The sequence below is a fragment of the Euleptes europaea genome, chromosome 12, assembly GCF_029931775.1.
Source record: "Euleptes europaea isolate rEulEur1 chromosome 12, rEulEur1.hap1, whole genome shotgun sequence".
In the NCBI taxonomy this organism is placed as follows: Eukaryota; Metazoa; Chordata; class Lepidosauria; order Squamata; family Sphaerodactylidae; genus Euleptes; species Euleptes europaea.
This window is the reverse complement of record NC_079323.1, coordinates 15,383,627-15,527,805: the sequence shown is the minus strand read 5'-3', so window position 1 is coordinate 15,527,805 and position 144,179 is coordinate 15,383,627. Positions and strand designations below refer to the sequence as shown.

Sequence of the window (144,179 nt, the reverse complement as noted above, 5' to 3'; positions counted from 1 at the left end):
AGCAGAGCTTGCCGCCCACGCACAAAGCTCCCAGCCCCGACAAACAGCTGAGAAGTTTTGAGCAAGCATCCAAATAGACCTAACCACTCTTATGAATGAGGGAAAACCTGAAGACACACAACTGAAACCACCCCCCCTCAAACCAGGGAGAGAGAGACTCGAGGGGGAACACACACCCCAGGCAGAACCGGCAAAAGCCCCCTTTGGCTTCCCCCCCCCACAGAAACTGCTCCCTCCCCACACACAAACTCTGCTTCCCCCCCCACACACACACAGGAGAAAAATTATAGATTAAAGCCCCCAAAGGGGTCTTACTGTGGCTGTCTTCTGTTCCATCAGGAGGGGCTGGGGAGGACTTGTAATCCAAGACGATTCCAATTAGGCACGGGACGTTTTGCTCTGGAGAAGCATACAGGATCAGCTGATCCATTCATCCCAATAGGGAAAAGGGAAAAGGGGAAAGCCCATATCTCGAGACCCCCTGACCCAATGTTTACAAAACTTGGGTGGTCTCTTAAGAAGGCTTGTCTGAAGCTCCGCTCAAAGTTTGGGATCTGCACCCCCAAAAATGCGCCCCCTGCAGCCACGGAAAGAGAAAAGGGGGGGAGCCAATATTTCTGCCCCCACTGAACCCATCTTTACAAAGCTTGGGTGGTATCTTAAGAATGATTGTCTGAAGCTATGCTGAAAGTTTGGGGGCTGTATCCCCCAAAAAAGCACCCCCTACAGCCACAGAAATGGAAAAGGGGGGAGGGAAAAGGGGTGGAGCCCATATCTCGAGATCCCCTGACCCAATGTTTACAAAACTTGGGGGGTATCTTAAGAAGGCTTGTCTGAATCTCTGCTGAAAGTTTTGTGTCTGTACCCCAAAAAATACGCCCCCTGCAGCCACAGAAAGGAGCGAATGTGCACAAGCACCCCCCCACACACACACACAAATCACCGAATCAGGGGAAATTTGGCTGTTTTTTAAGTTCGGGCCAAACCGAATCAACAGCCCTAGTGACCGGAGAACATTATGTTAATGTGTTTTGCTATTCTCTGTTTTTACTTTTTAAATGATTTCTTTTTTTCCTCTCTTTATTATTAATATCATATTATTATTACTTATTGAAATATATTAAATAAGGTATAACATTACAAGTATAACATTAAAATAATGACTTATAAGGATTAGAAAATATCAATACAAAGGAGACACCAGATATTTGTAGGGAGGGAGGAAGTCGGTGGGGAAGTCAATTATAATTAATTATATTTAATATTGAAGACATGCACCTAATAATTTTTTAATTTTTTATTGAGTTAAAGAGTGGTATATAGGATGTATTGTCAAATGAGATGTATAGTAATTATTTAAAATAAATAAATAAATAAATAAATAAATATATGGAGCGTGCACAGCTGAAATTGTCCCATCTGGGATCCCGTAGCCTGCTCTCTTCCATCCCTTCCCCTTTGTCTCAACGAACAAGCCTCCCTTTGACCCAATGATAGCAAAAGCAGATGGCAATAAAAAAATGGAGGACGCGAGCAAATAAAAGAGGAGTGACCACAAGATTGACCAGAGGGGGAGGTGAGGTGTGACCAGGAGGGGAGGAGTCAGAGGCAGCTGGGAAAAGTGGGCGTGGGCAGAGGGAAGGGTCCTCAAAGCGTCTGAGAGTTATCGCACCCAAGGCTAGAACGTTATGGGAACGGGGTAAGTTTTTAAATCGTCATAAAACTGTTTTGAGATATTACAGGCTTTATATGCTTCCAAAACGGTTTCATGACCAAAACGGGAAAATGTGGTGCGGGGGGGAAGGAATACTCCGTGTTGTAAAGGGTTCAGAAACATTCCCTGGACTGGGTGCGATAAGCCTCCTGGTTTCCCTTAGTTTGCCTGTGATCATTTGGACCTTGTTCTGTCTTCCCTCCCATTGTTGGTTCATATACGGTTGTTTGGTAGCTTTGCCCGGCTGTTTCGAAAACCTCTGATGAAGTTGTTGATTCTGAAAGATTTTCTTGTTCAAAGTTAGAAGAGGAACATCAAAATGCATTTTGTTTCTAGAGACAAATTCTGATACTCCACATTTCTGTAATTAGTCAGCATAAAAAATTACAAATCCAAGTAGGAGGGGAAAAAAGATTCATTTAGCATTGATCCTATGGTAATGTGGGGTTTTTTAAAGTGATTTTGTGATACTAATGTTCACAAGTGGGGTTTTTGTTGCTGTCTTGCTGGGTTTGCTGCATCTTTCTGTGAGGAGGGGCCATGGCTCAGTGGTAGAGCATCTGCTTGGCATGCAGAAGGTCCCAGGTTCAATCCCCAGCATCTCCAGTTAAAGGGACCAGGCAAGCAGGTGATGTGAAAGACCTCTGCCTGAGACCCTGGAGAGCAGCTGCCGGTCGGAGTAGACAATACTGACTTTGATGGACCAAGGGTCTGATTCAGTATAAGGCAGCTTCATGTGTCCATGTATCTGTCTGACTGACTGACTGTGTGTTGCTTAAAATGGATCCCAAAAAGAAACCATGGATCTTATATTTCAGTTGTAACATAAACACACAAATAATGCAGTGTTTTATATAAACTTGTATAGGTTTTACAATTCTTGTAGGATGTGGTGTCATCAACCAGCAATCTTTCAAAGTAAAATGAAATCAATTTTAAGCAACACAGAATAGAAATTGAACAACCACCCGGTCAGGTTTCTTAAAATATGACATACACAAGCCTTTATTGGCATATAAAAAGAAAGAACATACATTAAGATAAATCTGAGTACAGATAAATAAAATTTAAGGTTTCTTCAAATATATTATAATGTATACCATTAGGATGTGGGTTTGAAGTTTGTACATTTGTGTCCACTGAAGAAGGCCCAGGCGGCCAAAAGGCATCTGGTCTTTTGTGGTTTATTGTGAAGTGTATGTTTCATCAACTTTGTATAGTATGATTTTTTTAAATCTCAGCAAGACTTAGGTCTGCAATTTTAATGGGACTTTGTTTTTAATTAATAATTAGTGCACCCGGAGTATTTTATATTTTTCTTGTCTTTAGCTCAACCTCTTACAATGTGCACTGTCCCGCTGCATCCTGAGTTCCTTCTTTGCAACACCCCAACTTCTGACTGGGATTTAAGGATTCAGCCATCTCCATTCCAACTGGCATCTGACAAAGGAAGCTTTGACTCTCGAAAGCTCGTACTCTGAAAATCCTGTTAGTCTCTAAGGTGCTACAAGACTCAAATCTCGCTCTTCTTCTGCAGACCTACATGGCTAACCTCCAAAACTGTGCTTTTCCTGTACTCAATGGAATTACAGCTCAGGTCCATCCCTGCTTGTAATGAAAACACACACATTTTGTCTCATGCTTTCCCAATGACCAGGAAATTCCAGCATGAGATCAATTTCCTTGTGAGAAGAGAATGGAAACTCATAGCGCTATTGTAACAAACAGGGTAGGCTCTTTAAAAAGAAATGTACAGGCGGAGCAGATTTCTTTCTCTCTGTGACTTACAAATAAGGGGAAAGTTCCAAAAATTAAAAAGACAAAGAAAACACAACCAAATTTGCCAAGCTGGCCATCACAGGTCCCAGGAGGCAAGCCAAAGACCAACAGCCTTCAGCTCCAGTCCTTTGGCTTCTGCCCAAGGGTCCATCATTCCTCTGAGACCACCTGGGCTAAATACCTGCAGGAAGAGGAGAAAAGAAGTCATCCTAGTTGGATCCTCAGCTGCTGCTAGTGAGTTAGCAAGCTCTTCCTAATTTCCGCCTCTGCCCTCAGATGGGAAGCAGATAATACTAGCCCCTCAAAAATATCAGCCCAGCTTCCTAAAATCTTTGGATATGCTTCTGCTTGTCAGGAAACGTTTACAACAGCCTCCAAATTCTTTTTCCATCCACATTCAAAGAGGTAAAAATGCTTCTTCCAGCATTTTCTGCAGCCCACAGTCAAGTAGATAAGGTTGCCAGCTCCGGTTGGGAAATTCCTGGAGATTTGGGGGTGAAGCCTGAGGAGGGCAATGTTTGGGGAGGGACCTCAGCATGGTATAATGCCATAGCCCACACTCCAAAACAGTTGTTTCCTCCAGGGAAACATCGCTGTCATCTGGAGATCAGCTGTAATTCTGGGAGATTTCCAGGCCCCACCGGGAAGCTGGCAACCCTACAAGTAGATCAGGTGTGGTGCAAACTCCATAGGGTTGCCAGGTCCCTCTTCGCCACTGGTGAAAGGTTTTGGGGTGGAGCTTAAGGAGGGTGGGGTTTGAGGAGGGATTTCATTGCCATTGAAGTCCAACTGCCAAAGCAGCCGTTTTCTCCAGGAGAACTGATCTCTATCACTGGAGATCAGTTGTAATAGCAGGAGATCTCCAGCTAGTACCTGGAGGTTGTCAACCCTAAAACTCCTCCGCATGTCATTCAGCCAGAGTTTCCTGCCCACCGTCAAATGCAGGATTGTATGAAAGCCTACAGACGCAATCATCCTGGAGATATGAGGACAATAAAATGAATCCATATTTGAATGCTGTTCGGAGAGGCAATTATTGATCAGAGATGGCAGGCTCGATGCCTACAGAGGAACTTGTTTACAAAGTGCTGCTTTCCTCATCTCCGAAGCCAGATAAATGAACAGGCATTATCGAAAGCAAACGGACCCTGGGAAATTAACAACCTCGTAAAAACAGCCTTATGTTCAGACATGACACATATTCAGAGTCTTGACCCGTAGGGACGTTCTCTCTAATGATGTCCTTGGTTCTCACATCTTGTAAAACATTTCTCGTCAATATCGACTGCTCATTAATGGGGCAAATCATACACTGTCATTATCTCGACCGCTCTTGGAGTATATGGTATTATTTGTCCTGACTGTAGCAGACATGCACAGCAAGTCAAGCACTGCTTTGGAGTTGGGCCTTTTTTCTTTTCACATCCCAGTCTGAGATCATACAGGGTGGTCTGCACCTGCCCGTTGTAAGCGAAGCCACAGTCAGCCGTCCTTGCTATGGGGGTGCTGGCCGGGGCGGGGGCGTGCATAAATGCTCTCGGTGCAGCCATGCACCTGTCAGACCTGCTACCGTTGCCAATTCCAGGTTGGAAAATTCCTGGAGATTTTGGGGACGGAGCCTGGGGAGGGGGAGGTTTGGGGAGGGGAGGGGAGAAAGCTCAGCAGGGATGTGGTACTATAGAGTCTGCCCTCCAAAGCAGCCATTTCCTCCTGGGGAACTGCTCTCGGTAGTCGGGACATCCGTTGTAATTCCAGGGGATCCCCAGATCCCACCTGGAGGCTGGCATCCCTACCCAAACTTCATATGAAAGCAAACTACCTGACTTGCCCAGTTCTTTGAAAAAACAGAGCCTGTGAAATTTTGTCCTTCTTTTCTCTCTCTCTCTCTCTCTCTTACACACATATGTGGCATTCATATTCTCTCATATCTGCATCTTGTGACAACCATCTTCAACCCCAACTTTATGGCACTGTACCCTGGTGAGGTCCCTCCCCTCCTGGGCTGCCAACATCCAGGTGGGAGCTGGAGATCTTCCAGAATTACGACTGATATCCAGACTACATGAATTGTTTGCTTATTTGTTTGTTTATAGCATTTATTTCACTTCTCCTGGAGAAAATGGCTGGTTTGGAAGGTGGACTGTATGGCACCATACCCCATTATAACCCTCCCCTCCCCAAACCCCACACTCCTCAGGCTCCACCCCCAAAATCTCCAGGTATTTCCTGACCCACAGCTGGCAACCCTACCAAGGTCTCTCCCTTCCCTAAACCCTTCTCTCCAAGGCTCCACTCTCAAATTTCCAGAAATCTCTGTATCCAAAGTTGGCAGTATTAGACTTTCCCCCTCTTTCTCCCTCCCATTTTCCATGCCAGCAGAGCCGCCTTTTAGAGCAGCCATTCTTCTGGTTCCCCTTCCGCCCTGAAACTCATTTTTTGAAAAATGTTACACACAGATGCTAGAAGCAACAAAAATAGCACCTCCGTTGGACTCAGCTGCTGGAATTAGTGCTTCAGGCAATGCTTTATGGTAACTTCAAGGCTGGCCCAGTTTCCCCCTTGACTGCTAACTGCTTGCCTCTTTCTCCATTTCTCCCGTCAGTTAGCCCTATTGAAATGTCAACCGTTTTGTTACTGGCTTGTTCTTGGGGCTTTATATAAAAGTCTGACCAACACAAAAATTTAAGAAGTGAAGCCTCTTCCCTCATTTCATCTCCATACTTGGAAAACCTTCCTCTCCTGAACTGTTGCCTTCCAGGCGCTCTAGCAGTGCCAATTTTTTTTTTAAACTATACAGCCTAGTGCTGTTGGAGGAGCAAGCCCATATCTTGGGTCAGTTCCATGTGCAGTAAATCAAAATGATGCTTATCTGTTGAAATGAAACTAGGAATAAAAAGGATTAGGGTTGCCAGGTCCCTCTTTGCCACCGGCTGGAGGTTTTTGAGCCGGAGCCTGAGGAGAGCAGGGTTTGGGGAGGGGAGGGACTCAGTGCCAGAGAGTCTGATTGCCAAAGCAGCTATTTTCTTCAGGTGAAGAGATCAGTTGTAATGGCAGGAGATCTCCATCTAGTACCTGGAGGTTTAGCAAGCAAAAAACAGCACAACACAATACTATGAACGTGAAAGTCTATAATGTTAGTGCCAATAAATAGGTGTGCAATTTACAACAAAGCAAAAATACAAAAATACAATAAGACACACAATACAACACATAGAACTATATGCACAAATATGTGAGAAAGAGAAAGGAGGAAAAGAATTTTCCAGCCTAAAATAATAAGATAGAAACAATGTATCAATCTTCACAGCAAATATTGACTAAAAGTCATAAAAATATTTTGTTGGTAGAGGCTTATGTTTCTCTTTATACAGAAAGAAACGTACAGAAGGCTTGGAAATGAACCGCCAATCAATCCATAGCTGTTCAAAGGACGTGTCATCTAGATCATGTGACCACGTTTCGCTATAGGCTTCATCAGCTACATAATCACAAGAGAATAAGTTAGAAAAACCATAACAGGTGCTGCTTTACGATGGACCAACGTGGTTCCTCTTAGAGATCTCAAAAGGTAGGATCAAATCTCTCCAGCCAAGATCCTACCTTTTGAGATCTCTAAGTGTGTGTCTAATTGCATTTTTGTATTTTTGCTTTGTTGTAAATTGCACACCTATTTATTGGCACTAACATTATAGACTTTCACATTCATAGTATTGTGTTGTGCTGTTTTTTGCTTGCTATACTTACTATACAGCACAGAGCCCTTTCTTATTTTGGAGTACTTGGAGGTTGGCAACCCTAAAAAGGATGCATGATACCATCTCCTGGCTTTTCACTCTACAGCAGTGCTTTTTGTGGAGGCTGAGGTTGTAATGTATGAGTTACTGGCGGAAGCATGTTTTCTAGTGTGGTCACTGTATCCACCTCCCTTTTGGGTTGCCAACTCTGGGTAAGGAAATTCCCAGAGATTTGGGGGCGGAGCCTGGGGATGGTGAGGAGGGGAGGGACCTCAGCAGGGGCCACAGAGTCCACACTCCAAAGCAGCATTTTTTCCCAGGGAACTGATCTCTATAGTCTGGAGATCAGTTGAAATTCTGGAAAATCTCCAGCCCCCACCTGGAGGCTGGCAACCCTAGTGTCTCATCCCAAGTGGCTTCTAACTGTAGCTATTTCAGTACATGTGAGGGGATTTAGAAGAAGAGTTGGTTTTTATATGCCAACTTTCTCTACCACTTAAGGGAGACTCAAACTGGCTTACAATTACCTTCCCTTCCCCTCCCCACAACAGACAACCTGTGAGGTAGGTGTAGGCTTGCCAGGTGCCCGGTGGCGGCGAGTAAAATCCCGCCAATCCACCGGGTTGCCTGCCAGCCAGCTGAGGACCAGTGGGCACAGCGGGCCCGCCCGCGGACACACTCCACACACATCACTTTCGGGTTTACCATAGAGTTTTGGCCGGGATCGCTAGAGCGTCCGCGTCGCTTCTGGGTAGACCCGGAAGTGACGCAGGCGCATCGCGCGGGGTGCGCATGCATGCCACACCAGGCACGCGCGCACCACGCATGTCCGACGCAGCCCCGCAAAGCTCCTGCCAGTGGAGCTGCGGGGCCTGGGAAACCTAGGTAGGTGGGGCTGAGAGAGTTCTAAGAGAGCTGTGACAAGACCAAGGTCACCCAGCTGGCTTCGTGTGTAGGAGTGGGGAAACAAATCCAGTTCACCAGATTAGCCTCCGCCGCTCATGTCGAGGTATGGGGATCAGAGTCCACTGCTCCAAATCACTGCTCTTAACCACTACACCATGCTGGCTCTCCAGCATTTACTAGAGCTTAATTGGTATAGCTGGTGATGGTTAAAGTTATGATGCCATCCAAGACCTTCCCTCCTGTACCGCCTCAGTTATGTTTGAGAAAGGCCTGGTCTTCCCTAGAACTTCACAGGAGACATGATGGAAATTGGAAAAACAGTAACTTCTATCTCACTTTTAATTGCACGTGCACATTGCCACCATATTAATAACGGGATGTCTAATTTTAGATCTTATTCTTAGCAGCTATTTTATTGGGATTTTATGGCTACTTTTGTTTGACTTTATGACTGGTTCAGTCTAGTTGTATGTTTGGGGAGAGTTTTTTTTTAAACTGTATTCTGTTTAGTCCTTAATGTACCATACATTTCTTTGTCAGTTTGGCTGCTAACGTGGCCAACTCTCTGAAATTTATACTGTAGTTGTTTTTAATTAACTTTATCTTGTATTAGTTATTGCTTCATGCTTATGACTGAAACGGCCTCTCTATGGGTTCAGGGTATAAATCTCCAAAGAAAGCAATAAATTGCTATTCTGAATGCTGTAAAAGAATTTATTTTCAAAGGAACGGTTTGGTCTATCAGTCAAGCACAAAACCTCCAGGAGAGGCCAAATGATTTTCAGAGGTTTTAAAAATCATTCTGGGTGTCTTTCCGAAAGAAAATTTTGAAACTGGTTCTCTTGAAATTTAGAGTATGCTGTTGTGAATGATAAAGCACCAGTTGAATTATTTAGCTGAAAATAATGTGTTTGATGTTCAGATCAATCACTCTTGAATGACTGAGTGGAAACTTGACTACCGGTAGCTATTTCCTGCTACTTTCATAACAATACTTCCTTAATGCTGGTTCTCCCTGCTTCTTCTTCCTTTTCTTTTGTCCCAAACATTATTTCCTCTCTCTATATTTGTACACCCACTCATTTTCTTTTATACAAGGACCTTAGAGCATTTTATAGCAGCACAAAGTTTCTGGCCCAAGGCCGACCAGCAAGCTACCATGGCATAAGTAGGGTTGCCCGGTCTCCCCCCGCCACTGGTGGGAGCTTAGTTATGGTGAGGCTGGGGGAGTGATTGGTGCAATAATGTCACTTCTGGGTTTACCCTGGAAGTGACAGGGATTCTCCAGCACATTCCTCAAAAAACTCTATGGTTTCCATAGAGTTTTTGGGAGGAATGTGCTAGAGCGTCTCCATTAGGGTTGCTAGGTCCCTCTTGGCCACTGGCAGGAGGTTATTGTGGCGGACCTTGAAGAGGGCGGGGTTTGGGGAGGGGCTTCAATGCCATAGAGTCCAATGGCCAAAGCGGCCATTTTCTCCAGGGGAACTGACCTCTGTCGTCTGGAGATCACTTGAAATAGCAGGAGATCTCCAGCCGCCACTTGGAGGTTGGCAACCCTAGTCCCCGTCATTTCCGATGTAAACCTGGAAGTGATGTTAATCGCCCCCCTTCAGCTGGCCTGCTTCCGCCTGCCAGCCAGCTGAGGGGCGGTGGGCAGCACCCTTAATTGGCAGGCAATTGCCCACTATTACCTGGTACCTGGCAACCCTAGGCTTAAGTGAAGATTTGAAACTGGGTCTCTCTGATACCAGCCCAGCTCTTAATCACTACACAACACTGGCTCTCCACTGGTATCTGTGGGGATTCTGAAAAGGGGATCCGTCTCCTAGGCATTTGACCATTGCACATTCAGATAACAGAATGCAGAGATCTTGTTCCCTTGGTGGGAAAAAAGGCACCAGGCGTATTAAGGGAAAGGTTTTTGTACCAGAAAGCAAGGAAAGATGACAAGGAGCAGTTTCTGGAAATCATCTGCTTAGCAAGACAGCAGTTACGTTCTACAAAGTCTATTCATGAGACAGGTCAGGTTGACTTCCGAAATTCAGTCCTTTAAATTTGGGGGAAACTATGATAAAAGGTGTTCTTTAAAGTTGTGTGTGCTTTAATGCGACATGGACTCAGCTCGTCTTGAAATAATAACTACAGATTGTGAGAGGCAGGTATTCTTTGTCATGGTTCCAATCTACATGGTTACATATTTGGGGGAAAAAAAGAGAATACTAAAAGCATAATTGGCAGTTTCAGCTTCTTGACATCTGGGAGCACAGAATGGTGAGCCACTCAAACCTATCACCTTGGTGCTCAGAAATGAGGAAATTATAGGTCAGGGCTGGATCGAATGCGAGGCCTCCATACAAAAAGAAAACGTTCCCTTCCACAGACAAAATAAAATGTGAGGTCAAAGGGTTCTAGCCTAACCTGCTCCCGGACATGCCAGTTTTCTCTTTGGAAAGAAGTGTTTGCACAATTGCTGACTCTCCATCTACACTCTGAATTAATATAACCCCAAACTAGGGTTGCCAACTCCGGGTTGGGAAATTCCTGGGGATTTTGGGGGTGGAGCCTGGGGAGGGTGGGTTTTGGGGAGGGATCTCAGTGGGGTATAATGCCATAGAGTCCACTATCCACCGCTGCAATTTTCTCCGGAGGAACGAATCTCTGTTATCGGGAGATCCGTTGTAATCCCAGGAGACCTCCAGGCCCCGCCTGGAGGTTGGCAACTCTATCCCAACAGAGCTTTTGCGCTTCAGTGAGAACTGGTAGTGACATCTGGTTAGCTTTTGAATAAGTTAAAACAGGAGTCCAGTGGCACCTTAAAGAATAACACAGTTTATTCCAGCAGAGTCAGGGCTCACTCCATCAGATGCATGAATCCATCAGGCTGATTTATATATACAACACAAGGCAGGGGGAGAGCCGAATGTTACAAACAGGCTGGTTCAAAATGACCTCTAATCGAAAGAGTAAGAGTTACATGATTGGGTTGCCAGGCAACCTCTTCCCTCCAGTGGGAACAAAAAACGGCGGAGAAGCGACATCACTTCCACTTGGACCTGAAAGTGATGTCATGAGACTCTAGGGATCCCCTGATCTCTACTATAAAAACCATAGATATTTGGGGGGGGGGGGTTCCAACAGCATTGTGATGTCACTTCTAGGCACAACAGAAGGGGCTTTCTGCAATGCTGTTCCCCCCCCCATTTTTGTCTCCATTGAAGCAAAAAGCTGCGGTGGTAGCCAAGAGCTTGACTTGGGAGACGGCCCACCATAGTGGTCAATCTGGTAAGGCTAGTCCATGTGTTGATTTCAGGCATATAGGGGCGCAGGCGCAAGTGCGCTGGTTCTACTGGTTCTTGATTCTATGCGCACAGAAACTATCCATGCAAAGGCTCCCCCCTCTTTGATTGAGAATACTTTTTAAATGTTTCCAAGTATGGTGAAGGAGCCTATGCACATACAATTTCCTGTGTGCGTAAATTCCATGCTCACTGCCCAGTAAGGTGGGGGGCTGCACACTCATGCTTGCTCTCACACTGTGCACGTTGATTTCAATGCATGGCATGTTTTATGCATATTGCTAATGTGTAAAGAGACCCAACAAGAGATGCATTGACTCAATAAAGGAAGCCACAGCCTTCAATTTGCAAGATCTGAGCAAGGCTGTCAAAGATAGGACATTTTGGAGGACTTTCATTCATAGGGTCGCCATGAGTCGGAAGCGACTTGACGACATTTAACACACACACACACAAAGAGGCTTTTAGTGTATGTGACTGTAGGGTAAGGTTGCTAACTTTCAGGTGGGGCCTGCAGCTCTTACAGAATTACAGCTGATCTCCAGAGTGCAGAGATCAGATCCCCTGGAGGAAATGGCAGCTTTGGAGGGTGGACTTTATGAAACCACATCTCCACTGAGCTCCCTCACCTTCTCAAATTCTGCCTGCCCCAGACACCAAACCCAAATCTCCAGGAATTCCCGAAGCCAGAGTTGGCAACTGTAGGACTGTGATCATGTGAGGACCACATTCTGTGCAGGACATACTCATCTCCCCCCATTAAAACTGCGATATGTGAGAAGATACTAGATATCATAACATTAATGACTACTCAGCAAGAAGATTCAGGATTGTTGTTTACAGCTTTTAGACAGGAGCATCTTACAAGATACGCAAAGATGTGTTGGATCCCATGATTTTATTTATTTATTTATTCAAATGTATAGCCCGACCTCATTCCCAGCAAGTAGGGTTGCCAGGTCCCTCTTCACCACCGGTGGGAGGTTTTTGGGGAGGAGCCTGAGGAGGGTGGGGTTTGGAGAGGAGAGGGACTTCAATGCCATAGAGTCCAATGGCCAAAGCGGCCATTTTCTCCAGGGGAACTGATCTCTATCCGTTTTACAGGCCCTGCGGAACTCCTTAAAGTCCCGCAGGGCCCTCATGTCACCAGAAAGACTATTCCACCAGGCCGGGGCCAAGACCAAAAAAAACCCCTGGCCCTTGTTGAGGACAGCTGCACATTCTTCTTGATCCATGGATGCAAATTATACTTTTAATTTCTTTCTCTGAAGGCTGAGGCTCAGGATTTTTTTTAGGGGTGATTTGCAGCTTTTTTACTCATGTTTTGTTTCAATCTAGGGTTTTCAAATGCAAGTTTTTAAGAGAATTTCCATTAGTTTATAAAATAAAGATGTCTTGTATTATGAAGCAACTTAGACAGATGCTTTCAATTGATCAGCGTGTTGTGTTTCTCCAAAGAAAAACATGGAACAGTGTGACCTTAAATATATTTATATTCGTAGTAATCAAATTAGTCATAAAAGCAGGTGGAATTTTCTATATTGTAAATAACTGCAGTTTTAAACTCTCTAGTAATAAATATTCTTTGTTTTTTTAGAGAAGAACTAAACAAGAAGGGTGTGACTCTTCTTATGTTTTAATTAGAATCTTTTGAGAAACCATTTATGACTTCTTCCAATTCTTAAGGGAGAAAGTATCAGAATGATAGAATGATGGACAAAATTAGAATTGGCAAATATGGTGGCTACATTCAGATGTCACAAACAGTTCGTAGATGAATCTGAATTAGGGTTGCCAACCTCCAGGTGGGTAGGGTTGCCAACTTCCAGGTGGTAGCTGGAGATCTGCCACTATTAAAACGGATCTCCAGGTGACAAAGATCAGTTCACCTGGAAAAAATGGGCACTTTGGAAGGTGGATACTATGGCATTATGCCCCATTGAAATCCCTCTCTTCCCCAAAACCTGCCTTCTTCAGGCTCCCCCGCCCAAATCTCCAGGTATTTCCCAGCCTAGAGCTGGCAACCCTACAGGTGGGGCCTGTAGATCTCCTGGAACTTATCTCCAGGCAACAGAGATTAGTTCCCCTGGAGAAAATGACTGCTTTGGAGGGTGGACTCTATGGCATCACACCCTTGCTGAGCTCCCACCCCTCCCCAAATTCTGGCCTCCCCACATACTTCCCCCAAATCCCCAGAAATTTCCCAACCAAGAACTGGAAACTCTAACCTGAACTCCTTATATTGGTTCTTGTAGGTTATCCGGGCAGTGTGACCGTGGTCTTGGTATTTTCTTTCCTGACGTTTCGCCAGCAGCTGTGGCAGGCATCTTCAGAGGAGTAACACTGAAGGACAGTGTCTCTCAGTGTCAAGTGTGTAGGAAGAGTTGGGTTGGGTAGGAGGGGTTGGGTTTGAGCTGCAAAAAGTATCAAAGGTAATGTGCTAATCATTGTCCTGTAAGTATCAAGAAAGATAATGTGCTAATGAGGGTGTGGTATTTTAATATGGAACCATTGTATCCTGAAGTGATCTGTTAACATGTGAAATCCAAAGCTAATCCGCATGGCTATTGTGGACTGTGGTCTTTGTTAGTCTGGAGATTTCCAGGACAGGAAGCCAAGCCTTATTCATTCTTAAACTCTCTTCTTTTCTGTTAAAGTTGTGCTGATGTTTATGAATTTCAATGGCTTCTCTGTGCAATCTGACAAAATAGTTGGTAGAATTGTCCAGTCTTTCAGTGTCTTGGAATAAGACCCTGTGTCCTGTTTGTGTCAGTCCATGTTCAGCCACTGCTGATTTCTCAGATTGGCCAAGTCTGCAGTATCTTTCATGTTCTTTTATCCTTGTTTGTATGCTGCATTTTGTGGTCCCAATGTAAACTTGTCCACAACTGCAAGGTATATGATTACTCCTGGGGTGAGGGGGTCTCTTTTGTCTTTTGCTGATCGTAGCATCTGTTGTATTTTCTTGGTGGGTTTAAACACTGTTTATAGGTTATGTTTTTTCAAAAGTTTCTCCATCCTATCAGTGACTTCTTTAATAAACGGCAAAAATACCTTTCCTATGGGAGACTGTTTTTCCTGAGTTTTCTGATTTTTGTTTGGTTTAATGGCCCTTTTGATTTAATTTTTGGAATAGGCGTTTGCTAGCAGTGCGTGATTTAGATGATAAATTTCTTCCTTGAGAAACTGTGGTTCACAGATCCGTCTTGCACGGTCCATTAATTCCTTGTATTGCTTTCCCACCCTTTCCCTTCCCATCATACATGGAGCTGAGATTAATTGTTGAATTCATGGTTTACGAAGCCTACTCCCAAGACATCCTGGTCAGGAATCCCAACTCCTGTGCAAGAAACACTCTGCAACTAACTTTATTTTCCTTCTATGGGACCAATAGCAGCCTGGTGGAGCTGTAACTTAGATTAAAAAATAATGCAGGAAAAGAAGTTAAACACCACAAAGCTGTGCCTAACTTGATCAGTCATAGTAGGAGCCTTCCTTAGGGTTCCTCTTTGCCACCGGCAGGAGGTTTTTGGGGCGGAGCCTGAGAAGCGCGGGGTATGGGGAGGGGAAGGACTTCAATGCCTAGGGTTGCCAGGTCCCTCTTTGCTACCGGCGGGAGGTTTTAGGGGTGGAGCCTGAGGAGGGCGGGGTTTGGGGAGGGGAGGGACTTCAATGCCATAGAGTTCAATGGCCAAAGCAGCCATTTTCTCCAGGTGAACTGATCTCTATCGGCAGGAGGTCAGTTGTAATAGCAGGAGATCTTCTGCTATTACCTGGAGGTTGACAACCCTATCAATGCCATAGAGTCCAAAGGCCAAAGCAGCTATTTTCATCTAGTACCTGGAGGTTGGCAACCCTATCAATGCCATAGAGTCCAATGGCCAAAGCAGCTATTTTCAGCTAGTACCTGGAGGTTGGCAACCCTAGCCTTCCACCTGCCTAGGACTGCCAATCCTGGAAATACAATGGATCTTGAGGCTACAGACATCATTTACCCTGGAGAAAATGACTGCTTTGGAGGGTGGACTCTATGGCGTTATACTCTACCGTGGTCCCTCCCCTTCCTGAACCTTGCCCTTCCCAAGGCTTCACCCCCAAATCTCCAGAAATGTCCCAACCCAGAGTTGGCAACCCTAGGCCCTACTGACTGGGAGCTTAGCTGCAGATCTTCCAGCATAACAAATAGTTTAGGCCTTAGTCACTACATACATCACTGTCCAATTAATTCCTCTTGTTTGACTCCTTTATTATCTTTAATCTCTGAGCTGCCCTCTGAAAAGATTCCAAGCCCGGATATATAAATGTCAGCTAATCCATTGCATTGTATTTTTGCTTTGCTAACCTGCATTATATTACTCTGGTTGCAGTGAGGCCTCTGTCACTGATCAGTCAAGTTGATGGGCTAGAATGTTGATTAATATCCTTGCTAACTGCTCAGGGAACCAAAGGTGTGTGTCAGAATGTGTGAAGTCCAGTTTCTGTGAGGGAAGGAAACGTTTGTAATTTCATTGGAATTAAAATCTCGTATAGGCCATAGTGATTGAAGTAACTGCGTGGGGGGACTGGAGTAGGGTGGCCAACCTCAAGGTACTTTATGCAAAAAAGACAGCACTATGGCCAAAAACTAAACTTATCGCAATGAAATCTATTTCTACTATTATGCACTATTACATAATATTTACAAGTCAACACTTCCACAAAAACACATTTTGTATGCTATCCACATGGAATGCCTTTCAACTGTCCAGTCACTAATATCTGATCCACAAAAATCACAAAAGTCCAATCCACCGTGAGAAAAGGATGCTGGTATTTCCTTTTTTCTTGAATTCTCCCTTCATCACCTTTGGAAGAATTGGACCCACTCTTGGAAAAGCTGGACTTGAACAAGAAGCTCTTCAGTTCCTTATTCAACAATTCTTTTCACATTGTTCACATTATCATTCTTGACATTGCATTGGGGACGCTCATTAGCTGTCCTTCCACCTCTGGCTGCATTGATCTCGCAGTGAATTGGACTTTTATAATTTTTGTGGATCAGATATTAGTGACTGGACAGTTGAAAGGCATTCCATGTGGATAGCATACAAAATGTGTTTTTGTGGAAGTGTTGACTTGTAAATATTATGTAATAGTGTATAATAGCAGAAATAGATTTCATATTGATAAGTTTGCTCTTTGGCCATAGTGCTGTCATAAGAACATAAGAAAAGCCCTGCTGGATCATACCAAGGCCCATCAAGTCCAGCAGTCTGTTCACACAGTGGCCAACCAGGGGCCTCTAGGAAGCCCACAAACAAGACGACTGCAGCAGCATTGTCCTGCCTGCGTTCCACAGCACCCAATATAATAGGCATGTCTTTTTTGCATAACCTCCAGGTACTAGCAGGAGATCTCCTGCTGTTACAACTGATCTCCGGCTGTCAGAGATCTGTTCACTTGGAGAAAATGGCCACTTTGGCACTTGGACTCTATGGCATTGAAGTCCCTCCCCTCCCCAAACCCCGCCCTCCTCAGGCTCCGCCCCAAAAACCTCCTGCCGGTGGTGAAGAGGGATCTGGCAACCCTAGACTAGAAAGAGAGAAAGTAAGAATTAGTGAGTTCAGATACAAACAAGGTGGTCTAAAGAGTGGTGCAGAGTAGTTAATGGAGTGAGAGAAATCTGAGGGGAAGTGAAGGTAGAAGAAGACTGAGGGAAGAGCAGAAGAGGCATGAAAATGATACACAATGGGGACGGAGATTTGGTTTTGAAGAAATCTGGCAGTTCTTTAGATCAGGAACAGCTGTGTGCTATGGGTGAGAGGGAGCCAAGAATGCTATGGCACAGAAACAGGATGAGAGGGATAAAGAGACAATAAACTGGAAAATAGGAAGTTTATATTATAGCTCAACAACTTCATAAGATCAGCTGTTACCCCCAAATTACAAATGAAAGGAGGAGTGGCTCGTCAAACTACTAGGCTGACAACATAGTTAACTCGGGGAGTAGGGTTGCCAACTTCCAGGTAGTAGCAGGAGATCTCCTGCTAATTCAACTGATCTCCAGCCGATCAGATCACCTGGAGGAAAACGGCCGCTTTGGCAATTGGACTCTATGGCATTGAAGTCCCTCCCCTCCCCAAACCCCGCCCTCCTCAGGCTCTGCCCCCAAAATCTTCCGCCGGTGGCGAAGAGGGACCTGGCAACCCTATCGGGGAGTCATGGATTACTCCTTTAGTTTGAATCTCCAGTCCAGAGCTCAGTAGATACTATAAGAACACATTGGCCTTTTGCACACCTGACGGTGTATTCCTACGCAGAGTGGTAAAAAATGTAAAGGTCCCCTGTGCAAGCACCAGGTCATTCCTGACCCATGGGGTGACATCACATCTCAACGTTTACTAGGCAGACTTTGTTTATGGGGTAGTTTGCCGGTGCCTTCCCCAGTCACCTTCCCTTTACCCCCAGCAAGCTGGGTACTCATTTCACCGACCTCGGAAGGATGGAAGGCTGAGTCAACCTTGAGCCGGCTACCTGAAACCGACTTCCGTTGGGATCGAACTCAGGTCGTGAGCAGAGCTTGGACTGCAGTACTGCAGCTTACCACTCTGCGCCACGAGGCTCCTGAGTGTCACGCAGAGTGACACCCTTCCAAATCCATTGAAATCAATGGGCATAATAAGGTGTGACTCCGTTTAGGACTGCAGTGTTAGAATGTCTAATCTGACAATTGATCTGGTCATCCTAATTAAGGAACAGATGTGACTCAACCATAGTCAGGAGTACAGCCAGTACAACACAGGTCACTTTCGGCCCCTATCCTGAGGATAAAGGCCAGTTATAAATGAAAGAAGTGAACAAAAAATAAGTTAGGGTTAGCTGGAGATCTCCTGCTATTACAACTGATCTCCAGCCGATAGAGATCAGTTCCCCTGGAGAAAATGGCACTTTGGCAATTGGTCTCTATGGCATTGAAGTCCCTCCCCTCCCCAAACCCTGCCCTCCTCAGGCTCCACCCCCAAAACCTCCTGCTGGTGGTGAAGAGGAACCTGGTGGTGAAGAGGAACCCTAGCTGGAGATCAGTTGTACTAGCACAGTGGTTCCCAACCTTTTTTGGACCAGGGACCACTAGGACTTTTTTGTTCGGTGCAGGGACCCCAAGGTTAAATAAAAATTCCGACAATTTGAAAATAAACTTTAATCATAACTGTTAGTTAAACATTAAACTTAGAATAATATTTGAATATATATTTTTATAATAGAGAACTTTTAATTGAAAATATTAATTTATTATGGGTTTATAACTTTGTTTCGCGGACCTTCATTTAGTTCTCGCGGACCCCTGGGGGTCCACGGACCCCTGGTTGGGAACCAGTGTACTAGCAGGAGATCTCCAGCTAGTACCTGGAGGTTAGCTAAATCCAAAATACGTATGCTGACTTAGACTAAGTTAATGAAACCACAGCACCAGCTCTATTAATTAACAATAACCATGAAATGCCACAAATGATAGTGCGTTATTAAATAATATTATTGAGATTAAGTCAAAACCACAAAAGTATAACAAAATACACGGTTGCTTCACCCTTGACAAGTTCTTGGTCAAAATATAATGCAAAAGAAAAACGGTGATTCAACAGCGTCCATAAAGTCAACTGAAATATGTAACTTCCAAGTGCAAAGTCCAAAGAATCGAAACTGAGTACCTGGAGGTTGGCAACCCTAAATAATAACACAAGCAGCAGTAACATTTATACCATTAGCAGGAGCAATGCAGAGGTAGAGAGAGGAGAAGGAGGGGTGGGCCAGCCAGATGGAAACCCGTCACTGTCCTCTGTGTGGGTGCACAATCTAATCCTGAAGCAATTGGGATGCAGAGCAGGGTTTTTTGGTATTAAAAAGACCCACAAATGTCACTGGTGATCCTGCAACTCACAGAAGCAAGGCCAACTAATAATGCAGCATAGATTAAGTCTCAAGGCCTATGAGAAGCCAGGCTGGCTTATTCGTCATAAGAGTACTTACAAAAAAAATTTTTTTTTTAAGGTTACTGTTGCTTGCAACAGAAAGATAAAGGTGATTGCTGCAAGTGAAACAGAGACATAGTGGTATATTCTGTTAAATACGTAAGCAGAGTTGAGAGACGTAGAAGCAGGAGGAATTTGCAAAGAGGTGGGACATGCTGCTCTGTGTTTGTAGATCAGATCTTTGCTCGTCTTTGCTCCTTTCTCTCCGTCATTCAAGACCAATAAAAAATGACTCATGGTTCCTTTTTTAATTATTTCTTTCTTTCAAAAAAGGAGGGGGGAACACTCAAAATCCAGCAACTAAATAGTGTAGGGGGTGGGGGTGGGGAAGAAATAAAGTATACATAAAGTATAGGAAAAAATATAAGAATAGTAGTGGCAGATCTTCACATACGTTTCTATAACGTTTTCCAAATATCTAAAAATATGTCACATGAACACATGAAGCTGCCTTACACTGAATCAGACCCTTGGTCCATCAAAGTCAGTATTGTCTACTCAGACCGGCAGTGGCTCTCCAGGGTCTCAGGGAGGGGTCTTTCACATCACCTACCTGCCTAGCCCCTTTAACTGGAGATGCCAGGGATTGAACCTGGGACCTTCTGCATGCCAAGCAGATGCTCTACCACTGAGCCACAGCCCCTCCCCATATGTAATTGTCCATATGCAATTGTCATCTACAAGCCATGCATTCCAATACTGATAGAGTTCTAAGGTCCTCAATCCATTGATTTACTGGAGGTGGGCATTTATCTTTCCATTGTTGTAATACGAGTCTTTTAACTGTAGTAAGGGCACGGAGGGTCTGTTTTCGTTGACTGTTAGTCAGTCTCCAAGAGACGGGCAGATAGTTTAATAAGGCCCTCTAGCTCCTTATGCCATTCATTGCTGAGACTCTGCATATCATATTTATTAATCGACATCAAATATTTATAGACAAATATTGGAAGTTTTATTTTGTGCATTGATTCAGTTAGTTTCTTGGAGCAAAGGGGATATACTGCCTTTCTTGATGGAAGTTCCATTTTCATTATGGCCAATAAACGTCAGGTGAATTAGAGATAGCCATTACGAATAACTGCCTCCACTCACTTCAGATATGAGCATAATAAACTGCACATAATGTAATCTTGACTTCCCATTTCTTTTTCTTCCACTCCTCAGATGAGAGTTTTCTCTTAAAGTGAGAATAACACTTTCTAATCTAAAGCATTTGCAACTACAGGACACACGACCCTTCTGCACTTAAACAAACTCTTCTTTTGCATGAATTGTGCTCATCAGTTATCTTGATTTTGCAGTTTCACATGCGCAGTCTCCCAAATACTTTGCAAAATGGGGTGATTGTTTTTGTGCTAGCGCTTCTCTTTCTGACTCTACTGCTCATTCTGCTCAGTGGGTGGAGACTGTGGTGATTTATGCATAGGAGTTTTACCTAAGGTTCGTTGCTGGCTGGACCCACACTTTCCAGTTGGGAATCTCTGCGCCAGCAGTCTCCAACCTCAAATCAAGTCCTGCCCCTTTAAATGCTGCATTGTAATTGGCTTACTTCACAGTGCTCACTGTGAGAGAAGATTCCCCCCCCCAAACTCAATTGCCGCATAAAAAAGCAATTTAAGAACAAAAAATGGAGCAATCTGAAACAAACTGTGTGTGGGGGTGGGGGGTGGGGGAAGAAATCCAAGCCTCGGTTTTAAAAAGCCTTTCTTTTGCTCAGAAAGAGCCCCCAAGAAGCAGGAAGTATTTGAATCCCTGCCTCTTTACACGCTGCTCTGTGACTGGCTGTGAAAGAAAGCAATCTTTCTGTGGCCCGCACTTTGCCTTCTGCATGACAATTTCAGCCGGGCTGAGCTCAGGGGAGAGGGAAGAGTTGGGTTAACAGAGGAATGGGAAGACCCGGGCATTGCGAGGGCTGGCAGCGAAGTCATTTTGAATGGACGGGAGACTCGGTCAGAACTCCAAGGAACAACCGTGTCAGGGGGCGAACATGAGTTTAAGTACCCATACATAAATGACCTAAATAATTGATTTACTGCAGTTATATTCCCACCTTTGAACCTCCACTCTTTTTGTGAGAGTCAATTTCTTTCTGCCAACCTTGGAGTTCCCTCAGAGGTGCCAGGAAACCTGTGGGGGGTAAGCAGGAACTTACTATGGAAGGGCTAGCAATCTTTGGTACTGCACAGGGGAGAGGCTGTGGCTCAGTGGTAGAGCATCTGCTTGGCATGCAGAAGGTCCCAGGTTCAGCCCCCGGCATCTCCAGTTAAAGGAACCAGGCAAGTATTGGTGATGTGAAAGACCCATGCCTGAGACCCTGGAGAGCCGCTGCCGGTCTGAGTAGACAATACTGACTTTGATGGACCAAGGGTCTGATTCGGTATAAGGCAGCTTCATGTGTGTTCATGTGTGTTCACAATGATGCCCCTGCCAGCGTGACCCGGAAGCGCTCACATCGCACTGGGAGACAATCTAGCAGTCACCCCAAACTCAACGGAGTTTCAGGGTGAGCGCTAGAGTGTCATCCTGATGCAATGGCGGCACTTCCGGGTGACACCGGAAGTAACATCATTGTTAGGCTTACCAGGTCCTGTCGGTCCATGGGCGGGAGGTTTTCTGGAGCGTGTGGTGTGCGTTAACTCGGAAGCGATGCGGGCACGCTATCAATCTCGGCCGAAACTCTTTGGAAATTCCCTCAGATTTGCAGAACCCTGTATCACAGTTGTGGCTGGTCTATTCAGAGCCCTGTTTATCGTACAACAATTCCCAGAATCTCCATCATTTCAGGGGTTCTTCTACAGCACTGGTTCCCAACCGGGGGTCCGTGGACCCCCAGGGGTCCGCGAGAACTAAATTAAGGTCCGTGAAACAAAGTTATAAACCCATAATAAATTAATATTTTCAATTAAAAGTTCTCTATTATAAAAATATATATTCAAATATTATTCTAAGTTTAATGTTTAACTAACAGTTATGATTAAAGTTTATTTTCAAATTCTCGGAATTTTTATTTTGAATCTTGGGGTCCCTGCACCGAACAAAAAAAAGTCCTAGTGGTCCCTGGTCAAAAAAAGGTTGGGAACCACTGCTCTACAGACATGTTTGAGGGTCTCAGTAGATAAGTCAGTCTGGACAGGAACAGAATTTGAAGCTAGAAACTTTTAACATTGTGGGCTCAGAGGAAGTTCCATATTCAGCAGCAAAATTGAAGAATTAAATGACTTTTTAAGGCAATTGGGTGTAAACTCCCATTAAACAACTTGTCTACAGACTAATTACCATCTGACTGGTCGCATTAATGAACTATTCCTTGGATCTGCAGCAGTCTCCCAAATGGGTCCCAAACCTTGCTGCTGTGCTAGATTCGTTCTAATGTACATTTTATTCTGCTGGTCTATGACTGTAAATAAATGATTGATCGACTCATTCTGTTGTTCATAAAGCAGATGTTTCATGGCTGAATAGGCTTTAAATTTGGGTTTAACTCCTGTTGGGTTTCTTCCACATATCACAGGCAGCGGTTCTCCAAGGTCTCAGGCAGAGAAAGGTCTTTCACATCACCTACTACCTGGTCCTTTTAAGTGGAGATGCCAGGGATTGAACCTGGGACCTGTTGCACGCAAAGCAGATGCTCTGCCACTGAGCCATGGCCCTTGCCCTCACAATGCAGGTTGAAGAGAGAATCCCCTCCACCTGTATTATGTCTGATTGCTCAAATGGACAAGTGTCTCGATGCTTGCAGCGAAGGGACAGAGTGACATGTTAGAGCCAGAGGATGCCAGAGCAAACATTTGTAAACATGGGGAGCATATCAAGATGGGCAGGCTTGAAAAACACACAGGAGTGTGCTGACCCTCTCTCCATTAGATAATTTTCCTAGAACTTTTTTTTTAACCCTCCGAAATAAGTTCAGTGTATTTCTGGGAATGAGGATAGTGACAGCTCTGTGTGGAGGTAACCGAATTGACTGGAGAGAAGGCAAGCACAGCATCAAAATATGCCACGTGGACTGCAGTCAATAATGGACTGATATAATTAGAATGGGAAACAGCTGTAAATGGCTGCAAAGAAGAGAAAAGAGATGGCGAGAGAGATAAGAAAGGAGGATCGTTTTGCAAGAGCAGGCCAAGGTCCATCTCGTCTGGTATTCTGCTTTCAACAGAAAATGATCAGATGCCTCCGGAAGTTCACTTATGCTGAGAATGTGCTGACCTTGTTTGCCCCAGTAGCTGCACTTTAGGGTAGGGTTGCCAACCTCCAGGCACTAGCTGGAGATCTCCTGCTATTACACCTGATCTCCAACCGATAGAGATCAGTCCCCCTGGAGATAATGGCTTCTTTGGCAATTGGACTCTATGGCATTGAAGTCTCTCCCCTCCCCAAACCCCGCCCTCCTCAGGCTCCACCCCTAAACCCTACTTTAGAGGTATGCTGCCTCTGAACACTGAGGTTCCATCTGTATTGTATTCCTGCATTATATTGCTCTGGTAGTAGTGAAGACTTACCACAAACCTATGGGGCATACAGAAAGGAAGGGAGAGAGGACATGGGAGTGTTCCTGCCATGCTGCTCCCCTTGACATCCAGAGATACGGCCTGGATTTTGACACCAGGGACCACACTAAAGAAGAAAAATCCAGCAGCTGGTGTGCACGTACTGAAGCTGCGCATGCATGCAAACACACACACGTTTCCCCATATTCAACAGGGCAACCACACATATCCAGAAGATCTATGCATAGCTGGGAAGCTCCCAGGCATGGACTGGGAAGTCCAAATAGCCTATGAGCAAGTCAGGCTAGGGTAGCCAACCTTCAGTTGAGGACTGGATATCTCCCAGAATTATAACTGATCTCCAAACTACAGGAATCAGTTCCCCTGGAGAAAATGGCTGTGTAGGAGGCTAGCAGCCCACTGGGACGCTTCCTTGTAATTTAAATGGCCAGTCCATCCCTGGATGCTCCCAGAATATGTGGATGTTGTGCCAGAAAAGAGGTTAACTCTCTCTTCCAACCATAGCTTTTAGAATCATCTGAACCTATGAAGCTCCCTTATATGGAGTCAGTCCATCAGTTCATAAGAACATAAGAAAGGCCCTGCTGGATCAGACCAAGGCCCATCAAGTCCAGCCCTCTGTTCACACAATGGCCAACCAGGTGCCTCTAGGAAGCCCACAGTCAAGACAACTGCAGCAGCACCATCTTGCCTGTGTTCCACAGCACATCATATAATGGGCATGCTCCTCTGATCCTGGAGAGAATAGGTATGCAGCATGACCAGCCATTGCCTCACGCTCACATTCAGGAGTGCCACAATCTCGGGATGTCTGCGCTAGTTTATCAGTGCCATCCTATGCAGATTCATTAAAGCTGGAATCCATTGATGCCCGAGGGCTCAGAATGGAGCAACTCTGCAATGGACTGTACTATACACATATCCTTATTAGTCTGTTTTTGAGTTTCTTGTATCTTAAAAGCCAAGGGCTGACCCTCGGGAAGATCAAAACATAAGAACATAAGAAAGGCCATGCTGTATCAGACCAAGGCCCATCAAGTCCAGCAGTGTGTTCACACAGTGGCCAACCAGGTGCCTCTAGGAAGCTCTAGGAAACAAGGCAACTGCAGCAGCATTATCCTACCTGTGTTCCACAGCACCTCATATATAATAGGCATGGTCCTCTGATCCTGGAGAGAATAGGTATACATCATGACTACTGTGAATTATCATCATGACTAGCTTCCATTGTTACTAGTAGCCATGGATATCCCTCTTTTGCATGAACATGTCCCCTCCCCTCTTAAAGCCTTCCAAGTTGGCAGCCATCACCACATCCTGGGGCAGGGAGTTCCACAATTTAGTTTGTCTAATTTCACTGGGAGAAACTCTCTAGGGTCTCGGGCAGTGGGAGATAAGCAGCAGCTACTACCCGAGAGCTCTTAAATGGAGATGGTGGGGATCAAACCTATCTGTTGCATTTTCATCCTGCCCTTCATCCAATAAAATGACTGCACCATACATGGTGCAAATGTACAAGCACATGGCTTGGGACATTCTGCTTGCAAAGGATGTATTCTTAGTATCATAGAGTTTGAAGGTGCCATACAGGTCATCTAGTCCAACCCCTGCTTAGTGCAGGATCAGCCTACAGCATCCCAGACAAGTGTTGGTCCAGCCTCTGCTTGAAGGCTGCCAGTGACAGGGAGCTCACCACCTCCCTAAAGCAGCTGATTCCACTGCTGAACAACTCTTGCTGTAAAAAAATCCCTAATATCCAACCTGTACTTTTTTTGCAACCCATTATTGCAAGTCCTGACCTCTGCTGCTAACAGGAACAACTCCCTGCCCTCCTTTAAGTGACTCCAAGCCCTCCTTAAAGAGAGCAATCATGTCCCCCCTCAACCTCCTCTTCTCCAGACAAAACATTCCCAAGTCCCTCAGCCTTTCCTCATAGGGCTTGGTCTCCTGGCCCCTGATCATCCTCGTCACTCTCCTCTGCACCCGCTCCATTCCCCAGAAGCACTCTGTACTCCAGGTGCAGCCTGACCGATGCAGTGTACAGCGAGACGATGGCATCTTGCAATTTGGATGTTATGCCTCTGTCGATACACCTCAAGACCGCATTAACCATTTTTGCTGAGGCATCACACTGGCTGCTCATATTTAGCTTACAGTCCTCCCATACCCCAAGATCTTGTTCACACACACTGCTACCCAGAAGTGTATCCCCCATCCATTATAACGTGTTTCTCATTTTTGTTACCCAGGTGTAGAACTCTGCATTTATCCTTGTTGAATTGCATCGTGTTCACATCTGCCCACTTTTCCAGTGTGTTCAGGTCTCATTGAATTCTATCTCTACCTTCCAGGGTGTTTGCTACTCCTCCCAATTTGATGCCATCTTGCAAATTTAATGAGTATTCCCTTCACCCCCTCATCCAGATCATTTATAAAAACATTGAAAAGTACCGGTCCTAGAACCCCATTGGACACCTTCCTCCAATCAGATGAAATGCCATTGACAACCACTCTTCTGGGGTGGTTCTCCAACCAGTTCCCTATCCACCTAACTATCCTAGAGTCCAGTTCAAAGTCCTCCAGTTTACCCTTCAGAACATCATGAGGAACCCTATCAATCCAGGTAAACAGCACTGATGGTATTCCCATGATCCAGTAAGTTCGTCACTCGACCACTGAGAGAGCCAGAGTGGTGTAGTGGTTAAGAGCGGTGGTTTGGGGCAGTGGAGTCTGATCTGGAGAACCGGGTTTGATTCCCCACTCCTCCACATGAGCGGTGGAGGCTAATCTGATGAACTGGATTTGTTTCCCCACTCCTCCACATGAAGCCAGCTGGGTGACCTTGGGCCAGTCACTCTCTCTCAGCCCCACCTACCTCACAGGGTGTCTGTTGTGGGGAGGGGGAGGGAAGGTGATTGTAAGCCGGTTTGATTCTGCCTTAAGTGGTAGAGAAAGTCAGCATATAAAAACCAACTCTTCTTCTGAGCCATAGTTCTACAAGAAATTGTAATTCTCAGAACTGTTAGAGGTGCTATGCAGGATTGATTTTAGGAACAGCAATAAGAATAAAGATAAAGTTGAAAACTTTTAATTAAGGTTTTTTTTAAAAAAAATACAAGTGAAAGAAGGTTTACAATGTAATGTGAATTTATTCAGGGGAACAAGAATTGCGGCTGCATCCAGTTGACAAATTATCACAGTTCCAGACTAAATGGACTGGCTATTAAGGTTTTACATTGGACATAAAAAAGCCCTCTGTACTTACCAAGTTATTGGAATATTGGCTGCTTGAAATTGGATTTTATAGACAGCAGTGATGAAAGATATTGTGCATTAAAATGCGAAGTGTCATTCAGGGAGAATGACTTGCCATATCCAGCCATTTGGCTGTCACAATGCGCTGACTCATGCTGACTAATTCATGTCACAGTTAGATCCATAAACTGTAAACCGTTGATGGTGCTTCATTAATTATGAAGCTACACCACAGCAACAACAGCCACCAACACCGAACTATTACAAAACACCACATTCCTTATAAAACAGTGTCAGAAGATAACCCTTAAGGGTTGTTGAGTGCACAAAAGGAAACCTGGTGATCAAGACCAGGCACACATACTTAATATCACTGGAGAGAATCTAGCCCTGTTCATATGCTACTGTGAACCTGCCTGTATGTGTGTATACCTGTGAGGAGGAGGAGGAGGAGAAGGAGAAGGAGGAAGAAGAAGAAGAAGAGTTGGTTTTTATATGCCGACTTTCTCGACCTCAGGAATAATCAAACCAGCTTACCTTACCTTCCCCTCCCCACAACAGATACCCTGTGAGGTAGGTGGGGCTGAGAGTGTGTGACTAGCCCAAGGTCACCCAGCTGGCTTCATGTTTAGGAGCGGGGAAACAAATCCAGCTCACCAGATTAGCCTCTGCCACTGATGTGGACGAGTGGGGAATCAAACCCAGTTCTCCAGATCAGAGTCCACCGCTCCAAACCACTGCTCTTAACCACTGCACCATGCTGGCTCTCCCAGTTGTCACCAAACCCTAGCTCTTCCTGCCATCACCATTATATTAGGTACTGTGAAACACAGGCAGGATGCTGCTGCAGTCATCTTGCTTGTGGGCTTCCTAAAGGCACCTGGTTGGCCACTGTGTGAACAGACTGTGGGACTTGATGGGTAGGGTTGCCAACCTCCAGGTAATAGCTGGAGATCTCCCGCTATTACAACTAATCTCCAGCCAATAGAGATCAGTTCACCGGGAGAAAATGACGGCTTGAGCAATTAGACTCTATGGCATTGAAGCCCCTCCCCTCCACAAACCCTGCCCTCCTCTGGCTCCACCCCAAAAACTTCCCACCGGTGGAGAGGGGGGGACCTGGCAACCCTATTGATGGGCCTTGGTCTGATCCAGCATGGCTTTTTTATGTTCTTATGTTCATCAGCTGTTCCAGGATGAGTCCAGCAGTGGTCCTGTTCTCTTCTTTCTGTGCTTCTTTGTTCCCTAATATATGTGCTGTTCATGGCAAGCACAATATCATGTTGTATTAATGAGCAGAACTGACAGAATGAAGGTCTCCCATCCAACCACGATAATAATCTCCTCACTAGCACTGGATTCTCCTGGAGCTGGAACCATCTGTCACCGAAGCTGAAATTCTGCACCATCTGGATGCAGCACATTTGACATTGTTTTGTTAAGGCAGGGCTGGGGAAGCCTTCAAAGCCAAAAGAGTATTCCCAGAGATAAAGAGTTAATGTGGGGATGATCTGGAAAAATGTAAACAAGGATAGTATTATTCTGTTACTGAAAATATAAATATTTGCTCGGTATAGCCACCATGTTCCAGCAGAATGCGCCAGTCAAAGACGTGTTATTACAGATAAGCATGCTTTTTCCCCACAAACTGCAAGGAAGTTAGGCATGAAAATGTTAGGTTGTTATTGTTATGAATGGAGAGCCTAAACTTCCTGACTGTATAGTAAAAAAAAGGTATCCTGTGTGTGTAAATGTCTACAGAGGATCTCACAATAAAATCCAAGAAATGAAATAGTGTATCAGTTTATAAAACACATGAAGAAAATATAACCGTGAGCAAAAAAAAAGTAGACCCACATATCTCTGAGAAACACAGAGAGAGATTTCAGTCTGAAAGTTCATCTCTCACATTGGGTTGGATCCAGTCTGAATTCTGTTCACGGAAGCAATACTTCTCTCTCCCACCTCACCCTTCTGGATGCCACCCCAAAACGCCCCCCTGAAATGCTGATCTGGGGGGACAGGAGACCCCCAGGTATAGTGCGGGCAAGTTGAAGGGCTGCCACAGCCGGGGGGAGGGGAAATCACCAAATATCACCTACCCTCTCTTGCACATGTGGATCTTTTCCACAGAATCCAGTCTATTCCTAGAAAATGAAGCCCCACTGATTGTTTTATAGAGCCAACAAGCGATGGACAATCAATAAGAACAAAACCTCCCAAATCAACCAGAATTTTTTTTTAAACATCCCTGGAGTGATTTATTTATTTACAAAATTTATACCCCACCTTTCTGCCTCATTGGAGCCACCAAGATGGCTGATTACCAAGATACATAATAAAAAATCCCCTAAAACCAAACGAAAACACATGTGTGCCAGCTAAGTACACCTTCAAGACATCATGGAAATGCATGGTTGGGTTCTGGAGAGTCATAAGTGGTGACACAGAATATGGACACTCCAGGAATAGTGCCAAGCGGAAGATATTCAGAAGTGAACACTGGACATAGTGAAAGCGCCTCAAAATAGAACAAGTACTTGAATCCAGCGCAGAGCCAGTGTATTGCAGTGATCAGAATGTAAGATCAGGATCTGGAAGGCCTAGATTCGATTCCCTGCTCTGTCATGGACGCTTGCTGGGTGACATAAGAACATAAGAAAGGCCCTGCTGGATCAGACCAAGGTCCCTCTAGTCCAGCAGTCTGTTCACACAGTGGCCAACCAGGGGCCTCTAGGAAGCCCACAAACAAGACGACTGCAGCAGCACCATCCTGCCTGTGTTTCACAACGCCTAATATATCAGGCATGCTCCTCTGATCCTGGAGAGAATCATGACTTGTATCCATTTTGACTAGTAGCCATGGATAGCCCTCTCCTCCATGAACATGTCCGCTCCCCTCTTAAAGCCTTCCATGTTGGCAGCCATCCTTGGGGCAGGCACTCTTTCTCAACCTAACCTACCTCATAGGGTTGTTGTGAGGATAAAACAGAGGAGGGAGCAACCATGTTGTACTTTGGGTCCCCACTGATTAGAAAAATGGGGTTTACGTATAGAACTTCCCATATGTAGAGCCTTTTATTGTTGCTGTGGTAGGAGGAAATTATTGTGCCATACAGAACCACATTTCCCCCATCTCTATAACTAGGTTTGCCAGCTCCGGATTGGGAAATACCTGGAGATTTTGGGGGTGGAGCCTGAGGAGGGTGGGGTTTGAAGAGGGGAGGGAGTTAAATGCTATAGAGTTAGGGTTGCCAGCTCTGGGTTGGGAAATACCTTGAGATTTTGGGCATAGAGCCTGAGGAGGGTGGGGTATGGAGAGGGGAGTCCAATTACCAAAGTGGCCGTTTTCTCCAGGTGAACTGATCTCTATCGGCTAGAGATCCGTTGTAATAGCAGGAGATCTGCAGCCACCACCTGGAGGTTGGCAACACTATCTATAAGCCTCCTTCACATGCTCGTATGAATGTTTACAATACGAGAGGCACAGCAAAAACAATAAAAAATAAAACCTCCTTGTTCATTAAACAGCAATTCTAACTGTATCCTAATGTTGCCATGTAGATAGCTATAATCTATATTCAATTTGCCATGTAAAAAGGCCAATTTTCGACCATGCCCGACTAAAAGATTGAAGACTGTTGCATGCTGAAGAAGAGTAGTAATTTGGGGGAGGAGATCTAACTTTTTTCAAACATTTGTGCAAAAAACAAAAACAAAAAAACCCTGACTGAATTAATTTCCTGATTTATTCCTTATTTTGTTTCTGCAACCTTGGGACTTCCTTCTCAAGTTTCTAAGCCTCTCCCCCCTTAGCTCTGTTCTGCACACCTATGCCAGTTATGCATGGGAGGTTTTGCCTTGAATTTGCCGCTCTCTAGATGCACATTTTCCCTATCCAAATTCTCAAAACTCAACAATAACCCCCATGCAGAATTTTGAGAATTTGGATAGGGAAAATGTGCATCTAGAGATCGGCAAATCCAAGGCAAAACCTCCCGTGCAAAATCACAGCTAGTGATCAGATAATTTATTGCCTAGTTTTAAATTAGAAATAGAACGTCACAGAATTAAAGAGGCCCTATAAGAACGCTAACACTAGGTGAATTAACAGAGATAGAAAACTGAAGATAAACTGTTAAGCGAAAAAAACTGTATTGTAAAGGGGAATCGAATCATTCCTTAAAGAAGCTCTTCAGATTCTCAAGACAACAGAAATGATAGTTTTACTCTGCAGAGTTCAACTGAAGAAGTTCTCCAGATGCTGAATATCTTGGCTGTTATTCTAAAAAATGGAATACTACAGTTAAATGAATGGTACATACAATGTTTCCCCAGGTTTGGAGGGGGGGGGTCCAATTTGATTGAAATGCTTTTTTGCTCCATTCAAAATTCCTCAGATATCTTTGGCCTGCTGGGACTTCTAACACCTGTCCTCCCCCCAAAAAAAACCCAGCTTCAGGAGAAATTCAGTGGAAACCCCTGTGCCAGCAGCATCAGGGTAAACATGAAATGCACGTCGCTTTTTCTCCATCCAGAGAAAATTGCAAAACTTTAGTCTCTAGTTCCCAAACAACTCTTCTTTCCTCTCCCGTGGGGCATCTCACACCTCAAGGAGTCACCATAGTTACCCCCACCAGGCCAAGGTGAACGTTGCTAGGCAGCATATAATCTCAGGCAGGAGTGATTTTCTTCGCTTTTCTTGCTTTCAGAGGATAGCATGACCCATCAGATGGAATAGACTCAGTTTTCTTTCTTTTTCTTTTTTTTTAATTGGAAAAAAAACTCTCTTTTGGTGATTTCAAAGATATGAGGCTGGAAAGACTTTGAAAGGATGAAGAAAACACTCCAAGACAGCTCACCAGCAGACAATTGCAGGACAAGTCAAGAAGATGGAGGCAGAGTGACATAAATGAGCACTCCAGAAACAATGTAATAATGTTCCAGGAATTCAAATATCACCTGAAGTGCCTTTGTGTCATAGCGTTTTGTCAGTGAGCCCCTTAACCTGGAAGGGTACAGCATGCAAACTAATTATTTTCTCTGACTGACCCCAATATTTTTGAGAATGATGATGCAGTTTGGAGCCTTAGCAAATACTTTTTCTCTGGTTTTCCATCACACAGGACTGCAGAGGCATGTACAGGATCTCCATTTAAGGCTATTGCTCTCTGTACATTTATTAGGGAGCAATTCCCACTCATCCTACAAGACAGCTCCACAGCGTGGTGTAGTGGTTAAGAGCGGTGGTTTGGAGTGGTGGATTCTGATCTGGAGAACCGGGTTTGATTCCCCACTCCTCCACATGAAGCCAGCTGGGTGATCTTGGGCTAGTCACACTCTCTCAGTCCCACCTACCCCACAGGGTGTCTATTGTGGGGAGGGGAAGGGAAGGTGATTGTAAGCCAGTTTGATTCTTCCTTAAGTGGTTGAGAAAGTCGGCATATAAAAACCAATTCTTCTTTGTCAGATGTATCGCTGCAATTCTCTCATTTCATCTATACTGGGAGCAATTACATTTCCTTCAGCCTGAAAGAGGTAGCTAAGCAGAATGAGTCTGAGAATGGCACTGGAAACGGATTCTTCTTTTGAAACCCGTAAATCACCTGGATGCACCTGTTTAATTTGAAATTAACTTAATCCAGAATGCAAAATTAATATTGCTGCTGCTGCTCTCAGTAGGGTTGCCAGGTCCCTCTTCGTCGCCAGCAGGAGGTTTTTGGGGTGGAGCCTGAGGAGGGCAGGGTTTGGGGAGGGGAGGAAGTTCAATGCCATAGAGTCCAATTGCCAAAGCAGCCATTTTCTCCATGCAAAGTGATCTCTATTGGCTGGAGTTCAGTTGTAATAGCAGGAGATCGCCAGCTAGTACCTGGAGGTTGGCAACCCTAGCTCTCAGATACTGGTGCTTGGGTCCAATATAAAGGGTGTGACCAGCCCAAATATTATCCAAATCTTCTGGAAGGTTTACTGACACCTACAGCACTTCCTGATAACCTCTCTATGCTTGTTTTTCCCCAAACAATATTCAGTATGCTTTCTTGCAATATCTGGATTCTTTTGTTGTTTCATTTTAAACCCTTTCATGTTAAACCACCTCGTTTTGTGTGTGTGTGTGTGTGTGTGTAAGAGAGAGAGAGAGAGAGAGAGAGAAGAGAGAGAGAGAGCATGGTAATGGATAAGGTGTCAGACTAGGGTCTGGGAAACCCAGGTTTGAATCCCCACTCTACCATGGAAACTTGCTGGGTGACCTTTGGCCAGTCACAAATTCTCCGCCTTGACCCTAGCAAGTATTTGGATGCAAGACCCAATGGCGTGACACGGAGGCAGGCAACGGCAAACCACCTCTGAACGTCTCCCATTCAAATACTAGCCAGGGCCGACCCTGCTTAGCTTCTGAGATCTGACAAGATCAGGCTAGCCTGGGGCAGCCAGGTCAAGGGACATGTATTTAAGCATTGCAAATTACTGTGGGGTTTTTGCTTATGGAGCAGTGCATTCTCCAGTCAGCAGGTAACACAGTTTAATTTCCACTGCCTTTTTGCTTAGTGGACCCCCTGAAATTCACCCCCAGCATTGCTAATATAAAGACCACTTCATTTTTCTTCACTGCTGCACTCTACCTTATAAGGGATCTAAGTTCTCCAATTTGGGCTTGAAAGAGAAATGAATCCTTCCTAGTTTTTATATTGTATGGAGGAAGTAGCCAGTTTTTGCTTCGTGGTCCAACTAGCCCCAGGTGCATCTTGATATCAGCACCATCAGATCTAATCAAGTCTGCAACACATACTGTACTCTGCTTTAAGATCTCTATAGTCTGTAGACTGTAGGCTTCTTCCATCATGTCCTGAAACATCTTTTTTTTTTCCTTTCACCACTTTTTTGGTTAATAAACTTCCAGGGCTATGAGGAGTTCTAGAAGACTCAAAAGCATCTCAATACTTCACGGTATTTTGGTAGATCCGAATAAATGGTATTAACATTGTTCTGGGATATTTTTTAAGGATCAAAATGACTACCTAAAACTGCAATATGGAGGAAAGACAGATCTAACAATGTGGAGGAAAGACAGATCTAAACTGGTAGAGAGGAAAGGGGTGGAACAAAATTAAATAAAGGGCTGGGCGGCTGAGAGACGAGGACTTGGGGGGAACTGGTCATTCTAGGGATGTGGGGAACATGGCAAGGAAACCCTTGATTAAGTGTGCAGAAAATAGAAAGTGTGACCTTGGGCTAGGCACTATGCTACCTCACAGGGTTATTGTGAGGATAAAATGGGGCAGACAATGCCCTGAGCTCCTTGCAGGAAGGGTTGGGTGTAAATATGGTGAAGATGTGTAAAGTGCCGTCAGGTCACAGCCAACTTATGGTGACCCCATAGGTTTCCCAGGCAAGAAACATTCAAAGGTGGTTTGCTATTGTCTGCCTCTGCATAGCAACCCAGAAAGATTCGCCATAAGGTAACATGGAACCGTTCCCTTTAAAAGTTAAAGGGAACAGCTCCTGTGTCAGTTAATGGGAAAACTTTGCAGGGTTCAGGGGAGCCTATTTTTAAGGTAGCACTGGGGGCAGTTTTTAAGGTAGAGGCACCAAATTTGCATCACAGCTCCTGGTGCCTCTCCTTACAAGAACCCGCAAGTTTGGTGAAGATTCGGTCAGGGGGTCCAAATTTTCCTCTGTCGTTTCCAATGGAGGATGGATGGGGGCACCCTCTTTGAGGGCCCATAAAATTGGACCCCCTGACTGAATATCCACCAAACTTGGGGGTTCTTATAAGGAGAGTCACCTGCAGCTACACTGAAAATTTGGTGGCTCTACCCCCACCCCCAAACCACCGCATTTTGTGGTTGCTCCTACCACCCTGTGCCTGAATTCCAAAGTGCATGCTGGCTCAAAAAATTGGGGCTCCCTGGTCTACGTGGTGTTAGAAATAAAGGGCTGTTTTGTCTCAGTGTTCATAGTGGTTCTCAGCAGCCATAATGAAGAGACAGAAGAAGATGGAAGTGGGGAAGGAACGGGCAGCGGACACACTAGCGATGGAAGTTAGCAAGAAGTTGTCAAAAAATGCCATTACATTTTAAAGTTTCCTCTGTAAAATATTAATTTCAAGGATTTTTGCTGCCATGTGTGTTACTTTCTAATTTGTTCCACAGGTCCCTCTTAACATTTCCTGTTTTGTCTCATTTTCATAGCAGAGAGTGAAGACAGATGAGTTGGTAGGAGCTGAGGAGAGCTCAGTTGTACATTTCTTTGGTTGTTCATGTTGATTTTGCCCCCATTTGATTCAATGCCCAGCAGATTTCTTTTTCTATTTGGGATAGAGATGGTGTTCTTCTGTGAGCAACCTGGCAATTCAAGACTGGCTGAGACAAGGAATTTCAGCTCGCAGAATTAGTCATGAAAGGGAAATAAAACAGAGCTCCCGAAAGTATATTAATTTGACTATGCTATACCAAACAAAAAGGCATAAAAGGTAACCATCCCACAATTTCCTTAACACATTCCAGGAGGCTCTGAAGAGACACCATTATTTATAAGAGTGCAGGAAGGATGCTGCCCTGAGCTGGATGGTCCCGGCTAGGCTGATCTCATCAGATCTCAGAAGCTAAGCAGGGTCAGCCCTGGTTAGTACTTGGATGGGAGACCACCAAGGAATACCAGGCTTGCTGTGCAGAGGAAGGCACTGGCAAACCACCTCTGTTAGTCTCTCTTGCCATGAAACACCCCCCAAAAGGGGTCGGCTGCGACTTGACGGCACTTTACACATAAACAGGAAGGATGCTAGTAAACCTAGCAGCAGGAAAAATGAAGGACCAAATGTAGGAGATACATTGCTTTTAATCTAATGTGAGAGAGGAAATTATTAAAATACCTTATGTTTCACATCTGGCCCATAAAGGTGAACCCCAGAGTGTTTTTTCCTCTACAACGTGGTCATAATTTAATACACTTTGCTTCAACTTTCAGAATAATCGAAAGCTATGTTGCCCTAGAGCAGCATTGATTTCTTTTTAAAAGGTAGGCCTAATCCTGACAGGAGCCTAAAAATCAAAACGCCATTATTACTTTGGTTAAAATGAAGACATTTTATTTCCTTTGCATGTTTGATTCAAGCAGGGCTGTGGTTAGGGTTTCCAACCTCCAGGGTCAAGCTGGAGATCTCCTGGGATTACAACTGATCTCCAGCCAATAGAGATCAGTTCCCCTGGAGAAAATGGCCACCTTGGCAATTGGACTCTATGGCATTGAAGTCTCTCCTCTCCCCAAACCCCACCCTCCTCAGGCTCTATCCCCCAAATCTCCAGGTATTTCCCAACCCGGAACTGGCAACTCTACCTGTGGTATAGGCCCCCGGGGCAAAAAAGAGTTGACTTTGTTCCAGTAATTTTTTTAGGAAGTGTTTTTAGGAAGTGGGTGGGCCAGGTAGAGCTTTTGCCCAGCAAGCCTTCTGACTGACTATTGGAGATTGGATTGTCTGTGCTGAATTTTTTTAAATGTTGCTTTGGCAGCAGCTGCCACCACAGCCCAAGAATCCACGTTGTGTTACTGAAGTCAAGCTGTGGCAATTGTTTTGTGGCTGGCTCCGCCTCCTGCGGCCGCCATTTTGTGACAGCCATTTTGTTGCTGCACCCAGTATGCTGTGTCAGAATTCCAAATGTGCCCACAGGCTCAAAAACGTTGGGGACCTCTGCTGTAGGTAGGGTTGCCAGGTCCCTCTTCGCCACCGGCGGGAGGTTTTTGGGGCAGGGCCTGAGGAGGGCAGGGTTTGGGGAGGGGAGGGACTTCAATGCCATAGAGTCCAATTGCCAAAGTGGCTGTTTTCACCAGGTGAACTGATCTCTATCTGCTGGAGATCAGTTGTAATAGCGAGAGATCTCCAGCTACTACATTCACTTTGTGTATCCCTTGTGGAACTGTTACATTTGCAATGACTTCTGTTTATTCCAACTATATCCTCTATAGATTTTAAGTCATATGGACTATTACATTTGCCAATGGATATAGTTATAAGAGTTATCCCTAAGGGGAAGAAATGAATTTTTGAACCTTGTGTATACCTTTTGAACTGCATGAATTGAATGGAACTGATGAAGAATGAAACGATCGTCTTCCTTTCATAATAGTCTTTTACACATCTGCTGAGTTCTTGTGACCAACTATTGGAATCTTCTTGGATCTATGTACCCTTATGGACTATTGAAAAAAACACATTTATACATACCTTTGTGGACTATTGAAATACCATTGTATATAGTTGTATGTTTGTCCCTTTCCACTATTGTATGCATTGATTACACTTTGATGTTTCACTCATTTGTGTTGTAGTAATTATAGCCTAATATTCCTGCACTACTTTCCTTATACTACCTGGAGGTTGGCAACCCTATCTTGGAGACCAACAAGATTTTCGGGGTATAAGCTTTCAAGAGTTCAAGCTTTCAAGAGCTCCCTTTGTCAAGCAGGTGATATGTAAGACCTCTGCTTGAGGACAGCTGCTGCCTGTCATAGCAGACAATAGCAACCATGATAAATCAATGGTCTGGTCTGGCTCAGTATAAGGAAACTTCATAAATTCATCATCATCATAGAGTTCCAGAAACTGCTACCAGAGGGGTGTGGGCAGATTTTAAAGCTCAGCTGCATGTCACATGAACACATGAATCTGCCTTCTACTGAATCTGACCCTTGGTCAATCAAAGTCCGTACTGTCTACTCACACACCTGTCTACGGGTGTGGTTTTCCAGGGTCTCAAGCGGAGATCACCTGCTGCCAGATCTTTAACTGGAGATTCTGGGAATCAAACCTGGGACTTTCTGCATGCCAAGCAGATGCTCTAACTGCTGAGCCACGGCTAGGGTTGCCAGGTCCCTCTTTGCCACCGGCGGGAGGTTTTTGGGGTGAAGCCTAAGAAGGGTGGGGTTTGAGGAGGGGAGGGACTTCAATGCCATAGTCCAATGGCCAAAGCGGCCATTTTCTCCAGATGAACTGATCTCTATTGGCTGGAGATCAGTTGTAGTAGCAGGACATCTCCAGCCACTACCTGGAGGTTGGCAACCCTAGCCACGCCACCCATATGACATCCGTAGAATGACAACAGGTGATGTGTAACAGTGGTATGACATGAATTTTACCACGATTAATCAAGCGTCTAATATTTTACGAAGTGTGATGATTCAGTTGTGCTGCAGATGATCTGTGAGTTGGTAAACAAGAGAGTAATTTGGCCTGTATTTCATCTCTGTTTTAATTTCTCTGCTCCACCCACCCCAGAACTGCTGCAAATCAGTCCAGCATCATGATTCCATGTTACTCTCTCCAAGTTCTATAAATCTCCTCCACAGCACTGTTAGGTTTTACCCAGGTCAGTGAAATTGGATGATATATAAATTACCAAGTTGGACCACAGCCCGGTGCTAAGGATAATTATTTAGAAGCAAGTCCCCTTGGAATCAGTGGAGCAGGCTTTGAAGCGAATGTCTGTCGGTTCTGGGTTCAGGCCCCCGGGGTTGAAAAAGTTTGACTGGTAATTTGAGGTTTTCATTTTAAAGCTTGGTGGGTGGGGGAGGGCCCCATGACATCAACGGGGAAAGCGCGTTTCGTTTAGATCACAATGCTGCAGCCTGTAAAAGCTTTGCTATTAATGACAAGGTCAAAAGTACTTTTTGCTCCATTGACTTGACCCAAGTGAGGTCGTTGCTTATGCACAGAACACAATTAAACCAAGGTTAGACAAGCAGGCTTCTTTAGTACAACAAGATAATGTGCCAAGAAATTAGCATTTGACTCTTGCTTAACTACAGAACGCTTGTATTTCAAGACCCCGTAGGAAATATCAAACTGCTAGTTATAGTGTTTCAATGGGATGGAAGGTGCATGATGGTCCAGCAAAGGAAGTGTAACCCTATAAGAAGATGAAGAAGAAGAGTTGGTTTTTATATGCCAACTTTCTCTACCTTTTAAGGAGAATCAAACCGGCTTACAATCTCGTTCCCTTCCCCTCCCCACAACAGACACCCTGTGTGGTAGGTGAGGCTGAGAGAGCTCGCAATAGAACTGTGACTAGCCCAAGGTCACCCAGGAGGCTTCATGTAGGATAGGGTTGCCAACCTCCAGCTACTAGTTGGCGATCTCCTGCTATTACAACTGCTCTCCAGCTGATAGAGATCAGTTCACCTGGAGAAAATGGCGACTTTGGCAATTGGACTCTATGGTATTGAAGTCCCTTCCCAAACCCTGCCGTCCTCAGGCTCTGTCCCAAAAATCTCCCGCCGGTGGCGAAGAGAGACCTGGCAACCCTGGTGTAGGACTGGGGAAACCAACCAGGTTCACCAGATTAGAGTCTGCCACTCATGTGGAAGAGTGGGGAATCAAACCATGCTCTCCAGATTAGAGTCCACTGCTCTTAATTACTACACCACACTGGCCTAAATGGGAGATAGAAGCCATTTGCAGATGTTATGATTCCGTATGCAGGGATCTTCCTGATATGCATGGTTGCCATGTTGTCTGAAAGAGGCGATGTGTGGATTTAGCTCATGTGTACAGCCTCGGTTCTGGTTACATGAAACCCCCATTTTTCAGAGTACCGGTTCATGTGTACCTAAGCTGAAAATTTGCACACCGCCCCTTCCAGACAGCATGGGCATTGCACGTATCAGGAGGATTCACACATAATTGCGGGCCTCCCCGAATGTGCATTGTAACATCTGGAAGGGATCTGACTGGGAACCATGTCTAAGCTGCTTTAAACTCTTTGGAAATACATGTCCCTTGGTTCTAGAATGTGTGCTTGTGGTTTATTCTACGGATTCTCATGACAATATTCTGCTGATTTCCTTACTGTGTGGGTGTGTAAAGTGCCATCAAGTGGCTTCCTACTCATGGCGACCCTATGAATCAATATCCTCCAAAACATCCTGCCGTTAACAGCCTTGCTCAGGTCTTGCAGACTGAGGGCCGTGGCTTCCTTCAATCCATCTCATGTTGGGTCTTCTTCTTTTCCTGCTGCTTTCAACTTTTCCTAGCATTGTTGTCTTTTCCAGTGAGCACTGTCTTCTCAGACAAGATTTCTTCTCAGATTTCCTTATTAGGCATAGTAAATTCACTGGGACTTACTTCCAAGTAAACCTCCAGCTGCCAGAATATGCAATTTGTTAGGGATCCAGTATTTGTATTTAGTTCTGACACTTTTGACTCCACTATATTGTTCTTTTGCTCATTCACTAATGATTTATTCAAGCTAAAAAAAACGGAAGAAGACTTTGTGATGTCCTACACATGAAGCCAGCTGGGTGACCTTGGCCTAGTCACAGTTCGAGCTCTTTCAGCCCCACCTACCTCACAAGGTGTCTGCAAAGAGAGAATTTGCAATCTTTCAGTGTCCTGCTGCTTCCCAGAGAGCACAATTCAAATAATTAACACTTTTCCTAGAGTCATACTGACATTACCCATGTTTCGAATGTGCCACACAGGTGCATAAATGAATCATAACCACATTGAAATGTGCTTCAGGAACCTGGTGGTAAAATGCACCCCCAGCAAGGCCGTAATTGCTAAATTTCCTTAATTGGTTACTCCTAATTATGGAAAATAACATATTTTAAAATGTTGAGTCAAGCCCTTTTCAAATTAATGATACTATGGTTTCTTACAACAAGAAAAACAATTGTTTATATTTAATAGTGGCCAAGCCATTTTTCTTTCCTGGGGTGTCTTTCTTTTTCTTGGATTAAAAGCATAATTTTGACTAAAGGCGTAATTTTCCAGTTCTGAGAAAAATGTGGCTAGAAAATGAAAAAACAAATGGCTGGGACTTTATGAAAAGCAAATTTTTTTATATATATATTTGCTTTCCTATTGCAAAACAGATTGTACAATTAATATGAATAGTGGGTCTGGTAGGAAGGAGAAGAAAAGATGATTTTTCCGTGATAAAGTAGATTTCATTCTCGTAATCCATGTTCTGAAAATTGCAGCCAGCTTCTTCTTCTTCTTCGAAGAGTTGGTTTTTATATGCTAACTTTCTCTGCCACTTAAGGAAGAATCAAACCGGCTTACAATTGCCTTTCCTTCCCCTCCCCACAACAGACACCCTGTGAGGTAGGTGGGGCTGAGAGAGCTCTAAGAGCTGTGACTAGCCCCAAGTCACCCATCTGGAGAGGGGAAACAAATCCAGTTTACCAGATTAGCCTGCGCCGCTCATGTGTAGGAGTGGGGAATCAAACCCGGTTCTCCAGATCAGTGTCCTCCGCTCCAAACGACCGCTCTTAACCACTACACCACGCTGGCTGTTATCATGATAGCTAGATCTTATGCATAGATAGAGCCAGTGTTGTGCAGTGGTTACAGTGTTGGACCAGGATCTGGGAGACCCAGGTATGAATCCCCATTCTGCCATGGGAGCTCGCTGGGTGACTGTGGTCCAGTCTGGCGAAGGGAGCTTGGACTCTCAAAAGCTTATACCCTGAAAATCTTGTTGGTCTGTAAAGTGTTACTGGACTCAAATCTATCTGTTGTATGGCAGGTAGGGTTGCCAGCTCCAGGTTGGGAAATACCCGGAGATTTTGGGGGCGGAGCCTGAGGAGGGTGGGGTTTGGGGAGAGGAAGGACTTCAATATCATAGAGTCCAATTGCCGAAGTGGCCATTTTGTCCAGGCGAACTGATCGGCTGGAGATCTCTTGTAATAGCAGGAGATCTCCAGTCACCACCTGGAGGTTGACAACCCTGTCAAGGGGACTTACTTCCAAAATAAATTACACACAGGATTGTAGTTTTAATTTGTACATGCAGTTGTGCTTGCTGTCCAAACAATCCTGTGTGACACAGATCACATTTAAGATCTTAAGTCATCTTGGCTGCTTCCCCCTGCCCCGATTCTGAGAGATACTTGTGCTAGTTGAGAGCTTCCCTCTTTAAATCTGAAGTTTCAAATCACAAACTGGGAGGAGGAGGAGGAGGAGGAAGAAGAAGAGCTGGTTTTTACATGTCGACTTTCTCTACCTTTTAAGGAGAATCAAATCCCCTACAAACGCCTTCCCTTCCTCTCTCCACAACAGACACCTTGTGAGGTAGGTGAGGCTGAGAGAGCTCTAAGAGAACTGTGACTAGCCCACGCTCCCCCAGCAGGTTCCATGTAGAGGAGTGGGGAAATCAAACCCAGTTTGCCAGATTAGAGTCCGCCCCTCTTAACCTCTACACCACGCTGGAATCATGCACAATTTAAAACGCAAATCTTTTGAAAAAAAGCAGGTGCTTTGCTTTTGTTTTTAATGTGAGGACCTTATGCAAAATGACATCTTTTTTGGGGGGGGCAAATCTGATATATTGTTTACAAGTGCACGCACCATATCTGTTTTCAACATGTTTAGCGCATGGATCCTCCGCAGCAGCAAATACCTGAGGGCATTTACATCGATCTAGCTTCTTCCACCTTCCAAGGCCTTTTGCTGAAAGACAGGGAGCGAGAGAGTGCGGCTTATCCGCAGTGTGGGGGCAGCTGGGGGCAGCCTGTCAGTCGGCTGCAGCCGGCTTCCGTTTGAATCCAATAGCAAACGCAGCATGGGGCTCCCAGCCAGCCAGGCGAAGTAATCACTCCAGGCCTTATTTCAGACACCACAATGACTTTAATTTTTAAAAAGATTTATTGGGCAAGTTACCCTGCCCGGAGCTATCTTTCTCCCATCCAGAAGCCAATTGTGCATCGACACAGACTTTATTACCCTACAGCAAAGGAGTCTCATAGCGCTCATCGCTAAAGAAACTAGGAAAGCATTTTCTCACGGGCAGAATGGACGTGGTGCAAATGGTCGTGAGCAGTCCAGTGTCCGGTGCCAAAGGGCTGAAATCGGGAGGATTGCAGATGGCTGCCTGCCCACGGGGGCTGCTGACCAGAGAATGTGTCTGATGGAGTATTCACATAGAAGCCTGAAAAATGGTCTGAAGGTGGTAGTAGTAGTAGTAGAAGCAGCAGAAGCAGAAGAAGAGTTGGTTTTTTATGCTGACTTTTCTCTACCGCTTAAGGAAGAATCAAACTGGTTTACAATCTCCTTCCCTTCCTCTCCCCACAACAGACACCTTGTGAGGTAGATGGGGCTGAGAGAGTTCTGAGAGAGCTGTGACTAGCCCAAGGCCACCCAGCAGGCTTCATGTGGAGGAGCGGGGAAACCAACCCGGTGGGGTTGGAGGGGTGGGGAATCAAACCCGGTTCTCCAGATTAGAGTCTGCCTCTCTTAACCACTGCTCTTAACCACTATACCACACTGGCTCTCGTAGTGGGTCAGTTGACTGTTCACAAACAGTCAGTCACAGACTGACCTCTAGTAAGGAGAGTTACTCCAGTCTAAGCCCATTCATTTCAATGGGCTTAGACTGGAGTAACTCTCTTTAGGAATGCACTGTTTGTTCTCAGCGTGGTGTAGTGGTTAAAGCGTCATTTTTGGGGTTTTTTGCCATCAAGTCACAGCTGACTTGCGGTGACCCCGTAGGGTTTTCAAGGCAAGAGATGTTCGGAGGTGGTTTGCCATTGCCTGCCACCTCACCACAACCCTGGTATTCCTTGGAGGTCTCCCATAGAGATACTAGCCAGGTTCAGGGCTGAGAGTGTGTGACTAGCCCAAGGTCACCCAGCAGGTTGCCGTGGCAGAGTGGGGGGTTTGAACCTGGGTTTCCCAGATCCAAGTCTGACACCTTAACCACTACACCCTGCTGACTCTCTAAAGTGTTGGATTAGGATCTGGGAAACCCAGGTTCGAACCTCCACTCTGCCATGGGAGCTCGCAGGGGGAGAGGGGGCTATTCAGTGTTTTGCAGGGACTGCCACATGTATGATTATCTGCCCACTGCAATGAATGGAGCTCTTGGCTCTGAAGGAACGAATGTTCCCTTGAGGCTAGGAAAGCTGAGGGAGAGAGAGAGATTTGGGGAAGAGACCTTCAGGGACTTACCCTGTACATCCCATTTCTGTGCTGACAACTCTTCTGCAGTTGTGGTGACTGAAAATTTAGAGGTTGGGTGGTGTCAGGCTGAGGAGGAGGGACACAATCCCTTAGATGGGGAGATCCCTTTCTCAATATCTTATACCGAGGATACCCCAGTGTGGTGTAGTGGTTAAGAGCAGTTGTTTGGAGCGGGGGACTCTGATCTGGAGAACCGGGTTTGATTCCCCACTCCTCCACATGAGCGGCGGACACTAATCTGATGAACTGGATTTGTTTCCCCACTCCTGTACGTGAAACCAGCTGGGTGACCTTGGGCTAGTCACAGCTCTTAGAGCTCTCTCAACCCCACCTATAGGGTTGCCAGGTCCCTCTTCGCCACTGGCGGGAGATTTTTGGGGCGGAGCCTGAGGAGGGTGGGGTTTGGGATGGGAGGGGCTTCAATGCCACAGAGTTCAATTGCCACAGCAGCCATTTTTCTTCAGGTGATCTGATCTCTATCGGCTGGAGATCAGTTGAATTAGCAGGAGATCTCCTGCTACTACCTGGCAATTGGCAACCCTGCCCACCTACCTCACAGGGTGTCTGTTGTGGGGAGGGGAAGGGAAGGTGATTGTAAGCCGGTTTGATTCTGCCTTACGTGGTAGAGAAAGTCGGCATATAAGAACCAACTCTTCTTCTTCTTCTTCTTCGGTTGGGGGGGGAGGTGGACTTTTGGTAGTGGGTGATTGAATCATTAGGAATATAGAGATCAGGGCCAGTGACAGGCATTTTGACCACATTATGACTTGCCTGCCTGGTGCAAAGGTTGCCAATCCATTGCACTGTCTAGATAGGTTGTTAGACAGTGGTGGGAAGAAACTTGCTGTCATGGTGCATGATAGCATCAATGACACTGGGAAATGTTGTCCTGCGGTCCTGGGGGGGGGGGGATTTTAGGTTACGAGGGGGAAAAGTTAAAAGCCAGGGCCTCGAAGTTAGCATTCTCAGCTGTTATCTCTCCATTTGGGAAAAAAGTACAGATCTTGATATATTTCACCATTTACTTGCCACAGTTGGGCAAGTGGGGAGCCTAATGGACAGGGTTGCTAACCTCCAGTTGGTAATGGCAACAACAATTGGTCAGGCTGATGTAACGTGTGTTGAAATGAATAACAGCAGAAAATTGCCCAGCTTTTTGAATAACCAAAAGTGTAATAACTTACAAAATAGTGTATATTACTAATACAAATACGCAATCCTATAACATCATATATCTATCTAAATCAATCCAGCTGGTAAAGTCCACATTGGAATATTATTATCAACCAACCGACTTCCTGTTTGCAAAGTATCGCATTTTCCAAGCCACAGGTAAGTTGAGAAAGGAAAATCTTCATATGGTGCATTCGTGGAGTAGTATCTCTGACAGATGCACAGTTCTTCATGGACAGACTACAGGTCTCACGAACCAGCCAAATCAGGGCCACAGATCTACAGGGGTCCAGGTATCACCCTGTTTCGACCCGTGTCTTAATCAGGAATCAACCATGGCAACTACTATATCTGCTCCTGCATTGATAGTCCCTCCCCTCTCCAAACCCCACATTTTTCAGGCTCCAGCCCCAAAATCTCCAGGTATTTCCCAACCTGGACCTGGCAACCCTACTAATGGATAGGGTTGCCAGGTCCCTCTTTGCCACTGGTGGGAAGTTTTGGGGCGAAGCCTGAGGAGGGCAGGGTTTGGGGAGGGGAGGCGCTTCAATGCCATACAGTCCAATTGCCAAAGTGTCAATTTTTCTCCAGGTGAACTGATCTTTATTGGCTGGAGAACAGTTGTAATAGCAGGACATCTCCAGCTAGAACCTGGAGGTTGGCAACCCTACTAATGGACCTCCATGTAATGAATAGTTTGGGTCTCAATGGGTTTGCAGAATCCTTAATTTAAGGCCCTAGTACCTACTAGTACCTGTGCTGATTTTGCTGGGAATTGTCCATTCACATATATGCTGAATTTGATAGCATAGTTAATGTTTCCAAGTGGCTCAGCGATGCCTACTCCTTGTGCCATAGGAGTTATGGTGCCCCTCCTTGTTGGTGCCAATCTTTTTTTCCCCCCCGTATGGGACCATTTTCACAAATTTCAGCAATAGTAGTTCTTCTGGATAAGCAGGACAGGTGAAACTTCACACAATAAGCCATTCAGTTTCGCTAATGGAGCGTGGTATACATAATCAAATCTCTCTTCCCTCATCTTAGCACAGATTAGCCGGGTCACTTTTATTTTCACTTTGGAAAAAGGAAAAAAAAAAAGCATCAAACAAACCCCAACCGATTCCTCACGGTCGGCCTTTCAGAACTTTGCTCTAAAGTCCGCACTTCGATCTCATTCTAACATCTGCCTGGGTCGTCATAACCGTTTCACAACAAAGCAGGTGAAATGGAAAACTACGTCGGATTTCCTGAGAATTGCTTTGTTTTTCGCAGACAGTTTCTGTGACGATCGTAAAACCGACACTTAGCAGAGGTGGGGTGTGTGTGTGTGTTTTTTAACCTGGATTGCAATCTTGATATATTTCAAGAAAAGAAATGTAATTATCCCCATAGCTATAGCGTCAATAGTGCCTGGTTGTGGCCTTACACTATCAAATTGGCCTCATGCCTCCCAGTCAGGCCTACCTCCACACTCCATTTGTTGCTTCTACATGGAGGTTTTGCTCTGCTTTGGCAATCTAGACTGGGCTGGGTTCTTCTGGAGCATCCCCACAATGTCGTCTCCTAATTGTCCACTTTCCTGTTTTCCCCCTGCTTGGCTACAATCTTTCTTGACTTGATTGATGTACTCTGTTGGGAAAGATTGCAGTCAACGTGCCTCTACACACTGTGTGGGTGGGAACATTTTTCACATTTTTGAAGATCCTGCTCACATGGGTGCCATTTTCATCACCTGAATCCCCTTGGCAGCCATTTCCATGTACTACAGAAAAAATAAATCAGCAATTGACATGTCGCTATTGTGTAATAACCTTATAACAACCCACTGCCAAGATTCACTACATCCTCTGAATGCCCAGCATTCATTTGTTACAGTCTCTAGCCCTTTCAATGGGAGTTCAGAGGAACTTGTAGATCGTGACAATAGAATAGATTGTTATAACATTATTGCACAATAGTGATCTAGCAATTTGCAGTGTTTTTAAAGCTCCCCCCCCCAAGAGCCCTCTTAGCTGCCTGACTAGCCATCTCTCGTCAGTCCTTGGGAGCTAAGCAGGGTCAGTATTAGGATGGGAGACGACCACCATCCTGGTTCGTATTTGGATGGAAGACCACCAAAGAAGTCCAGGGTTGCTATGCAGAGGACAGCGATGGCAAACCACCTCTGTTCATCTGTTGCCTTGAAAACCCCACGGTCCCAGAGTCACTATGAGTAAATTGTGACTTGCAAAAACACATTAGTCTTTGCAGTGGCTGGCTGTTTTGGACTAGAGTCTTTGTTCTTTGGATTGTCTTCAGATTTAGATAATGAGCAGCAACCGTAGCTGCAGCAGCCATGTTAACTGGAAACCTGGAGAGAGGAGCAGTACTTCAGGTTTGGAATGAGGATGAAGATGAATAATCTGAACTTCATTTCCCATGTTGCAATTCATACTTTAGAGGCACCTAGGTAATTTAGTATAATGTTTATATGATTTTATAGGGCTATTTTAAAAGGTTTTAATGCTTTTATTGATTTAATAGGATTTTTATAGTTTGTAAGCCACTCTGAGCCTGGCTTTGGCTGGGGAGAGTGGGGTTATAATAGAAATAAATAAATAAAATATGTATCAGCCACTGGTTGTTTATGCATGGGTACTTTCACTCATGTTCGCTCCCGGCCTGTCTCAGTTGTTCCTTGGAGTTACACATGAGTTTCCCCTCCATTAGAGATTACCTCGCTGCCAGCCCTCACAAATCCCAGACCTTCCCGTTCTTCTAATAGCCCGATTCTTCCCTCTTCTCTGAGTTCAGCCCACTTGAAATCTCCATACATAAAGCAAAGCACAGGACACAGACACTTGGTTTCTCTTACAACCAATTATAAAGCCGTGTGTAAAGAGGCGGTGATTCAAATGCTTCCTGCTTCCTCGGAGTTCTTTCTGAGCAGAAGAAAGGCTTTTTTAAAACTGAGGCTTGGATTTCTCTCCTTCCCCACCTTTCAGATAGCTCCTTTTTTTTTGTTTTTAAAATGCTTTTTTATGCAGCAGTTGGGTTTTGCCCAGGGATTACTGCAGATTAGTTCCCCGCTTTCATTTTTAAAAGGTAACTCTAGCTCTTTTCGTTGCTGAGTTATAAGAGGGACTCCTTCTGGAAGTTGCTTCTGTGACCCCACTTTTTGCCATTATTCGAACTGCATATTGCTACAGATTTGAATTGTAAATCTGATGTGGCTGGAAGAAAAAAACTGGTGTGAGAATCTAATCCATCAATAAATAGCAACATGTCCTGTAATACACTGTTCTGTCACTAGTGGCGCTCTTTGTGGTTGCAGTTCCCTATGTCTCTTTACCCAGGAATAAGTCCTGATGAACACAGTGGAACTTAAATACACCTTTTTCTCCTCAAAGCTTTTGCTGCGTTTTATAACACTATTTAGTCACAATGACTTCCACCATCAAGAAGAAGACGCTTGCCAGATCTACTTGGGGGGGCATGTAAAAACTAGGTCTATCCCCAATTAAAGAAACCTTTGTTGACACATTGTAAATTGATCTATTCATTGAATAAACCTGCATGAACTTGCATATGAATGATGCCATACTTCTGAAGGCAAAATACTTGTTTTAGATTATTCACATGTCATAACTGGTACCTTCTTTCATCTGTAAAAGAAAGGGTGTGACAGTTCTAAAATGATGCCAAATGCACTCATTTCTGTAAGTATGTTTTGGCCAGTTAAACCATCCTAGATGGATGTATGGTTGCCACTCCTTCTTGGGAAATTCCACCTTGGGGTTGGTAGAATATGTAGGGAGCTCAGGGGGGATATGCTGCCAATCATAGAATCATAGAGTTGGAAGGGACCCCCAGGGTCATCAAGTCCAATCTCCTGCATAATGCAGGAAATTCACAACTACCTTCCCCCCACACCTAGTGACCAGAAGATGGCCAAGATGCCCTCCCTCTCATCATCTCCCTAAGGTCACAGAATCAGCATTGCTGACAGATGGCCATCTAACCTCTTCTGAAAAACCTCCAGGGAAGGAGCGCTTACCACCTCCCGCGGAAGCCTGTTCCACTGAGGAACCGCTCTAACTGTTAGAAAATTCTTCCTGATGTCTAGATGGAAACTCTTTTGATTTAATTTCAACCCGTTGGTTCTGGTCCGACCTTCTTGGGCAACAGAAAACAACTCGGCACCATCCTCAATATGACAGCCCTTCAAGTACTTGAACATGGTTATCATATCCCCTCAGTCTTCTCCTCTTCAGGCTAAACATACCCAGCTCCTTCAACCTTTCCTCATAGGATTTGGTCTCCAGATCCCTCACCATCTTTGTTGCCTTTCTCTGGACACGTTCCAGCTTGTCTACATCTTTTTTTAAATTGTGGTGCCCCAAACTGAACACAATACTCTAGGTGAGGTCTAACCAGAGCAGAGTAAAGCAATACCATCATTTTGTATGATCTGGACACTATACTTCTGTTGATGCAGCCCAAGACTGCATTTGCCCTTTTAGCTACCGCATCACACTGCTGACTCATGTTCAGTGTTTGGTCTACTAAGACCCCAGGATCCTTTTCACACACACTACTGCTCAGCCAATTATCCCCCATCCTATAATTATGCATTTCTTTTAGAGTCTATGGTATCCCATACAGTTCAATAGCCTAAGCCAGTCATGTCCAAAGTCCGGCCCGGGGGCCAATTATGGCCCCTGGGCAGGTTTAATATGGCCCCCAGCCTGTTTTACAGAGAGAGAAAAGGGGGCACGTGGGGGCTGCGCCTGTGCTTTGCATCCCCGACCAAGGGGGCGATGCTTGGGCGGAGGGTCGCCTCGATTGGCTATCTCAGCCCCACCCCCCCGGAATGAAGGCCAGCGAGTCTGAAACCCTAGAGAGGCCACTTCCTTCTTACCCAGAGCCCTCGCGTGGGGACGCGGCCTTTGTTGTTCTGACGCATGGAAAAGCAGCAGCAGCTCCTCCCGAGTGGGTCAAGGGGGATCCTGAGGATGGGTTGGGGGGGATTCGAGGGTGGGAAAGGTGGCGGGTGGGGGGAGGGAAATGCAAGGGAGGTCAGAGGCTGGCCCCAATCCGGGAGAGGAAAGACACCCCCACTACACACACACACAAACACCAAAAAGCCTGGGAGTGGGGGGGCTGCTCCGTCTGGCTCTCCTTTTTCCTCCTTCCTCTCTGCAGAAGGCTGGGGTGGGGGGAGATGCAGCCCCTTCCCTGCATTGCGGAGGCCTCGCGAGGGATCTAGATTTGCAGGGTGGGTGGGTGGGAGGGAGGAGGGGAGACTGGATGGGTCTTGAGTGGGGGATTGTGAGTCAAGGAAAGGCAGGGGGGAGAGGGGGCTGGATTTGGGGGCGGGAAGTGTTTGGAGTCAGACCCCCCAGCAGGTTCTTTCCAAGGCAAGTGGCTGCTTCGAAAGAAGGGATGGGGTGGGGAAAATAAATGACTCCTGGCATGTATCGTGTTTGGAAACGAGGCGCGTTCAGATGGGGCCGAGTCTGCAGAAGACACCCGTGTTCATTCCAGAGGTCAAAGCCCCGAGCAGAGAGCAAAGAGGTCAGAGGGAAAGAAGAAGAGAAAGGTTGGTTTTTATATGCCCACTTTCTCTACCACTTAAGGGTGGCTTACAATCGCCCTTCCCCTCCCCACAACAGATACCCTGTGAGGTAGGTAAGGCTAAGAGAGCTGTGACTAGCCCAAGGTCACCCAGCTGGCTTCGTGTGTAGGAGCGGGAGAAAAAAATCCAGCTCACAAGATTAGCCTCCACCGCTCATGTGGAGGAGTGGGGGAATCAGACCTGGTTCTCCAGATCAGACTCCACCGCTCCAAACCACCGCTCTCAACCACTACCCCACGCTGGCTCTCATGGGGAGAAAAACTCCACATTCCTCCCTGCACGGGAGATGTCAGAGTGTTTGAATCTTGGACTCCATGAGAATGAAAACCAGTTTATTTCCTGGCTCAGATGAGGGGAGGATAGAATACCCCCGGCATGGTTGAAGGGAGAGAGTCGACAGTCCCAGAGAGGCACATGAGCGAGGAGTGGGGGGGAGGAAGAGTTCCTGCTCCCTCCCTACAGAAGCAAGGTTGGAGATTTAGAAGCTGGGGGCGTCCGGTTAAATTAAAGGGGTTTTGGGGAAAGGAAGGAATGTAGCCATGGTTTTTGTGGTGCAGTCTGTGGTTATGGGCATAATAAGTATGCCGTTTGCAATAAACTTTGCATAAAATAGTTAATTTGCATTTAATTAATTTAATTCAGAATGTCAGGCAAAATGGTCGGCCCTCACGCATGTTCACTTTATCAAATCTGGCTCTCTTTGAAAAAAGTTTGGACACCCCTGACCTAAGCTGTCATTTCCTCCATACTCTTAGAAATCAGTTGTAATTCTGGGAGAACTCCAGGCGCCCCATGGATGCTGGTAACCCTAGACGGATAAGCAGATAAAGATTGTGAAAAATCACCCTTAATCTAAAGAACATATATTTGAAAATATTCCATCAATCAAAGGATGGTTTTTTTTGTTTTTTGTATTTTCTGTTTTTCTGTGTTGGGAAACCTTAGGGATGCCTTTGTTTTCTTAGTCCCAGATGACTACCAGGTTGCTTGACCGGTCAGCTTGTACCCTTAGATAGGGCAGTTCTGAAATCTGATCGCATCACTGTGTTCTCCTATACCACCCTTGTATGCTTGATGATGATTATTATTTCACTTTATTGAATTAACCCTATCCTCACTGATTTGTTTCATAAGTGACTCTTAAAGAGAAATAGTATTCTTTCCCCACTCCTTCCTGTTTTGTTTGGCTGCTTTTTGGCTGTTGCTTAACTACTCCAGGGCACTGTTTATAAATGTTCTGTTCTAGTGAGGGCAAAATGCATCATTTGGGAGATTTCCGGGTCTTGCTCATCCATTTGACATGTCATGTTCACCTCTTTGTTTTTAATGAGGATGCTGTTTAGAAGCACAGATGAATTCACAGATCACTCACAGAAGAAGTGGTTTCTAGAATAAAAAAAAAGAATCCTGGAGTCTACCACTTATGTGACGAGAGTATAATTTCAGATCATTCCTCTCTATTTCACTTGTGCACATGTTTTGCAGGAAAAAATGTTTTAAAACAAACTAGGGCTGTTGAAAAAAAATTCGGTAAAATTCGGATTTGGCAAAATTCGGCCTGTTTATATTCGGGAAATGCCGAAGTCCGAACTCCCCCTATTTGGATCCATGGAATTCGGCATGAAATTCGATGTTCCCAAATAAATTTGGCCGAATAAAGCCATTTAAAGCACATTAGCGGCTTTCTGCGGCTCCGGGGGGGGGGCATTTTTGGAGGTAGAGGTCCCAAACTTTCAAGGTAGCTTGGAGGGACCCTACTTGCAAGAACCCCCAAGTTTGGTTCAGATTGGGTCAGGGGGTCCCAAGTTATGGGGTCTGGAAGGGGTCCCCCATCCACCCATTGGAATGAATGGGAGCCGGCAATCCTTGCATCTAGAGAGCAGCAAATCCTTGCATCTAGAGAGCAGCAAATCCAACGCAAAACCTCCCATTGTTTCTGGGGCAGCCAGAGAGAGACTCACTGACCCACACTGACCTCCAGGCGCAGGTGGCAACCAGTGAAAACAGCAACAATCACACTTGCAAAGAGGAGATCAAGCCTCCCCCACCAGGACAGGTCACCCCCACTTTGCTTCCCCCCACACACGCACAGTAGAAGCCAGTCCGTGGCGTCTAAGAGCTGATGTAACTACGCTGAAAGTGCATCCAACAACGCTCAAAGCGTAAGTAAATAGCGTAACTAGCATGGGTAATGTATCTTTTCAGTTCAACACAGCCAAAGTGCATCTTGTAATGCTACTAGCATAAGTGCAACCTGCACAAATTCCATATCTTCAGTATTGATAGATTTCATGCTGCTGGATTCAAATCTTCCACAGCAACAATCACACTCGCAAACAGGAGATCAAGCCCCCCCCCAAGACAGGTAACCCCCCCAAATCACACTCCACAGAGGCAATCAGGTCCCCCCCAACAGAACAACCCCCCCTGAACCAGAAGACACAAATTCCAAATAAAGGAGAAGTATGGGCCAGACAGAGACTCAGTGACATGGGATATACTAAAACGAAGGACAGGCTAGCCCATTAGAAACAATGGGAATGGCTGCACAGCTGCACTCAACTCTAGGCGAGGGTGGCAACGGGCAAAAAAGGCAGAACGCACACTCCGCAGAGGCGAGCGCCCCCCCGCCCGCAGAACAGGCAACCCCCCCTCAAACCAGTATGGCTCAGCTCAACCCCAAACAAATTAACCAAGGTGGAGGAGTGGGTGCCGAGTGGAGGGAGACTCATGCCGCACTGCCGCACTGACTCAACTCCAGGCGAGGGTGGCAATGGGCAGAAAAAGGCAGAACGCACATTCCTGCAGAGGCGAGCGGGCACCCCCCCGTCAGAACAGGCAACAGCCCCCCTTTCGCTTCCCCCCCCAACCACAGAAACTGCTTCCCACACTCAGAGAATCTGCTTTTCCCACACACACACACAGGAGAAAAGGTATAGAGAAAAAACCCCAAAATCAAACTGTGTGGATGTCTTCCAGCAGGAGCAGGGAGAAGAAGTAAATCCAATCCTAATCCAGTAAGCAGCAGCAGCTCAGCTGAGGATCTCTCAGGAGCAGCACCACCAAAATGGAAGGAAATGAATACAGACTTGGGATGGGACGGGAGTTTTTATACTCTTCTCCTGGCCAATTCAAAAGGGAGAATCCCTGCTCTGATTGTCCAGAAGAAGACCCAGCTTGGGCCACCATTGGCCACGGGAGAATGCTGATTCAGGGCGCCGAATTTGTACGAATTTATCTGGCGTCCTCCCGAACTCGCCGAGTTCGGCTAGTCATTTTCCCGCCTTTTTTGACTTCGGCTCTATCCGAACTGGAAACCACCGAATCGTGGAAAATTCGGCTGTTTTTCATGTCGGATGGAACCAAATCGACAGCCCTAAAACAAACACTACAATCTGAGTATATGAGTGCCATAAATTATAAAAGTTCAACAGTCTTTTCTGTTACCCATCAGCAACTAGCAGACCCGGCCTCCAGGGTACTACAATATCTTCTTTCCTCCTGCAGTTCGTTCCCTAGAACTGTATTATATTTAAAAAGTCCTTTGCCATTTCCAAATAAGGATTTCCCCCACTTGGAAAGCAGGATGCTCCTGCTATTGCATCGGTCTATCATAGGGTTCCCAACATTTTGGTGGGGCCTGGAGATCTCCTGGAATTACAGCTGATATCCAGACCACAGAAATGGTTTCCCTGGGAGGAAATGGCAGCTTCAGAAAGTTGACTGAATGTCCCAGCTGAGCTCCTTCCCTCCCCAAACCCTGTCATCCCTAGCCTCTGCCCCTGAGTCTCCAGGAATTTCCCAACCCAGGGTTGGCAACCCTAGTATATCAATATGTCAACTTACAATTAAAAATGTTGTGGGGAGGGGAAGGGAAGGTGATTGTAAGCCAGTTTGATTCTGCCTTAAGTGGTAGAGAAAGTTGGCATATAAAACCCAACTCTTCTGCTGCTGCTGTTATGTAGGGTTTTTGGTGTTTCTGCCATCAAGTCACAGCGGACTTATGGCAACCCCGCAGGGGTTTCAAGGCAAGAGACATTCAGAGGTGGTTTGCCATTCCCTGCCTTCACATCATGACCCTGGTATTCTTTGGAGGTCTCCCAGCCAAATACTAGCCAGGGCCGACCCTGCTTAGCTTCTGAGATCTGGCGAGATCAGCCTAGACTGAGCTATCCAGGTCACGGTGCTGTGTAGATGGGATGGGGGAAATCCTGACTTTCCTAATCCAGCTTTGCTGCAACCTTTCCTAAAACTTCACAGCAAAGCAGATTTGGGAAAGATTGCAGAAAACCCAGGGAAAGCCCAGGAGGTACATGAATGTACCACGATGCTGTGGGGAAGTGAGAACAAAATCCCCACTTCCCAACAGTATTGAACCCAGGGCAAATACCCCACGTGGAAAAGGTCTCTCATCACCACAGTTAAGTATGTCAGATACTTCACCCAGGTTTGTAGCCCCCACTCCAAAATCACCAAAAGGGAGAATCCCTGATTGTTTCAAATAGGACATCAATGTGTGTTGGTGGGGGAGATTTTAGGTCAGCCTTCCTTTTTTGAACTAGAAAACAGAAATGATGCAATACTTTAAAATCGCATCCTGAAATAACAATGTTCACACTGAAGCCCTAATTAATGATAAACACACAGGGACTTCCTAGGGCTTCGAGCCACACACATTTCCAAAAGTGTGAAGTCCATAGGTTATATGTACACTACAGATTCAAGCATGCCTCTCAGTTCCCACCCCTCTCCCCAAACCCTGAATGCTAAAGTTCTGTGATGGGGAGTTCTCTGAAAGAGATTTCTCAGCACCTTCATCAAACAGCAGCACCCAAGATCCTTTGGGAGGAACTGACCCGTCCATCAGTTAAGTACAAGTTTGAGTTGCATCTAGGGTTGCCTACCGCCAGGTGGGACCTTGAGATCTTCTGGAATTACTACTGATCTCCAGACCACAGAGATCAGTTCCTCTGGAGAAAACGGCTGCTTTGGAAGGTGGACTCTTGGGCATTAGATGCTACTGAGGTCCCCCCCATTCCTCAAACTGTACCCTCCCCAGACTCCATCCCCAAGTCTCCAGGAATTTCCCAGTCTCAAGTTGGCAACCCTAGTTGCATCAAACCATTTCATTGGGTTGCCTACCCTGGGTTGGGAAATTCCTGGGGATTTGGGGATGGAGCTTGGGGGGGGCAGGGTTTGATGAGGAGAGTAATCACAGTGGCATATTATGCCTTAGTCTCTCTCCTCCAGAGCAATCATTTTCTCTAGGGGAACTGATCTATACAGGGTGGAGATCAGTTGTAATTCTGGGAGATCTCCTGGTCCCACCTGGTGGTTGGCAACCTTGCCATTACAGGAAGCACCTCTTTTTACAAGTGACTTTTGTTCAGGGCATTTACATCCCATGATGTTTCTTTGAGGAGAGATTCCTGGCAGAGAATTTAACTTGGGCAAGGGGGAAGGTGAGTTGATCTGGTTTTAGCATGTGGAGTTTATGCCAGAATTAAAATTGTATCACTTTATTAAATACCAAGGAGAGCCAAACTGAAAAAAGGCTTGAAATGATTGAAAAGGCTTTGAGCCCGAGGATTCAGCAATGCTAGCATTTAGTGGGGAGGGGGAAAGCTCTCAGTGTTTTTCTAAATATTTGTTTTAATATTTAGAAAAATTATACATAGGGCAATTCCTGTGTATAATTTTTCTACATGATTTTTTAAAAATGTTTTAATTATGTATCACATATGTTTATAATATTGTTTTTTGTGGTTTTCCCCATTTTATGAGATTTCCCCTGATGAAAACACACACGAAACTTGTTGGGGTTGCAAAAACGATTAAAGTATTTGTTCCCCTCTGGACCATTTGTTTCCTTGCCTTCCTTTTGTCCTGGTGCGACCCCCTTCCTTTCTTCACCCCTGGGAAGACCAGATGTACTCTCTAGCTCCGGCCACTCTAGCACTTCAGTTGGTATCTTTAATTCCTGTGTGTGAGGTAATATGCTGTCTTTTGTATGTGTTTACGTGATTATTGGCTGTTGCCAGGGTAGCATGCTATTGTGCTTTGCAAAGTGGTTAGAAGGAGAAGAAGAAGAGTTGGTTTTTATACCCCACTTTTCTCTACCTTTAAGGAGCCTCAAAGAGGCTTACAAATCACCTTCTCTTCCTCTCCCCACAACAGACACCTTGTGAGGAAGGGGGGCTTAGAGAGTTCTGAGAGGACTGTGACTAGCCCAAGGTCACCCAGGAGGCTTCATGTGGACGAGTGAGGAGACAAACCTGGTTCTCCAGATTAGAGTCCACCAGTGCACTCTTGACCACCACACCGTGCTGTAAATCTGACTAGGCATGTGCATGGCTGGTCTTCCTCTCACTTAAATTCCGAAAAGAATCTGAAACACCGTGGACCCTGCCCAGAACTGCTGAGCTTAGAGCAACACCACTCTGTGGTCTTGGTAAGGATGCCAGCCTCCAGGTGGGACCTGGGGATCCCCTGGAATTACAACTCCTCTCCAGACTACAGGGATCAGTTCCCCTGGAGAGAATGGATGCTTCGGAGGGTAGACTCTATGGCATTGTACCATGTCTGCTCCGGGCTCCACCCCCAAATCTCGAGGAGTTTCCTGACCTGGATCTGGCGGGGAATTTCCCACCACAGCCAGGGGGGACCCTGGCATGGCAATGTTGCAATGGACTCATGGTAGGGTTGCCAACCCCCAGGTACTAGCTGGAAATCTCATGCTATTACAACTGATCTCCAGCTGATAGAGATCAGCTCCCCCGGTGAAATTGGCTGCCTTGGCAGTTGGACACTATGGCACTGAAGCCCCTCCCCTCCCAAACCCTACCCTTCTCAGGCTCCACCCCAAAAACCCTCCACCGGTTGCAAAAAGGGACCAGGCAACCCTAACTGACTGGCAATTGCTATACTCGCCATGCCTAGACGAGGGGTTTTTCTTTCACGTATATCCCCTTAGCTGGCCAACCGGTAATGCTAGTGCCTGGGTCTTAGGGCGGTGCCCTCTGGATCTCCTAGTTTTAAGGCCTTAACATCTAGAAAGTTTTTTTGGGGTAAATAAATAGTTCCCAGTTAAAGCACAGAGGTTTCTACGGATGATCCTTAGTGAAAGTAGAATGGTTTGGTTTCTTTTCAGGGTTTTATTTTTAAAAGAAGGGATTTTGAATCAACAAAGACTACACACTGTTCTTCAGGGAATCTGTTACAGTTAAATACTTTAATATTAACACCTCTTTCCATCTCTTTAAAGTCCAAACCAATTTAGTGTTAGTGGATACATTTTGCCTCTGGCTTTTTGGGGTGGGGGGAGAGGACTTATGCACATTGAAATAGAGATCATCTCATATTTATTATATGTGCGGGAATGACCTTTCGCTGCTGACGTCTTGCAGGGAGACATTTAGCTCAATGTAATTTGCTTTCCAAAAGGGTCTCCAGATCAATAAAGATACAGCATCATACCTTAAGGGTTTCTAAATCCATCCACCGGATTATATGGTCTCACATAGCCTGTTTCAGCGCTTTATAGAGAAACTGTACTATTTATTTCTGATTATCTTGGTGCAGACTGTCGAACTGATGGTTTTTTTTTTAATGGAGAACAAGAATGGCCTTGAATTTTGATCACCAAAGATCAGTCTCTGCAACATGATGAAAAGAACGGTAATGTATCCTAACCCACCTCCAATCCTCTTGAGAATGGTGGAGTTAAAGTAAAATAAAATAATGAATGACTGTTGATGCTTCCTCAGTGGGTCTTAAGTGTCATGGAATGGCTCTGGACATGGGCCCCTGTGGGGACTTTGAACAGCTGAGCCCTTTTCATAGCTGAAATGAGGAGGCTGTGTCTGGGCAAACAGAAAGCACAGACAGATACAGCTGTGAATGGGCTGGAGCACGGGCTTGCCAACCTCCAGGTGGGGTCTAGAGATCTCCTGGTACTAGGGTTGCCAGCTCTGGGTTGGGAAATACCTGGAGATTTTTGGGGTGGAGCCTGAGGTGGACGGTGTTTGGGGAGAAGAGGGACTTCAATGCCATAGAGACCAGTTGCCAAAGCGGCCATTTTCTCCAGGTGAACTAGGGTTTCCAGGTCCCTCTTTGACACTGGCAGGAGGTTTTTGGGGCGGAGCCTAAAAGGTTTATTCCAGGAACTGCAAGATTGCGGTTGGATAATATGGGATATACATTCTGAGGAAGCCTACGACAAAACAAGATAAAACCGCAATCTAGTCATTGGGGCGTGTGCCCAGATTGTTGTTTTCCATCAGGACAATTGCCCGAGTTAATTTTGTAAAGAAATTCTTCTTTTATTTTGAGAATACGGAGCTGCAAAGCAAAGATTTCAAGAACTGTTGTCTGATTGGATAAGACTAATCAGCTGACTCGGAAGCAAGCGCATCTTCTTCGTGGCGTGTAGGATCCACGTAGCCTCAGCGTATCTATAATTTGGGACACTTTGACAAGTTTTCTTATAATATATTGAAATTATCATGATATTGTTCTACCAAACATTACGGAATCATAAGAGTGTTACCATCACTGAGCAATTTTTCCGTGTGTTAACATTATCCTGTAATTAGTATAACAGCTTTTCATCATATTGTTTGGCATATATTACATGAATATATGCACGGTGGTTTACCTTGTATTTTGTTATAAACATTAAGGTGTTTCCTCTTAAGTAGATAGAAAAATATATATGCATCAAATATAAATAAGTGGTTGCGTACTGAATGATTCCTTAACCAATACATGGAGGCTGACAACCCTACTTGGTAATGGAGCACCTTGGTATGTAGGATCTGCTTTCTTTCTCTCCCTGGGGTTTGATGTGCCCTATAGAAGCACCTCTTGCCTTCCAGTTATACAATTGTAAATAAAGCAAATACTATAAAAAAAAGCCATAAGCCTCTACTCTACTGGGGCAGTGGGGGGAAATGAGGAAGATCCTGCTGGCTTGCTGCAGCAGGCTAGCAGCAGCTGAGGTCCATCTTGGTTGACTTTTCCCTTCCTCTTTCTGCAGGTATTTAACCAGAGGCATGAGGCCCTTTGCTAGGGTTGCCAACCTCCAGGTGGTGGCAGGAGATCTCCCGCTATTACAACTGATCTCCAGGTGACAGAGATCAGTTCACCTGGAGAAAATGGCCACTTCAGCCATTGCGTTCAATGGCATTGAAGTCCCTCCCTTCTCCAAACCCCACCCTCCTCAGGCTCCACCCCCAAAATCTCCAGGTAATTCCCAACCCAAAGATGGCAACCCTACCCTTTGCTCTTAGCTTGGGACCTGCAATAATTACCTTAGTGAAGCCAGCCCTGAACTATATGGTTTTGTTAGTACATCAGTTTTTGTAATTTGTATTGTTTCCCTTTTATAAAGTCACTTTGGGTCCCTCCAGAGCCCCGTGGCACAGAGTCATAAGCTGCAATACTGCAGTCAAAGCTCTGGTCACCACCTGAGTTCGATCCCGGCAGAAGTCAGTTTCAGGTAGCGGGCTCAAGGTTGACTCAGCCTTCTATCCTTCTGAGGTTGGCCAAATAAGTACCCAGCTTGCTGGGGGTAAAGGGAAGATGACTGGGGAAGGCAATGGCAAACCATACCATAAACATAGTCTACCTAGTAAATGTTGTGATGTCACCCCATGGGTCAGTAATGACCCAGTGCTTGCACAGGGGACTACCTTTATCTTTGGGTCTCTCTAGGCAGAAAAAAGCCTAAAAATGTTTAAATAAAAACAAATAGTGCCCTTTCTTTCAAAGGAAAACAACCCTAGTAAACACAACTTTTGTCGAACTTATCTCATGGGGAAGTGAAGCACACGTAGTATTATATTCATTTTTGTCAAAACTGCCTCAGTACATTCTTGCTTATACCAGTCTAGTAAAGATGACGATCCCTTGGATTTCCATGGAAAAGTGTAAGATGAATCAATATTAAGAGACATCTTTTAGCTAGGTTTATGTGTTTGTTCAGGAATGTCCTATTGACTTTGAGTTCTGTTGAAATAGATGTATGATAGAAATTGATATCTGACTTTATATGGTATAATAAACTCCCAAGTATAGCAATATTGTCTGCAAACAGACATAAGCTTAATGGAGGTAGATGAACTCCTCTGTTATCTGATTATGTTTTAGACTTAACCAATGTTTAGGTAAGCAGACTATAATGGGAGTCAAGGCCTTCTAAGTGCTTACCCATAATCCTTTGCATCTTGGCCAAAGTTCAGCCCTGGGGTCATGTGAGGCAAGGACTAAAAGAATCTTTTGAAGCAAATGTTCATGTCCTTTAAGTGCTTTTAATAGCTTTTATGACCTCTGATCGTTGGAGTGATTCTGATTTATTTGACTGAAATGTTATGTTCTCTCGCCTGAAGCTTTTATCTTATTTTTTCTTGTTGGACTTTTATTCTGATGGCCTTATAGACTAGGTTATTCCTGTCATTGTTTGATGTGGTCTTGAACTTGTATTATAAACCACTTTAAATATATATATATTGAAGTGGTATATAAATCTACTAAATATGCTGGTTGTGCATCAAAGTGGCAGCTGGTGTCGGCACATCTGGCGTCCATATCATAGAGCATATCCTCCTTGAACCCTAGAACTTCTGGCTACAGGCATAAATTATTTATTTTTATATTATTTATTTTATTAGATTTTGTATTAGCCCACCATTTCCTGACCAAGGTCAGGCTCAGGGCGGCTCACATCTGCAATAACAACAATACATTTAATTTAGAACAATCCACAGTATATAATATAATAGATTTCAGTTAACATTGTAAGTAATCAAGACTGAAAAATACCAGCAATGAGTGGAATTAGATTAATCTGTCTGTCTCGCCTTCAGTGACAAGGCCAACTGGTAACAGCAATTGCTGGTAAACTGGAGAAATGGCAAACTCTGCTGGGTTTGATTCCCCGCTCCTCCACATGAGCAGCAGACTCTAATCTGGAGAACCGGGTTTGTTTCCCTACTCCTCCACACTCCTCCTTGGGCCAATCACATTTTTCTCAGAACTCTCTCGGCCCCACCTACCTCACAAGTAGGGTTGCCAACCTCCAGGTATTAGCTGGAGATCTCCTGCTATTACAACTGATCTCCAGCTGATAGAGATCAGTTCACCTGGAGAAAATGGCTGCTTTGGCAATTGGACTCCATGGCATTGAAGTCCCTCCCCTCCCCAAACCCCATCCTCCTCAGGCTCCACCCCAAAAATCTCCAGGTATTTCCCAACCTGGAGCTGGCAACCCTACTCACAAGGTGTCTGTTGTGGGGGGTGTGGGGGGAAGGAAGGTGATTGTAAGCCATTTTGAGACTCCTTTCGGTAGAGAAAGGTGGGGTATAAAAACCAGCTCTTCTTCAAAGTTGGTATAATGAGAATGGATAACACTTAACACTTATATAGCACTTCCCATATTCAAAGCATCTCGCCTACATTACCTTGCTACAATCCTTACAATACTCCTTGAATTAGACCTACATTATTATCCCATATTGCAGAATTAAGACACAGCAGCCTCTGAGTCATGGCAGAGGTGAGGTTTGTTCCAGGGACTTCTGGGATCATAACAGAGCAATCCTATGCAGAGGTACTCCACTTTATGCGCGTTGAAATCTTATGCACATTGAAATTCTGTACCAGATTGCACCAATCCTTTTGAAGCCATGATGCTAAAGCAGATAGTTGTGATTTAAGGCACTAAAATATTGATTCAGTGGTTTGGATACTGGCAGGAACCCTTCCAAGTTTATTGTCAGAAGGTGTAGTAGAGTGCGTGCTCTGCATGTCGGGTGCTACAGCTTTAACCTCTGACATCTCTGCTCTGTCAGGACAGTTTTGCTCTGTGGAGCAGTGTCTTCTACGGGTGCAAACCTGCAAATGGGCAAAATCAACAACTGCCAGTTCAATCATATATTGAAACGGGAGGTTAGGTTTCCAATTCTATTCTTTACTAAGTTTCATTAATTCTCCAAAAGGAAAGCAGAGGGGGTTCTTGGCACTCACTCAGATTTTGGAGGGTGAGGCTCTGGGATCTTAAGTAGCAGGACTGTGAGGAATCTAACAGAGCTGCCCAAAGGTTGTGGCCTGTATATCACCTGCTGGATTAGGTATTGCAGCTGCAGATCTGATCCACATCAAAATATGCATCTAAGTGTTGATGTCATCTATCCATGCTGTGTTGCATGGTGTGGGATGTTGCATCCAAATGTGCATGCCCATCTGTAACAACTAGTCTCACACTGGGGGGAGGATCTTAGTTAGAGTTAGATTGGGGTATGCCAGTTACAGGATTCGATTAATAGTGATGCACTTGTAGAAAGTGATTTCAACAGAGTTGCATGTTGGGGAACCATGGAGCTGCCACCAAAAATGGTAGACCTATGTCCTTCTACACCACAATGGGCAATAAAATGTACATTTCATGTCTCTCCCAACACATAATTAGATAGCATTAGTGGAGTCAGGGAAATATATAACATGACCGGAGACAGGGTAAGGTTTACTGCATCTTTCAGAAATGGAAGGGAAGAACCTGACCAAGGGCTGCCATTTTCTGCAGCAGCCCTGTGTTTGTCTTAACAGAGCCAAACAACATATGACAGGAAAAAAGATGGGATCAATGATGTGTTTCCTACTTGGGGTAAAAACAACCTTCAAAAGGCCACTTTGGGTTCTGGAAACAGCATGGTAGAAAGAGTTAACCCCCTCATTAACCAATGCTGGGGTCCTGACCCAAGTCTGCTTTTCAGGACTAAATTGAACAGCAGGATTGACGACCATGGAGCTCTAGCATCAAGTGAAGTTTGGCCCAAGGTCCCCATCCCTCCACAGTGCAGTTTAACAGCGGATCATTAGATCAACTTGGCTTCTAGTGTAGAAGGGTAAGGCCGACCAGAGACAGTACATTTCATTCTGTTGTCAGCCCACGTAAGGCTAATGGTTTTAACAGTCACTTGCATGCTCTCCAAATATTATTTTTGCATACTTTTGTTATATATTTGCTCTCCAAATATTATTTTTGCATACTTTTGTTATATGAAGCTATATATGAGAGACACCTGAGGATTTATCCAAGGCAGACTTAAATGGGAGAAGCTGGGGGGGGGGGGAATCTGATATCTGGTTTGGCATCTGGGCAATTGGCTTTAAAAGGCACTGGTCTGGTTTTTGTTGACTATATTAAATGTAATGCATAAATCCCCGAAGCATGTATTTTACAAGAGAAAGGGTGTTAACCATCATATCGTGTGTTCCAGCCCAATTCCCTTTTGATTCATTGCATCCTGGCAAACTAAACTTCCTGGTGTGCTTAACAACTTTACAGGAGGAAGCATGTGTGTGTGTGTGTGTGCGTGTGCGTGTGTGTGTTTGTACATTTGGGTGAGTCACATATTTCTCACCCACATTATGGAATTTAATTTAAAACATTTATACCTTGCAGGACTTGCAGGTATAAAACATTTATACCTTGCCTTTCTACCTTGCAGGACTTAAAGTGGCTTCCAATGTAACTAAAACAACAGTTATTAAAAAATACATTACAGACCACAATTTAAAATCACAATTTGGGACTGCCAATAAATAAAAAACACCTAAATTAGTCAAACACAGTCCTAAAATAAAACTGACTTCAACTGCCTCTGAAAGATCAAAAGTGAGAAGATCAGGTGCACCTCTCTGGGGAATTTGCTCCTTAATCGTGGGGGCTACCACCGAAAAGGTCCTCTCTCATTGAAGTACAGCAAATTGTCCTTAACAAGGCCATCCTAAGCAACACATAGAAAACTGGATTTCTAGAAAAGGTTTTATTGCTGTCCTCCTAGAAAGGCTTGTAAGATGGGTGCTGGGAGTGTAGGCCCTGTTCTTCCTCAGGTTCTGGCAGTAGAAAGAACACTGATAAAGAGTACTTTTTGAGATGTGGGAAGCTGGGGAAACACCTTGGCTTGGATTTGAGGATCTGCTAATGGGATCACCTTGTCCTTCAAGAACTGAAGGTAAAGGGAGGGGGAATCCATATGAAACACTCTTAGTTTACTAGCATGGAGTGGCCATCTAAGTACCACTGGAAGTGGTACTTTTTAATACTTTATGTGACATCGACAGAAGAGGTGACAGGTAGTTAAAGGTTCTACAGATCTCCTAGGGATGTTTTTACTGGATCTCGTCCATAAAAAACTTCCAGTTCCCCAAATCCATTGAAATAAAAATGAAAGTTCAGAAGCTACAGAGCGTTCAGAAACTGTTTCTGATTACAGAAAGAAATGTGAGGCGCTAGTCTTTTGAAGGATCCATTATTTAGTTATTTCTTCACGCATCCAGTCCGCTACGGACAAGAATAATTGGTATGAAGTGATGAGTTGCCTGCCTCATTCTACTACATTTAGATCTAGGCATTTCTAGATCTATAAGCAAAAACTAGACATGAAATTTAGCAGTGTGGGGGAAACGCGTTACGATCTGTAATAGGTAAAACAAAGACGTCTGGGGAAACCTAGGATCAAATCACCATTCAGACATGAAGCTCACTGCGTTATCTTGTTCACCCACTATCTTTGAGCCTAACACACCTCACAGGGTTATTGTGAGGATGAGTAAATATGCATATGAGGATGAATAAACATGCATAGAATTGCATAGCACGTCTCCCCACCACACACACACTTGACCCATTACTGAGATTAGGATTAGGGGGTTTTGCTTTGGAAAAGGTGCTGCATCTTTTGTAAATTTTTTAAAAGATAAAGCTAAGCCTTCATCCTTTCACATGCAATAATGAAATGACAGGGTGGAAAACCTAGAAAATAACATCAGTTTTGTAGCACCCATGCAGTCTAGCTCATGGGGAAGAGATTAAGAGAAATATCCCAGAGAAATAAATTGTACTAAGTGAAGCCCAAAAATGTCTTTATAAAAAGTTTATTATAAAAGAGAGAGAGGAAAAAAGGAACGGTGGTTGGATTCAAAAGGTGGTGGGGAAAGGGGGGAAAACACAGCACAGGGAAAACACAGCAGCAGCATAGAGATGTTCAAATGAAAAATAATACTGTTGAACTAGTTAAGCTAAACACATATTTCCTGGGATGTACATAGCAGGTTCCTCAGAGCATGTACAGAGTTTCGTGAGGTTGAAGGGGTTGCTAACTCTTACCTCACCTTCTGTGGACCCAGTTTCCACTGAAGACTGAAAACTTTTTTAAAAAATTAGGTATTAAAAAATAAAAAGAGCTAGTGTGGTGTAGTGGTTAAGAGTGGTGGACTACTATCTGGAAGGCCCAGGTTCAGATCCCCACTGGTGCCATGGAAACTTACTGGGAGACCTTGGGCCAGTTGTTGTGAGGGTAAAACGGAGGAGAGGAGAATGACGTAAGCCACTTCGAGTCCCCATATGGAAAAAGGCCGGGTATCAGTGAATTAAATAAATAAAAATTGTTTCATGCTTTCAGGAGTGTGTATTTTCCCCATGACCGCTGCTATCCAAGAACAGTCCAGATGTGTCACACAAAAACGTACTCACACACCTATTGCAGTAATGGAAGGCGTGCATTACTGGAAGGAATTTTGGAACAGCTTGAACTGCTATAGAAACCTATAAAACCAGGTTGACCCTAGGGTTGCCAGGTTCCTCTTCACCACCGGTGGGAGGTTTTTGGGGCGGAGCCTGAGGAGGGCGGGGTTTGGGGAGGGACTTCAATGCCATAGAGTCCAACTGCCAAAGTGGCCATTTTCTCCAGGTGAACTGATCTCTGTCGGCTGTAATAGCAGGTGATCTCCAGCTAGTACCTGGAGGCTGGCAACCCTAGTTGACCCTGACCTCAATGAACCAAGAGAGATGAATTGCAGACCGCAGGCAAAGACACCCTACAATCCAATTGTATGAATGGCTATTTGTTTAACCCTAAAAAATAAAACTTGTCCCCTACCAGCCTTCAGACCTCCTCCGACTCTTAGAATGGACCTAAATCTATGGTATAGCTCCTCTCAAAGAATGCGGGGAAATGTAGTTTATACAGATGCTGACAATTCCGCTAGAAGTTCCCTCGCCTGGCAGCCGATCCCCAGGGCTTCCTGAGATGAAGGGATTGCTGAATTGGTTTGTAAACCCTTTAGCCCGCGCGCACCACAACAGGCGGGCATCCAACCGGGTAAGCTCTCCCTACCGAACCGCCGCCTGCTAAGCAGCCAGCACAAACGGTGCCAGTCCTACACGCTTCCCCCGTCGATTAATCTGGAGGCAACGGGAAGGGTGTGTGCAGACTAATCTGCATGGGAGGTAATTCACAGTGGGTAGCCCGTGTTAGTCTGTCTGCAGTAGTAGAGAGAAATTGCTGAATTACAGTTGATATTCAAACGAAAGACAGTGCATTTACCTGGGCTGAATGAAAGACTTTGCATTCATGGCTCATGACCAGTGCCGATTTCTCCACACCCATCTCTCCCCTGGACATCACAGACTCTTCTGCAGACCACCCCTAATCCCATCACGCCTGCGATTCACATTTACATACCCTACCAGAAAATATTTTTGTTAGTCTTTAAGGTGCTACTGGACTCTTGCCCTTTTTGACTACTGCAAACAGACTAACACGGCTACCCACTGTGAATTATACGAATGCTTGTCTGAATTCACTCTCCTCTCTCCTTAAGGACAGATGGATTCACATTCTAGCTGTATCTGAAGAAGGGAGCTGTGGCTCCCGAAAGCTCACACCCTGCCAGAAAATATTCTTGTGAGTCTTTAAGGTGCTGCCGGACTCTGGCCCTTTTCTACTACTGGTATCTGAAGAAGGGAGCTGTGGCTCCCGAAAGCTCACACCCTGCCAGAAAATATTCTTGTGAGTCTTTAAGGTGCTGCTGGACTCTGGCCCTTTTCTACTACTGGTATCTGAAGAAGGGAGCTGTGGCTCCCGAAAGCTCACACCCTGCCAGAAAATATTCTTGTGAGTCTTTAAGGTGCTGCTGGACTCTGGCCCTTTTCTACTACTGGTATCTGAAGAAGGGAGCTGTGGCTCCCGAAAGCTCACACCCTGCCAGAAAATATTCTTGTGAGTCTTTAAGGCGCTACTGGACTCTGGCCCTTTCCTACGACTGCACGGGAGGGTTTGCCTTGGAGGCGCCGCTCCCTCGATGCGCATCCCCCCCCCTCCAAATTCTCGAAACTCAACCATCAGCCCCCCCACCCGCGGATGGGGAAAGCGCGCATCTGGAGAGCGGCAAAGCCCAGGCAAGCCCTCCCGTGCATAAGGGGGAGGAGCTGGACGGGGGGCAGTCCGGTTTGGTGCGCTCTCCTCTCGTCCCGCTGGGCACAGGTCTAGAGCCCAGAGGCCGAGGAAGGGATCGGCCACGGGGAGGCAGCGCGGAGCCAGCCGGCCGGCCCGACGCGCGCGCTCTCCTCGCCCCTCCTTGCAGCCCGCCAGGCCCCTTCCTCGCCCCCACGCGGGTCGCCGGGTTCGGGATGACCCCTCCGCCTCCCGACGCTCCGCGCACCGACGGCGGGCAGGCGGGCGGGGCAGCTGGCCCGAGAGCCGGGCCGGGGAAAGGGACCCTGCGGGCCGTCGGGGGGAGCCGCAGCGCCCGGGCGGCTTCGGCTTCGGGGATCTAGGGACCCGCGGCGCTCCCTTCGACTCTCTCCCGGGCGGGTGGCTGCCTGCCTGCCTGCCTGCCCGCCGCCCTCGGGATCTGCCCCTCCGGCTGCTTTGGGGGGGACTCTGCTCGGGAGAGCCGGCAAGGCGCGAGGGCTGGAGGGAAGCCCCGTCCGAGAGCTTTTCGGGGGACGCCCGAGAGCTTTTGGGGGGACGCCTTCTCGTCGTCTCCAGCCGGATCCTTTCGGGTCTGCTTTCCTCCCCCCCCCCTCCCCGGACTTTCAACTCTCCGGCCGTCGACGCACGGGAGGGGTCGCTCCGGATTCGCCGCTCTCTAGCCGCGCATCTGCCCCATCCGGATTCTCAAGACCCCGCACGAGGGCTCCTTTTTGAATTTCGGATCCGGTTGCCGCCGCTTCCCCAATTCCTGGACGGGAGGCGCGCCTCGCCCAGTGCCGGGACGGATCCCGAGCGTCGCGGGGAGGCTCGAGGATGTCGACGGGGCGGCTCTGGAGGGCCGGCCCAGCCTAGCCCCCTCCCCGCGACGCGCGCTGGCCCTGCCGGCTCGGCGGCCCTCCCCGTCGGACCCAAGGACCGCTATGACCGAGATGAAGACCAAGGGGGACCCCCGGGCTCACGCCTCCTCCTCCGACCCCCGGGACGGCTCGCTCCTGCTGCGCGCCCCCCGCCGCTCCGACCTGGGCTCCTTCCGCCAGGAGGCCGTCGAGGCGCTCGACTTGTCCCTGGACGGGCTGCTGTACCCCAAAAGCAGCGACGATGAGGAGGACAGAGAGGAGGAAGAGGAGGAGGAGGAGGAGGAAGACGAGCCCAAGGCGTACCTCCCGGAGGCGGAGGACGCGAAGGGCGACTCCCCCTCGACCCGGGCCGCCTGCGGCTCGCCGGCGGACAAGGATGCCTTGGACCGGGTCCTAGACACCTTCCTGGCCCCCTCGTCCCCCCCGGCCAGCCCCCCGGCCGCCTGGTCCTTCTTCGGGACGGAGCTGGGCGACTTCCCCGGCGCCTTGATGAGCCGCCGCCCCCCCGACGGCAAAGCGGGCGAGGCGTCCGCCGCCCCCCTCTCCCCCCCGGCCGCCGCCGCCTCCTCCTCCTCTTCCTCGCCCTGGAAGGCCGCCAAGGATGCGGACGGCGCCGGCTTCAGGAGCCGTCGGGGCAAGGAAGCCGCCGCCGCCGCCGCCTCTGCGCAGCGGGACGCGTCGGGGCCGGACTTGGAGGGGGTCCCCGCCGCCGCCTCCGGCAGCCTGCTGCCCGCCGCGCCGACGGGGCGCCCCCCGGGGCCCGTCCCCTCGCCGCCCCACCCCGCCGACTTCCTCGGCATGGCCCCCCTGCCCCTCAACTCGGCCTACCTCGCCGCCAGGACCCGCCAGCTGCTGGACATGGCCGAGTACGAGCGGGGCGGCCCCTTCGGCGGCCCCCCGCCCCGCCTGGCCTCCCCCCCGCCCTGCGGCCTGCCGGACTTCGCCCACTACGCCTACTCGCCCAAGGAGGGCCAGCCCCAGCCCCACTACCTGTTCGCGGGCGGCGGCGGCGGCGGCGGGGGGGACTTCCAGCCCGCCCTCAAGATCAAAGAGGAGAGCCTGGCCGCCGGAGCCCCCGCCGCCCAGCACGCCCCCGACGGCGCCTACCTGGCCGGGCCGGCCTCCCCGCTGGCCAGAGCCCTGCCCGCCGCGGACTATGCCGCCCCGCCGTCCAAGCCCGGCGGCCACCCCGAGGCCGCCGCCGCCTCCTCCTCGTTGGAGTCCGTCCTCTACAAAGCGGAGGTCGCCGCCGCCTCTTACGGACCAGCGCCTTGCAAAGCCTCCACCAGCTGCATCGTGCCCAGGGACAACCTCAGCCTGCCCTCTACCTCCAGCACGGCGCCCCCTTCCGCCTTGTACCAGCCGCTGGCCCTGCACGGGACCCCCCAGCTGTACCCGCCTTATCTGAGCTACATCAGGTAGGAGGAGGGATCCCCCCCCAAAAAAAATGTTTGCATTATCACTGACCCCCCCTCTCCCCCCTCTTTTCATGTCAAGATACTTTTAAAACCGGGCGCGTTGTTAGGGGGCTGCTTAAAGGACTTTTGGAAGGAGAAGGGTTGGTTTTTGGACGGCTTTAAAAGGGGGTGGACGTCAGGTTTGCCAACCTCCAGGTACTGGCGGCACGAGGGCTCAAAAATACAACACCACACTGGAGAATCACAAATTAATAGTATAATGATATCAGGCATTAAATCATGCCATACCATGCAATTCAAACAACATACAACAATGGTATTCTGAAGAATACCATTGTTGTATGTTGTTTGAATTGCATGGTATGGCATGATTTAATGCCTGATATCATTATACTATTTGTGATTCTCCAGTGTGGTGTTGTATTTTTGAGCCCTCGTGCCGCCATTTTCTTCAACTTTGTTAATACTGGCACAGGTGTTTCCATTTATTGTAACCTCCAGGTACTAGCTGGAGATCTCCTGCTGTCACAGCTGATCTCCAGCCGATACGGATCAGTTCACCTGGAGAAAATGGCCGCTTGGCCAATTGGACTCTATGGCATTGAAGTCCCTCCTCTCCCCCAACCCTGCCCTCCTCAGGTTCCGCCCCCAAAACCGCCTTCCGGTGGCAAAGAGGAACCTGGCAACCCTAGGTGGACATGTTCATGGGGGAGAGGGCTATTCATGGCTACTAGTAAAAATGGGTACAAGTCATGATTCTCTCCAGGATCAGAGGAGCATGCCTGATATATTGGGCATGATAAATGCAGGATAAATGCAGCTGCAGTCGTCTTGTTTGTGGGCTTCCTAGAGGCACCTGGTTGGCCACTGTGTGAAAAGACTGCTGGAATTGATGGACCTTGGTCTGATCCAGCATGGCTTGTCTTATGTTCTTATGTGCCGGCTTTCTCTACCACTTAAGGAAGAATCAAACCGGCTGACAATCGCCTTCCCTTCCCCACAGTAGCCACCCTGTGAGGTAGGTAAGGCTGAGAGAGCTCGAAGAGAGCTGTGACTAGCCCAAGGTCATCCAGCTGGCTGGGGAAACAAATCCAGTTCACCAGATTAGCGTCCGCCGCTCATGTGGAGGAGTGGGGAATCAAACCTGGTTCTCCAGATTAGAGTCTACCACTCCAGTCCGCCACTCTTAACCGCTACACCACTCTGGCTCTTAGCTGATTCGTTGGTTACCTTTACAGCCATTAATCGGCATGTTGGTATCCGCACTTGGTTAGTTTGTGCAGTGTGGTAATAATTCACCTGGTGGATTTTCCGAGAGGACTATGCGGGAGGTGAATGATTACAGTCGTGTAATGCCCCACCGTGTGTGGATCCAGTCCAGATTAATGTAGCCTGAATGTGGGTGACTTGGGGAGGTGCTAGTGGAAAGTTGAGAAGATTCATCGTCGATTAAGGGCTCACAATGGCTTTTTTGAGATCCTGAAGGATGTGTCGTATAACTATAATGAAAAACCCACCGTGCTGCCTTTTATTCATAGCAGAAAAGACACCTTTACAAGTTCCTTTTTGTAAGTAACTAATTGACTTAAAACAGTTAACCATTTCTGATCAAGGTTGGTCTGTTCAGCCGAGTGTGGTCTGCGAGGGGGAGGTAACCGGGGTGCCGAATAAAACCGCAGCATCTGCTTGTGGTGATGTGCCGGCAAAGGAAAGGAAAGCAGGGTTGCACTTGGCCAAACACGTGGGCTGTACTTGGCCAAACACATGGGGAGCAACCCCAGGTCAAACAAATTGCCAGCGGGTGTGAGGGTCCGGAGACAGTGATGGGTGTGTCAGGTTGCTAAGCTCTGTCTGTCACCTTTTCCCAGGCTGACGTCACCGGCAGGTCAGGGGGTTTGCTGTGGTTGCTTCCGGGCTCAGCAAAATGGTTTGGCGTGCTGCTGTTCGGCGCACGTGCTGATTGTGTAACCCTTGGCCTAAGCCTGAGGCAGAATATTTTCCCAGCTCTCTTACCTGAAGCCCTTTAAAAGAGAGGTGCGTCTAGTTTTGCTGACTAATCAGCCTTTGATAGCTCAGAGCTCTACCTGTTTGCACCAGAAAGTCTGAATTAGGGTTGCAAACCAGTCTTCCTACTTTGCCATTGATTGGTCAAAGATCTTTAATGGGCCTTTTTGCTTCTCTCTCTCTCTCACACACACACATGCGCACATGCGCACAGAGAGAGACAGACAGACATAGTGCGGAAGAAGGCCTGAAAGGTATTTTACCAGCGCAAGCCTAATCAGGTCTACTCAGAATCCTGCTGAAGGCTAGGGTTGCCAGCTCTGGGTTGGGAAATACCTGGAGATTTTTGGGGCGGAGCCTGAGGAGGACGGGGTATGGGGAGGGAGTTCAATGCCATAGAGTCCAACTGCCAAAGCGGCCGTTTTCTCCAGGTGAATTGATCTCTATCGGCTGGAGATCAGTTGTAATAGCAAGATATCTCCAGCTGGTACCTGGAGGTTGGCAACCCTAACTCAGTGGGCCTTACAGCAAGGGAAGCGTTTTTAGGATTGTACAGTCATTGGCTGATGTGGATTTGTCTTCATAGACTATCCACCATTCACTTTTACATCGGGGAATAATGTATGACATCAAATGGCTTTTTATGATCACAGTTTATAAAAAAAACAATTGGCTTATTTTAATGATCACATATGGATTTAGAGCACAGAGCACAAATAAGTGTGATCATTTCCTAATCACTAATAACGAATACTTAATAACTGATGTGCTTTTACACAATAATTCAAGAGTGGGTTGTGCAATGAATGCCTTAAAAAATGAATTCCTTAAAATGAATGAATTCCAAAAACAAAAAAAAAACATTTTGAAAGTAAAGCTTGTTTAGATATTTCTTCACACCAAAAGGGCAAAGTTCATTCATGCCAATTATGGATAGAGCTCCTGAATTATGAAGAGGTGACATACAACTTTGTATGTTATAAATAAATCCAGATTGTTTTGTTAGCTGTAAATGTAGTACTAGTAAATCGTGCCCCATGAATGATGATTTTTAGACTGTCGGTAAAAAGCTCACACTTTTTGGAGTTCAGAGTGACCATTCATTCCCCCACAATCCTCTCTGTTTAAGATGCTTATCTGATACATGGAGAATTCCAGCTGATTGTTGTGCATTATTAAAATGGGGTAGCAATTTAGCACATACAATAAAATGTATGGAATGGTGGGTGGGGAGGGCCAAGATTGGAACTATCAAATAGTTGTGAGCAACCATTCCAAGGGTCTGGTGACAGGCACCCTACAAAATTTAGAAAATAAACTTCAAAATGAACACCTCTGCCACTAGAGAAACCAGAAATCAGTGTGTGCATTGAAATTAACTTCCAGAAACTGTGCTGTCAAGAGAATTTTAACAATATCATCTAGCAGAGTGTGAAAATGGAAATGTATGTATTCTGCCAATAAAATGGGTGTTTTTAAATCATGCGTGCACCAGTATAAGGTTATAACAGGGACTGGTCCTTCAGGAAGCAGGTACAATGAGTTGGGTCCTACCAGCCTTCTGTTGGCAGATGTAGATAATTCCCTGCCTCCTTCTGCTCCCAGAAACCCCCTTTTCTCCCCTGAAAGACTGTATTGAAGATTGGGGGCCCATGTGAACCACACGTTTCATGAGATGGGTGGTGGTGGGGCTGTGGGGAGAAGGAGAATCAGGGAAGAACCTCCCCCCTTTGTGCTAGTGGAGTGGTATTAGGACCCCTCTATGTGTTTCTTGTTGGAGGATAGTTTGATTGAAATATCTCACCAACTGTAAACTGATCAGAAGATATCAAAGAGAGCTAGCTCTGTCTGCAAAACAAAGTCTTTCTCATACTTGAGCCTCGTTCTGATTGAGCGATAGTCCTTGGATGTGCGTCAGATGAATTCCATTGATGTCAGCGGAGATGACCTGTCAGCATTTAATTGGCTTGGACCTTCTTCAGACAGTGATATTTAGAAGAGAGGAAAGAGGTGGAAGAGTCGTGCTTCCATCCAGCCGGCCATGTTCGGAGGGGAACAGTACGTGTGTGGGTATAAGTGGACTTTTGGGAGGTGAGGTTACCCCTGCCATGCCTCCTACCTGGTACGCCAGCTAGCAGAACCGAATCAGAATGGATCATGGTTTGGACTACAGATGGTGTGCTACACCCTGAGAACAACCGAAGTGCGAAGTCTGTTTTAGAAATAAGTTTGTGGGGTTGTAGGTGAGGGCAAATATTTTAGAAATTGTTTTACTTATTAAGGCTGTAAGTTTCAGATGGTTCAGTCAGTAGATTCACAGGTTTAAGATTTAGCTAATATAACAGCTAGGGACAATGGTTGTGAATCTTGGGGGAACTTGAGGTTGGTTTGGTTTTTTCATGCTGTTGTTGTAACAGCGAAAGAAAAAGAAAGTACAAGAAACAGCCTTTCTTTTTAACTGGCGTCAGATTTTGTTTACTAAAGTGTAGGTTACCTCGAACTTGCTTCACTACCTGAAATAAATAACTCAGCTGCAGTTTTAGTAGCATGCAGATATATTGATTGATGAATCAAAATGCTGATGAATCATCATCAAAAATTAATCCAATTGGTCAACGGTCCTGACTGTTGTTGTTTGCTGATTATCCTCCAACCGATTGGTAGGCGGTGTCTTCTAAATGATAAATACATTGAGATAACCTCTATTTTTAATTATTTATAATTTTATATCTATGTTTCTTTTTAATTCGCCATCCTATGCTTTTGTGAATATTCGGAATTTAAAAATGGATACAACGAGGGCAGTATTCCCAAAACACCCCACCTGAAAAACAAACCGAAATCTGCAGTGCCAACCTAAGTAGAGTGCTACACCATTCTAAGCACTTTGACTTCAACTGCCTAAGAAGTGTGGCACTCTCTGCTTAGGATGGCACTGCAAGAAAAGAGCAGATGGTTGGTGCGAACGAGAAAATGGCGTCTATCACTGAGCCTCCTTTTTATACATGCATTCACAAAAACGGCGAGCCTTTGCAAGTGTTGTGGTAGATCTCAGGGAGGTGGGAGCGATACAGCACCGTTCTTCTCTCATGAGATAATGGAAGGTTCCTTGGATCAAGGTGATATACCGTATTTACTCGAAAGTAAGCTGATCCTGAATGTATGACACCCCCCATTATATAACCAAACATTTTTTATTATTGAACTTAACTGTAATTTGTATGTGAATTTATGTCATACCTGGGGAAAAACTAGTCTTACATTTGAATAAATACTGTATGTTTGTCATAATCTAGAATTTTAGATTTGAGTCCAGTAGCACCTTAGAGGCAAGATTTTCAGGTGAGCTTTGGATACGAAGGGAGCTTTGACTCTCGAATGCTCATACCCTGAAAATCTTGTTGATCTCTAGGGTGCTATGGGGAATCTACCTGTTCTACTGCAGTGTGCCGGATTTACGTATAAGCCAAACAAGCTATAGCTTAGGGCCCCACTCTCTTGGCCTCCCAAAAAATTTTTAAAGGAAAAAAAAACCTGGATGTACATTGTGTTTCTAAAGGAACTTTTGTTTTTGCCAAATGCCAATGTGTTTGCATTATTAAGTTTGTTATGAATAAAAAATCATTTTAAGTTAGAGCTTAATAATTATTTCACTATTAATATACTTCTTCTTAATTGTATTTCAGTTCAACAATTACTTTGATAAAATACTTATTTTGTTATGTGCAAATGGCTTTAGATACCTATTAGATCCATAAATTACCATATAGCATATATTCAACACAAAAAACAACGGCAATTTGTTGTTGACAAAGGACAGCTGGACATATACAGGACCCCATTACCTTCATTAGCTTAGGGCCTCATCAAACCTAAATCCGGCCCTGCTGCACACCAACATGGCTACTGTCTGGAACAATAAAACGCACAAGATTGTCATATCCTAGAGGTGCTGTACTCATTTCAGTTGAGAGTTGGTCTTTGTGTCCACATGTGGATATGCAGACTTCATTGAAATTCATGCAACCACCCTTTCCAGACAGGGTGATCCTGTGGTTCTCTTGGATGTTCTGCTCTTGTGAGGAACTGCTGATCTATGAAACCTCTTCATTACTGTCTTCCACATTGAAGTGGTCTTTGTGTCCACATGTGGATATGCAGACTTCATTGAAATTCATGCAACCACCCTTTCCAGACAGGGTGATCCTGTGGTTCTCTTGGATGTTCTGCTCTTGTGAGGAACTGCTGATCTATGAAACCTCTTCATTACTGTCTTCCACATTGAAACTGATTGTTGGGTAGGGCAGGGTTTTGGCAAATTGACTACTAGCCGTGGTGGGTTAAAGGAATCTCCACGTCCAGGGGTAGTCAACCTCTGAATAGCAGTGCTAGGAGGCAATATCTGTGTAATGCCTCCGTGGCCTCTAAACCCTTTATTGGCCCTCCAGGTCAACTGGAGGGCATTTGTGTAAAACAGTGCGCTGCACTAGGTGGACCACTGGTCTGATCTAGCAGGGCTCTTCTTATGCAAATCATTGTGTATTAATTTTCTGAGCATAGAAAAAGCAAGAGTCCAGTAGCACCTTAAAGACTAACAAAATTTCTGGCAGGGTGTGAGTTTTCGTGAGCTACCGCTCACTTCCTCAGATTCTTTCTGAGCATTGTGAGGAATAGTTACCCAAGGGAAAGCCTTCCCCTGTTCAACATTGCTGGTGAAGTCTCTTTGCAATTCTGTTTAATACCACTTGGGGCCAACTTAGTAATTGCAACATTTCTTTATATGTGGGTCCACCCTACAAACTCTGGGTTGGGGGGGATTCAAAGAGTCTGCTTCCCATTGTATTTTTCCCCAGCAGTCTCCAAATACTGTGAGCGCCTGTGGGAAAAGTAAGGTGGAGCAAAAGACTATGAGGGAAACTACAAGCAGGAGTCGTAAAATCGGATACTCCTTCCCGCACACAAATTATTGTATGCTTGTAGATTGTGTGAACCGCTCTGAGCCCCGTTCGCTGGGGTAGAGTGGGTTATAAGATTGATAAAACAAACAAATAAACAAATATCATGTGACTGAGGAAGAAGTGCATTTAAAGGGACACCTCTGCTTTTGTTATCTCTAGTCTGGGCCTGAGGTGTGGCAAAGATATGTGATTTTAGTAAGCGTGTCGAAAGATTCCTTCCGATTCATTCAAGCTTTGCCAGCTTTTATTTTTGTCATCCTTAATGTTCCTATACAGAGTAATCTTTCATGAACTGTTGACAGAGGGTCATGCTTCTAGAGCGTGTATATTTTATTGTTAAACCTGTGAGTCACATCATATAGCTTGAAGGGGAATTTTATATGCTTCCATTTCAAAGGCATCTCATTCCTATTAGACTGAATCCCCTTTATTGAATATTGCTGTGTGTTGGACAGAAGTGGGAGGGAAGGCAGCATGGTATAGCCCGATCTTGTCAGATCTTGGAAGCTAAGCAGGGTCGGCCCTGGTTAGTACTTGGATGGGAGACCACCAAGGAATCCCAGGGTTGCTGTGAAGAGGAAGGCACTGGCAAACCACTTCTGTTAGTCTTTTGTCCTGAAACCCCATAAGGGGTCGCCATACGTCAGCTGCGACTTGACGGCGCGTTACACACGCACACATTGAACAGTAGTAGAACTGCCTTCCTCATCATATTGGTTGTGGATGACATGGTCTACTTTTTCACTTTGCATATTAACATAGGAAGAATCTGATTGCCCCCTGATAGGCGGTGCTTAGTTGGTTTTGTGTTGCTTCATTCTCTACTTTTGCACTGTTGTCGTTTCTGTATCCCCCCAATGTTGCTATTTCTTCGGTACAGGATACCTTCTGTTTTGATAGCTTTATTGAATATTGTAACATCTTCCATTTCCTTCCTTCCTTTGTCTAGGTCCGATGCAGAAGCTGGCCAGAGCCCGCAGTACACTTTTGAATCATTGCCTCAGAAGATATGCCTCATTTGTGGCGACGAGGCCTCAGGATGTCACTATGGAGTCCTTACCTGTGGAAGCTGTAAAGTCTTCTTTAAGAGAGCAATGGAAGGTATTGTGAGGGATCTTTTTTTGTAATCCATTCTAATGATTGGGGGAGGGGGGGCTGTGGCTCAGTTTGTAGAGCATCTGCTTGGCATACAGAAGGTCCCAGGTTCAATCCCTGGCATCTCCAGTTAAAGGGACTAGGCAAGGAGGTGATGTGAAAGACCTCTGCCTGAGACCCTGGAGGTCTGAGTAGACAATACTGACTTTGATGGACCTTGGTGGTCTGATTCAGTAGAAGGCAGCTTCGTGTGTAATGATTAATATGTGATACAGATGATTAAATCCGTGGTATCTGTTAGCACCTTAGTTGGTATTAGGCATTCGAGAGAACACGTGTAAATATTTGCAGAATGTTATAAATTTCAGTGATCTATCCTCAGAACGGTTTGTTTTGCTGTGTCCCAGAGTGCTCTAGAATGAGACGTTTTAAAAATGTGCATTTCTTAGTTTATCCAGTTCAAATTTCTGTGCACGCTTGAGTGAACAAAATGGACTTTCCATGGCAAGGCTCACAACCAAATGGAAAGTCAGTTGTCTGTGTGTCATCCCGTTATATGGTGTGGGAGATTTCATTCAGGGTGATGTGTATTTGCTTTAAGAAAGTAGAACTCGGTGTCTAGATTTTATGCCAAGAAAAGCTGGATTTTGTGACCGCCATTTGTTACGTGCACTGAACCACGTTGGACCTTTTATTATTTTGTATTATTTATTCTGCAAACATTTAACTGTTTTGCATATCATGTTCCATTTTTGCTTACCATGGGGAGGGGCAACATTTTTCTCACTGCTTGGCAGACAAGTGGTCCCAACCCTTTGGTAGGTGTGTCGCTTTCATGCTCTTCTAAAGATGCGATGAGAAGAACCACGTGGCTGGAAGCTTGCATAAGACCTGAGTCAGCAAGAGAATAGCCATGGAGAAGGCAGAATAGCTCCGGGGTGTGTGGCCAGAACTGAATAGCAGAGCCACGTGTCTTGCATGCATAAGGTCTCAAGTTCAATTCCTGGCATCTCTAGTTAAAAGGACCATGAGGAATTAGACTTGGATCAATTTTGGAGGGTTGCTGCCCGGCAATACTTGTCTAGATGAATTTTGGGTCTGGCTCAGAATAAGGCATCTTCATATATACAGTGATCTGGGTAAGTACAAACCCAATTTGTATTACTCATCTGCAAAACAAAATTTGTAAACTGTTGCTTTCATGGAGACAGCATATTCAGTGCTGTGTACAGGATGAGAACCTCTGTCTTCTGTATTGGCTTAAACAATGCTGTGGAGGGAAATAACTTGGTTGATTTTTATTGTGCTTTCTTTTTTTTCACTGGGATGCTTTGTTTTTCTTTAAGGTACAATCCTAAGAACACTTTCCTGGGAGTAAGTCCCACTGAATAAACCTGAGTAGGATTTTGAATAGACCTGCTTGGGGATTGCTCTCTTAGGCTCCTAACATTGCTTTATACATACGGATTTGCTTTGCATGTACAGAACAAGTATTAATTAAATGTGTGTGTATAGTGCTATCAAGTTGCAGCCGACTTATGGCGACCCCGTAGGGTTTTCAAGGCAAGTGAGAAGCAGAGGTGGTTTGCCGTTGCCTTCCTCTGCAGAGTTTTCCCTGGTGGTCTCCTGTCCAAGTACCAACCCTGCTTAGCTTCCAATATCTGGTGAGATTGGGCTATACCATACCATTCCACATTCAATTAATTAAATAAATAGCAAACTGGTTTGGAGTCATTATGCTGCTTTGTTTGTTCAAGTTGCCTTGCTAGAAAATGCCCAGATTTTACTTGTACAGAGACTTATTTTAAAGTCATAATTTGCTTTTTGAAGGGGTTTGCTGTCAAGTCACAGCTGAGTTATGGCGACCCTGAGGGGTTTTCAAGGCAAGAGACGTTCAGAGGTGGTCTGCCATTGCCTGCCTCTGCGTCACAACCCTGGTATTCCTTGGTGGTCTCCCTTCCAAATACTGACCAGGGCCGACCCTGCTTAGCTTCTGAGCTCTTATGAGATCGGGCTAGCCTGGGCTATCCAGGTCAGGGCTTTATGGTGCCACAAAGCAAGTGGTTTGTTTTGCAGGGAGGCTGATGTGCTAACAGTGATACTTCCCCCTTGATTCTCAAGTCAAAACATTGCTGATCAACAAGAAGGCTATGGGTGAAGATGCATTCAGTGTGTTGGGAGTTCTGAGCTAGACATTAATGAGCCTACAGTGGTGAAATACACACAAATACAATATTACTAATCTTGTTCAACTACAAATGGGCTTATATTAACTGAATAGGGGAGGGGAGCTGAAGTCTGATGCAACATACAGATTCTGGTGACTTTCTGTCTTGGGTACACTTAACTGTCCTCTTAACAAGTACATCATATGTATTGTAGGTCCGAACTATGCATGATGCTGTGAATTTATGATTGGCTCCCCTGGTGTGTCATTTATCTGTGAGAGGGTAAGGGTAGATATGGATCGGGAACCATGGCTCTGGGGAAGGGACTGATGCGCTCCCCCATTTTATTCACCATTTAAAAAGTCTTTCCTTTTTCACAGTACACGAAACTTGTATTTTCCCTCTATCAGAACCAAAAACAAGTCTGAGGGTGCCATTTTCGATCAGGGGAATGGCTTGGGAGGAACAAGTTTAACAGCCTATTCCTGACCCGAAAGGACAAAAGTCCTTCGGAGGCCAGGAAGGGGCTGCGTCAGTGTTCGTGCCCCCTGCGCTGGCGCTTGTGCCACTTATGCCATTCAGGGTGGCACGGGCGCCATTCTCCTGGCGCTGCCATAGCAGCGCCACCCAGGGATGCCGGCTGGGCCTTCCGCCAGCATCCCACTGGTGCAAAGCCCTGCTCCAGTGTCCTGGGGGTGGGGCACAAATGTCGGGGAGGCAGAGCTGCCAGTAGGCAGCTTCCTGAACCCTTTCACCATGGGTATGCCAACGGAGAGAACAGTGTTGGTGGCACAGCCTCGCTGTTTTCAGTGGGGCAAAATGCCCCATTTAAAAATAAATTAAACCTTCAGAAGGGTCCAGGATTTCTTCAGGATGACAGAGATTTTGAGAGTACATAACAATTTCTTTTAGTACCCTAAGAAGCAATTCATCTAGACTCATTTAAGGGAGTGAGATATTCTATAAGCAGCTCTTTATTAGTCTTGAGCTGCAAATATGTATACTAGCAAAATGAAAAGAGAGGACAAATGTAAGAAGATACTTATCAATTGTACACCAGTTTAAACAATAGCTATTACAAAACAGCTACATTAATCACCACCACCATCATCCATTACTTTCAAAATAAACTTCAGATATGGCAAGTTTGGGAGAAAGAAACCACTGAGAATGTCTTATTCTAGTGCATGGAACTGATATAATTAATTACATATTCACAGTAATTGAGAGACAGAGCAGAGCTTATGTCTCCTAGCGATAATTGCAGCCCAACCCGTTTAGGGCTTTCGCACAGAAAACAAGCAAGGCGAATTGTGCTCAGAAGATTATAGGGGGTCTAGCATGGAAACTGGAGCGCTGATAAAATATGTGCATGTTGAACTGTATAAATAGGACCACCTCCTGGACTAGCCGCAACTCCCAAAAAGCCACACGTCTAATAAGTCCCTCCAAGTTTGGGTTGCAGAAGTGTGAATAAAGGTCCTTGTGGAAACAGAAACTTGTGAATTCACAAGTCTTATCCATTCATTCATGTTACTGAAATACGTTTATTTAAAAATGTGTACTCCGCTCTATTCCTTTGTTGCTTCAGTGCTAGTCATTGCTCAGTTTTTGATTTTCAATCCATTCTTCAGGGAGACCAGACATTTCTGGCCTCTTCTCCTCTTATTTGCTGTCTTAGGAGGCTGCAGCTGTGACTGGTTACAGCCTCTTTTGCCCCTAATAAAATCCTGAATGACCTGCCTCGTGTGTCTGAGAAGCATTTTAACTATTTTGTTTTTATCCTGCTTTTCCTCCAGGGAGCTCAGGGTAGTATACAACATTGTCCCCTTCTCCGTTTGCTCTTCACAGCAACTCTATGAGGTAGGTTAGATTGAGGGAGTGTGACGGGCCCAACCCAGTGAGCATATCTGAGTAGAGATTTGAATGTGGCTGTCCCCTAAACTGACAGTGTAACTGCTACTCTACATTATCTCTGAGTTCCTTCTGATGACGGCTGAGTAAACAGTGGAACAGTGGCTTGAATCAAGCAACACTATGCACAAGTGGGAAGCATGGATGGACTTAGTGCAGTTCCACTTCCTCAAGATCATGTGTAATCTCAGTCCTTTCCTGCCTATATATTATAGCGCCCAGAAACTGGAAGCACACAATCTTTTGTGGGCGGAAACATAAGTGGGGATACAGTTAGTCTGATGTACCGCAAACTGCCACCATGATCTTTTTCTTGCTTTTCTGCTTGTATTACGGCTCTAGTGCAAGTGAAAATTTTGCTCTGGATCCAGCCCAAGATATTCTTGTGTTCCTACTTCAACATTGTCATTATCTTTTAGAATGTCCGAGATAAGGAGTTGTATCCAGTCAATGATCAGTAGGAGGAGATTTTCCCCATGCCCCCCTTCCCCTAACAGCTTCTTTTGACCCCTGGAAAGATTATGCATGAATAGAGTTGGAAGGTCAGAAAGGGGTGGAAAAGGGAGGAAAGGTGTTTCGGACCAATATCCGCTACTCCTCTCCCTTCCCTTTTTCTCTTTTAATCACCACAGTTTGCTAAAAAAAAAAAAAATGCCATTGACATTATGCTGTTTTTTGTCATAGTTTGTGGAGGTTTAGGACCATGGAAACATACAGTTGGAAGGGACCTCAAGAGTCATCTAGTCCAACCCCCCTGACCAATCAGGAGATTCACAACTATCTCTCCTCACCCACCCCCCGCCAGTGTCCCCTGCTCTATGCCCATAGGAACGCAAAAAACCTCCAGTAACCCTGGCCAATCTGTCCTGGAGAAAAAAATCCTTCTTGACCCCAAAACGGCGATCGACATTTAAACATTTTATGTCTCCTTTTAACAACAACAAAAACATTATTTTAATAAACCCGCATACACCGGTGCGCTGCTCCACAGAGTAGCAGATTTGAATATAGGTTTCCCAGGTCCTAGGCAGAGGTTCAAATGTCATTGGATATGGTGCTGTCTTCCCTTCCTGGATTGTCTTGTCCACACAGGAAACCAGGAATAATTATAATAGCACGCTGTCTGAGAACGTGGGATACTTAATGTAGTCTGACTCCGTAAGTACGCTTGTCGGTAGTTGGTTGAACTAGTTTGGACTCTTTGTTGAGTTCAGCCAAAACACACATTGCGGATTGTTGATGCAGTGTTCTATCCTCAGGAAGGATGAGAGAGGAAGATGACTTCACCTTTCCTTGCTAAACATAGACTAGAATCCCAGAGCTGGAAAAAAAAACATTTCAGATTCCTAAGCAACAGTGTCAAATTTGTCATAGGACTGCAATAACATTTCGCATTCCTGAATGGCACAATGAATCTTCTAGCCGGGCAATCCTGAAGGTAAGTAAGACCCTTTTAAGCCCATTGTAGTGAGCGGCCTTAGAAGGGTGTGCAAGTGTCCCGGTGTGAACTTATGCATGTACTTTAACAGCCAAAACACAGCCATACCCATTTCTGTGACCCCTGAGGTATGTTCGTGTAACTCAGTACTACTCACTGGGCTTCTTTGTGAGTGTGTGCATGTATGCATGTGTGTGTAAAGTGCGGTCAAGCCGTAGCCGACTCATGGTGGCCCCATAGGGTTTTCAAGGCAAGAGACGAACAGAGGTGGTTTGCCATTGCCTGCCTCTGTGTAGTGACTCTGGACTTCCTCAGTGGTCTCCCATCCCGGTACTAGAATCATAGAATCATAGAGTTGGAAGGGACCACCAGGGTCATCTAGTCCAACCCTCCACAATGCAGGAAATTCACAACTACCTCCCCCACACACCCCCAGTGCCCAGAAGATGGCCAAGATGCCCTCCCTCTCATGAACTGCCTAAGTTCATAGAATCAGCATTGCTGACAGATGGCCATCTAGCCTCTGCTTAAAAACCTCCATGGAAGGAGAGCTTACCACCTCCCCAGGACGCTTGTTCCACTGAGGAACTGCTCTAACTGTTAGAAAATTCTTCCTAATGTCTAGATGGAAACTCTTCTGATTTAATTTTAGCCCGTTGGTTCTGGTCCGACCTGGAGCAACAGAAAACTACTCAGCACCATCCTCTATATGACAGCCCTTTAAGTACTTGAAGATGGTTATCATATCCCCTCTCAGTCTTCTCCTTTTCAGGCTAAACATACCCAGCTCCTTTAACCTTTCCTCATTGGACTTGGTCTCCAGACCCCTCACCACGTTCCAGCTTATCTACATCTTTCTTAAATTGTGGTGCTCAAAACTGAACACAGTACTCTAGGTGAGCTCTAACCAGAGCTGAGTAAAGCAATACCATCACTTCATGTGATCTGGACACTATAATTCTGTTAATGCAGCCCAAGATCGCATTTGCCTTTTTAGCTACCGCATCACACTGCTGACTCAGGTTCAGTGTTTGGTCTACTAAGACCCCAAGATCCTTTTCGCACACACTACTGCTGAGACAAGTCTCCCCCATCCTATAATTATGCATTTTATTTTTCCTACCTAAATGCAGAACTAACCAGGGCTGACCCTGCTTAGCTTCTAAGATCTGACGAGATTGGGCTACCTTGGGCTATCCAGGTCAGGGCAGGTCAGCATACCAGCTTTGATTAAAAATACAATCAAAGTGCTTCTGGTTGCCAGCTACTTTGAAAACACGATGATTTTTAAAAAGGCAAAATGAAAAGGCAAGAGAAAAGAGAAATAGTAAAGTTTTTCTATGTCACACTGACATTTGTTGCACTGCGTATTCAGAGTAGGTATATCGTGGCCTTATCATTTAATGACATCAAGTATATTTAAATTAGCTTTGTTGTGATACAGGTCTGATGTGATTTTTCAGTGTTCCATGGTATTATCCTTGTTATATCCAAGCATAATTATTTCAAGGAGGGATGACAGAGTTTGTTTGTCTCGGGAGTGCAATTTGTAATGGAAATTATGTGCCAGAATTGGGGTGGGGGGAGAGAACATACAAGTACAAAAACATAATAAGATTTGTTCCAGCCAGTCTTAAAGGGAAGAAGACACCCAAATTAATAAGGAAATTTACAGAACGGGAGCCTTTTTGTGAGTCTGAAAGCTTCAGTGGGATGTGCTAGTGAAAGAGGAGAAGGAAAAAAAGGGATGGAGGAAGAGGTTTAATGCTGGAAATAGATGTATTGATATAGATCCAAACTCAAGATTAGGCTAAGATTAGGCTACCTGACAATAGTGAAATGCCCAAAATGAAGGCAGCAATAAATATGCTAAAAATGTTCATGTGGAAAAGTGGTATATAAATATCATAAATAAATAAATTGTTCTTGTGGTATCTCCCAAGGTCGTAAGAAAAGCCCAGTTGGATCCGACCACAGCCCCATCTATTGTACTAGTACTCAAGGGTAGACTGCTTCCAAACGTGGCATTTCTATTCAGCCATGATGGCTATTTGTGTCCCGTTTCCTTCCTTAGCTCCACTGCTTTTGCCGCCTCTCGCCTGCCCTGTCAAAATTTAGATTGCAGTTTCCTTAGGGCAGAGACATTCATTTATTTAGAAAATGTCTTTGCCACCTCTCCAGAGATGTGCTCAAGGCAGCTTGCAGATTTTTTAAAAAATGTAATAAAATAATAAAACATAAGAGATCAATAAGCAGGCCATCAAAAACAGCATTCAGCAGCCTAAGCAACCGTATTCATCGAATAGACTGGAAAACAAATAATAGAAACAGCTAAAAAAAATGGAACTCCTCAGGTAAAGCTCAGTTAAAGCTGGTGAACCAGTGCTCATTTTTTCAAGGCATCTTGTGCTCGCGTACAAGTGGAAAGGTCATATCAAAATTGGTTGTAAAGGGAGGTTTTCCACTGAGCAAGATTCCAAGTCAGTCTTGGAACCGGTTTCCAAAAAAGTGTAAAGTTGGCTCTTTGGAGCATGTGGAGATGTCAGTAAAGAACCGCTGTGTGGCTTTGACCATCTGCAGAACGTCTTTCCTTCTCAATGGACTATTACAGGTGGATCTCTCTCACCCACTATGAGATCATGGATTGGGGTCACTAGGCCTTCTCAGAGCACAAGACTTCCATGCTAGCATGACGACTCTTCTGATATTAAAGGTTTATTGCCAGCTCTCCATTTTCTCTCCTTCTGATGTTGCCTTTCTGTGTCTACCGTGCCTAATGATATTTTAATCTGCTTTGTTTCTTTCGTTAATTCAGTTATCTGCCCACATCTGCGTACCGTTTCTTGAAGTTTGATTAGCTCTTATTTCATTTTGGTCTCCTGTTCTTATCTTTGTATCGCCACAATAGAGTCCACGGTTCGCTTTTGACAGGGGAGAGTTTTATGTTCAGCGCAGTATTGTTTTTTCGGGTGACAGAACAATACTCTATTTGGGCGCTTTGCATATTATTGCTATTGGAAACAAACCTCGCCTTCTTGACGCAGGAACTTCCTAGTTCAGTATTTACTCTGTAATCCAAAACGGGTGTGTGTGGGGGGGAATGGGGAGGACTAAACAAAATCCACATCAAAACACCCACACCAGCATTTAGAAAGCTATCATTGCTCATTTTATATTCATATTTCGTGATTCTTTTATTGCTGAGTTTTTTATTTTGCCTCTCTTTTTCTAGTCTCCGTTTATAAAACAGCAGTTTATAAACCATTGTTTCTTTTGACTAATTTGCTCCAAAAATAGCTTGGGGAACTTGTTCCAGGGAGTCCAACACAAGCCCTTCCACACACTCCTCCTTTCCCCTAACTGCCTAACATATTGACCTGAGAGGTAGGAGGAGGGTTGACCTTGTGTATGAAGAACAAAAACCACACACACACACACACACACACACACACACACAAGAGAGAGGTCTCTGTTTTACAGCAAAAATCCTTATGTCGTGGTGGCAGCTGCTGCCAGAGCAGGATTTTTTTTTTAAATTTGCACAGCTACCCTTGCACTGGGGATTCCCCCTCCTGAGTTCGTGCCCTCTTATGTGAGCTTGCTGACAATCCCAAGCCATAGACGTGCCTTTATGCTTGCCAGATTAAATGCTTACCCAACTGCAGAGATGTCAGGTCGTTTTGCGAAAACTCCATACTCAGATCGAGTTTGTGAATGTAAATCTGGAGATATTGGGACTTTACACCATCTCTTATTGTTTTGTCAGCACTGGTCAGCTCCTCGGTTGCGTTGGATCACCCCAATATTGTCTAAATACAAACTTCCCTTGGAGTCCTGGGTGATATCCCACATAATGGGAGGTATTCATCCTGATATCACTAGTTCTGTTGCAAGATTTTTGGCGGAGGTGATGTCGCTCAAACGTCAAAACAAAACAAGCACGTAAACTGCGAGTTGAATGTTGAAACAGATTTTGTGATTTCAATGAGACTGGTTCAGGGGGAATATATTATTATGGTATTGGTGATGCTATGTTTAGTAATTGTTTTCTACTGTGTTTTAACCTTAAGTATACGTTGGGTGTTGTAAATTGATTATGTGTTGTTGTGTTATGTATTATTGTTATGGTTAAGCTCAAGACCTTTGGTCAAAGGAACTAGTAAATAAATGGAATGGAAATTTGCACAGCTAATCAAATCTACAATTACTAATCAGAAGCCTTGCTGGGCAAAAACCCCACCTGGTTCTACCCACTTTCTAAAAGCACTTGGCTGGCACCAGGAAAGGTGTCAGTGGGTGCCCTGGCACCAGCAAGCACCACGTTGGGGACCCTTGTCTTACATGAGTGGAATATCATGTATGCTCGCTGCATTGTGGAATATCAGGTATACTCCTGCATTGTTCAGGGGGTTGGACTAGATGACCCTGGTGGTCCCTTCCAACTCTGTGATTCTATGATCCGTGTTTTCTCAAACTTCTTCTGTTGTGCCCATGCATAATGTATGGTGCTGTCTTGTATTGAGTTGTTCCCTCAGCCTAGCATTGTGTACTTTGATTGGCAGCAACTCTCAAAGGGCCGAAGAACACATGAACACATGAAGCTGCCTTATACTGAATCAGACCCTTGGTCCATCAAGGTCGGTATTGTCTACTCACACCGGCAGCGGCTCTTCAGGGTCTCAGGCAGAGGTCTTTCACATCACCTACTTGCCTAGTCCCTTTAACTGGAGATGCCAGGGATTGAACCTGGGACCTTCTGCATGCCAAGCAGATGCTCTACAACTGAGCCATAGCCCCTCCCCTATGGGGAGCTGAAGAATGAGAATCAGGTTGGGGGAAAGGATGGTGCCTCTGCTTCTTTTTCCTAACTACCCAAGATACTTTTAATGGGAGATACCAGGCATAGAGCCTGGGACCTTCAGGGCCCTTTGTGCGGGTCTAGAGCTATGGCGTTGTTGCTTAGCTGTATTCAACTATTCGTAAGCACTATTAACCCCTCACTGGTGTGCAACTCCAATATATGACATAAATGTATGAATAAATGTATGTCTGTTGAATTCCCATGCAGATCTGAAAATTAAAAGGAAATTGGAACCTTGGCTTACCTGTGAAGGTTCCTTCTACACTGAGGGAGGAGTACATCTTCATCAGCGGGTTTTGTCGTTCCTATGCTCAGGGAGGCGGATCCAAAAAACCTTTTTTCTTTCTGTCACATGTGCTAGGACCGCCCTCTGATATCCAGTTCGTGGACTTCCATAGAAGAATTTTTAAAAACAGAAAGACAGATGTGCACCCAAAAGAACAAGGAGCAGCCACTGCAAAAAACACAGCTTAAAACCAAGAATTAGTAACAAGTAGAACATGAAAATACTTTATTCTAATTCCCCTTATTTATTATTCCTATATATAACGTATTGTTTTCCCATTTTTAATTTTTTTTTAATTCAGCTTTATCTGGACACTTGACATTCTTCATCTTGATCCATTCTTCACCCTGGGCGGGCAAGATGTACTCCTTCCTCAGTGTAGAAGGAACCTTCACAGGTAAGCCAAGGTTCCGTTCTCCCACTGAGTTCGGAGTACATCATCAGCGGGACCTTCAAAAGCTGACGTTCACTGGGAGGGAGTCTTCATTGATCATTTGATACAACATTCTGGAGTACTCTCCTGCCGAATGCCGCATCGGATGAAGAATAGGCATTTATCTTGTAATGTCGTATGAACGTAGAAGGGCTCGACCAGGTCGCAGCCTTACAGATTTCTTCCATGGATGCATGGCCATCAAATGCTGCTGAAGTAGCGGCGCTGCGGACTGAGTGAGTGGTAATTCCTAACGGCACTGGTATGTTGCTAAGTTGATAGCACAGCTGGATACACTGTTTGATGCACTTGCTGATAGCTGCCTTTGACATTTTGCACCCTTTATTGGGTGATGAAATAGAAACGAATAAAGACTCCGAGTGCCAGAAAGATTCCGTCCTTCTCAAAAGGATGCGTAAAGCTCTTTTCACGTCCAAAGTGTGCCAGTTCTTCTCCTTTGGATGAGAAGGGTGAGGGCAAATGGATGGAAGATGGAGTTCCTGTTGTCTATGGAACTTAGAATTTACCTTTGGGATAAAGGCTCGATCTGGACGTAGTACTACTTTATCCGCGTGGAAGACACAGAGGCTTTTTCTAGATGACAAAGCCGCCAGTTCTGACACCCTTCTAGCTGATGTAACAGCCGTGAGGAAGAGAACTTTCATCCTAAGGTGACCCAGGGAAGCCTCCCGTAAGGGTTCAAATGGGTGTCGAGTCAGAGCCTGGAGTACCATGTGAAGTCTCCAAGTCGGAAATCTATGAATTGTCGGAGGAGAGATGGCCGAGGCTCCTTTCAAGAAAGTGACTATGTGGGGATGCCTTGACGTTGGGCAGCCATCCAGTTGGGGAACAACCGTCGCGATCGCCGTCACCTGTCATTTGAGAGTAGATGCCTTCAGCCCTTGAGCTAATCCCTCCTGAAGAAAGTCAAGCAAGTTGCCAGTGGAAATGGTCACTGGATCAGTATGTTTTCTCCCGCACCATCTAGCAAAGGCCTTCCAAGAAAAATCGTATATGCGCCTGGTAAATTGTTTCCTGGCTTCCAACATGGTGTCGACGACCTTTGAGTATAGCCCATCTCTAGCAACCTTGACCTTTCAAGAGCCAGGCGGTCAGCTTTAACCAGGCTGGATCTGGGTGTACTAAGGGGCCCTGTTGGAGAAGGTCCTGGACTGGAGGTAGGAACCATGGTTCCTGGATTGATAGCTCTCTCAGTGTCACGAACCAAGGTCGCCGGGGCCATCGAGGGGCTATAAAGATGACCAGGGCCCTCTCTTGTCTGATTTTTCGTAGAGCTTTAGAGATCACTGGTAGAGATGGAAATGCATAAAGGAGACCCCGTGGCCACGGGGACAACAGTGCGTCTATTCCCTCTGCCCTTGGATGCATAAATCTTGACAGGAACCTTGGGAGCTGGTGATTTTTGCCTGTTGCGAAGAGGTCCATGATGGGTCTTCCGAATTTCTCCGTTATTTGAAGGAAGGTCTCTCTCTTCAAGGACCACTCCCCCTCGTCCACCTGCTATCGGCTGAGCCAATCTGCCTGCTCGTTTAGTACTCCTATGTGCTCTGCCCTGATGGACGCCAAGTGAGCCTCTGCCCAATTCAGAATTGTTATGGCTTCTGCGTGAAGGGAGGAGGAATGAGACCCGCCTTGCTTGTTTATGTAAGCTTTTGCTGAGACATTGTCCATTCTCAGCAGGACGTGACTGTTCTCGATTCTTGGCTGAAACTCTATCAAGGCTTTCCGGATTGCCCGTAACTCCAGCTGATTTATGTGGAGGTGACTCTCTTTTGGTGTCCAACGACCCTGTGCTACTTGTTGCTGCAGAACCCCCCCCCCGTCTTCCAAGCTGGCATCATGGAGATTGGGAGACAGTTCTGGCCCTTGGCTTGGTTGTGGGATCTGGTCCACCACCTTAAGCTGTCCTTCACTTGTCTTGGGATGGTGAGGCGTGGGTTCCTCTTTTGAGTTATCTGCAGTTGAAATGGCTTGAGAAACCATTGCAGGTCCCTCATGTGGAGGCGAGCCCATGGCACAATCCCTATGCATCCCACCATTTCCCCCTGCAATCTGACTAAGAACGACAGTCCGGAGGATTTGGAAAGAATCACTGTCCTTGTCAACTTGACAATGGAGGAAATCTTGTCTGGTGGAAGGAAGACTGCATTCTGGTTCATGTCTATGAACACCGCCAGGTGATGGATGAACTGGGACGGAGAGAGGGTGCTCTTGATCCAGTTTACCAGGAAACCGTGGTGTTCTAGAGCCCGGAGGACAGTCTCCATGTGCTGTAAGGACAGTTATTCTGAAGGAGCACTCACCAGGATATCTACTAAATATGGGAAGACGTGGATCCCTACCTCTCAGGTGAGCCACCAACGTCACCAGGACCTTGGTAAAGACCCTCGGGGCCGATGAGAGACCAAATGGGAGGGCCAGAAACTGATAGTGATCGAGGTTGTATGCAAAGCGGAGAAACTTTTGGTGCTCGGGGTAGATGGGGATGTGTAAATACGCTTCCGTCAGGTCTATCGATGTCAGAAATGCTTGGGGACGGAGTGCCACTATGATGGACCTGAGTGTCTCCACCCTGAAACATTTGAGCCGGATAAATTTGTTGACGTGCTTTAGATTTAGGATTTTGCGCCAATCGCCATTTCTCTTCGGAACAGTAAAGAAAACGGAGTATACCCCGACACACTGTTCTGTCTGGGGGACTGGTTCAATTGCCCTGATTTGAAGCAGGTGGTCTATGGCTGCTTGATTGCGGGCTATCTTCTCCGGTTTGGAAGAGGAGGGGGAGAGAAAGAAGCAGTTTGGGGGGGATTTGCGTAGTTCTAGGCTGTATCCCTCGTGAATAATCTTTTGCACCCAAGTGTCTGGGTGAAGGGAGTAGCAGATATTGGCAAAAAGCTGGAGTCTTCCCCCCCACCAGACTGTCCCAGCAGTCATTGTTTCCCCAGTTTCTCAGTAAATCTGTTGGACTTGTCCAAGTGTTGTTGTGGTTGGAATCCCTTGTTAAACCTGGGCCCCTTGCGAAAGGATCCCCTTCCAGAATTCCAGTTGTTCCTTCTGTTGTCTGCTCTGCCCCTTGACAGGATGTGAGAGGTTCAGAAGGGACGAAAGGAAGAAGAGTAAGAGGTCTTACCTTCTTTCCTTATGTATTTTGGCAAGGCCTTTTTCTTGTCTTTCGTCTCGACTAGTATGTTCTCTAGTTTAGAACCAAAGAGCCGATCACCCTTGAATGGGTATCCCAACAGGATGGATTTGGAACCGAAGTCAGCTGACCAGGACTGGAGCCAAAGGGCCCTCCTAGAAATAGAGGAAACTGCCAGTGCCCTGGCCGACATAGTCATGGAATCAAGAGTGGCTTCCGCCATAAAATTTACTGCTTTCAGAACTCTGTTAAGACCACTCAGAACCCTTTTATTGTCTTGTGGAGTCAGGTCAATTATTTTTCTGATCCACATGATGGATGCCCGAGCCACCAATGCTGCCGTAGCCGCTAGAAGAGGGAGAAGGGGACCTACTCCTGCTGGAAGAGGACAATGGTGCCTGCCTTGCTGCCTTAGTTGGCCAGGCATGGCGTGTGTCGCTGGAGCATTCCCCACGTTCTGACTCAGAGTGGATGGAAACACTGGAACCCGGGGATGAGGCTCTGGATCTTGTGTATATATAAATTTTATTGGGTTTTATGATAGAAATTTTCCATTGCATTAAACAACATCTATAACAATATCGAATTTCAATTCTAACCTAAAGTTGTTATAATTCCATATCATATAATAAAAAAGAGAAAAGAAAAAAGAAAAAAAGAAATGGAAAATTTTTTGACTTCCCCATCACCTCTATCTGCCTCTTAATAAAAAGTTCCTCCCGTCATAGGTAATCTAATCTTGATAAAATATCAATACCATATATAAAAAACCATAATCTGTTAGTAAATATAATTATGCTTATTCAATATAAAAAAAAATCAAAAATAATCCTCTGGATCAGATTAGAAAATATTCTTCCATTCTTCCCAATTTTAACTCATATTCACAATAATGCATCCACGCCCCCCATTCCCCCAAAAACCGAACGTCATTTTCTTCATTTAGAATAGCTGTGAGTTTTGCCATTTCTGCCACTTCAAACATTTTAACAATCCAGTCTTTTTTCTCTGGAGTTTCTAGCCCTTTCCATTTCGCTGCATAAAGCAGTCTCGCAGCTGTTGTGGCATATATCAAAAAGGTTCTTTGTGTTGCTAAGTCGTCTGGAATCATACTCAATAACATCATTTCTGGTGTTTTGGATATATTCTTTTGTAGTATTAATCTCAGTTCGTTATAAATCATGTCCCAGAAGTCTTTGGCTTTGTCACAGGTCCACCACATGTGATAAAAGGAACCAATTTCTTTGTTACATTTCCAACAAGTAGGGGACATCGTTTTATAAATCTTTGCAATTTTCTTGGGTGTTAGATACCATCTATACATCATTTTATAGATGTTTTCTCGCACTGACTGTGCTTTTATTCCTTTTAAATCTTTAGACCATAATCTTTCCCATTTATTTAAAACAATATCATGTCCCACATTTTGAGCCCAGTCGATCATAGTTGGTTTAATCGTGTCCTGCTCACAGTATATTGTTAAAAGGAGATTATACATTTTAGAAATCAGCTTTGTATTATTGTCTAGTAGAATCCTTTGAAAAGGAGATTTTTCTTTAGAGAAACCTTTTTTTGCATCTTGTACAAAAACTGATTTGATTTGGTAATATTGAAGCCATTGTAAATCATCCTTAAGCAGTTGAAAGTCTTTTAGTGAGCATTTCTTTCCTTCCCAATTAGTTAGATCTTGATAAGTAATAAATTTGTCTGGTCTAAGTGGGCGCAAAGTTAGCATTTCTTGGGGCGATATCCACATCGGTGTTTCTGGTTCCAAAATGTGTTTATATCTCATCCAAATACGAAGTAGAGAGGACCTGATTATATGATTACGGAATGTTGCTTGTAATTTAATTTTATCATACCACAAATAACCATGCCATCCACTTAAGTTATTATAACCTTCCAAGTCTAGCAAACGTACATTTGACAAATTCATCCAGTCTTTTAGCCATACTAAAGCTACCGCTTCAGCATAGAGTTGAAAGTTAGGCAGTGCTAAACCTCCTCTAGTTTTTAGATCCACCAAGTATTTATAAGCAGTCCTTGGTTTTTTTCCTTGCCAGATGAAGTTTGAAATGTCTTTCCTCCAAGTTTCAAAATATTTTGTTTGTGATATTATTGGTAAATTTTGGAATAAGAAGAGCATCCTCGGTAAGACATTCATTTGGATCGTTGAGATACGTCCCATTAATGACAATTTTTTGTTTGACCATATAATCATATCAGTTTTAATCTTACCCCATAACTTGAGGTAATTGTTGGTTAACAGATCTTTATTCTTTGCAGTGATCCAAATTCCCAGGTATTTAACTTTGTTAGCTTTCTCCCAGCCAGTATATGATATAAATTCCTGTTGTTGTATTTCCGATAAATTTTTAAATATTATCTTTGTTTTTTCTTGATTCACTTTAAAGCCTGATACTTTTCCAAAATCATCCAAAGTCTCCTGAAGTATATTCATTGACTGTGTTGGGTTTTCCAAAATTAGCAGTAGGTCATCCGCGAATGCTCTCAACTTAAATTCATGTTTTTTAATTCTTAGCCCGCGGATGTCCTCCATACTTCTTAGTTTCACACATAGCGGTTCCAACACCAACAAAAATAAAAGTGGAGACAAGGGACATCCCTGTCTAGTCCCTTTCGTGATTTGGCAGTTATCTGACATTGATTCATTAACCAAAATTTTAGCTTGTTGGGAGGTATAAATAGCCGATATACCTTTCTGAAAACGATCTCCAAAATTCAATTTATCCAAAATCCGTTTCAAAAAGTTCCAAGAGACCATATCAAAGGCTTTTTCTGCATCCAAAAATACAAAAGCCGCAGTTTGTTGAATATTATGGTCATAATATTCCAGTGAATCTAGTAAAATTCTTACATTGTCTTTTATTTGCCTTCCTGGTATAAAACCTGCTTGGTCCTCATGTATAAGATCCTTAATAAATTGCTTTATCCTACATGCCAAAACCGAAGCAAAAATTTTGTAATCCACATTTAAGAGCGATATAGGTCTGTAATTAGATGTTTTTTCTGGATCTCTTCCTTCTTTGGGTATCAGTGATATAAATGCGTGTGACCAAGTCTCCGGGGATGTTCCCTCGTCCAAAATTGCATTGTAAAGTGAACCAAAAAATCCAACTAAATTGTCACTAAAAGTTCTATAAAATAGTGCAGTAATTCCATCTGGTCCAGGTGTTTTATCCGTTTTTTGTCTCAGTATTGCTTCTTGTATTTCTTCCCTTGTTACTGGAGCTTCAATACATTCTCTCTGGGTCATTGACAAAGCTTTCATCTGTATTGAGTTTAGAAATTTATCTATTTTCTGTTTTGGAGTATTTTCTTTCTGATATAACTTAGAGTAAAATGAAACAAATTCTTTCTGAATTTCTGAAGTTGAATAAACTGGTCCTTTAGCAGTTTGGATTTTTGTTATAATCTTCTTTTGAAATGAGTCCTTCAGTTGTGTTGCTAAAAATTTTCCTGGTTTATTTGCATATTCAAAATACTTTTGTTTAGCAAGTTTCAGATTTTTATTCATTTCCTCCATTATTACCAAATTTAATTGGTGTTTAGATGCAGAAATCTGTATTTGAATTTCTCTTCTCTCCTCTTCCTGTGTTACCATTACCAATTTCTGCTCCAAATTTTGTAAATTCCAAAGTATGTTGTTTGTAAATTGCAATTGAGTCTTCTTCCAGGCCGAGTGTTTCTGTATCATAAAACCTCTCAGAACAGCTTTGAATGTGTCCCAAACTGTATTTAAAGAAGTTTCCCCATTAAGGTTAATTTCAAAAAAATCTTTCATTAAAACCTGTAATTCCTTTTGTATCTTGTTGTCTTTTAAAAGTTTATCGTTCATTCGCCATCTAAATGCTTGTTTATTGTTCCAATCAAAGGTAACAGGATTGTGATCAGAAAAAGTTCTAGGTAAAATATGAATTTTACGTAGTTGCGTGAAAATGATTTACTGGCCCATATCATATCGATTCTGGAGTGTGAATCGTGTCTTGCTGAATAAAAGGTGTATTCTTTAGCTGTTGTATTCATTGTTCTCCAAATGTCTTGTAATTCTAATTCTGAAGCCATGGCAAAGAAAGTTTTAGGCAAGCATCCATCATTGATATCTTTTGCTTTTGATTTTTTGTCCAGAGATGGGAGAATAATTCCATTGAAGTCGCCCATCAATAAAATTTGGTCTTGTGCGTACTGGGTTATCAGGTCATGTAATTTTTCATAGAAGGATTTTTTCCCTTCATTGGGTGCATAGATTCCAACCACTATTGTCCTTTGTCCCAATATTTTAGTTCTGATAATTACAATTCTTCCTTCATTGTCTTTATATACTAGTTCTGGACAGAGACTGGGGTGGGCATAGATTACCACTCCCTTTGTTTTAGTTTTAGCAGAAGCAATAAATGCTTGTCCAAGCATCTGTTTCTCCAAGTATTTTTTATGCTTTAAAGCTATATGGGTTTCTTGTAAGCAAATTAGGGAGTATTTATATTTCTGTAGATATTTGAAGATTCTGGCCCTTTTAGTTTTCTCATTCAGTCCATTTACATTCCAAGAAATTGCTTTTGCCATAATGTTGTATTTTTTAGCAAAATAAAAAGTCTATAGTTTAGTACCACCTTCTGCACCCTGTACCTCTTCTTCTTCCTCTTCTTCTTCCTCCTTCTCTCCAGGTAATTCTTTAAGGTCCATTTTATATTTTCTCAAAAATTTCCCCACATCTGCTTGGGATAGAATTGTCGTTTTCACTTCCTTATAGGTGAAAGCCAAACCTTGTGGCATAATCCAACGATATTTGATGCCATTAGCTTTCAGTATAGACACAAAGTCTTTGTAGTTATTCCTCTGTGAAAGTAGATGCCTTGGAATATCCTTCAGTAGTATAAGAGAGGAGTCTCCTGCTGACACTGGATTTTCATAATGAATCTTCATAATCTTGTCTTTAACTCTGGTGTCATAGAACACTATCATCAAATCTCTTGGCTTAGATCTTCTCATTCTAGCAGGTAGTGGTATCCTGTATATTCTATTAATGGCTTGTTTTAATTCTTGTTCATCTATCTGAAATAAGTAGGCCAAATTTGGTATTGCAGATTCTTTATTATCTCCCATCATATCTGGAAAATTGCGTATACGAAGGTTGGTCTCTTTCACTCGATTAATAGCTTGGGATGCTTGACCAAGATTTGTCATCATAGAAGTCAACTGTGCCATCTGTGCAGACATCTGTTCAAACTGTTTATTTGTTGCCTCAGTTTGTTTAGTTAGCATATCCTGTAACTTTTTTTCCATGGTCGAGGTTTGTAAAGAGTCCCTTAGTTTAGTATAGGCAGGGCTATGTAGTGAGCCAGAGCGGGGTCGAGACATTTACATTCAAAAAAAGCTGGTAAAATACATGTCCACCGACAGGGCCTTTAAGGTGCTGGTTAAAAGATGATAGTTCAAAGATCAGCCTAGTAATTTTTTCGGGTTGAAAAGAGTCGAAATTGGCTTTAAAATTGCATTTTAAAGTTTTAAAATACCAGTGAGTTTTTTTGGTCGCTCTAGATCGGATTAATCAGGAAGTAAACAGGAAGTTACTAGTGCTGCAGACCTTCTATCGCCTCTTCTCGATGGTTATTCCTTCAGGAATGATTTGAAAGTAACTCGAGTGCGACGGATATTCAGTCCCGCGGCTACTTCCTGTTGTTTTAGTTCCAATGATAGAGAGGGTGTTATAGAGAGTCTTCCGTTCCAGGCACTCCCTTACTGCAAACGTGGCAGGAATTCGCCGGAAAATCAGGAAGAGAAATCACCCTCCCCTTCCTTCGGACCTCTCATTGGTGATAATTCTTGTCAGTCTAAAAGGTATCCTTCCGACTCTTTGTTATGGTTTAGGCTGATCGATCCGATAAGGCTCCTGTCGCTAATCCCGATGACTAACTCAGATCAAACTTTTTCAGTTCGGATTATGGAGGGGTGGGGGTCCCAGAAATATTCTTATCAGCCTCCCGTCTGTTCAAATTTCTAGTAAGTAGACGAAGAGTTCTTTTGTACTCACTTGGGTGTCAAGAGGTGAGGTTCTTTTCTTTATGTAGTCCTTATGTTGGTATTAAGGCAGTGGAGGGTAGAGCTTGCTGCCAAAGTTGCGTTTTGGCGATGTCCTTCCCTAGTGCCCTCGCAGGACCGGCGTCTAGGACTCCGAGGGGCTTAAAAAAGCCCCCTCAGAGTACCTAGGAGGTCAAACCGCGTTTGCGGGCTGCAGGGAGTTCCTGCTTTCCAACCCACTTGCAAGGGTCGGATTGGGGTATCTATGTACCCCCAAAATAACGCAGACTTGGATTTCTCCCAGGACAACCTGGGGAAATGGAGTGCTCTCTCCAACGGCACCACCGGAAGTCCGAGGCTCTGGATCTTGTGACGTCCCCACAAGAATGGTCGCTAATTTGGGCAAACTCCTCTCTCAATGCCTGCTGCTATCACACTTAACTTTTATCACACTTAAGTTGCCCTCCCCCCTTTCGCAATTAAAAAATGAACATTTTCAACATTACCTGGTGTAGTCCCAGTTGCATGAACTCCAGAGGAACTGGCATCACTGGGATCAAGTTTGCCTTCGTAACCTCTAGAGGCCGAACAGGGAGTTGCGGCGGCCATCTTGTCCGTGCGCGTCTTTTTCGCGCCGTTTTGAACGACTCCCGGCTGGAGGCTCCGTTTTGGTGCCGCCGCCTGCAAATCGGGCCGATTCGCCCGTTTTCCCCCTTTTGCGGCTCTTGGACGCCGCTAGGGAAAGCTGTTGGGGTGGGGGGAAGGAGTCCAACTTGCTCCTCATCTCCTGACATTAATTCCTCTGAAGCCCTATCTCCACTCTCAGACATATTGTAAACGGAGGGGAGGGGAGGGGGAGACAGAGGCAAAGACGAGGGAAAACAGTAGATACAAGAGGAAAAGGCTGCTGGGTGCACACAGACCAAGATTAAGACTAAGAAAAAACACAGAAATAAAGTTAGACAGGAATAATTATTGAAGTGCAAAGGCTAGGAAAGAAGGTTTGCTACAGAGCTAACCACAAATGCTGCTTCTCCCTCTAAGGCAGGAAGAGAACTGGATATCAGAGGGCGGTCCTAGCACATGTGACAGGAAGTAAAGTTTTTTTGGATCCTGCCTCCCTGAGCATAGGAACGGCAAAACCCGCTGATGAAGATGTACTCTAAACTTCTAGTATCAGTGGAGTATATAGTGCCTAGGTGAAACTGGGCAGTCCAAGGTTGCAGCCACAAATCATTGGCTACTGCACTTTTGTTGGTGTATACTAGCAGTCATTTGAAAGTTAATTTTCTTGAATGGACAAGCCAGTCCACTTACCAACGTGGTGTAGTGGTTAAGAGCGGTGGTTTGGAGCGGTGAACTCTGATCTGGAGAACCGGATTTGATTCCCTGCTCCTCCACATGAGCGGCGGAGGCTCATCTGGTGAACTGGGTTGGTTTCCCCACTCCTACACATGAAGCCAGCTGGGTGGCCTTGGGCTAGTCACATTCTCTCAGCTGCACCTCCCCACCTGTGGGGAGTGGATGGGAAGGTGATTGTAAGCTGGTTTGATTCTTCCTTAAGTGGTAGAGAAAGTTCCCATATAAAGACCAACTCTTCCTCTTCCTCTTTTCTTCTTCTTCCTCCTCCTCCTCCTCCTCCTCCTCCTCCTGTAGTGCAACAATCACACAACATGCAGTGATATGTGGGTGCAGGGTTTAAATCCATACCACAAGAGTGTTGGAGGGACCCTGTTAAACCAGCCATGTATTCTCCAGGAGATCCCCAAACCAATCCATGCCACGCTGAGCCATGAAACTCACTAGGTGACCTTAAGCGAGTCCCGTTCTTAGCTTAACTTGCCTTACAGGGCTGCTGTGAGGCCAAAATCGGGGGGGGGGGGGCGAGAACAGCGTGCAGCGTCATGAGCTCCTGTTGGAAGGGTCACATCAAAAGGTGATAGGTATTTCTGCAGGTGGGAAGGGATCTGAAGCAATACTAATATACAATAAAATAACTATACCATGTGCACACGTTACAAATGAATTGCCGCTAGAAAAATCTCTAGTATTGTCCAAGTCTCATTTTGAAGCTATAAGAGCCATCCAGGTGGCTTTGGGCCAGATCAGTACTATTCCCTATTTCTGAAATTAGCCAAATATCTTGCATATCTTTCCCCTATTAGTCATACAGTCTACCCTTCTGAGAGATGCTGGAATTTGAATACAAAGGTCAGAGAACTGACAACTTTCCCTTAGCTCCTACATTCTTAAACCACAAATATTAGCCTGAGAGCATACATGCTTATGTGTAGGAGAGAGGCTAAATCCATTCAGTTAGACTTCTGTTGGTATCAGTACGACCATGGCTTTTTACATTTTTAGAGTTACCGTGTTGGGTGATTACCAACAATTTGGAGGCATAATAACCTAATTTAGAGATTTTTACCTACGAAGTTCTTCATGGTCTTGAACCAATATGTTGGCAGGACCATCTCTCTTGATATACTCTGCTGAGACAGCTTCACTGACCCTAGCAAGTAAAATGAAGGGCTGCCTGTACCCCCACATTCTCTCTTGTGGCTCCCACTGGCGGGAACAGCCTGCCTGACAAGGTCAAGAAGGCCCTCACGTTGCGGCCATTTTGCCGAATGTATAAACAGAACTGTTCAGGAGGGGTGTTTTTTTTAAAGGAAGGGAATAGGGCAGTGGTAAAACGGAATTGTGCCCGAAAGTCACTTTTTATAAAGGGAATTGTCCACACTGGTTCCTTATCATTGGATCATGCCATTTTTAGTGCTTTGCAGTTGGGCCAAGCCAACTGATGCAGGCCTCCACAGTTTGAATGCAACTCATGAGCCATCGAGCTGAATGTAGCCATGTATGGTGGCCTGTTGATGATTTAATAAATTAACCTTCTGTGTTTGCTGCCAGGTAGGCAGATTATGGCCAAAAACGCATGGTCCCTTAACCCACTTTATTCCCCATTTCAGTCAGGATCAAGTTGACCCGGGCTGGGGGGAAACTGTACGCATTACCTTGAAAAGCAGGGACGAAACTGTGTGCAAATCCATCCATGTAAACAGAAAGTGTGGGAGACGTGCACAGTTCCTGTTTAGCTTGCAACACCCCGGCCCCCGGTGATTGGTTGTTTCCCGGGGCAGGGAAGGCCCTCATTGGTCAATTTGAAACGACCAGTCACCGGGGGTGTGTGCCAAACTAAACAGGAACTTCACGTCTCCCGCACTTTCTGTTTACATGGTTCGATTGGCACAGTTTCGTCCCTGCTTTTCAAGGTAATGCGTACAGTTACCCCCCCCCCAGCCCGGGTAAAATTGATCCTGGTTGAAATGGGGGGAAAAGTGGGTTAAGGGACCATACGTTTTTGGCCATTCTCTCCACAGGCCACAATAGCTAGCTAGTCAGTTACATTTAGCTTGGTTATGTACAAGACCTACACTATACTTAAGTTATATTTCATTGACTTAAAAGTAAGCGCAAACCTTCTTCAAATACAAGCTCAACCAAATAGTATTTTCGTGTCTCTTTAGAGTACATTTCCCCATGAAACAGGTGGGCAATCTGGACAGAGAAAACTTGTGGGACTTGCTTTCATGGGATATAGAGGTGGCTGCTAGATCAGATGGTTTCTAAAGGGCTGAGACTGGGATGACAGGTCTATCGGTGGCTATTATTCATGATGGCTGAATGGTACCTCCATGTTACTCACACACACACATGAACACACATGAAGTTGCCTTATACTGAATCAGATCCTTGGTCCGTCAAGATCAGTATTGTCTACTCATACTGGCAGTGACTCTCCAGGGTCTCAGGCAGAGGTCTTTCACATCACCTACTGCCTGGTCCTTTTAACTGGAGATGCCAGGGATTGAACGTGGGACCTTCTGCATGCTAAGCAATGTTCTGCCACTGAGCCACAGTCCCTCCCCAAATTCAAGGGCAATATATCTTTGAATAACAGTGTTGGAGGCAAGGCTGTAAAAGTTTGTCCTGCGTGCCCCTGTTTTGAATCTTCTTTTTAAAAAAGGTAAAGAAGGAAGTGGCTTTGCATGAAAGAGGAACCTGATCTTTTGAAAGGAAGGTTGCAGTTTTGCATCCAGTCGTGTGAGATAAAGCCCATGTAATAATTTGCAATCTGGGGGCAGATTATTGCATGGGACAAATTGCTATGTGTGCAGTTGCTGCACACAATGAATCAGGCATATCCTGTGTAATTTTCTCTACAGAAGTCTGTCACATTAAAATGCAACATGGAATTGAGACAAAAGCAAAGTAAATGGGGGCAGGATTTCATCCAGTATCTACATGTGATGAGGTATGGTGGACTCATGGAAACAACTGAAGAACAAAGGGGAACAAAGAAAGTCAATCTAAAGGTCAGGGGAAACCAAAGGGGTTGAGCTAAACAGTATCTAATATAACAACCAAACAATCTATTTTTATTATATATTGTGCACAGTGGACTCTAATCTGGAAAACTGGGATTGAATTCCCTATTCTTCCACATGAGTGGCGGACTCTAATCTGGTGAACCAGGTTGGTTTCCCCACTCCTACACAGGAAGCCAGCTGGGTGACCTTGGGCTAGTCACAGCTCTCTTAGAGCTCTCTCAGCTCCACCTACCTCACAAGGTGTCTGTTGTGGGGAGAGGAAGGGAAGGAGATTGTAAGCAGGTTTGAGTCTCCTTAAAAGGTAGAGAAAGTCAGCATATCTTCCTCCTCCTCCTCCTTTTCCTCTTCTTCTTCCTCTTCCTCCTCTTCTTTCTTCTTCTTTCTATCTTCTTATTTCTTCTTCTTCTTTCTTCTTCCCAAGCAGATGCTCTGCGACTGAGCTGTGGCCACTCCAGACCCTTGGGTAAAGACACGTCTTTCTTAGCACCTGTTACCTGAGGTTCTTTAACTGAATATTGTAGCCCTCTTCAGATGTTATGTTTAACCATGCTGGTAGTCTGACCATGGTGCTTGGTCCCCCAATGTAGTGAACATGCACGGTCACCATTTTGTGTGAACTGGGCACGTAGAGCTTCCATATGTGCAACCCATACATTGCCTAGTTCAGACAAAACAGCAAGCATGATATCAGGTGCATTGCAGGGACCATGCGTTCCTAATATGTGCTGAAGGGCCAAGCATGTGGCCACTGAGGCACAGCCTCTTTCCTACATCAGATGAAGTATTTAAATGACTCCCTGCACATTTAAAACGATCATAGTGGAGAGAAAACTAGGCCTAAACTTCTTCCTGCATGGTATTTCTGTATGTGTAGAGGTTTTCTAACCTGGGGTGCATTTGATGCCCCACCTGTAGTCTGAAAGAAGAAGAAACCTGCAAAAGAAGTAAGGGAGGGGCTGTGGCTCAGTGGTAGAGCATCTGCTTGGCATGCAGAAGGTCCCAGGTTCAATCCCTGGCATCTCCAGTTAAAGGGACTAGGCAGTAGTTGATGTGAAAGACCTCAGCCTGAGACCCTGGAGAGCCGCTGCCGGTCTGAGTAGACAATACTGACTTTGATGGACCAAGGGTCTGATTCAGTAGAAGGCAGCTTCATGTGTTCATGTGTGATTCCTTCTCTGAAGGCTATGGATTGGATTATCTCTTATTTTCAGACTGGGTGGGAGTGACCTGCATTCTCAGTTGCAAATGGAAGCTTAACCCCCTGGAACGAGGTTGTTAAAAAACAATTGAATGGCACTGCGGCCAGTTCATTCTCTTGTGCGCTGTAGCAACCGAAACAGGATGATTGATTCACTTGGCTTAGGAAAATCGAAGATGAATGAGGTATTAGATGTTAACACTCCCTTGAAAAACAAATGCCAGAGATTCTTTAATATTTTATTTACGAGAGCACCAAAGCGATTGGAGGCAGTGATCACAATCCAACTGAACTCCGAAGGGGTTTGTTCCGTAGATGTGCCTAGGATTGAGCTACATAGGTCAGAGAGTACTCCCGGTTGTCCTAAACAAGAGTCTTGTGGGGCTTTAAAGGCTAACAACAGGTTTTTATTCAATCATACGCCTTTATGGACTAAAGCCCATTTTGTGAGATGCACATCACGGGTCTTCACTAGCTAGATACATGTTTTGTTTATGAAATTTGAAAAGGTGAAATAACAGGTTGAACGGGCATGAAATGCTGGAAGTACAAGGTGAAACATAATTAAGTAAAATAAGCAGGGGACCTGCAACGGGAAATCCCTGGGCCAAACTAGACGTGATTACGTCCTCCTGACCACCACAAGGACGCTGCCACCATTTTAGTCATTTAAAAATGTTGCAAGCAGTGCGCTTGTCCTTTCCCCCCCCACTTCTTACCAAGTGCCAGAACAGCAGTGTGGAGTGTGTGCAGCTGTTTTGACAGATGGTAAGACATGGGGTGGTGGTGCGCAAGAGGACCTCAGCCTTTGTGGCATTTTAAATGACTTTAAAATGGCAGTGGCATCCTCGTGGATTGGGCCCCCTGTATCTGTTTTTCCTATCTTGCTGGCTTGCACTTTCCTACCCTGCTTCTCCCATTTGCTCTAGCCCCCAGTCTTCTGCTGATTGCAGGCCCCTCTTTTGCTCTTCCTGCTGCCGATGGCCTGTTCCTCACGCTTGAGTTACTGCTGAGTTTTTTGGGAGTCGATCCACAAGCTGGGGAATCGGTTTGGGCAGGGATCTTCACGTCTGCTTCTGTGTAATTTTACAGTTGCGGAGTCCGTTTATTTTCCTCTGCACTGGGCTTAAATTATGAGGATTTTCAAGAGAGAGTGCAGTTGTCATTGGTGTCATTATCGGTGGTGTCAGAGCCCACCCTTATTTTTTTTAAAGGCCCTAAAATATCGATATTACACTTTAATATTGCAACAATAGGCTTATGAGAGTCTCTGAATTCCCAGCTTTCATTTAAAAAGAAGTCTCTAGCCTGTTTCCGTGCGGAGATATAACAGAAAAGGTGTATCTCCACGAGGGTAGGAGCTAGAGACTTAAGCAAAAAGACATTTCTCCGTGAGGGAAGGGGATAGAGGCTTTTTAAAAAAATGAAAGCTGGGAATTCAGAGAACCTCTTAAGCTTATTGGTTCAACACTACAGTGTTGCACAATATTTTAGGGCCTTTAAAAAATGAAATCACTCATCTTTTTTGGGGGGGGGGGGAGGGAGTGGTTTAACGATGACGAGAGTCCAGTCATTGAAAACTGGGCTGGAGGTGGGTGGGGAAAAGAAAACTGTTAGAAACATTACACACAAGGAAAAAACCCGACTCAAGATCCGCTTCCAGAAAAACATCCGGGTAAAAGTGGTCTCAAAAGAGAAAGGAACAAACTGGGGGGAGGGGGCACACAAAGAAAACAGAAGTGAAAACTAAAGACACAAAATGCACATGAAAATCAGGGAATAAACCAAAGCAGTATGGGGCCAGAACTGACAGAAAATCCCAAAACCATGCAGAAAAGCCATTTTTGCTTCCTTCCCTGTTCCACTCTAACCATTTACTGCTTTCCACTCCTGTCCCTTCTTAGAAGTTCCCACCCCAGTCCTGGCAGCATACTTCTCCCTTTAACTAGACTTCTCTTGCTTCCAAAGGGATTAAATAAAAATAGTTTAAAGCACTGAGCTTTCATGAAACCACTTCACAAGATCTCGACCGCCATTTTTGGTTGCCTAGGGGATATTGTCTCGAATTGCTTATGTAACCCAGGTTGGTGACCAAATTTCATGAGGTAGTCTTGCAAGATCTCAGCACAGTTCATTTCATGTTCCATTTAATCCCAACCCTACCCCTCAAATTTGAAGAATTTGCTGCAAGTTTGGGGTTTTCCTGAGATTTGCAGAAACATCTACTCTAGTTCTGGATGCCCCCTTTATAGTATTTTTTTTAATCTCTGCAGGAGGGCATACTTGGATATCAGATATACAATTCAAATGTAATGAAGAATAGTACTTAATGGCAGCAAGGAGTGATAACACTGTTCCCTGGTTGCACTAAGCCGCTTAACACCTGTAGTGTCGAGAATCCCGCGCCCTAGTTAAGTCCTGGGGAGATGGTATCAAACTTGTTGATAGATTTTTAATTTGTCAGTTTCATGCTGAATTAGACTTTGAAGCCTTCTTGTTAGAGAATGGTTACTTTTAAGTTAGCACCAGTGTGACTGAAATGTTAATTATTGGAGAAGAAGAGGAAGAAGAAGAAGAGTTGGTTTTTATATGCCAACTTTCTCTACCACTTAAGGGAGACTCAAACCGGCTTACAATCACCTTCCCCTCCCCTCCCCACAACAGACACCCTGTGAGGTAGGTGGGGCTGAGAGAGCTCTAACAGAGCTGTAACTTGTCCAAGGTCACCCAGCTGGCTTCGTGTGTAGGAGCGGGGAAACAAATCTAGATCACCAGATTAGCCTCCGGCGCTCATGTGGAGGAGTGGGGAATCAAACCCGGTCCTCCAGATCAGAGTCCACCGCTCCAAACCACCGCTCTTAACCACTACACCACGCTGGCTTGGTAGCAGTCTGTATCAGTGTAAAAATAACATCCGTAAATTAGATGTATCTTTTGCTCAATTTATGTCATTTTGCGGTTATAGAGTAATATGCATTTTCATCTTTGCCGGTTGTGTAGTGAGAGATCTGTGCAAAAACAAAGAAACCACCTCCAGTTCCATGCTCATAACAGAACAACCCGCCATTAAAAAGTCATCATAACAAAGCTTCATTAATGTCATTGTGACCCTGGCATTGTGAGTGATGTGCTAAAGGCTAATCAGTCCATAAGATACTGATTTTTCTTTTGGTGTGTCATGTTAAACAAGTATCTGGTAACTGCAGCAAGGATGACACCAGATATCCAAATATGGATTGGAAAATCCTTGGAATATATAACGATGGCCCAACTAACAGAATATTTGAAGGATAAAACGCAAGAATATCACCAAGAGAAATGGAAACCTTTTTATAAGTTTATTAACAGAAGTTGAATTACAAGACAGGCCGAGTTACATATATATAATTAAAAATACAAAGCAAACAGAATAACTTGGAATATTATATTAATGTGTTGAATATATACGGACATAAACAAATAATTATTTTACTCAATGTATAACGCAAGTTTAACTAAGATTAGAAAGTAATATTTCATAACTGATAGAAGGGGTAGAAATGCATCAGAATGATATGATTATATACTGGGTTTTTTTATTACTTTTCTTCCCTTTTCCTTTCTGTATCCTTATATATGAAACATAATAAAAATAAATTTTTAAAAAAGAACAGGTTGGCTTGTCCTTCTGTAATTTGACACTACAGAAATGGAATCTGAGTATCTGGAGTCCACAGAAATGGCTTCTAGGTTTATTTCATTTAAAAAAAAAGATATCACTGGAGTCAATAACGCATTTTCAAGATATATTTAATTATCAGACTAACAGCCCATTCCTGAGCCCCGGGGAGAAAGTCCATAGGAAGTGCGTAAGTGGCGCCACTTGTGCAGCCAAGACTGGCATGGACGCTGGTGTTGGGGTGCTCATGCTGGCCTCTGTGGCTTGCTGTGGCAGCGTTGCCCTGGGATGGTGGCTTGGCCTCCCACCGGCATCCCAGCAGCGCAAGTGTTTGCGCAGATGTCCCAGGGGGTGTTCCTGGAGCAGGGGTCTGCAAACTGTGGCTCCCGAGCCACATGCGGCTGTTTGGCCCATTGAGTGCGGCTCTCCAAATTTGGTTCGGAGCCCCTGCTCTCATGCCCGCTCGCGCCGGCAGCCGGGCTGCGGAGCCGGCGCGCCTGAGAGAGAGAGAGAGAGAGAGCACGAGAGAGCAGGCGAGCGGGTGCGCTGTCTCTTCCCCCCCCCCCGCCGTGGAGAATGGCCAGGTCCCCCTTTCCCTTGCCCTCAATGGTTGGGAGGCTAAAGCCTCCCCTCCCCTCTAGCCACGCAATTGCTGGGCAGGCGGCTTGGGGCGAGCTTTCTTTGGTAGACCTGGCCTCCTGCCGAGTCCCATTGGGAGGCCATGTCTACCCACTGGCTTTCTTGGCGGTAGACCTGGACTCCGAGGAAGGGAAAAAGTCCCCTTCAGAGGCCAGGTCTACCAATTGGCTTCTATGGGCCTCCGGAGGCCAGGTCTACTGCCAAGAAAGCCAATGGGTAGACCTGGCCTCCCAATGGGACTCAGCCGGAGGCCAGGTCTACCAATAGGCTTTTATGGCGGTAGACCAGGCCTCCAGACGAGGACCACAGATGGGGAGGGGGAAATGGCAGGGACTTACAATTTAATTTTTATCAATAAATAAGATCACTATTAAGTATGATATCAAGTTTTATTCAGTGTACCTATAGTTTAATTAAGACTTAAAACTTTAATTAAAGTTTATTAAGTTAATAAACAGTGTACCTACCTATATAGTTTAAGTTTAAGAAATTTGGCTCTCAAAAGAAATCTCAATCGTTGTACTGTTGATATTTGGCTCTTTTGACTAATGAGTTTGCCGACCCCTGTCCTGGAGCGTTCCGAGGGCAAAGCTGCCAATAGGAAGTTTCCTAACCCACTCCAGCCTGGGAACACCCCCCTCATCCTCAGTGGTGTTGCGCCAGGTTTTTGCTGGCGCAGCATTGCTTTAGTCTATGGGGTTTTCCCCACCATTTTTTATTTTTGAGAGTTAAATGGCCCCTTTTCCTGCTCGCAGCAGCCTCCAAACCTCTTTGGAGGCGCCCCTGCAGCTCCGGCCACATCATCCCCAGGCGCCGGTGGGCTCAGAAATGGTCTGCCTGTCAGAAACAATAAATAAGGAAAGGTAAACAGTGGTATCCTAAACAGAAGTGTGCCCTTCTAAGTACATTGAAGTCAAAGTGCTTCAGGGTGTAACTCTGTTTAGGAGGACACTGTAAGTAATAGATTATGTTGGACATTGTTCCATTCACACCAAACGCCCTTGTCTCTTGAGATCTTTCCAGAATGAAAAGGCCTTTGGGTTCTTGAAGTAATTAACATCAAGGATTCAGTCCAAAGGCCATTTTTCCCCAATTGCTCTTCATTTATTTCCGCAACAGACTCAGAAAGCATACCAACAGTATCAACCATTGAGTTAACATAATGATGTAGTCAAGCTTGTTTACAGCCATTGACATCAGACAATTGACTCTGAAAATGAACACACACGCAAAAAGTAGGGGCCACTGTTGAAATGTGAAACATTTCTAGGAAACCCTAGAAAGGGCCTGAACCACTCCATGCACTCCCTTACACGTGTGTCAAGGGGTCCACTGGAAAAGAGCCACTGGCTATGTGTTTTTCGCCCGTTAGGCATCCATAAAAGGTAGAGCTGTGCTTTTCTCAACTGATTCTGCTCCCAGCCAAAATCACATGCTGGGCGAATGTTTATGTGTATGGACACTGCCAACCTGAGGTATAATATTTCTTTCATTCAGATCCTTAACATGAAGCTGCCTTATACTGAATCAGACCCTCAGTCCATCAAAGTCAGTATTGTCTACTCAGACCGGCAGCAGTCCTAGCAGCACAATATCCAAAAGCCTGTAAGATCAAAAACTGGAGAAAAAAACGAACCGCACACCAGCAGGTCTATTGACCATGATAATATTATTAATGGACCTGTTATTGATCATATAATATAAAATAATCTTTCTTTTTAAAAATAAAAATAAACCTCACAGTCAACTAATGGGTTGTTGCAATTAGTGTACATATTAACACGAGTCTATGATTAAAGCATTCTTCTAGCGTGGTTTTGTCTCCCCTTTCCTTCACGAAAGGAAGTCCAGTCATCCCAATAACCCTAGGAGGCAGATTGTGTGTGTAAAGTGCCATCAAGTCACAGATGACTTATGGCGGCCCCATCAAGGGGCTGTCAAAGCAGAGGTGGTTTGCTGCTGCCTTCCTCTGCAGAGTCTTCCTTGATGGTCTCTTTTCCAAGTACCGACCCTGGTAAGCTTCCGAGATCTGACGAGACCAGGCTATACCATGCTGCCTTCCCACCGGGAGATAGGTTAGGCTAAGGGAAAATGGGATGGATCCTCCCTCTACCTTACCATTCCACTGAGGAAAGTTTGAAACCTACTGCATCTTAAGTGGCTTTTCTGTTGGAAGAAGAGCCGATAGGATAGGATAGGATAGGATAGGATAGGATAGGATAGGATAGGATAGGATAGACCATCCCAATGAGTGGTCCAGGGTCATCTGTGTGGATAAACTACATAATTTTAGCTATCTAAATAAAGTTCATTCCTTAAAATCCTTGACCAGTATTTGACCATAATTAACATAATTATCAGTAGACCAGATCTGTCTCTCTTGCTGACCAGGTATCCTTGTGAATCTTTGTGGATTGATGGTAAATTACAAACATGTAAAACGCTTGCCAAAGGGTCAGGTTGCATTTCCAGTCGATTGGGCTGGGAATTTTCAGCAAATGCTTAGTTTTTACCCATGGAATCCTCCTGGACTTATTTTTTTCTCCTGTTTCTTTCAGGACAGCATAACTATTTATGTGCTGGGAGGAATGACTGTATAGTTGATAAAATTCGCCGGAAGAACTGTCCTGCGTGTCGCTTGAGGAAGTGTTGCCAAGCTGGCATGGTACTTGGAGGTAGGCGTCTTTTGATTCATGAGAAGAACTCAAATGTATGGTAATGAAAACAGTTGCTGTAGTGTCTACATGGAACCAATTACCTAAGGGGTGGGCGGGCTTTCCCTTGCTGGAAATCTCTATGCAGGGGCTCAGCACCCATCTTTTGGAGACGCTGTTTGGATTTCCTGTATTGAATCAGTGTTAGAAGTCTACGGGTCCTACCAATGTTATGATTCTATAATACGTAATGGGATGATGGGATTTTCTGGGGCCACCATCTTTTGTGGATCCATTTTAGATTTCCTGCATTGAGTAGGGAATTTGGGCTAGAAGGGCCTTACTCTATGATACATAAAACAGTGTGCTGCCTATAGTCTGAAGACTAAAGAAGTCATTTTGATTTTCGTTTCGCAAGCTGTGTCTTTATTATTTTTCTTATTTTGTATTATTATTTCTTATTACATAGTTCTGGCAGTAAACCCTACCCAATTTGCATAAAGTAAGGATGTTACACTGGGGTAGGGGGTGGAACCTCTATGAAACATGGCTGGCATTAGGATTTTGTGCACAGTTCTAACCTCCTGGAGTATGGCTGTCCTTCAAACAAACGTTACAAGGAATGTGTGGTTACCAGCTGGAGCAGTAACTACACATCTCTTGCCCTGTGTGTTCCTGCTAACATTTATTTAAATAATGTTTATTTGTTTGCATATTTGTTTATTTGGAAAATGTATATGCCGCCTCGCCAGAGACCTGCTGGAGGTGGTATTTATTTATTTAGAAAATGTATATGATGCGTTGTAATTGTGATGTCATTGTTTCTTGGAACCTCTAAACAGGGAGACAGTTAAATGGAGCAAGGAAACGGGTTCACCTAGATGATACATGCAACATGTGTGACATGAATTGGGTTGGGGGTCTCAACCTGACTTGTATAACACATAACATCTGGGTGAGCTCTGGAAATGCACTGGATCCATATGTCTAAACATTTACCAAGAAGATGCTTTTTGTAGCATATTCCCAGTAATGTCAAGCCAGGGACTCAGTTTGTGACTAAAGTGTTAGTTTGAAAATATACTGGTATGAAACTTGAATGCGGGTAGTTATTATATATTTGGAATCAGTGTAGTACTTCATGGTTTGGTGCTTCTCACCAAAGAGCAAAGAAAGAGCCCGCCTCCCCTCACAGTTAGGTTTTCTGTGTATTCAGAGGACTTTCATGGTATGTAAATATAAAAAGAAGACCCTCTCCCCAGATGACATAAGGACTTATCCTTGGACTGCTGAGAGTTTTAAGTGTTAATTAAATAAAACAAAAAGGCGGGGGTGGGGATTGGCCTGGTTGACCCCCTAAGAAATCATAGTATGGGTTGATCTAACAGTTAGAGTGGTTCCTTTGTGGAACAGGCTTCCTGGGGAGGTAGTAAGCTCCCCTTCCCTGGAAATATTTAAGCAGAGGCTGGATGGCCATCTGTCAGCAATGCTGATTCTATGACCTTAGGCAGATCATAAGAGGGAGGGCATCTTGGCCATCTTCTGGGCACGGAGTAGGGGTCACTGGGTGTGTGTGTGGGGGGAGGTAGTTGTGAATTTCCTGCATTGTGCAGGGGGTTGGACTAAATGACCCTGGTGGTCCCTTCCGAATCTATGATTCCAGGAGAGGGGGTAATTTCCTAATTGTTTGTTCTTTCTCCCTGGCAAATTTTGGTGGGCCCTCAGTGTGTGTAATTGCACATCATCTGTACCTCAAAGTAAACTGTTCACAGACAGCCTTGGGCAGAGTTATGTTGCTCCCGAAGTCTTGGTTGCTAAAAGTCTGTCAAATCTTTTGTGACCAATCTTTGTGCCTGTTTTATGATGAAAATTCCATGTGTGCAGAGAAATGGTCCCTGCTCACTGTAAATTCAGGAGTGATTCGTAGTGACTGGCAGTAAACTCAAGGTAGTCTGGACACACCTTCTGAAGGTTTCTCATTATGATGTTTCCGCTGCCTCCTCGGGGTCCATATTCCACAGAATGGGAGGTACAGTGAAAAAGGAACAGGTTTCTGGTGATGCCAGGCACACTAGCTTTAGAGGGGGAACAGCCAGTAAGCGGCAGCCCAAAGACTGTAATTGGTCCATGGGAGGAGACGATCCTTTAGATAGGTGGATGCTGGACCAGGAAGGGCTTCAAAGTTCATAACCAACACCTTGAATTGGACTTAAAAACAAACTGATGAAGGAGCAGCTGAGGCTCAGCGGTAGAGTCTCTGCTTTGCATGTAGAAAGTCCCAGGTTCAATCCCCAGCATCTCCAGTTAAAAGGACCAGGCGGTAGGTGTTGTGAAAGACCTCAGACCGAGAGTCTGGAGAGCCACTGCCAGTCTGAGTAGACAGTGCTCACCTTGCTGGACCAAGGGTCTGATTCAGTAAAAGGCAGGTTCATGTGTTCATGTTGCGGCCAGTATAGCTGTTTTTAAGATGGACATGATATGTTCACATCGGCAAGCCCCTGAAATAACTGGGCTGCATTCTGAACCAGCTGCAGTTTCTGAGTTGTCTTCAAGAGCAGACCAGTGTAGAGCACATTACAGTAATCCAACTGTGAAGTCCGATTGATTGAGTCTAAGAAAGGAGAGTATTGGCAAACCATGCGCAGATGATAGAAGCACTCTTGGCCTCTACGTCTACCTGCTTTTCAAACTGCTGTGCGGGCACAGGCTTAATAACTGTGAAGAAAAATATTTGACCAGGAAAAATTGTCGAACCAAATCATTTTTACAGCAGGAAATAACAGTGGAGAGAGTGTTTTAGATAGTTGATTAATAAGGCCTGTCGTTTGGTTAATACCCCATATTTCTAATAGGGAGGATAATTTGTATTCACTTTTTAATGATGTGATGTGTGAAAATGCTTCTCAGGCTTTCACTGATAATTTTTTAATTCTCTCATCACTGTCAAAGAGGTCGACATTTTCATTACAGTGCTGGCCTTCAGTAAGACCCCTAGAGAAGATATGATTACACCTGAGCCACTTAAACATAATTTGAATTAGTTTGATCTCATTTCATTCTTTAGTCTACATTCCATCTGGGTGGAATGGAAATATGATTGTTGCGGTCTACAGGAAGGGTGCTAGAAGCCATCTCCAACAATTGTAGTCCCATTTATATACTGTTGCTCACATGAGCACATAAAGCTGCTTTATACTAAGCCATACCCTGGGTCAAGGTCAGTATTGTTTACTCTGACAGGTAGCAGCTCTCCAGGATCTCAGGCTAGGGTCTTCCACATCACCTGTTACCTGATCCTTTCAACTGGGGACTCCAGGGAATGAACCTGGGGCCTTCTGCACGCAAAGCAGACACTGTTCTGCTGAGCCCTTGATGGTGAACACACAGAGCTTAATCTATCAATGTCAGTATTGTCTACTCCCGGCGTCCTTAACCTTTTTGAGCCTGTGGGCACATCTGGAATTCTGACATGGCCCCAGAGATATTGTGGTTTCGGTTCCAGACCACCACAATAATGTTAATATCCCAATAAAGTGAGTCACACAAATGTTTTTGGTTTCCCACTGCATATGACAGTTATGTTTACATTGTACTGTAGTCTATTAAGTTTGCAATAGCATTACGTCTAAACAATGTACTGTAATAACAATCAAAAATATTGTGAGAATTACGAAAAAGTGACACAGAGACACAAAGTGAGCACATGCTGTTGAAATAATTGGTGCCGATAAGACTTGCTCGAAAACACAATGTCTGTGAAGTGCAATAAAGAAGAGGTATGCCTGTAGATGATGTGCTTTCCTATATTGAGTTGGTAAAAGGAACCAATTCAGTTTATTATATACAGAAGGTACGATATAATTTTATTCCCTCATGCCCATGTGGGATTGTACTGGAAACATTTATGTGAATCTGAACATTTTTGTATTAGTTGAGAAACCCAATATATTTATTTACTTCATTTTATACCCTTGCCTTTGACCCTCCTCTCATCCATTTTATTCTCACAACAACTCTGTGAGGTAGTTTCTCAAGCTTCCTTGGCAGAGTAGAGATTCAACATTCGGCCTCCCAGATCACAGTCCAACACTCTAACTACTTGCCTGTAAACCCACAAGTTGTTGTTATATTGTTGTTATTATGAATAACAACAACTATAAATTATTATTAATAACAACAGCGTGGTATAGTGGCTAAGAGCAGTGGTTTGGAGCAGCGGAGGCTAATCTGGTGAACCAGGTTAGTTTCCCCACTCCTCCACATGAAGCCAGCTGGGTGACCTTGGGCTAGTCGCAGCTCTCTCAGCCGCACCTACCTCACAGGGTGTCTGTTGTGGGGAGGGGAGGGGAAGGTGATTGTAAGCCAGTTTGATTCTGCCTTAAGTGGTAGAGAAAGTCAGCATATAAAAGCCAACTCTTCTTCTTAATAATAACAATAGTGACTTCATTTATAGCCTGTCTTTCTCTCTGAGACTCAGGGCGGATTACCAGATATAAAATGCTGTTCATTCAATTCAATTTTGGGAGGGGCTGTAGTTTGCTAGAAGAGCATCTGCTTGGCATGCAAAAAGTCCCAGGCTCAACCCCTGGCATCTCCAGTTAAAAGAATCAGATAGTAGGTGATGTGTGACCTGGATGGCCCAGGCTAGCCGGATCTCGTAAGATTTGGAAAGTAAGCGAGGTCGGACCTGGCTGGTGTTTGGATGGGAGACCATCAAGGAATACCAGGGTTGCTATGCAGAGGCAGGCAATGGCAAACCACCTCTGAACACCTCTTGCCTTGAAAACTGTACAGGGGCACCATAAGTCGGTCGCGACTTAAAGGCACTTTCCACCACCGCCAGTAGGTGATGTGAAGGACCTCTGCGTGAGACCCTGGAGAGCCGCTGCCCATCTGAGTAGGCAGTACTGATCTTGGTGGACCAGTGGTCCGGTTCAGTATAACGCAGCTTCGTGTGTCTTTGTGTTCAGTGAGACAGCAAATAAACAATGCAGTAGGAGTAGGATTACAGAACTAGAAAACGATGCAAGCCAAAAAGGGTCTAAAGCAACAAAATCTATCTAAGGCAAGGCTAGTCAATTAAGGTAGAAGACATGGTAGTAAAAGAGGGGGATGATAGGTATAATAAACATTGTCATTTACGAGTTGTTCTGTACCTAGTTTGTGGTGTTTGGAACAATTACAGTCAGAAGTTTGGAAGTATCCCTCAGTTAATTTTCTTTATTAGATCCTGGCTCTTCCCGAGGAGGTCAGGGCTACCTTTTTCTCCTCCAGTGAAGTAGCTTATGCTGAGAGAGAATGGTTGGCCCAAAGTCAGTGAGCTGTGTGACAGAGTGCAGATTTGAACCCAGGTCTCCCTGGTTATAGTCCAACACTCTTAACCATTGAGTAACTTGGTTCAGAATGGCATATTCCAGGGAGAATCCCTATCAGGAAAGTGTTTGATAAGCATCCCCAGCTGCAGGTGGTTCATTGCAAATTTAAGTAGTATTTTTATTCACTAGATTACAATCCAAAATGCCTCTCTATGGGGCAGTCATCTTTTACTTCCCAGAAAGGAGAAATCTGGCAACAGAAATTATTAGGTTTGAAAAGAATCCCTTTGGCTTTCCCCCAGTGAGTGTTCTTCATTTAAGAACATAAAAAAGCCATGCTGGATCAGACCAAGGCCCATCAAAAGTCCAGCAGTCTGTTCACACAGTGGCCAACCAGGTGCCTCTAGGAAGCCCACAAATAAGACAACTGCAGCAGCAGCATCCTGCCTGTGTTCCAAAGCACCTAATCTAATAGGCATGCTCCTTAGATCCGGGAGAGAATAGGTATGCATCATGACTAGAATCCATTTTGACTAGTAGCCATGAATAGCCCTCTCTTCCATGAACATGTCCACTCTCCTCTTAAAGCCTTCCAAGTTGGCAGCCTTCACCACATCCTGGGGCAAGGAGACCCACAACATAACTATTCATTGTGTGAAGAAATACTTCCTTTTGTCTGTTTTGAATCTCTTACCCTTCAGCAGATGATCCAGCATTCTAGTATTATGAGAGAGGGAGAAAAGCTTCTCCCTGTCCACTCTCTCCATACCATGCATAATTTTATAGACCTCTACCATGTTTTGCCTTACCCACCATTTTTCTAAGTGAAACAGCCCTAAGAGTTATAACCACTCCTCATACGGCAGTTGCTCTAGCCCCCTGATCATTTTGGTTGCTCTTTTCTGCACCCTCTCAAGCTCTGCAATATCCGTTTTTAGATGTGGTGACCAGAACTGTACACAGTATTCCAAGTGTGGTCTTACCGCATAGATTTGTATAAGGTCAGTATGAGAGCAGCTGTTTTATTCTCAACTCCTTGTCTAATTATGGTCAGCATGGAATTTGCCTTTTTCACAGCAGCCGCACACTGGGTTGACATTTTCATCGAGCTATCCACTACCACCCCAAGATCCCTTTCTTGTATATTTGAAGCTGGGATTGAATCTAATTTGCCATTTTAATGCTTATTCCTTCAGTCTGTTTTTGTTTTAAACACCCTAAATAATTTGGTGTCATCTGCAAACTTGACAACCTCACTGTTCACCCTCAGCTCCAGGTCATTGATGAACAGGTTGAAAAGCACCAGTCCCAACACAGATCCCTGAGGGACCCCACTACTCACATCCCTCCATTGTGAGAACTGACCATTTATTCCTACTCTTTGTTTCCTATTTTTTAGCCAGCTCTCAATCCATACGAGAACTTATCCTATTATCCCATGTTTATGAAGTTTGCTTAGCAGTGTCTGGTGGGAGACTGTGTCAAAAGCTTTTTGGAAATCCAAATACACAATGTCTACAGGCTCATTCCTGTCCACATGCTTATTGGCATTTTCAAAAAAAAACAACAACTCTAAAAGGTTAGTGAGACATGACCTACCTTTACAGAAGCCATGTTGGGTTTTGCTCAGAAGGCCTTGCCCTCTTATATGCTTGATAATTTTATCTTTAATAATGCTTTCCATCAATTTACCTAGAACAGACATTAAACTAACTGGCCTGTAATTTCCTGGGTCCCCCCGTAAACCTTTCTATAAATGAGTGTTACATTGGCCCATAGTTACTAAATCGCAAATCGATAGAGAAAGGTTTTTTGGGCCAAGAATCTTTCTGTGTTCCCTAACAATAGATAAACTGTATTAACATTTCACCTTATGTTACCTCTCTTATCCTAATGGTTTTTGAAAAAGTGTGTTTTCACTCTCCGGAGACTTCAGCAGATGTCTCAGCCCTTCATAAAAATTATAAAAATCTACTATGCACTCTGTATTTGTGGAAAGGAGTATGCCTTATTATTAATTTGATTGTGCTATCGATAAAGAGGCAAGGTTGAAAGTCTTCCCTTCACACAAACACACACAAAACACATACTTCCTACCCGTTTTGACTCCTGGGCTAACTTGCCAAAAAGAAATGCATTCCTGTTGGCAAACAAAGACCAGGTCACTCATGGAAAAGATAGCCTCTTTTACCCTGGCTACAGAAAGATCAAAATGCCTTTTCTATGAATGCTCATACGATCGATTGCTCTAAGGATCATTTAAAAATAATTTGACGTATTTGTTTTGTTTACAGCTTTGTGTAATTGTGTGGTGTATATCTGTTTTGTTGTAACTGTAAATCTGGTTTGTTATGGCCCCTGCTCAAGACAATAAAACCATTACTTATATCCCAGAGGAATAGTCATGTCGCTGTGTTACAGCAGAAGCAAAAAGGAGATTTGTGGAAATCAAGAGTGGCAACAGAACATGAAAATACCAATGATGCATAGAATCATAGAGCTGGAAGGGGCCATAGAGGCCATCTAGTCCAGGTAAAGGAAAATCTGGTTTGTTACGGCCCCTGCTCAAGACAATAAAACCATTACTTATATCCCAGAGGAATAGTCATGTCGCTGTGTTACAGCAGAAGCAAAAAGGAGATTTGTGGAAATCAAGAGTGGCAACAGAACATGAAAATACCAATGATGCATAGAATCATAGAGCTGGAAGGGGCCATAGAGGCCATCTAGTCCAGGTAAAGGAAAAAGGTAAAGGTAGTCCCCTGTGCAAGCACCGGGTCATTTCTGAGCCACGGGGTGACGTCACATCCCGATGTTTCCTAGGCAGACTTTGTTTACGGGGTGGTTTGCCATTGCCTTCCCCAGACATCTTCCCTTTACCCCCTGCAAGCTGGGTACTCATTTTACCGACCTCGTAAGGGTGGAAGGCTGAGTCAACCTTGAGCCGGCTACCTGAAACCGACTTCCATTGGGATCGAGCTCAGGTCATGAGCAGAGAGTTCTAATATTAATCTACTTTCTCTGTCCCATGCATAACGTTATAAACTTCTCACGTATTGCTCTTTACTGTCTTTTAGCTAAATTAAAAATATTCAGACTCCTGAGCCTTTCCTCATAGGGAAGGTTCTCCAACCTCTTGATCATAATTCGTTACTGTTTGCTACACCAGCTCTGGCGCTATTTCTGGTTGTGGGACAACCATTAAGTTTACATAAGTGCAGCTGCATTAGAGATCTATAAATGGGCATGTGAGGTTCCATCCCGGTGCCCCCTACTGACGGCGGGTCCATCCCTCCCAACCACGCCAGCAGGCGTCTGCTGTGAGGCTTTAGAAATGGGCAGTGAGAGCCAACACATTCTCCACACTCTCCTGGCTTTGAATGCTCTAGATCAAGTCACTCGCCCCCTCTGCCTCCCTTCTTCCCCGCATCCTCGGGTAGGTTTGGGGCCTGGCCAGAGGGTCTGGGAGGTTCAGGGGGGTTGCCTCCCTCCAGTCACTCAGGGAGGTGTGTGGCTGTCTGTCCCCTGTGGGACGGGGAAGTTGCGAGCTGGCAGGTGAGTCTCTATCATATTGGCTGATTTAGTTTAAATCTTTTTCAGTTCTTGTAGAATAAATGTGTATGGACCTTGACTGTGTGAGTTGGGATCCATAGGTGGGTTACAAACCCATATACAACTGTTACCTTTTTTTTGCTACTTTGGGAATGACAGGCTGCTAGTGTGCGTGTGTACATTGCAAGGGTAAAACAATAACAAAAGAGAGGTGGGGAACCAAATGGAACTCAACCAAAATGCTGATTCCAAACCGATCATTGGACTACAGCCTCTAATGGGCTCTGTGTGTGGGTAAAGTGTCAAGTTGCTGGTGACGTATGGCAACCCAGTAGGGTTTTCATGGCAAGAGACCAACAGAGGTGGTTTGCCATTGCCTTCCTCTGTATAGTGACCGTGGATTTCCTTGGGGGTCTCCCATCCAAGTACTAACCAGATTCAGAGATCTGATGAGATCAGGTTAGCCTGGCCCATCCAGGTCAGGGCCTGTTGGGTTCTAAATTACATAACAAATTGTGTCTTATTGGTAGTGCAATATTAGGCTGCTACTTTCTGCCACTCCCACTTCCTTCTGCAGAACCCTGATTTGCCCCCACGCCATTCCTGAGAGCCCCCTGTGCCTCAGGAGCAGGGTTTCAGGAAGATCATTGGGTTGCAGTGGGAGGGGGAAATGCAGGAAAGTTTGTTCCACCAATTAGTTGTCTTGTTTGTGGGCTGTTTAGCTTAGAAAAATGGTGGGTAAGGTGAACATGGTAGAGGTCTATAAAAGTATGCATGGTGTAGAGAGTGGACAGGGAGAAGCTTTTCTCCCTTTCTCATAATACTAGAACGTGGGGTCATCTGCTGAAGCTGGAAGCTGAGAGATTCAAAACAGACAAAAGGAAGTATTTCTTCACACAATGCATAGTTAAATTGTGGAACTCCCTGCCCCAAGATGTGGCGATGGCTGCCATCTTGGAAGGCTTTAAGAGGGGAGAGGACATGTTCATGGAGGAAAGGGGTATTCATGGCTACTAGTTAAAATGGATTCTAGTCATGATGCATACTTATTATCTCCAGTATCAGAGCAGCATGCCTAATATATTAGGTGCTTTGGAACACAGGCAGGATGCTGCTGCTGCAGTCGTCTTGTTTGTGGGCTTCCTAGAGGCCACTGGTTGGCCACTATGTGATCAGACTGCTGGACTTTTGATGGGCCTTGGTCTGATCCAGCATGGCTTTTCTTATGATAGAAATGCCTTCTGTTAGCGGAAATCTTAGTCTAGATCTTATGCATTCAGTAATTTAAGCAGTTTTAAAAATCATACTATGCCCTTTTTGTTTCTTCTGCTGCCTGGAAGCAGAATTGGAACATCATAGAATTTATATTTGTTTGCTTATTCTTGAAAGGATGCTAGCTGTAGTTCAAAATTTATGTGCATACTGCTTGTTTCTGCTAGCCAGGAAATTAGCGTCTTATTGGTACTCTGGCAACCCCATCAGTGTAGCATATTGGATAAAGTAATCATTTTTTCATCGAGCACGCCAAATTAATCTTTTTTAAAATAAATTATTTTTTTTATAACATAAAACAAAACATACAAAGAAAAAGAAAATACAAAAGAGCACTTGCTTAACAATTAATACTACTTATTATAATAAAAAATTACAAAATTCATAGTGCCCTGAAAAACCACCACCCACCTTAAAATAGTGTCCCATCACCACATTAGACTTCCGGAGAAGTATTATGACAGTTTTTTAAAAAATATATAATAAAATCATTGTAAAAAAACATTAATCAATTATCTACAACTCATTAACTAAGTTAATAAAATTCATTTTCGCCAGTTTGTCCCAATATGCGACGGCCTTTGACCATGTTTTTTTTAAATCTTCCATGTCCTTTCCATGTAAGGACTCTGTTAATTTGGCCATTCGCATATACATCCATAATTTCTCTCTCCAAGCATTGATTGAAGGTTCCCAAATTAATCTTTAATTGGGAAAGTGTATTTAATTGGGTGCAAGTGTAGTTACAGAGCTCTGTGATGTAAAGCATTTATAAACCTGGTTTATAAGCCTGATTTAAAACCCCTAAGTGATTAACATTTTCATATTGTGTGTACTTAAAAATGTAATTTAGACATCACATTGCAAATCACAGCATGTGAAAAGAAAATGAAAATGAGGGTTTATAAATTGGTTTTAAAGGTTTCCTTTCCCTGTGCTTAACGTACGAGTTAATAACGTAAGCAACAGGAAATGATTTCCGAGTCTGAAATGCAACACAGCGTTGTTACTAAATACAGCCGTTAGTATGTCATATAGTAATTACTAAAGTAAATTGTAGCAATTTGAAACAAAAGGGAGGAAAAAAAATTTTTTTGAACCGTTTACCTTCCCTAAACCTTCACCTTTAAAAATTAGGCATCTTAATGTCTCTTTCAGCAAGAGGCATTTGGACTAAAAATGTCACTTTCATATATTCCAGATTTAGACGGAGGAGTACTAGGGAAATGAAGGGTTAAAACTGGCTCAGTACAAAGTGGGTTGGATTCCCTGCCCTGCATCGAGGTGCGAGTTGGATATTGGATAATCATTCACCTCTTGGATTTTCTTGAAAATCCCCGGGGGTGAATGATTACAGTAATGTCATACCAGTGACGCGTGACTCCTACCCTGCTCTGTACAGAGTGGAAGCCCTTATGTGGACCAGCTATCCTTTAAATCAGGAGTGTTGAACTCATTTGTTATGATGGCCGGATATGACGTAAATGTCACTTGGTCGGGCCAGGCCATGTGTACCATAAAATTTATTGCCAGGTACCGGAGATACAAACTTTATAGAAGACACAGTGAGAGCCAATTAATGATACTTTTTTTTTACATGATGCAGTGGTTAAGAGTGGTGGGTTGGAGTGGTGAACTCTGATATGGAGAACCGGGTTTGATTCCCCACTCTTCCACATGAGCAATGGGGGCTAATCTGGTGAACTGGATTTGTTTCCCCACTCCTACGCATGAAGCCAGCTGGGTGACCTTGGGCAAGTTACAGCTCTGTTAGAGCTCTCTCAGCCCCACCTACCTCACAAGGTGTCTGCTGTGGGGAGGGGAAGGGAAGGTGATTGTAAGCCGGTTTGATACTTCCTTAAGTGGTAGAGAAAGTCAGCATATAAAAACCAACTCTTCTTCTTCTTCTTCTTCCTCCTCCTCCTCCTCCTCCTTGCAGTCGTCTTCTTCTTCATCTTCCTCCTCCTCCTCCTCCTTGCAGTCTTCTTCTTCTTCCAGTCTTTGATCATTGACACCTCGGGACTGGGGGAGGTGGCTGCCTCGGCTGGCGAGTCCGTAGCGGACTCGCCAACCCAGATCGAGAGCAGGGGAGCTGGCTTGCGGGCCGGATAAAAGCCCTCAAGGGGCTGAATCCGGCCCCCGGGCATTATGTTTGACACCCATGCTTTGGCCCTGGTGGTCCCTTCCAACTCTATGATTCTATGAAATATTGTTCTCCAGACTGTATAGTTTAAAGCTCAACTGGAACTAGATGCTGACTACAGATAAATAGAAGTACTTACTTATCTGCATTGGTGATCCATATGGCTGCCATTGCTTTTAAGGTATCTGGAGTTCTATCCCATATGAGAGCAGTTTCTGTGATGCTGTCCCGGGATGCCGAAGATTGCATATGGGCCCCACTGAAAGAGTATAGGGGGGAGCTGTCATCCCTCCCTGTTTGTTTCAGACCATACAAGGCTCTTTTTATTTTCATGTATTTATTTATTTAAAAGGTATATAATGGCATAAGGGTAGGGTGGTTGAAATTTAGTTTAGTCAGTAGGCCTTTCCTGTCATTATGTTTGGGGGTGTCCCACCACATATACCAAGAGTGGGCACTGCCCACGATCTTCCCAATATGTGCGGATGCCATTTTGCCTCAATAAGGCACCACAGCATGGTGCCCAGTTCAGGCAAAATGATGACCACTTGTATTGGGATGATTAAGGCTAGTATATCCTCCCAGTACTCGTGGTTGGGCACCCTCAAACGTAATGACTGAAAAGAACGACAGAGAAAGGGGGGAAGTGTGTTTAAAAGGCTTTAAAGGACAGAACCGTTGCCAGAACATGGCTATAAGTGTGATGACTTTATGTTCCCCATTTTCCTGTGAGAATTACAGGTGGAGGCTTGGAGGTATTTTCAGTTCATTTTGTCAGGGTTGGTGGGTTAGCATAAGCCAGTGTTGAAACAGATCTTCAAACAAAGATTCACAGCTTCTGTTTGAAAGCAGACGTTCTGATATTCATGGAAGGCATGATGGCACTGGCAGAAGGCTGTGGGGAAAAAACCCCCACATTATTCAAAGTAGAGATTGGAGCAGCAAACAATTGAGTTTGTGAGTAAGCCAGCCAGAGCTTCTAGCTGGAGATTCATTCACAGCAGACACTTAATATGTGACAGGAGCAAGTGGTTGTTCATATTAGTCACTAATACAGAGGGGTTGTACTGTTCTGAAAGACATAAATAGCAGTTATTATGATGTGTACGTGTGTGTATGTGAGTGTCATTAGCCAGGGTAGCAGTGTGGTGTAGTGGTTAAGAGTGGCAGATTCTAATCTGGAGAACTGAGTTCGCTTCCGCACTCCTCCACATGTTGCCCACTGGGTGACCTCGGGCCGGTTGCAGTTTTCCCAGAACTCTCTCAGTCTCACCTACCTCATAGGGTGTCTTGTTGTGGGGAGAGGAAGGGAATGTGATTGCAAGCCACTTCGAGATTTCTTAAGGTAGAGAAAAGCAGGGTATAAAAAACAGCTGCTTTTCTTCCTCCTTCTCCTCCTCCTCCTCCTCCTCCTCCTCCTCCTCCTCCTCCTCCTCCTCCTCCTCCTCCTCTTCTTCTTCTTCTTCTTCTTCTTCTTCTTCTTCTTCTTCTTCTTCTTCTTCTTCTTCTTCTTCTTCTTCTTCTTCTTTTCATTCTGAAAAACAAACTCAACAATATCCAGCGTGGAAATTTCAGACAGTCTTAAGCATGGCCTTGTAATTTAAATGTTACCTGCCTGTTCCAATATAATCCCCAAATTACATTTGCTTTCAATGTCCATTGAGATTTCTTACCTTCAGCCCGAGGCCCTTAAATCAGTAGTCATGTTTTCCATAAGCAAGCGATAAAAAAGGGTTAAGATACCTTTTTGCTAAACGTGAATAATGTCATTGAACAGAAAGCAATTCGAAGGACAAAAATGATGCCCCTTGTGGAAAAATTACAAATCTGTGTTTATATCAAACTTTAACCATTTGACTATTTGGACTGCACTGGATGCAAAGAGTGTGATTTTCTTTTGTGTTTTTCCAACAGTAATTTGTGACCTCTTGATATGGAGGGAAGCAGCAATGAGTATTGCCTTTTTCATTTGAAAGGTTTCGAAAATAAGCATTTTATACCCTTATTCTTAACAATAGTTACTTGTAGCATGCAGGAAACTTCTTTTTTCATGGAGGATTTTGTTTCTCCTAACTTCAATAGGAGCTCTTTTATAATGACATTTTCTCTTTTGTTGCACTAATGGAAAATTATTGCATGTTACTTGAAAATCAATGCAGTGTTGCATAAATGTATTTAACACTTTTTTTTTTTGCTTGGGCTCATCTTAGTAGTTCTGTTCTTGTAATGCCAATGTGTAAGAAGAGGCATGAAAAGATGGCATTGCCGTCTAGGTATTATTCAGGACTTTAACCTATAAGGGCCCGCCTTGATGCGTCCTTCCATTGAACACAAGTTTTCCCTTATTTACCATCTGAAGAGTTACTATAGGCTGAGATTCACAAGCCAGGGTGGAACTCTAGTTGAGAATCCCACATTGTGATTTTCTTAGGTCATTTACGCATGGGTACTTTCACTCACGTCTGTCTCGGTTGTTCCTTGGAGTTATGCATGAGTTGTCCCTCCATTAGAGATGACCTCGCTGCCAGCCCTCACAAATCCTGGGACTTCCCGTTTCTCTGTTAACCCGATTCTTGCCTCTTCCCTGAGCTCAGCCCAGGTGAAATTCCCCTGCATTAGGCAAAGTGCTAAACACACAAGCTTGGTTTCACTCACAGCCAATTACAAAGCAGCGTGTCCAGAGGCGGGGATTCAAATACTTTCTGCATCCTCCTTTCTGAGCAGAAGAAAGGCTTTTTAAAACCGAGGCTTGGATTTCTTCCCCCCCCCCCACTTCTTTTCAGATTGTTCTATTTTTTGGGTTATGTTCTTAAAATTCTTTTTTATGCAGCAGTTGGGTTTGGGGGCGGAGGGAATTTTTATCTCACTACAGCCCATTACGAAGCAGCATTTCAAGGGGTGGGGATTCAAATACTTCCTGATTTGAGCTTGGAGACTGCTGGTGCACAGACTCCCAACAGGAAAGTGTGAGTCCAGCTAGCAACGAACCCCAGGTAAACTCCCATGCATAAATGACCATACAAACCAATGTCAATAGGGTGGCTAAAATTTGGAACTCTCAGCCTAATCTACCTCACAGGGTGGATGTGAGGATAAAACAAAGGAGAGAAGAATGATGTAAGCCATTTTGGGTCCCCCTTGAGGTGAAAGGCGGGATATAGAGAAAGTAAATAAATAAATAATGTTGTCAAAATATTGAGCCCTGTGTTCAATAACCTCAGCACCAAAACAAAAACTCTTGAGTTGCCTGTAGTGTTTTTTTTGTAACAACCCGTCAAATAGTGTGGTCAGGTATTTGGGGAATTCCTTTGAACATAAGGAAGGCCTTGCTGGATCAGCGCTGGAAGGCCCCTCAAGTCCAGCAGCCTGTTCATACAATGGCCAACCTGGTGCCTCTAGGAAACCCACAAACAAGATGACTGCAGCAGCATTATCCTGCCTGTGTTCCAAAGCACCTAATATAATAGACATGCTCCTCTGATTCTGGAGAGATTTTACTCATTACAACCTTTTTAAACATCACAAACCTGAACGACCAATTAAAATAGTGGGTGAATTAAAGGTAAAACTACATATGGCATTTACAAGTGCATATTTCTCAAGCCTGAGTTTGTCACCTACCAATAATGTGGCAATGGGGGGAAAGCATTTTCAGGAAAGAACAGGTGAGCAGAAGAAGCAACACCTTCCTTTCAAACAAGGAGGGGGAAATTAGGAAAATAAATCTGTGGTGGGGGAGTGTTAAGGACCACTCTCCCACCCTGCGCTTCTCCCCCGCAAATGCCCACCTACCCCATATTACCATGGTGATGCAAACGAGATTTGGGGGATCTCAGGTTTCCTTCACATCTTGTAGTGTTGCGTTTAAAGAGAACTATATAAAGACAATCCTGAAAAGTTAGTATGCGACTCACTCAACATCATGTAGTTCCTAGAACTAGTACACCATCCAGAAAAGACAGCGACATCAGTGCTTAATGGGGGTCTCTTGTATACTGATTCATGTGTAAAAATTAGAGCACCATAATCAAGCACTGTTTCCTTGTTTTTTGCAAAGGTAGCATTCCTTCATTTCTTCTTGAATTGGCAGTGCATCTGTTCTGTCATAATTTTTCCTGGTAAAATTTCCTGGTAGAGTGATACCTTTCCATTGAAATGAAAGGGTGGGAAAGCCTCATTTATTTAGAACAGGGGTCTACGATCTACAGCCCAAACCTGGCTCAGCGCAAAACCATATGTGAATTGGGGCAGAGATCGTTTACAAAAAGGGAACTGTTGCCCAGAAACCAAGTGCCAACCGATCACGGATTTATCCTAGTGCATTAAAGCAATTGTGTATGATGCTCCTGTGTGTACTTATGACTTATTGTGAGACCTCATGCATGCCACTTCCCATTAAAGAACTCACAACAACCTCTGCTTGGGTTGCAGAAGATGTATGGATTATTAATCAATAAGCCAGTTACAGGTTGAGTATCCCTTAACCGGACATCCAAAAACCAGAATGACCCGAAAACCGGAAGTTTTGAGAGGACATGCAGACATTATTCACAGGCCCTCAGCAGCACCATTGATGGTTCAGTGTACACAAAATTATTTAAAATATTGTTTAAAATTACATTCAGGCTGTGTGTGTATAAACATAAATGAATGTCGTGTTTAGACATGAGTCCCATCCCCCAGATATCTCATTATGTATATGCAAATATTCCCAAATATGAAAAGATATGAAATACAGAACACTTCTGGTCCCAAGCATTCCAGATAAGGAATACTCAACCTATACTAGTTCTATAGTTTCAGTTACACAAATGGGTGTCCTTATACTTGCTCTTTGTTCCTCCCTTGTTCTGAAATGTGATGTTTTCCAGCTGTTTACGTAGAAAAGGTTTTTCTGATCCTTGATATAGAAGGTCCATGCGCGTAGGGGAGCATGCATAAGGCTCTAAATCGAGGACAATAAATATAAAGGAGCAAATTGCGCTCTACTTAAACCTGACAATTTTGGATCCTACCCATGGCAAAGGATGCAGCTGAGTTGTAGACCATTCTACACAGATCTGTGGCTTATTGTATTTAAAAATATGGGGTAATGGACCCGGCTGGGATTGCTGATGTTGCTCTGGAAAGATTCCAGCTTCAAGGGAGCCGGGCAAGATTCAAGGTTTCAAGAGCTGAGTTTGAGACCCAAGGTTAAGAGCGCAGGGGCGGCTGGTCTGATTCAGTATAAGCTGGCTTCTTACTCATTCATTATTTTAGAAACCTGCTTCTGCAGGGATCCAAAATTAAATTTGAATGTCATTGTTGCCATCAAGCTTCATTGCTCAATTATAAATATTTTGGACTTCAAGCGGCATCTGCATTTCAGGGCATTGAATAATCAAAGGCAGAATTTGCAACTATCTGGGTGGCTCTCTCCCCAGTTGCTAAGGTCTCTAGCCTTGTGTGGTGTAGTGGTTAAGAGCGGTGGTTTCTCCAGATTAACTGATCTCTATCGGCTGGAGATCAATTGCAATAGCAGGAGATCTCCAGCTTGTACATGGAAGTTGGCAACTCTAACACCCACACCAGTTGCTGCTGACCTTTAGACAAAACAGTGGAACCGGAGAACTTGTAGGATAGCATAAAGAATGTAGTGAAAACTACATACCTCATGACATCGCTGGCATAGTGAAAATTTCTGCTGCATAGTCTATGTCACCAGTCCAATGTAGCGTGCAAGGAAGAGCTGAAGCTGCACCCAGGTAGGCCTTAGGCATGGTTTCAGCTTCATTAGTCAGCTGTTTGACATAGAGAGAGGAGATGGAGGGTTGAATCCAGCTGCCCCTCCTGAATAGCTGGTAGTAGAGTTGCCAGCCTCCAGGTGGGTAATAAGCGAAAACAGCACTAATGACTAAATGGGAATAAGTCGAAATGGTATGTCAGAGCATGAATTGTACGTATCAATAAACAACGAGGTATCATACAACAATTGTGTGGCACATTCATATACTGTTCAAGAATCTCAAAAACATGTCATAACACATATTGGATTTGGTGCACATATGTTAGTTACAACACCTAGACATTTTTGAGATTCTTGAATAGTATATGAATGTGCCACACAATTGTTGTATGATACCTTGTTGTTTATTGATACGTACATTTCATGCTCTGACATACCATTCCGACTTATTTCCATTTAGTCATTAGTGCTGTTTTTGCTTATTACGTACCTGTATCTCGGCACGAGTCTTTTTATTTACTAACCTCCAGGTGGAGCCTGGAGATCTCCTGGAATTACAAGTGATCTTTCTAGACAACAGATGTTTGTTCCCCTGGAGAACAGGGCTGCTTTGGAGGGCAGGCTCCATGGCATTATACCCCACTAAAGGCCCTCCCCTCCATAAACCCCACCCTCCCCAGGCTGTACTCCCAAATCTGCAGGCATTTCCGAACCTGGCGTTTGCAACCATTGTGAGTAGGCATGTGCGCTTCAATTGTAGAAAGGGCTTCAAGGGCACTGCCCTGGCTGCTGGAGGGTTGCAGAAGGTAGGGTTGCCAGGTCCCTCTTTGCCACCGGTGGGAGGTTTTGGGGCGGAGCCAGAAGAGGGCACGGTTTGGGGAGGGACTTCAATGCCATAGCGTCCAATGGCCAAAGTGGCCATTTTCTCCAGGTGAACTGATCTCTGTCGGCTGGAGATCACTTGTAATAGCAGGAGATCTCCAGCTAATACCTGGAGCTTGGCAACCCTAGCCGAAGGGAATAATGCATCACATCACTGATTTATGTGCATAATTCCAAACCAGCTAGGATTTGCATAAACATTTGAAGAGCCCTGGTTGGATTTGGGTATAGGCTAGGATTCTGGGTGAGATCGATTTTTATGGTGGCGTTTGCTTCTCCCCCTTCTCCCACCAAAGAAACCCAGTCAAACAAAATGAAGTCACTTTCAGATCCATTTCATTGGAAATGATTTATCTACAAGCTAAACTACCTAATTAAAAACAGCAGGACTTGGGGTGAATGGTTACTTTTTTTAGGCTTCTGCTAGACACCCTTCCTAGCCTCTTCTTTTCAGCAGTTCTACAAATGTTCACATCCCGGAGGGGGAGAAGAAGAAAAAAATAACCCCCAAATTAGTTTTGCCGCTAAGACTTTTTTTCACAAGATGTTACTTCAGATTGCTCAGTAAAATCCTGATGCGTCGCCCCTGCTTTGTTCTCTCGGCCTGGGTAAACTCCTTCTGAAGAGCTCAGGGATCATTTTGCTTCAGCGAACCGCAGGGGCGAGGTGACCCGGGAGGCACAATCATGGTATTCTGTCAAGAAATAACAAATCGTCATCATTTTCCACCTGATTGCAGGGTGAGGCATTCTTAGAAGGAGCTTGTCAGTTTGCAATGCCTGGTGCAGCTTGGTACCCTTCGCTTCCAGCTTCCTTCCAATCTGGGGGGGGGGGGCAGGGGCGCACACACATCAATCTCAGTTAAGAATTACGTACGAAATAATTTTGGAGTGTGTGGGTCTGTGACGGACATACCTTAGAGACAGCTTATCAACTGTCTCCTATTTCAGCCTGCGAGAAAGCATGTAATATATATTACATTGCCAGAGGCTCTTAACTTTTTTTTGAAGCATGAGACCTCCTTCCAAACGGGAGTAAAAGTACAGTAACTCCACTCTACTTTTCCCCTCCCTAACATGAAATGTAAGCAATCTCACACCAGTTAACACCGAACAATTCAAAATGCTGGTTCTTACCTTTAAGACCCTAAATAGTTTGGGGCCAGGGTACCCGAAGGACCTTCTTCTCCCATACTGTCTACCCAGCCAGCTAAGAAGTGCCTCCTAAGGCCTGCTCTCTCTCTGGGCTTTTGCCTTCAGAGGTGAGGTGGGTGGCACCTAGAGACAGGGCACTTTCTGTGGTGGCACCTTGCCTTTGGAATACCCTCCCCCTTAAGGCTCACCTGGCACCTACTTTACTTTTAGGCACCAGGCCAAAACATTTTTTTTTACCAAGGCTTTTTTTCAGCTTCTGTCCTGAAGTCGCTCTTCCATTGGAGGAAGTCTCCTTAAGTTGGAGAAAGATTCCTTAGGCTGAAAGAAGAGCTGCTTAAGTTGGAGGAAGGCTTCAAACCTTGCTGAGTGGAGTGGCTCGACCCATCCCAGTACTTGAAGGGCTCCCCAGGTCATTACTGCTGCCCTTTCTTACCCCACTCCCTGCAACTCTGCCAGTAAAATTTGCTGCAATATTGATCCAGCGCTAGAACCCTGTAGAAATGGGATCCTGGGTGCCAGGATCACATGGGTATTTTAGTTTCTCAGAGCTTCTGCATCCTTAGTACGAACCAGAAGCCCTGGGAAACTGCGTAGTGATACTTCACAGGAGTGCTTCTGTCCACTACCACTGTCACCAGGTCGGTTCCAGGGGGGAGGAGCAGCTGTGGCAGCCCTGAGGGTTCCTGCTGGACCTATTACGAGCTAAGCCTTAACTTCAGCTAGGCAGGACTCATCTCATAATGAGCCCTACAGGGGAACTTCACATTCATAGCATCATAGAGCTGGAAGCGGCCATCTAGTCCAACTTCCTGTTCAATGCAGGATCAGCCTAGGGCACCCCTGATAAGTGTTCGTCCAGCCTCTGCTTAAAGACTGCCAGGGAGGGGAGCGCACCACCTCCCTAGGAAGCTCATTCCACTGTTGAACAACATTTTTTCCAAATCGCCAGCTGGTATCTTTCCGCCTGCAGTTTAAACCCATTATTGCGAGTCCTGTCCTCTGCTGCCAACAGGCACAGATCCCTGCCTTCCTCTAAGTGACAGCCTTTCAAATACTTAAAGAGAGCAATCATGTCCCTCCTTAACCTCCTCTTTTCCAGACTAAACATTCCCAACTCCCTCAGCCTTTCCTCCTAGGGCTTGGTCTCCAGGCCCCTGTTCATCCTCGTCGCTCTCCACTGCACCTGCTCTATTCTATCCATATGCTTTTTGAAATGAGGCCTCCAGAACTGCACACAATACTCCAGGTGTGGCCCGACCAATGCAGTGTTCAGCGGAACTATGACATCTTGTGATTTGGGCCAAGGAAGACATCCCGGTTCCAAACTATCATGGCATTACCTTTGAAGTCATATTGTGATATCTGTATATAATGCAAGAGGGTTTCCGTTTTAAACCTAGTAGCATGTGACATATAATGAAGTCGTGTCTAATTTGAATATGAATTGATATTGCTGTTAGTTTCCACCAATGAGTGTATTTGGGGATTGCAGGTCGAAAGTTTAAGAAGTTTAATAAGGTCAAAGTTCTGAGGACGTTAGACGTTATCGCACTCCAGCAGCCCGCAGCCCATCCAAACGACAGTCAAACCCTCGCCCAGAGGCTCTCCTATTCTCCAAACCAAGAGATCCAGTATATTCCGCCGCTGGTCAGCATCTTGCAAGGCATCGAGCCTGAAGTGGTCTACGCAGGTTACGATAATACGCAGCCGGAAACACCGAGCGCTCTGCTGACCGGCCTCAATCAACTATGCGAGAGGCAGCTTCTTTGTGTAGTCAAGTGGTCCAAGTCATTACCAGGTAATAGGACTGGTTGTTACCGAGTCTCCAAATAGGCCTTTGGTCCTTCATCCAGCAACGGATCCTCAGTGTTCAGAAGCAGTGATCAAAAGCCTTGGTATTTCTCGTAGGTACCCAGATATCCCTCTTTGTATAACACCCTTTTGATGAGCAGCTTTCAAGGGGGAGGCTAGAACCTACAGCCAAAGGTAGTGCTACTGCAGGGAGAAGATTGCTGGCTCCACTGCTTGGTTGGCTGGGGCCATTGCTTGTACAACTGGCTGCAAAGCACTCGCCTGGTAAAGCCTGAGGGGTACTGAACAGGCTAAGGGGGCTGGCATGGAAGGGTCAGAAGCCCAGTGGGAGAGGGAGAGATGGGGCTGCAGAGCCTGCGAGGAGCTATTTAAGCACCATCCAGGCAGGTCCAAGGAAGACTCATCTGCCATCTCTCCAAGTCTTCTCAGAAAGATGGGAAGGGTGAGGGGGAAAACAGGGTGGAAGGTGAACCACATCCCTTCTTTAGCTAAAGTGAAGCCAGTGGGGAAAATTGGTGAAGGGTGCCCTCTAACAACCACCCCAAACTGGCACATAAACACGCAGTTCAGCAGCACTAAATCCGCAACTTAAAAATGCATAAGAACTGAATACCCTCTTAAGAGGACAATGTTCAGTAATCACTAGGGATGGGACCAAGGAGACTTTCTTTGGAAGGGTATTCCATAGTTGCAGCACTCTTGTTCAGAATTAGGGGTGTGCACCATTGTTTTTTTCAGGATTTTTCGGTTTCGGGTTTAATAGACTCGGAAATTTTTGAAAAACTGAAAAAGCTGGATACAATGGATTTAGCTTTCTTGAACAATTTGAAAAATTTCAGGTTAATAACCTGAACCCGAAAAATAGGGGGTGAGGAGTTGAAGACTGGGTGCAGAGAGAGCCCAGCTCGTGAGTACAGCTGGAAGCCAGCACAATGTTCGGTTTAGCATCGCCGCAGGTTCCAAAGTCCTGGACTTTGGAGCGGGTGGCGACGCTAAACTGAAGGCTATGCTTGCTCTGAGCACAACACCTGCCAGCAGCAGGTAAGTGAGGGAGGGGAGGGGGGTTTAAAAACTCGTGGCAGGGCCAAAGCTGCTCCAAATAATACTGAATAAATTCGGCATTATTTGGGATCCACTTTTCAGCACCCTTTAATTGCCACCGTTTTTCTGTGCAACAACCCCCCCCCCCCCATACCAAAAAGTGATCTTTTTGTTCGGCATATAGATATGCACCCCCCCCCCATTCAGAATACTCTTTCTCTTGTGGCCACCCACCATACTTCAAATGATGGGGGAACATGGAAAAAGACCTCCATTGATGAAACTGGATCAGTTTAACATGATGCTGTTGGGTCAGATCCAGAATAAATTGGCACTTTCCACTGATTCCTCCTTCCTGTTCCAGAACCCCCTTTGTGGCATTCCTGAGGGTCTGCTATCTCCCAGGAGCAGCATTTTGTGGAAGCAGAGAAGTTCTATTCTGCTGCTGGAAAATGTAGTCTGGATCCAACTCATCAATTCATTCCTACCAACAGAATCCTTGTGGGCCATTTGTACTAGTATTCTCAGCTCCTTATAAATTATAATCTCAGTTGATTTTCCACTATAGGGGGAAAAGAGAAATGGCAATGCATTGTTCTGTTAAATCTTGCTAAGTCACCAAATGAGAGCCAGCATGGTAGAATGTTTAAGATGTGGATTAGGAGATGGGGGACCCTGGTTCAAATCCCCACTGTGCCACAAAGTTCCCTAGTCAACTGTAAGGTAATTCTCAGCCTACCCTACCTCACACAGTCATTGTGTGGACAACTTGGTAGGGCAACCTTTCTGAGATTCTTAGAAGGAGGTATGTAGGCAATCAGATTAACACAGATCCTGTTTATCAACTGTAAAGGGCATATCATACAAGCCAGGACTACGTTTCTGACCCCTAAACCAGCTGTAAAGCACTTACTGATGGCAATCTACTGGTGAACCTGTTGAAAATAGAAGTGTTCTAAATTGTGATTTTGTATTAACTTCTTTTTTACATTGCCTGCTCTTCAGGATTCCGGAATTTACATATTGATGACCAGATAACCCTAATCCAGTATTCCTGGATGAGCCTAATGGTGTTCGCCATGGGATGGAGGTCTTATAAGCACGTCAGCGGTCAGATGTTATATTTTGCACCCGATCTAATACTAAACGAGTAAGTAGATCTTTCCAGCCTTTCCCTCTCTTTCTGCAGTGCTCTGGTTTTACTAGAGTCCTCAAGATTTTCCAGTGTATGCTTTTTAAAGAACATTTGTGGACATTACCATAGCACAATACCATTCCAACTGTCTGAAAGATAGTGACAGTTTTAAAACACAGCATGGCCTTGAAACGTGTCCCGGTCTCTGTCTGGTTGAGAAACAGGCCAACTATGTCTGCTGTCCTGTGGATGTTTACTTGGGTGTAAGCTCCATGGAAGAGAAACAAGCAAAAGGTGTGTGATAGAAATGGGGCCAAACTGGGTTGTTCCAGACTGCGCATTATAGAGTTACTCTCCATGGGTTCTTATCAGGTCGGTACGATAAACAGATTAATTAAATAAAGTTGGGGTCCCCTGGGAAGGGCAGCCATGAAGGAGTTAGAAAAAATTCTTACATGTAAGGATGTGTCACTGGCCACCAAGACTAAGTTAATTCATGCCATCGAATTCCCTATTACTATGTATGGGTGTGAAAGCTGGACATTGAACAAAGCTGATAGGAAGAAAGTAGACACATTTGAAATGTGGTGTTGGAGGAGAGTGTTACGGATACTGTGGACTGCCCAAAAAACCCAAATCAGTGGGTTATAGATCAAATCAAGCCTGAACTGACCCTAGAAGCTAAAATGACTAAACTGAGGCTATTGTATTTTGGTCACATTTTGAAAAGACAAGAGTCACTAGAAAAGACAGTCATGCTAGGAAAAGTTGAGGGCAGCAGAAAAAGAGAAAGACCCAACTAGAGATGGATTGACTCAATAAAGGAAGCCATGGCCCTCAATTTGCAAGATCTGAGCAAGGCTGTCAAAGATAGGACATTTTGGAGGACATTGATTCATAGGGTCACCATGAGTTGGAGGCAACTTGAAGGCACTTAACACACACACACACATAGGGGTCCCCACCTTTTTTGAGCTTGTGGGCACCTTTGGAATTCTGGCACAGGGCGGTGGGTGCAACCACAAAATGGCTTACACAGGAGGCTGAGAGAACCACAAAATGGCTGCTGCAGGAGGTGGAGCCACACAGAGGAAGCCCAATTGCAGGGGAGGAAAGGGGTAATTTTAAAGAGGATTGAGAGAAAATTAAAAAAAAAACAACCACTGGTAGCATCTGCCGGTGAAATGATATTTTCATATGCATTGCTAATTGGCTCTTCAGTGTCCAATCAGAAGCTCTGTTGGGTAAGAGCCCCACCTGGCCCCAGCCACTTTCTAAAAACACTTGGATGCCAAAGAAGATGTTGGCAGGCATCATGGTGACCATGGGTGCTATGTTGGGGGGCCCTTAAAAAAGCATCATTTGGCTAATCAGCAGAGGCCAATTTAAATAACTGGAGTGAGAATCAAGAAAAAGAGGAGATGGAACACCAATACAGAAAAACCTCAAAAGGTACCCAGAAACATATGTTTAATATATACACACTGTTCATCAGGGATATCTATCATAAAGGATTATGCAATTAAATAGTGGGGGGTTTTCTTCAAGGAATTTGCAGATTTATATACACAGACCTCTGCAAAAAATATAAAATACCCCTGATGAAAAGAGAGTGATCCTGAATATTATGAACCACGGCTCTGTGTCCTTTTTGCATTAGGCAGTGAACATCATAGGTAGCCTTTCCATATTGAAGTTTTGCTAGCCGGCAGATGTATTCAATCAAATATTAATGAGTTAAAGGACAGATCATCCATCCACTAAAAATTATTTAATCAGAGTACAGGCCTCTGCAGTTTTGCAAAGTTACATGGTGATCCCTTGGTGCTGGTTAATGCTGGTTTCTCAGCAGTGGCCTTGCAGGGGGTTGGGGTGTGTTTGTGTGTGGAGGGTAACGTCCAGTGCTGGACTGTTCACGCTGTGCTCAAAGATCAGGACGAGGGAACATGGGGATTTGCTACAGCCAGGCTTTGATCCTGGAACAGAAAGCACCTGGTTGATCCAGCAATGCTGACATTAAGGAGAGAGACCTCCAATATGTACAAGGGTCTGAATGACTCCTTAGCTTATCAGAAGATCTTCAGGACTGTACCCTATGCTTGTTTAGAACAGAACGGGCTGTTTGCAAACTAAAAATGACAGTATTAGTACATAGCTAGTATGTAACACCTTAGAGAGGTTGATTCGCATACACGTGGTGAAGGGCCATGGCTCAATGGTAGAGCATCTGCTTTGTATGCAGAAGGTCTCAGGTTCGACCTTTGGCATCTCCGGTTAAAAAAAACAGACATCGATGGGTGATGTGGAAGTCCTCTGCCCAAGACCCTGGAGATCCTTTGCTAGTCAGAGTAGACTTTGGTTCAAACCAGAGTTTGGTTCGGTATAAGGCAGCTTCAGGTGTTTGTGTGTACATCACATCTTTATTAAAAATTATACCTCTCTGTTCTTGGAATAAACGTTCCTGAGGCAGCTACCAATATTCAGTCCTAAACGAGAAGACAGTGGTCAGTAATAAAAACACACTGGCAGTAGATCATCAGGGCAAACCATCTGGGGAAAGCAGCAATAAAAGTTGACAATAAAATCAGCCCCATTTCACCATAAAACAAGTGGAGGAAAAAATAAAAATGGTAAGGTGACCACAAGGGCTGGAAAACCAAAAAATCAGCAGGAAGCCTTGAGAAATAAAAATGCCTTCATGTAATCTGCAGTTCACAATAAAGATATCCATGCAGACTTGCACCGTACCTGGTTTACAAAAACAGTCATGACTGTGGCAGAATAAAACTGTTGCACCATGAAAAATTCATTCATTCATTCATTTTTGTTTATTTATTCTATTTTACAAAATGTATACCCCACCTTTCTGACCTCATAAGAGACACCAAGTCGGCTCACACATTCAAACATATGAAAAATTGCACCTTTAAAAGCAACAAAACACATCATTAAAACCAGAACTAACATACATATAAAAACAACAATTAAAATATTGGGCAAGGATCACTGAGGGAATGCCAAACAAAACAAACAAGTCTTCTCCCGCTAGTGGAAGATGGAAACGGGACAGACAAGTTTACCTGGGGAGAGAGTTCTAGAGTTTTGGTGCCACACTCAAGAAGACCCTGTCCTGGGTTACCACATGCTTAACCTCAGAAGGCAGAACACCTGAAGACCTCCCGGTTTTAATGCTTTGGTCAGAAATGCAGTATTTTGTATTTTGAATATTTTACTTTATGGTGTGCATTTTAAAAATTTGTACCACCGAGGAAGGCCTTGTGGCCAAAACTCCTTTGGTTTTAATGAAAATTTTGTTCTATTTGTGATGTATTAACGTAACCCATTACTATCCATTCTGTTATTAGGCCTTTTGTCAACCCTCCTAGTTATCTGGTTCTTCTGGGTAGATGTTGTTTCTTTCCCTTTCTATTTTGGTTTTGCTTGATTGAAAGTGGCCGCCTCCCTACTTTCTGTTTACTAATTAAAAAAAAACTATTTGGGAGTCTCCATCACAGATCTCCCAGTTTCTTGGCTAGTTTGGGTCTTAGTCGCTAGCTCTTGAAGGACTAGCATTTTTTAAAAAAATACATAGCATGCTGTACTTTGAACTTGGTAAGAGCATTCTTGATTTTGTTCCCAACATATGCTTCCAACGTTACAGGTACACAAAAGAAATTGTGGGGTCAGCATTTATTTCTTTTGCCTTTTGTCTCTTTTCTTTTTGGGTGTAAGACAGAGGATGAAGGAATCATCATTCTATTCACAGTGCCTGTCCATGTGGCAAATCCCCCAGGAGTTTGTCAAGCTCCAGGTCTCCCAGGAGGAATTCCTCTGCATGAAAGCGTTGCTTCTCCTTAGCACAAGTAAGTGTACCGTTGGCTATTCCCCTCTTCTTATAGAATCATAGAGTTGGAAGGGACCACCAGAGTCATCAAGTCCAGCCCCCTGCGCAATGCAGGAATTTCACAACTACCTCCCCCACACACACCCAGTGACCCCTACTCCATGCCCAGAAGATGGCCAAGATGTCCTCCCTCTCATGAACTGCCTAAGTTCATAGAATCAGCATTGCTGACAGATGGCCATCTAGCCTGGGCTTAAAAACCTCCAGGGAAGGAGCACTTACCACCTCCCGAGGAAGCCTGTTCTACTGAGGAACTGCTCTAACTGTTAGATTCTTCCTAATGTCTAGATGGAAACTCTATTGATTTAATTTTAACCTGTTGGTTCTGGTCCGACCTTCTGGGGCAGCAGAAAACAACTCATCACCATCCTCTATATGACAGCCCTTTAAGTACTTGAAGAAGGTTATCATATCCCCTCTCAGTCTTCTTTCAACAGCTGTCTGCCTAGAAGAAAATCTGAAAGCTAGATTTTTTGATAACTCGAACCCTAAAGCTGTAACTTTGGGGCATAAAAAGAAACATTGTCAGTAGGGTTGCCAACCCCCCCTCCGTCGGGAGATTTTGGGGGTGGGGATCGCATGTTTTGCCGCGAGCAACGTGATCCCATCACTTCCAGTTTGCTTCCAGAAGCACTGCAGCACAACAGGACGATTTACCACTCAAACCCCCATTTTACCACTCAAACCCTATCATTCCATGACAGGACGATTCACCACTCAAATGGGGGTTTGAGTGGTAAATCGTCCTGTCATGGAAGTAAATCGGAATTGAAGGGTTTGCGTTGCTTGCGGCTACATGCACACACGATCCTTGCTGTCAGCCGGAAGATGGATTGGCGGGCAATTGCCCGCCATTCCAAGCCACCTGGCAACTCTAATTGTTAGCCAAAGATGGATGCCCACAAGCTCCTCTGTTCTGTGAAATGATAGAAGGTGGTGTGGTGTAATGGCCACAACAGAGATCCTCCTCGCCGTGCTTGTGGGTGCCATTGCTTTCCGGGTACCCATTTGCTTCTTTGAAAAAGCATCTGTTCCCCAAAGCCAAGAGCCAGTCCTAGCTTTCCTTTACCTCAGTGGAGCAGCAGGAGAGCCAAGGAGACATCTCCTTTATGTCTGCAGGGATGAACCATTCAGAAATAATTGCCTCCATGGTAGAAGAATGGTTGGCATACTACCTCCTCATGTTTTATCAGTGGCCTCAGTATCCCATGGCAGCTGTTTTGTGATTGACCCACAAGGCAGCCACTTTGTGATGGCTTCTTCTCCCCATCCTCAGAAGTGCCCACAGGCTGAAGAAGATTGGGGTTCAAACCCTCACTCAACCAGTAAAGAACATTGGGTGGTGTAGACAGTCAACCATCTCTCAGCCTATCCTAGAAGAAGAGGAGTTGGTTTTTATATGCCAACTTTCTTTACCACTTAAGGGAGACTCAAACCGGCTTACAATCACCTTCCCTCCCCCTCCCCACAACTGACACCCTGTGAGGTAGGTGGGGCTGAGAGACCTCTAACAGAGCTGTAACTTTCCCAAAGTCACCCAGCTGGCTTCATGTGGAGGAGTGGGGAAACATATCCAGTTCACCAGATTAGCCTCCGCAGCTCATGTGGAGGAGTGGGGAATCAAACCCGGTCCTCCAGATCAGACTCCACCGCTCCAAACCACTTCTCTTAACCACTACACCATGCTGGCTCCTACTTCACAGTGCTCTTGTGGGGCAAAATGAAGGAGAGGAGAACCATGTAAGGGCCAGCCCCCTTGAAGAGCCCTCTCTACTCCGTTTGTGATGGCAAACAGCATCTGCGTTTCACCAAGGTTTTGATACTAGTCCCAGCCTCTGGTTTCAACTGCACACAATAAATTTTTATATTAGACTCTCAATAAAAAAAATCCAAGAAATATAATATTAAAATCAGCCCCAATCAGGTAGAGCAAAAAATGGCAATGCTGATAAAATCAAAGTCATAGCCCGCAGCAATATCAAGTTAATAAAACTAGTAAATAAAACACACTATCTGGAGTAAAATAGTAAGGGTAGCAAAATTACGAGTCTGTCAGCTGTAACAGAAAAGCTGCACAGGCTAGTCGTAAAGGCAGTGAAGACGAATTGCACATAATGAAACAGAACGATTTAACTGTCCCCAAAAATGTATGGGTAAACAGAAAAATCTTAGGCTGGTAACAAAAAGACCATCAAGTTTACTGGCAGGCAGTGGGTTGGAGGGAAAATATTCCATAAATTGGGAGGTCTTGTCCTTAGCGTTAACCCATCTTGCCTCTGAAGGTGAACGGTAGCCAGTGTAGAATCATACAATTGGAAGGGACCACCAGGGTCATCTAGTCCAACCCCCTGCACAATGCAGGAAATTCACAACTACCTCCCACCCCTATCTTAAGATAGGCAGGTTCAAAATCGGAGTACTTGGCCCTTTAAGTACCCCAGTCCCAGCCCGCTTAGGCCTTTACAGGTAAGAACCCGTGTTTTGAATCGAGCCTGGAATAACTTGGTGGTTGGTGAAACTCTTGAAGCGTTGGCAACTATTGTTTTTCTTTGTAGTTCCTTTGGAAGGTCTCCGCAGTCAAAACCAGTTTGAAGAAATGAGATCGAGCTACATCAGAGAGCTGGTTAAGGCGATCGGGTTGCGGCAGAAGGGCGTGGTAGCCAGCTCGCAGCGTTTCTACCAGCTTACAAAACTGATGGACTCCATGCATGATGTAAGTTCATTCCGTGAGGCCTTAACGTGGGCTTGATCCATCCACTCCACAGGGCTGTTTGCGCGTCAGAAGCATGCCATGGGGCACAGGGTCATCTGTGGTTTGGGTGTCCTCCACCTTAGGGGATCCTGTTTCTCTTTAGGCCTCAGAGCAGGTGTGTGGTGGAGCCCTGGAGATACATTGGACACAGGATCTACAGCAGTTCACATCTGTGGCTGTGTCTGCCTCTGCCTCATGGAAGCAGCTCCTCAAAAAGGATCTGGAAATCCATTAAATAAGCTTATACCTATAACTGGTCGGCCCTGGTTAGTACTTAGATGGAAGGAAGTCCAGTGTCCCCCAAGGAAGTCCAGTGTCACTATGCAGAGGCAGGTAGTGGCAAAACCACCTCGGTCCTTCTCTTGCCTTGAAAACTCTATTGGGGTCACCATAAGTCAGCTGCTACTTAACAACACTTTAAAGTCCTCCAAAATGTCCTATCTTTGACAGCCTTGCTCTCAGATCTTGCAAACTGAAGGCTGTGGCTTCCTTTATTGAGTCAATCCATCTCTTGTTGGGTCTTCTTTTTTTCCTGCTGCCCTCAACTTTTCCTAGCATGACTTTTCCTAGCATGACTAGGATCTGGAATATCCAGGTTTGGATACCTGCGGCACATTTTAACTCGCTTTGTGATTTTCAGTCAGTAGCTTTCTCTTGGGCTAACCTACCTCACAGGGATGTTGTGTTTAGAGGAGAGAACCATGAAAACCATCCTGAACTCCTTGAAGAAAAGTCAATAAAAAAAATGTAATTGAAAGAAAGGAAAGGAAAGGAAAGGAAAGGAAAGGAAGGAAGAAAGAAAGAGAAAGAAAGAAAGAAAGAAAGAAAGAAAGAAAGAAAGAAAGAAAGAAAGAAAGAAAGAAAGAAAGAAAGAAATCCATTATGCCCTGTATTCTTCCTAGTGATGTAGAAAGGGATGATCAGACTGCTTATTACTTTTTCTTAAAAACCATCTCTGTTGTTTAGGAACACTGCAACTCATCAGTGATTTATTGAGATTTCTGTCTCTCAAACCTTAATGTAAGTAAGCCTATACTTTTAAAAAGTAGATATTTAGGCCTTGCTGAATTAATCCCCACATATGAGGCCTTGTTTGGCCAATTCTCACATTCCTGAGGTGACATGGTAGCCACCAAAACATGTTCTTCTATGGTTCTGTGACAAATTGTCTTGGAAATGGTGAAGCTGTTAATTGCATGGTGTTACACTGGACATGCCGTTTCTTGCTATGGCCAGAGAGAAGAAGCTAGGCCAGAGTTGAGCCCCAATGGGGTTGCTGTTAGGGAGCATCTTGTTGCGTGGTGGTGTTTGTGTAAGAAGAAGAAGAAGAAGAGTTGGTTTTTATATGCCAATTTTCTCTACTTTTTAAGCAGAATCAAACTGGCTTACAATTTCCTTCCTCGCCCCACAACAGACGCCTTGTGAGGTAGCTGGGGCTGAGAGAGTTCAGAAAGAACTGTGACTAGCCCAATGTCACCCAGCTGGTAACTTCTACTATTTTCTTTTTTTTAAACACAGCTTGTGAAACAGCTCCACCTCTACTGTCTGAACACGTTTCTCCAGTCTCGGGCCCTGAGTGTTGAATTTCCAGAAATGATGTCAGAAGTGATCGCAGCACAGTTGCCCAAGATTCTTGCGGGAATGGTGAAACCTCTGCTCTTTCACAAAAAGTGAAACAACTTTTCTCCCCCCCCCCCCCTCTCTCATTGGTAGACATTTTTTAAAAATGCGCATTTCAAAAAATTATTTGTGGGGTTTTGAACTTTTTATTTTTGGGGGTCAAAATTTTTGCGGTGCCAGAATATTACAATCTCCGCTCCACTTCGCTGACCTACCAGTTTATGTCCGCAAATGCTGCACAGTTGTCCATATGGTAAACTTTTTGATTCCTTTACAACGTTTTTTTAAACAAAGAAATCACGACCAATATTTGTCATAAGAAATGTTTTGTAGTAGGCCTGATTGAATTTCTCCTGAGGAATACACAAGAGATTATGTGCAGTTGTGTGTTTTTTTAAAGGAGGAAGTTATTTTGTATATTTTTTTCCTTCATATTATTCATTTTTAAATTTCTGCAATGGGAATGGAGTAAAG

The 144,179-nt window shown here is 44.8% G+C and overlaps 1 protein-coding gene across 1 annotated transcript; it reads left to right on the top strand.

Annotated features, from left to right (window-relative positions):
* Positions 1-69,144: 69,144 nt before the first annotated feature.
* Positions 69,145-143,759, top strand: PGR (progesterone receptor). Its single transcript, XM_056858121.1, has 8 exons — positions 69,145-70,499; positions 78,411-78,562; positions 111,303-111,419; positions 132,934-133,239; positions 135,300-135,444; positions 139,162-139,292; positions 141,889-142,046; positions 143,604-143,759. The coding sequence occupies exons 1-8, from the start codon at positions 69,145-69,147 to the stop codon at positions 143,757-143,759; spliced, it is 2,520 nt and encodes an 839-aa protein (XP_056714099.1).
* The last annotated feature ends 420 nt before the right edge of the window (positions 143,760-144,179 follow it).

Excerpts from the sequence above, each read along its gene's own strand:
- PGR (XM_056858121.1), top strand. The coding sequence starts at position 69,145 with ATGACCGAGATGAAGACCAAGGGGGACCCCCGGGCTCACGCCTCCTCC. Across the intron at positions 78,563-111,302 it reads CTTTAAGAGAGCAATGGAAG|GACAGCATAACTATTTATGT; the intron begins GTATTGTGAGGG and ends TGTTTCTTTCAG. Across the intron at positions 111,420-132,933 it reads AGCTGGCATGGTACTTGGAG|GTCGAAAGTTTAAGAAGTTT; the intron begins GTAGGCGTCTTT and ends TGGGGATTGCAG.